The sequence below is a fragment of the Uloborus diversus genome, chromosome 9, assembly GCF_026930045.1.
Source record: "Uloborus diversus isolate 005 chromosome 9, Udiv.v.3.1, whole genome shotgun sequence".
Lineage (NCBI taxonomy): Eukaryota > Metazoa > Arthropoda > Arachnida > Araneae > Uloboridae > Uloborus > Uloborus diversus.
In genome coordinates, this window is record NC_072739.1 from 116047651 (window position 1) to 116191829 (window position 144179).

General features: G+C 32.4%; 1 protein-coding gene across 1 annotated transcript; it reads left to right on the top strand.

Moving 5' to 3' along the window:
* The first annotated feature begins 18304 nt into the window (after positions 1-18304).
* Positions 18305-117951, top strand: LOC129230454 (uncharacterized). The gene is made up of 23 exons (XM_054864852.1): positions 18305-19684; positions 37677-37751; positions 38472-38585; positions 61355-61442; positions 66548-66768; positions 68355-68751; positions 71438-71722; positions 73142-73579; positions 77476-77610; positions 89746-89957; positions 92342-92479; positions 96238-96329; positions 98286-98556; positions 99386-99587; positions 102053-102175; positions 102337-102431; positions 104635-104759; positions 108999-109270; positions 111975-112044; positions 113224-113437; positions 114499-114650; positions 115476-115871; positions 117324-117951. Exons 1-23 carry the CDS (start codon positions 18305-18307, stop codon positions 117949-117951), a joined length of 6123 nt encoding a protein of 2040 aa, XP_054720827.1.
* The last annotated feature ends 26228 nt before the right edge of the window (positions 117952-144179 follow it).

Sequence of the window (144179 nt, forward strand, 5' to 3'; positions counted from 1 at the left end):
TATTTTGTTCTTTATGTACTTTAAGTATGTTTTAATCTATAACTCGCATTATTCATATGATTTTCCACTCTCATACTCTTACTTTTTCTTAAAATAACTTAAAGAAATTCCTTGAAATGTAAACACCAGCGAATCACACACTTTTGTGTAAGCGAAAATAAATCTAAATTAAATCTTCAACTATAAAAAAAAAATAATTCATTAAATATATTCTTTTTGTAACCGCAAGCGAGCGTTACATACATTATTTACCTCACATAAATACATTTTATCAAAAGCACAGAAGCTGTATTAAAAGCAACATATTGCAGTTGTTTACTACCAAGCTCACAATAAAGGTGAAGAAATTGAAAGTATCCTTTTATTGTGTTATCGCACCAGTTTTCGAGCAGAACTTCGATTCATTGGGATCATAAAATCTAAGAGATAATGATACTAGTAGGGAATAATTTCTCATCCAGGATTATGAGCTTTTCGTGATGATACATGCAACATAAATGGGATACAATTTATTGTTTGCTGGCATTATCCCAAAGAACATTCCAAGAAAACTATGTTTCGTGAAATAAATTAAGGAGATACTATGTTTTGATTAGGTGGCAATGTTATTGCAAACCATTCTCATTTTTTTTTAAATATTTACAGATATTTCTATTTGTTTAAATTTAGTATCTATATTAATGTATTCTAAATGAATAGCTATTCTAGTTTTTAGAATAGGTTTTCTTACAACCGTGTAGCTTTTTTTTCATTCAATACAGGCTGCTTTTAAATACGAATGATAAGTTAAAGTTTTGAACCCCAATAGTGTGAGAATTACTATTTTTTTTTATGAGGAATTAAAAATAGTTCCTAAGTGCTCCGATAGATGGCGCAGTTAAGATTCGTCTCGCTATTATAAAGGTAAGCTATTGCTATGACGTGGCATGCGCATTGAAGACCTAGCTCTGTTAAAAAAGAGACAACGTGAAAAATATCTCCTAATCTTCAAAAATATTTTTCTTTTAATATTAATAATAATATTTATTATTATACAACAGTGTGTTTGCTTTTTGCTCATTTTATTCTAAAATCACCATCGATTGGCACACTTTGGTTTATTTTTCCTTCGTCAAACAAAATTTCTTCGCCTCACCTGGTGAATCTGACGAGTAGTTAAAAGTTAGTGTTTTGTAATCGTTTCTTAAATTGCAATTACTCTGTAAGATAACATTCATTGCCGTTTTACGTCTGTTTTGTGCAAAAAATAAATAGGTAAAGAAAACTGCAGAAATTAAGTTATAATTTTAGAAACTTCAGTGATAATGCGGAAAGAAATTGAGTTTTATACACTCATTTTCTTACGAGCTTTGTATACTTCAAGTTCAACATTTCAAACTCTTTATAATAAATTTTCCATTGTATATGCTGATTTACCGAGCAGCAGCAACAGCTGAGAATAGAGAAGTTGCAACCTATCAAATGTTCATATTTTGACTATTGGATATTGTTAATTGACCCTCAAAAGTAAAAAATTCACCATCGCCGAATTTTAAAACCCCGTGATTGATTTTTAATGAATTTTTAAAAATCCACGTGCAAAAGTGCGCTTTTCTGAAACGTCACGAGCTTACGTCACAGGACACTAATGGGCAGTCTTCCGCCGAAGATCCCTTGTTTTCGCTACGGACATTTTGACAACGCTGATATTTTTATTTTTTAGAAATTCATAATCCTTTTGAACACACCATGGAGGCCGAATTCGTTAAAGCACAATCTAATAATCTTCCTCAAGTAACATCAATGATGATATTCGAATATTTCCGAGAGGATGAGAGGTTTAATATTCCAGAAACACGAGGAGTTAAATGCGAGGAGGCAAGCTTAACGTTTCGTCTTCGAAGTCAACTGCACGTCCTTCGGCTTCTCCCGCGGCGGAAGAGCGCATTACGTCACTTCCTGTGCCATTTGACGTCACAATCGCTTGAACTTTAAAAATTAATTTGAAAAAAACTACTTATCGTATCGCAAAATTTTTTTCACCTATGATGTTCGTACATGTTACTCTATCATATAAAAATAAAATTGAAAAATCGAAAACTTCCCTATGTGGTTTTTGTTGTGTTATAATATTTTTTTCTTTCTTTGAAATTTTGATTTTAATATGTTTATAAATGAATGCCTTCAGAGATAGTTATTGTTCTCCCATTTACCGATGTACAGGGTCTGTTAAATAAGTATCGGGACTGATTCCAAAAATAAAAATTCATTGCAGGTAGCATTTCAATTACTTAATAATAATTAAAATACATTCCTTCTGCATCAATACACTTAGTACGGCGCGCCTGCCACTGGTCAAAAGCCCACTGGAAGTCGGTTTTCGGAATACTGTTAAGAATCCTTGTCGTCACCTGTTGAACCGGCTCGAACTGATGTCCTTTGAGCTCCATTTTCATTTACGGAAGCACGAAAAAGTCTGGTTGAGCCAGGTTTAGGCTGTAAGAGGTATGAGGTGAAATTTCCTCCTACCAGAGTTTTTGTACCACGTTTTTGTACCAAGACTTTCGGCACCAGCTTCGCGAAAACTTTTCTCATCGCAAGATTTTTTGTTACAATGGTATAGTCGGTTCCGTTAGAAAGGCCGGTCTCCTCACTAATAAGGACGATGGTTAAACCCCTGTCAGACTCCAAAACTGTTTTCAATTTGGCCACCTGAACATTGGTTAGAGCGGTCGTCGGGCGCTCGACGCGGGAATCTTCTTTGAGGAGTTCCCGGCTTTCCTAAGGCCCCTATAGTAGAGAAGCCGTCGCATCCGACATTTTGGAGCAAAAGTATCCAGTGCTTGACTGCGACAGCATTGCTGCTGATGTATACATTTCTTTAGCATATGTGAAATTGAGTCAAAAGGGTGGCTGTTTGGCTGTTAATTGTGCAAAAAGCTCCAAAAACGGATTTCAGCTCTTCAGATTTCCAGCAGATGCAGAAAGAAAAAAGTAATTGATAACTAATAGCCGACGAAGTGACTGGTACCCTGGAAATAAAGGAGCTCGCTAGTGTGAGGTTAATATCGATTTTTGTCATGATTTTACTATCATTACGTTATAAACGCTCAGTTATCTTTGCTAACACGTGGCAGCGTTGTACATAATGTCTTTTATTATGTACTAGTGGTACCTACACGGCTTTGCCCGTAGTTGAAAATTAAAAGGTCATTCGGTTCGCCTGTATATTGAATAAGAATATAATAATGGGTGACGAATATCTCGCAAATTGGCTATGTTCATTCGCTTTTCCATTCCACGTCATGATAATTTCGTAATTTACTCGTCCATCTTATGATAATTTTGCTCCGTAATATGTTCTTAAAATTGAAATAGAAAAAGAATAAAATCGAGTTTACGGAAACACCCCCGGTTTTTCGGTGCACACCCCCATGCTACAAACTAACTTTGTGCCAAATTTTATGAAAATCGGCCGAACGGTCTAGCTGCTATGCGCGTCACAGACATCCTACAGACATCCAGACATCCAGACAGAGATACTTTCCTCTTTATAATTAGTAAAGATTTCTCTATTTTGCGATAAGTGTGCTTGCTCCCGCTTACTCTAACATGGCGGATGCGTCAACCTCTCCAGTTATAGGGGTTGTAGGCTTTCCTTAAACATTTTGTGATACTCAAAAACTCTTGTGCGGCTTAAAGCATCCTCCCCATAAGCCTGTCTAATGAGATCAGGGGTCTCGGACGCGGATTTCCCAAGTTTGAAGCAAAACTTCACAGCGTTCCAATCTGGCGCGATGACACCATAAAAAATCACACGTCATAAAAATCCACCTCCTGTCTCAACACATGCCTACAGGCGACTGAATTAAAGTGCGCCTGTGTGGTTGAAGACTCCTCTACCGAGGCCGACCTGTGGGAGCCTCTCTTCCGTTTTGGATACAGCGAACCAGTCCAGATACTTATTGAATAGATACGTCTTGAAAAAAATGCTCTTTGGAAGATTTGAAGTCAAAAAAAAAAAAAAAAAGTATAGCCGTGCCTGCCTTTTGGAATAACGGTTAAAAGAATATATTGCTTACATACAAATTATTAAACCGTTGCAATTTGTCATTTTGATAACGGATCATTAAATATACTGCTTATTGCAATACTTTTTTCGGTGCAAATTAGGTATTTAACTCAGCAGGTTTGACTGTAATTTTAAACGTACGGTATTTCACAATTATATTTATTGGGAACCTGTATCAATATTTGTTTGTAAGCGAAGTTTTTGCAACAGCTCTTGTAATGTAAGATTAAGCAGATTCAAAATCAAATGATCCATATTATCATGGCATATGTTTTTAACTTAACTAGTGATTTGTTTAGAAAAAGTGTTTAAGGTGTCATGTAAAACAAATCTATGACATATTTTTTATAAAATTAAATGCTGTACTAAATTGTCCGCAGCGTAGTGGTTTTATTTTATATGTTCTATACATATTTCTTACACTTTAAATAAAATATTAATGTGCCGTTTCTTCTAAATTAATTCTTATAATCCTATTTTTTGGAAAGTTTTCAACTACATACCATTACTATTGATTGTTGGGTTAATGTAAAAGTAATTTTAGTTCACTATTTCTATTCTGATTACGTTAGTTTCAATTATTATGTTTTACGTATTGTTAAGGTAAATTAAATTTCATTGCCACTTTAAACATAAATTAGGAGACACACAATTAAACGGCACCAAACCATAAGAAAAATATTTTACACTGAAAACTTGGTTTACTGATATCTTCAATTTGTTCATTAAATACGAGATATGCTGAAACATTAATGAGATTAGTTTTATTTAAGGTTTGTCATAGAAATAATTCTGCTTGAAAAATTATAATAAATAAATGAATGAATAAAGATGCTTTTAATGTTTAAAGACTCAGAATTGAAAATAATTAACAACTGTAAAAAATAAATAAATGGATCCCTCCGAAAAACAAAATTATATTTGGAACTAGCCGCCTGCGGCGACCAGCTGGTTCGTCTTCTTACGCCATTCACCTTTCTATGCGAGCAGTCCCCTACGGCGGCTGTTTGGCTAACTTGTCATTTACCTTTTTACTTCAAGTTTGACGCCTTCGGCGACTGTTTAAATAAATTTGGCAGCAGTATTAACCAATCCATTTCTATCTTTTTTGTGCCATTCCCGTTTTGACGCCAAGATTGCCGCCTCGGCGGCTATCTACCTTTACGATCTATCTCTAAATTTTCTTATCCACCTCTATTTATTTTAACATCCCCGCTCATTTCCTAATAAAAACAAAGATCACTCAAAAAAAACCGCTTTTTTTATTTAAGTAGAGCAAAAAAAAGACATCTCCAAAATTCCCCATAGTGTGCAAAAAGTAACAAAGTAAAGCAAGTGACAAAGAAAAAAAAATCTCGCTGTTTTTATTGAATTAAATGCTCACAACTATGAAATGTAACGTAATATAGATACAGCAAAACGTCCAGCTTGGGGGGGGGGTGGAAAAAGAAATAAATGTAATCATTAAATAAAACAAAAAAAGAGAAGAAAAAAAGCAAACGCTGCCGGAAAAACACGTGGCCATCACGTTATAAAATGCAGAAGTAAGCTATATAGTAAAAAAAAAAAAAAGATTAACATTGTTTGCGATTAAGATTCCGTCGTAAATATCGAATTGAAATCCAAGTAGTGACGTCAGAGGTATAAAAGATTGAAGAACGCTTTTTTCGACCGATGCGTGGAAAGACATGATGTGTTCAGCATTAAAAAAATTGTAAAAAAAAAACTATTACTTATTTTTAAGAACTTTTTTCTTCTGAAGAGGGCGCAATGTTTTTACTATTACCAACTTAAATTTTAGAAATGAGGCTTTGATACTTCTCGCAGGATGATATTAGAAAATTATAAAACCCAGGAAAAAATGCAAATTGAAGGTTTTTTCAAAAATTCATAAAAAATACAAAAATTGCTCTATCTTTAAAATTTTTTCATCCATCACATTTAAAATTAAATTTCCAACACTACAGTATAAAAAATATTCGTGTGGTGCGATTGGTTCGGGGTCTGTGAGGTAAAATGTACTAAAAAGTGCAAAAAAAACACACAAAACATTAAATAACTTTTTTTCTAATTCAAAATTCAAAAATCGAAGCCCGAGGTGCATATCTTCGGCAGAAACTGTACCTGTATACCAAATTTCATTTTTCTAGGCCTTGCCGTTTTCCCGGGAAGCGCGCCACACACACACACACAAACATCTTATTTTATTATATGTATAGATTTCTAAATTTAAATGTTATGCTCGAGTACATTTTGAATAAAGTAAAATCTTAACATTAACTTCAATTACAACTGTACAATTTTTACATTTATGACGCATTGTATATATAATAGACATTAAATTTGATACTTGCCGATTACTTGCAGTTTTAAATTATAAGGCTTATTTAAGTGGAAATACTTGCCCTCTGAACTGTTACATCACTCGAATAGAGATGTATTTCCAAGATAGCTATGATCCATGCAACCTAAGTTTATATTGCACTTTTTATTCTTTGTTAACTAAGTACACAAAGCATTAATGTTTATGAAACGATATTGTATTTTATAGTGTAAACAATATTATTTGGACTAAGGACAAATGTGACTTAATCAAAAGAAGTATCGTTAAAAGGTGTTTATTACCGGAGAAAAAAACAACAGGAAAAATGAAACGAGGTTCATTTATTAGTTTCTAGGTTAAGATTTTTTCCCGTGGTGGTTCTGCCCAGTATGACCATAAAAATCAGAGAGATAATGATCTTACTACCGAATAATTTCTCTTAGAGGATTACGAACTCTTTTTATGGTATTTCAAATATGATGAGATAAAAAGTTTTTACCTTCCTCTTACTTTTTTTATTTGATATCATATTTTATTACAGGAAAAAAATAATTCCGTTTGACCAATGTCAAGTATAACTTCTTCCAAAGCAATTAAAAATTTAATAAAGACTTTTGTTTTCGCCAATAACAGTCTTTGAAAATAAGTAAAAGATTACGTTTTTGTGACTGTTTTTGCCAACATTATAACTTTCACAAATTTTTCCTTCGTAGCATAAAATCAAATACGTAAATTAAATACTTAAAACTGCGTGACTCTGCAGAATCTGAGCTGAAACGTGATTAAAAAAATAAAAAACAAATACTTCATTTATTATACAGTGTAATTCAAACAGAATAGTGGAAGTTCATAATACTACCGATTTGGGAATATTGGAGCTTGAGTGAAAGAATGAGTTGTAACGTTTGAAATGGCTACCACGAAATATCTCGCATTAGCGTATGTAATCTCACCTGGGTATTTATTACTTAGTTGGTCAAAATGGTGATCAAGCGAGAGGTGATTTAGAAATTGTTTGGTTGCCTCTCGATCTCAAGGTCACGTGATTTTTCTTGATCGGTAAACCACTCTATAGCGTAATAAAGAAAGAAATCTAAGTAATCGAAGAAGTGCTGTAAAGTATGTTTCTGTGCACGTAATACTTTTGCCCTCGTATCCCCGCGATCGAAATGTGAGGTCATACAGTTTGGCGAAATTTTGGGAAAATTCGCCAAGTTTAGCGAACGCCCGTAAAAAATGGAAGACATCCTTCATACGATTTGTAGATGTATGGAGACGGAAAAATTTCGTGATCAATTTCTCAGCCGGCCTTTAATTTTAGTGCTTTTCTTAAAATTTCGGCAGACTTTACAGATAATTTTGGCAAAAAAAAGAAATTTTTTTTGTTTGTTTGAAATTTACGGTTGCGTTATTGTTCGCTTTTAGTTTTTCCTATTTTTTTATGTGTTAGTAGCGGCGATATAGCAATGATTTTAGTAAAAATTTGAGTGTAAGTGTAAGTGTTATTAATATTATTTAGCTATTATACACTAAGAATCCTTTTTACCTATTATTCGGATTATCTGCGGTTTTTGTTTATCCGCGCTTACCGTGCCACTCTTCCACGGATAATCGGAAGTTTACGGTACATTATTCGTGTGGTGCCCTGGTAAAAACTGTGTTTTACCCCTTTATCTCCTAATTTTCACGAATTGAAAAGATGGATCACTGCAGCAAATGCTTCTATGACTGTGTACATGCTACAGCGTGTATGTCAGGATTTTGAGTACAGACGTGATATCGTTTAGGAGTCAGGAAGAGGAAACATTAGAAGTATTTAAAACGACTTAAGTTTGAAAAAAAAATCGGTTTTGGACCATTTTTACTCTCAGAAGTATATGCATTTGATACCCCATCATTATTTTTAAATCACCCTGTACTGTGCAGAAGAAATCGGAAATCGGTTCTCATCCATCATATCCTGATTGCTTGTCCCTTGTGTTCCATTACTTTTCGTTATCTTAAATTTAATATCTTTTCAAAGTTAAAACACTAGCCATAACAAATAAATATTCACCACAACAGATTAAGATTTCAATTGAAAAAAAAAATTTCAAAACATATTTTCATTGTATTGGATGTGATGTTATCCAGAGCAAAACAACGCTGAAGAGATGAGTTTTCTATCGAAGTAAGATGGAGGTGAAAATCAAACTGTCATTATAACACCCAAACTCCTAGACAAATTACCGTACTCCTTCTCGTGGTAATCCTAGTCTTGACAAGCGAAACTCTCATTCTCTCTCCTCGAAAGCCAAATAACAGGAAAAATCAATCACGTTAAAGCTAAATCTATTTTTGATATCGCTCAAATCCTTCTTTCTTCCCGAGTTTCTTTTCAAAGTTAACTGATTAAAAAGTGGAAAACTGACAAATGCGTGTTTTTGTTTATTTTTCCGATTGGAGATTGTGTTTGAGTGTAGTTATGGGGCAAAAAGATGATATTTTCTTTTAATTTGAACTTGTTTGGTGCTAGTGAATTTAGTGTGTTATTTTCTTGAAATCTGATAACCTACACGGAAAATATGACACTGTTTTTATATGTACGTTTTTCATGTAATTAATCGTTATCATTTTGCGCCTAACAGATAGAACGATTTTGAAAAAAAAAATGTTTGCAAGGAGAGTTGATTAAAAGTGTTTTTAGTTAGGTTGCGTCTTCGGTTAACCTTAATTAACGAAGATATTAATAAAAAACCTATAACAGATTTTCGCGATTTTTGCAGCAAAAGCATACTTAAAAATTTAGAAATTTCGCACCAAAATAAAGCGCAATTTCTTCAGCGTCTGATAGAATGCGTTTGGAAATTCCACGTTATTTAGAATTCGAAGTATAGCGTTTTTTTTAAGTAGCTTTAATTGACGGCTAAAAGTTAATGCGATGGTAACCGAATTCATTGTTAGCCGACAAGGACAGAAAACGGATTGATTTAAAAATTTTATCTTTTGCAAGTTCCTGTTTTCTAACAAATAAAATACTTGTAATTCATTTTTCATAGAATAAGGCTTTCAAAAGGATTTTCAATTTTCCTTATTGGTTCTACATTTTTTTCTTAACTTTTTTTCAGTCAGTTTTTTTTTTTTTTATTTGACTTTAGTTACTTGTTTATTGTACATTTCACAATGACTACTTTAAGAAAAGCCAAAATGTTTTTTGCAACTATCTGATAAGACAAAACTCATTATTTAACATTTTAATGGACTAATTGAATAGTTGGCGGGAAAAACGTTGTATGTAGGTTTTCAACAATTTTGTTTTCGTTGGAAAAACGATGAATATAGTCCAGAGAATGAATCTCCTGCGTTTTTAGTTCGTTTACATGGTCAGAAAATGCACTATTTGTATTAATCTTGTAAATAAAGTGTTCATAATTGATGGAATAACGTTGTATGTTGCAAACTTTCCTTGTAGCTTTAGGAAGTGCGTAGGTAATTGAATGGAAAAACGTTATATGTTGCTCTCAGTGTCCTCTTTAGTACATTGCACAAACTAAACAAATTCGTTTTTTGGCTGTAGTGAGAAGTTATTTTCAACATACAACGTCTTCCCGCCATCCATTCAATTGTTTATAAGACGCGACTTTCTGAAGCACATGAAAACTAATTTTTATTTCCTTTTACAAAAAAGGAAGTATTGTATTCGCGAAAAATTTTTTTTCTCTCAAAAATCAGCCTTGATTTCCATTTTTCTCACCCCGGTATGAATGTTGAGTTTTTTTTTTTCGACCCGACCACACGTGGATATATGCTGAGGAACCTACAGACACTCGAAATATCCATTTTTACGACCCCCGAGTTAATTACAACGATTTTTCTCGTGGCGTCCGTATGTACATATGTACGTGTTTATGTGTGTATGTGTGCATGTGTGTATGTATCTCGCATAACTCAAAAATGGTATGTCCCAGAAAGTTGAAATTTGGTACTTACTGGCGATAATCTTACTGGCGATAAATACTGGCGATATATCGCCAGTATTTTGGTCGCCAAGTTTTGTCGCCAACTTTGCGACAAATTTGGCGATTTTTTTATTTTTTTTAAAATTTGGTTTCAATTTGGCCACTGGTGGTGGTATTTAGAGAGTTAACTATTGAATCACATTAAAATTGCCAATAATGGGGAAATGACATTAAATTGGAGTAAAAGGAAGTCATGTGATGCACACATCAGCTCGTTAGTTTTTAGGAAAGCGACATTTTTTGCTAAATTAATTACTAAAAGTTTGATTCTTCTAAAATAAGAGTAAGTTAAGGAAAAAAAATTTAATGCTGTAGTTCAGTTGGTGACAAAGGCAAGCTCATTGAGTTTGGTAACTAAAATTGTGAGTGGAAAATACAGCAATAAAAGAAAATTGAAATTCGAAAAAGCCCAAAAAACCATTGAGCGCGTCTAGGGAAGAGATAACCATAAGATGTTTGGTAAATATGGCTGTCTATAAGTCTAGAAATAAAAAATTAGTTCCAGACATCTAACAAACAAAAATATAGGATTAACTGGGAATTCAATTTATACAAGATTCATACGAACACGAGCAAAGTACAAACTATCAAAAATTGAAGTAAAACGTGAATGCTGTGAATTTGTTTCACCATTTTGGAAAACAATATTTCTGACATAAATAAATCCTTTTAGTAGGCTTTTCCATTTAAATTACAGTGGCTGTCGCTTGTATGAATCACGTTTGTTTTAAACCGTTTTGATTCCATCAAGCAGCTGATTCAATAAAGCGGCTAGTTCAATAAAGCGATTTTTGGCGATTTGGTTCATTAAAGCGTTTGATTTAATTAACCAATAAGCCATTTAACCGGGGTCTACTGTACCTTGATATCTCTATCTATTGAAGCATTTTCGAAATTTTTTTCTTCATCAAGAAAATTCCCATGATCCGTTTAATTGCGTCTTATTTGGTGAAACAAAGTTATTCTGACCAGTAGTTTTTAAATCAAAGCGTTTTGAAATACGAACTTAAATTATTATCACACCTTATATTTCAAATCTAGCAAATTTATGATTTGTGAATTATACATTTTTTTTTCGTTCTACGTATTGTGTCTCGAAAAGTAGTGAAAATATATTTTTTTTTCCATCTTTGAAAAATTAAAATTAAAGCTAAACATTGTGATTTGTATTTTAGTTATTTACATGCTGCTTTCTGGAAAAATGTTCTCCTCTTGTATTTATTGTATGTATATATTGGTTTTTGGTTTGAGTCAGTAAGAAGTAAAGGGATAATGTTGTCTTTTTAAAGTTTCATAAGGTCGAAACTTTTTAGCATTGAAAAAGGTGCTCATTAAGTCCCCAAAATATAATCTTTTAACGATGTTCGTTCTGGTACTGTCTTGCAGTGCGTCGCTCGATTAGGATGTTTCTTTGAGCCTTTAGTGGAAAAGTCAGAATTTAAGAAACTAAATTTTGATTGAAAAATCTTTCCCACTTCACAATATACCATTTTTCTCATTTCCTTTGTCATTTCTTATGTGAGTAGTTCTTTTCTTTTTCCTGGACAATTAAACATAATACTAGCTTAATACTAGATCTTACAGAAAAATTGAAGGCCTGCAGAAATCTTAACTAAACGGCAGAATTTCTTTGAGAAAACAAAACTATTATGTTGTTTTACAGATTTTAATGAACTTACTCTTTGTTTGTTTGAGCATTATAGTGATATGAACGATTTTTTTTATGAAAATCCTTCCTTGCTCTATTACAATCGTACATATCCTTCTCTAATAGTTACTTAAGACTGAAATGTTTTGACACAAACGATCAATTTTACTCTACAGAACTTGTTTTTGAGCATTTTGTTAAACAACCAGGTCTGTTTGAAGGAATACTTAAAATGATACCATTACCCAGAGGATACAACTAAGCTTCTTATGATTTAATAATGGTACTGTACACAATATAAACTGTATTTATGTGGATTGTTCACATGTTTAGAAATCGACAGAATCTAAAGTCTTAGTATTTTAATTCATTTACAGCTGGACTTTTATTTATTTATTTATTTATTTGGAATATAACTAATAAAACCGTAGCTTTATGATTCAGTAAAAATATAATTACATAGTTTATTTTAATTTTTAACAGTTCAAATTTTAACGTGACTACTACAAAGAAATACTTCTAGCATAGGGTACTTAGTAGAAGAAAATTAAATTGCAGTTTCTTTTAGAAGAAGAAATGAGCAAGCTACTAAAAAAAGATATTGTTTAAAAAAAGGAGAAGGAAAAAAAATGCCTTTTTTTTCGAGTATAATGAACATTTAAAATTAAAACTTTAGTGGATGCATAAGTAATGTCTTAGGATCTTATGTTATTTAAACAGAATTATATTTTCAGCCTGCTACTAAGCTTAAGAATAGAATAAAATATTCCGTTTAAAAAAGGTCTTATTCAATTTTCAAATGAAATTTTATCCAATCACATCTAGAAAGATAAACGAAAAGAAAGTTTTTAGGAACTCTTATCTTGTATAATCCACGTTTTGCACTTTTTTACTAAAGTAGCTAAAAACCAATAAGCTTAATCCGTAAGCTTAAGATTTTTTAGTTCCAAAGTTAGCGAACGGTAAATTAAAACAAACGAAATTCTCTTAGACTTAGAAAAAATAAAGAAAATGCAATACTTTTGTTTAATTACCTTACGCTGCGAAAATGCATAAAACTATTTTAAGGAATTGGAAAAGAAATGCTATTACACACACACACACACAAATATATATATATATATATATATATATATATATATATATATATATATATATATATTCAAGTTCATAAAATGTCATTCTCTTCAGTTATGATGATATCTTTAATATTAATTCCTTAAATTTTCAGAAATAGTCGAATTAAATTATTTAAAATTTATTTGAAATATGTAACATCAGTCACCAGTAACATCAGGCACATTTCTCTTTTCGTTAAAAAACCTCAAACAAATTGCATAAAAGGCATTGACTGCTGCAGAAAGTCAAAAAAGGTGAGATAAATTAGGAAATAAAGGAAAACATGAAAATTGCAAAAAGTAAAACAAAGTAGAAGCTAAAAAGAGCGGAGCATAAAAAATAAATAAAGTAATTTTTAGAAACCTAGCATAATTAACAAAGTTAGTTCAGAATAAAACTAAAAAGGGATTTTAGGTGAAGAGGGAGGGGGAGTAGAATAAGAGTAGGACAAATTTAAAGTATTGAAGACCCAGGTTAAAAATAGCGGCTGGATTTCGTCTCTTAAAAATAATGAGACTTTGGTAAAATCTGTTCGTCATTCAAAGCGCTCTTTGTCATATCTTCATAAAGGAAAACTGCAGCTCTAAAGCCTTTTTCCAACATGAAATTTGACAAATAGATACTCCTAGTTCTCCATGTATTACATTTGAATAAAAGTGCTACATCATCGATATACAAATATTTTAAAATATCACAGCTTCATGCACATTTCAGAGCTATCACCATCTAACTTGCAATCATGTTATAATGAGTTATATTTGAGTATTTTTTTTATCAGAAGCTGCAGTATGTGTTTAGCAACAACACCTTTTTTACAGTAATGTAGAGAATCACCTCCTGCAGAACATGTTCTAAAACTGTTGGCTGAAACTGGAGAAGGGGTCTTTGAGGAATATGACAAACAATTGTGTCACGAGAAGTTATAATCATTGAATTTGAAAACTAGGAGTATTTATTGGGTGAGTGCAAAAGTTCGTGCGGAGTTTGTGAAAGAAAGTCATACAGTGATTAGGCAAGCAAAACTCTTTATTCAATCAATGATATATTCTCCATCGTTGTCTATAATCTTCTTCCAACGTTCTGGCAGCATACGGATGCCCCGATCATAAAAACTGCGTGGTTTAGATTCGAAGAACGAAGACACGACGTTTTGTAAGGCATTCAAAGAGTCAAGTTTTTTTCCATTTAAATGATTTTGCAATGACCGGAATAAAAGATAATCCGATGGTGCAATATCAGGAGAATACGGTGGATGAGTTGGGACATCCCATTTCAGGCTGTTCAGTTTGCGTAGCGTCTGTCTTGAAACGTGTGGTCTAGCGTTATCTTGATGAAAGACTACGCCTTTGCGATTTGACAAACTCGGACGTTTCTGTTTGATTTCTCGGTTCAGATTAGTTAATTGACGACAGTACTTGTCCGAATCAATCGTTTGGCCGGCGGGGAGAAACTCAAAATAAATTATACCCTTGCAATCCCACCAAACACAGAGCATCACCTTCATCGGGTGCAAACTGGCCTTTGCCATTGCGTCACCATGTTCACCTGCCTGTTTCCATGTGCGTTTGCACTGAACGTTGTTGTACAGGACCCATTTTTCATCGCCCGTCACTAATCGATCCAAAAACGGCTCGTTTTTGAGCCGCCCGAGTAAAGATACGGCAACAGAAATTCGCTGGATTTTGTTGCTCTCGGTCAACAAATGGGGCACCCATATATCGAGCTTTAAATCAAATCCATTTTTTTTAAACGCCGAAAAACGGTTGATCGGTCAACGTTAAGTGCTGTAGCAACTTCCTCTGTTGAAATTCGCGGAGTATTCTAAACTAAAGAACGCAAAACGTCGTCATCAATGTCGGAAGGTCGACCTGAGCGTGGCTCGTCTTCCAGCTTAAAATCTCCGCAACGAAATTTTGCGAACCATTTTTCCACAGTTCGTTTAGCTGGTGCTTGATCTTGATAAACGTCTTGAATGTTTTTTACGGCTGCTGCAACGTTTATTCCCTTCCGAAACTCGTAAAGCATAACATGCCGTAAATGCACTTTATCAACACTCATTTTAAAAGTAATATTTCTCGAAGCAGTTTGTATCTGCACAAATTATTTTGATTGGAATGAAAGCTGCACATGTCACCTTTCCAACGATCTGACTTACGTAGATAGTGGTATTAATGACAACACGTTACGCCCGTTCTAACGCCATCTATTGCAACTCCGCACGAACTTTTGCACTCACATAATAGTAATTGTCAATATTGAAGTTGAAAGACATTGGAAAAAGCCTGTCGATTTGGATGAAATGTATTATTCACAAAGTAATACAAATTAAAGATAAAGTAATAATGATGACTAGATGTAGTAAATGCAAGAAAACTTTGTATTCTATGAAATACATTAAACATATAACTTGCAAAACTTTATAAATATAATTTTCTTGTAATTTAAGTACAATTTTAAAATTTTAAACAAAATAGATGCTAATTTTATTTTCAAGGAGAAATAATTTATAATTGCAGCAGTTTATTGTAAATGTCACATCAGTCACAAAGTCTTTGAATCATCAGTCACGGGCGTCAAATATTTTTTATACTTTCAGTTTTTAAGTTTTTTCAATAAAACAAAGTGTTTTCATCAAGTCTAAAATCCGTATTTTAAGGGGAAGAAATTTGTTTAGATTTTACGTTATTAGCTTGAAGATAATTTCAAGTTATGTATAAGTCACTTTTCTCAATGTCTCTTCTGCGTAACATCAGTCACGTTTTATCATTCCCCTTAAATTCATACAAAAAAAAAAAAAAAAAAAAAAATAATAATAATCAAGTCTGAAAACAAGTGTGGTGGCAGTAATGTACCACATCATGATATTTTAGATCAATTTCGGAAGAAACAAAATAAAATTTCAAGACAGTGCTGAATTTATGAGTTTAAAAAAAAGTCAAATTTTTACGTCAGTCACCGTGGGCACACCCATAAAAGTAGTCCAAGTAAAAGTAGAAATGAGGGGTTGGGGGGGGGGGGGAAGAAAGCACAAGTTCAGCTTAAACAACTTTAGCTTGGACTAGATATCTTAATACCCGTTTTTTCAATATTTTAAATTATCCTCTTACGTTGTAAATTTTAGAGATCTTAGTTAGCATGAATGAACAATAGATAAACCCAGCAGATCTGAAATGGTTTAAAGCTGGTCATAATGCTTTTTTTTATTTTCAGTTATAAAAATTAAGCAAACATTTGGATTTAAATATGCGTTGTAGCTATAATTATTATTGCAATTGTGAGCGCTAAAAGTGTTTGGTTTTTATACAAAAGTAAAAATTTAGGAAGATTAGAACTTTTTATAAGGGCATGTCTTAAGATGTTATACACTTTTTTACTATTACTTAGCGTTGCCAGATTTGTATGGATATGTATGTTAGAATTAGGAAACCGGTTAACCGATTGGTTGATGACGTCAGCTATTGATTTCACGTCAGCAAAGACTATCTATAGAATGTTTTCATATACGATAGGCAAACCGGTGCTCTATTAGAACGTGCCAGGTTGACCACAGGTTAACCGCGGTTCACCGTTACTTTATTTGAACATTCTCACAGAATTCTAGAAACGTTTGAAAATCTCATCTCCGACTCAAAATCTCATCTTTGCATTTAAGCACTGAATTATGCACATAAACTTAAGCGAAATGAAGTGTATAATAATTGTAGTCAAAATAAATCATAAAGTCAAATTAGTAGTTCTATACATATTCTTTTTTTCTGTCTTGCATAAAGTAGTTACATTTTAAACGAAAACCTTATCGTAACATTTAAGCTTTTTTAATGTATAAAACACTAAGTGGATTCGTTCAGAGATTGGTGGCAAAAACCAGAGCATAAATCAGCTTGACAAGCAGATGTGAACATCTGTGTTACTTTAGAGAAAAAGTCCACTATCTCTCACAACTAAATTATGCATATGAAATCCACTTAAGTCTCAAAGAAAGCCTAGATTTTACTTTGTTCAATATTTTGCCCTTCCAAGAAAAATCTGATTGTCTTAAATGTTATCCAATCACATCTTCAGGAGAGATGAAAAAAGACATAGGCTTTACATTAGATTTTTCTTTGGGTAATCCACGTTTTATCATTTTTTGCAGAAAAATCTAAAATTCAATGTTCCTAATCCGGGAATATCTTTTCTGAATTTAAGATACTTGAGTTAGAAGAAGAAGAAGACGGCGTAAAACAGTAGAATCTTCAAAGCATACATTGGAAAACGTGTTTTCCGTAACATCATTAGATAAATCAATTTATAGTTACTTTTAGGAAAAGTAGGGTTTTGAGAATATTTAAAACACAATTAACTTTTGTGGTGTACTTTATTCCGCAATTAAATTTTAATAGACTGTTAGTATAAGTTGATGTTTCACTCTTTTAATTAAAAATTTGGCTGAAGTTTCTCATATGATTTTAATATACGTTTTAAAGTTGTAAACAAAAGTATGTCCAATCTTTCTTTAAATTATTGCAAGAAAAAAAAAAGATATCCTATTTTAAACCTAAAATATTCTGACTCATTGATGTAAAATAAAGTTTTTAACAAGTTCAAAAAGTGCTGCCTATTATTTTTATCCAATGATAGGATTGTTTTTCTTTGCATTTAACGTTTGCTGCCTGAAAAACCATTATTCATTTGTCTCAAAACAAATTCGATACAGCTATATTTTTTAAACTTTTATTACCACTTTGATTCATTGTTTTGTACTTTTTTTATTGTAGCAATCATGAAGTGCTTGAAACTACGATAAAAAACTAATTTCCTCAAATTGTCTTTCGTATTTTTTGAATTGCCCATAAAAAATGTTTACGAAAACATTTTTGAAACAAAGCACAACCAATAACTTTAAACAACCAAAGTGTATTTCTTTTGTACTTTGATTGAATAATTGCGAGCAATTTCTGCACTTAAATTTAGCATCACAGGCTGAGCCCGAAACGGCGTTCTCAGATACATTACTAACAGCAGAGGAATCTACTATTGAGTTTACAACATCACATTGTGTGGTCAGGTGGAAAGTTAGATCACCCCTCTCCCTCACGCAAGAATGTTTGATTTCGAATTCTCCGGGTAAACTACAAAATACAACACATTGCGTTTCAGTCCCCTTGCATTAGTTAATTAGGGATATGGTTAGTAAAATTGGTGTACCACAGGGCTCTGTCTTGAGCCCTCTGCTGTTTCTCCTTTACATGAACACAGTTGATTCCTATATTCATAAGAATACCAAAATCGCCTGCTATGCAGATGATATTGCCATTTGGTGTACAAGTCAAGATCTTAAAACCTTTCAGAAATTTCTGAATCTTAGTCTTAAGGGCATTGCAACATGGGCTACAGATCTCAAACTTACTATTAACCCCAATAAGTCTAACTACTGTGTTTTCTCAACTGACCGGAAAAATCGTGGAACCTTCCAACCGGACTTAAGAATTGAAGACTCCGTTATTAAGCGCGTCGAAAATCCCAAATACCTGGGAGAGTTTCTTGACCCAGAACTGAGATTTACAAAACATACGAAAATCACAGCAAACAAAAGTCTAAAGAAATTGAACATCCTCCGCAAACTCTGCGACACCAACTGGGGCTCAAGATCATCAACGTTAAAAAGTACCTACTGCACCGTCATCAGGCCAGTACTCGAGTACTGTTCCCCCATTTGGGCACATGCATCCGAATCTGCCAAAGAGACTTTAGACTCAGTCCAATATAGAGCTTCCAAAATCATAACTGGTGCAGAATCCTCTGCTAATAACACCAAGGCTGAACTCGAAAGTGGTCTTGTTTCCCTCGAGAACAGACGGAAACTTGCTACTGTAAAGTTCACAAATAAAATCAGAAGCCACAGTAAAGATCACATTGCCCACAGAGCCTTCAACGATTGGACAGGCACATCAAGGCTTCAGAGATCATCAACGCTGCAGTTAGACAGGGATATCAGAAGAGCCATTGGTCTTGCCCATTCCTCCCTGGACATAACTCAAGAACCACTCTCTACTTTTAGACCTCCTAAGAGTACTAAAATCAATACCTACCTACTTGAACCATGCTCTAAGAAGGAACCAAATCAAATGTTATTACAGAAAGGCGAAGACACTATTCGTTCACTTGCAAAAGAAAACAGTGTATTAATCTACACAGATGGTTCCTCTGACATTGACTGTAATAGAGGTGGCGCAGGAATCTCCGTCATTTATCCCTCAGGAAATAATGTCAAGCTTAAAAGACCCACTGGCCAAATCGCCTCAAACTTTACTAGCGAACTTGTTGCTATTAAAGAGGCTCTTGCTCATTGTCTTTCTTCCCCTACTCCTGAAGACCTAATAGAAGAAATCGTGATTTTTTCCGACTCAAAATCAGCACTTGAAGCCATACGTAATGGTATGACAAGACTGACACAAGAAATTAATTTTTTTCTCCACTCACTCAAGACAACCTGCATTCTCCAGTGGATCCCAGCTCATATCGGAATCGAGGGAAATGAGTGTGCAGATGCCCTTGCAAAGGAGGTACGTGACCAAGACCAACCACTAACAGCCACCTTCAAAGACGTTAATGCTGTAGCCAGGCGAAGGATCTATAATCAGCTTTTCAGCAAGGCAACAATCCCTGACCTCCACTGCCCAAGAAACCTCTCTTCTACAATAGCTAGGCTACGTACTGGACATTTCAAGGGCATGAAGATTCTACCAAATAATATTAAATCCTATCCCATCTGCAAGCACTGTCCCTATTCACAACTAACCCCGGAACATGTCTTTAATTGCCAGGCCATTATTCGCTCCCTCCTCCAACTTGGAGCACCACCACATGAAATCCTTTACAGTCATCGGGCTCCAGAATTAGCGGATCTTGTTTTTAAGACTCTGCACTTCTTTGGACACGACAACAACAACAACAACAACAACATCTGAATAGTGTGAATGAATGTGCTACAAAATGTGTATGACTACCTTTTTAGTATTTGCTGTATTTTAATTTATGCGAGGAAGATTATTTTTGAAATTGGGAAATATAATTTTCTCTAGAAGTTGTGACTTAAGGATTGCTTAAAACTTTACAGAGAGAAAAGGATACTAAAACACTGATAATTGATTGGTCAAAAACGATCAATACTATTCATTCTCTGCTATATTTGGATCATAAAACTAGCTGTACGAGCCTTGTGTTTCACAGTCTGAGCTGCTGAATGGCTCTATTTTCTTTTAAACCTGACGTTTCTATGTTAATAGAAATGGACAAGCAATTACGAAAAAAGGCAAACAGTTCTTGATTGTTGTTGTTGTTTCTAATCAATAGTTGGCATGAAAGAAACTCAAACCAACTGCATAGTCCAAATTCCAACAGAAAATTCAAATATCAAAGGGGTTTAAAAAATACTTCATTCAGTTTGAAATTGATGCAATTTAAAATACGCTTAGGGAATGCCTGAACAATCTTACAAGTCGTGTCTTAACTTAAGACACCAAGAAATGCTTAAGGAATCCTTGGCTATTCTTTGTTTCGTCGATTTTTACAATAAACACACAAAACTCAAAAACTCATAAAGTGGACTGTAACACTTAAAGAAAACTCTTTATTCTCTTGGAGATCCCACATCTCTTGGCGGCTCCCACACTCAAACACTACATAAGGCACACTCCCACGTATATTAATGTTGCATAAGCACATCGCTTTATGATTAGCATTTGTTGACGATCGCAGCGCCCTCTTTTTGACAGCATATAACACTATGGACCGAAACACCCTTGTTCAAAAAAAGAGATAATACAAATATCCTCTGGCAAAACGACTGTTTCCTTCATGTATATTTATCCCCAGAAAAATATATCACCACCAGGGCACTTTTTTAAACACCAATGACGCTCCAGAGGAAGTTTCCACAAAGCTCTATTCATTTCCTTTCTCTCTAAGAATACTTTTCTGAAGGTGGAATTCATTATCTTGTATCGTTTTCGTATGTATCTGCTGCTCAAACGAAAGCAGTTTTTTCCTCTGTTCTTTTTCTCAAATTATGTAAATAAATTTATTAAGAAAGACGATTAAAAGATTAATGTAAATTAAATCAATATAAATGTTTGCAAATTTTTACATGATTCGTCAAGGTGGCTTCAGTTGGCAAATTTAAGCAGTCGTGAATAGTACATTTTTAATCTTTTAGATTAGGCTTCTAAGGTTACATAAAGGTGGTGGTCACGAAAGCAAAGCACAAAGACAAATAAAAGAACAAGAGAATTTCAAAAGTTTGCAGGAAAAAAAAGTTAAGCGCAATAAATTTACTTGAACCATTTTCAGGGCTTTCTACTCTCATTTATTGCAGGAGCAGAGCTGAAAACGTTGTGTAAACATAAAATAAATGTATTTTTCTTTGCTCATGGAATAGATTTAATTTAAGAAATTACAAGGGAAGAAGTTGAACAATTTGAGAACGGTCTAAACGATGCTTTGTTATGGAACACTCTCGACAAACTGGAGTTCTAGGAGAAATTCTTATGTTTCTGTAGAAATATATATATTTCCTTTTTACAGAAGTTGTACGAGTTCCGTGCTTTATGTTTTTTTTTCATTAGTTTGACATAAGAAAATATGGCACACATTTTTAAAACATTGTTTTAAAAACAGGTTTGATGTTAACATTTCTATTTTTAGCTTCAAGTATCACTAAAATGAACACTAAAATTTATAATCTATATATATATATATATATTATTTTACGAATACCTAAAAAAAAACATTCCAAACTAGTCAATAGATTGCTATCACTAAAAAATACATCAAGAGCTTTCTTTAGTCATTGAAAAACCTTAGTACGTAGCTGTTTTTTTGCTTGCTATAATTCTTGTTAGATATTATTAGGTTTTAAACTTTTTCGGCCAATTTTTCTTAAAAGTGATGCAAAAACAATCTGAAAGAAATCATATAGCTGTTTAACACTGTTTTTTCACAACTAATGTTAAACAAAAAAATTTAAGTACTTCTAAAAATATTTGAAAGTAAAATACGGAAAACCGGTTACAATATGTACAGCTGTGCATCAGTTGGTCTGAACTCCTTGATTTGGAACATTAAATTATCACAGAATAAGCCACCAGTCAACTGTTAAAGGTCATTTAATCTGGATCATTCGATTTGAAAAAGATCAACATGTTAAGCTTATTTATCAAATTTTTGGCATATCTTATGCCAATTGAAATATTGTCCACTCTTCTAGGATTAAAATTTTCATGCGATAAGAAGTGTGTTACCATTTTGATGTTTTCCAAATGAAGTATCTTCTAAATTTCCTGCGTTTTTATAACTAATTGGATTTTATTCACTAGTAAAAACAGCAGTATTAACAGCAGTAACCGCACAGCGATGGCAGTGCTAAGAATTTAAAGGAAGTCCGTTGATTAAAAGAAATCCACGCCCCTCTCCCTCCTTCTGATAAGAAATGATCATTTTTCTTCAACTAAAATGCGTACACAATTTTTCAAAAAGCCTATTAAAGTCTCTTTGGAATTTAAAACTATTCGCCAAAACACATAAAAATGCTAACAGTAGCTTTAAAGCTTAAAAAAATCCTTCAACTACATAGTTCATCGCTGAATGTGCAAAGCAACCACGCTACCGTAACCTTGCCCTTTAGCGAGTGAAGTGTGTTTTTATGCAATTTAAAATGTTTCGCGAAATAAACAATGCTAAAAACGTTATTAAGAGCAATCACAATTGTATAATACGACAAATCAAGTTATTTACTTAGATAAGTAAATATCTTCAACTATAAAAACAAAAAAAAAAAAAAAAATGTAGAAATAAGGAAAACAAAGCCAAATAGAAAATCTTACAAAAATCAAATTATGTAGGTATCTGAATATCGAAAATAAACCGCGTTCAAAAATCAGTCCTCTGAACACAACAATCACACAGTAGCGGCTGAGCTGCGCTGCATGTTTCCTCGCAGCTATCGACATCGGCGGCCAGCCGCCCCCTTTCGATGAGTTAACTTACCCCGACATCTATTGGGAGTTCATAGAACTAAACAATTAATTGAACATTTTAATTTAGAATTACAACTATTTCGGTCAATCTGATTTTTTTAATAGCCTATAGTCTTCCTAAATAAATAGACTATTCAACAGAAAAATAATTTTTAAATTTGAACCAGTAGTTTCTAAGATTAGCGCGTTCAAACATACAAACTCTTCAGCTTTGTATAATAAGTATAGATTTAATTTTAAGAGGCAAAAATGTATCTTATCTTAAATTACATGACCTGACTTTGCTAAAACAGAACTCACATGTGCAACACAATTCACATGTTTGGTAAAGTTTTTTTTTTTTTTGGTGAGTGCAGTGATTATCAGCAAAAACGAGGAATGGCTTAAAAAAATCAAATGCTTCGATTGTTTCTTAATTTTTTCTTTTTCAATTTTTTTTCACCTTACACTTGGCCATACACGACGACATCAACAACAACAACAGCAGTATATTACTTAATATTACTGAAGAAAATTTTAGTTTTTTTGTGTGACGTTTTGGTAGATGTTTTCAGTGTTCTGACTGTTCAGTCTTTCACTGGTATGGGCTCCTAAAGTCTTGAAACAGCTATAACTAACTGTTTAACTTTTTGCAAAAGTTAATTTTATGCTTTTATTTCTGATACAAATTACAGAAAGTTCTATGAAATGCATCCACTTATTATATTTTTGCATTACATACGCTTACGGAGTTTTTTGACTAAAAAGTTTTTGAAAAAGAAAATGATAATGCAAAACAAAGAAAATGCGGAAAAAATGGTTAGAAGTATAGACCAAACATTTCCGAAAACCCTTTTTTTTTTAAATTTAAGGAACGCAAGTATTAACGATCTATAAAAACAAATGGTAATAAGGGAAAAAAGTAATTTGTATGTTTTTTCAAGTTCCATCCTTTTTTTTCCAATCTGTTCTTAAAACCTCTAAATCCAATTATCTGTTGCAAAAACGTCTATTAAAACTGGACTCGATTTTATTCTTTCGAAAAGAAAAGATGTACACTTCTTCTTCGTTTTTAGAAATGGGAAGCAAAATCGTTGACGTTATGTTGTGATATTTTTGTAACTTATTAATTTAAGTAATATATAACGTAGCTAAGCATTACTAAAAAGTGGAGACATACAAGCATTAAAAATAGAGTGAAGTATCCGGAAATAAAATCCAAACATGTTAGGAAAATGGGGTTAACATAAAACTTGGGAAATACTACAACACGACATGCTTCCTCACAGTAAGTTTGACAGTTTCATTACTCACATAGCTGATTGATTGAAAAACTTTTAATAAATAGTTCAATAGAAACAAATCATTTATTTTCCTCAGTACTATGGGTTTTCTCTTGACATAATTTTATCTCAAAAATCTTCCGATTGTTGCAATTTGACTCATAGGTCAATATGCAGCTATAAGTAAAAATTCTTAAAAAAAGTTTGGAAAATATTTAAAATTATTCTAAACACACACACACACACTCAAAAAAAAAAAGACATTATGGCGTTTATAAAGTATTAAAAATGGTACATGTATTTGAAAAACACTGAAAGATAAAGTACACTGAAAGGGTACATGTATTTGAAAAACAAATATATACATTTAATTACTTAATTTTTTTTTTTTCATTTTAAATTTTGATCTTTATTCGATCCAATTTGCCATATTAATAAAATATTAGGTAAAAACATGCATGTGGTACCTAAATCAAAAATTGAAAATAGCGTCTATTGAAAAACAAAAATAAACTCCCAGGGACGCTGCAAAGCTGGTTTTGAGGGGTCAACTCCACATATCTTTTAGTTTTAGCACATATTGTCAATCGAGAAAGGAGAGTTTATAGTTATATGGGGAATGTTTTGATCAAACCCGCACACCCAAAAAGGTAAATTCTGGTTGCGCTAGTGTGTGGCTTGAAGTTAAAAATCATCTAAAAGTTCTTAGAACTACAAGAAGTACAAACGTAGATGTGCAATAGCATTATAAAAAATCTTACTTATGTAAGAATCAAAATAAGAAAGAATGATGTTTAGACCAGAAGTTTTTTTTAATAAATTTTCTTTTCAAGCCTATTGTGCGTTTCAAGACGTTATAAACACCATGTACTTCCTCTAACGAAATTTTTTTAAAAGTGATTAAGGATTCTAGTTCTAGAAATATTTGCGAAATTTAGGCATCGCACCATGTTTATCATGTTGCAAACGCCGTAATCGCAAATGACCTCCACGATGTAAGGGCCGCTACAGGAATTCAAAACTGCACATGAAAATGTTTAAGTAAGACAAAGCATCCCTTAAAAAGTATTGCAAAGGGCTTCCAAAAAATTTAAAAAAAAACTTTTAATATCGAATGTTTTGAATATTAGTGTCAAATAAGGACACAGTATTCAGGACAAAATGGCAAAATCATATAGAGAGGAAGAAATAAAATATTAAAAAAACTTCAAGCTTTATTATTTAACAATAAATTAACCTTGGGATTCATTCAACTCTCACCCTTATAATTTAAAAATAGAGTATAGTCCCGAAAACAGGGCCAAATATAGACTGGAAGAGGGGCCAAGCTTATTGAACTTCAAGGCTATCGAGGTTGCCGGAGCAGCACTTTTTCTTCTTGGTAAAATTTAAAAACGATGCAGGGATTCTATTGTATTTTTTTAAAAACTTCTGCCACTCAAAACCAGCTATTTTTCATCTGTTATAATTTCCCATTAAATGTTTAAACATAAAACCCATTGTTACATATTTTGTTGCCTTGCAACAGTAATGTTAATAGTAATCATAATGAAAATTTTGGATCAGGGCTTCTCTTTAGCAAGCTCGAAATGTAAATCCTGCCGTCGCTCTCGTAGAATTTTTATCCTCATCTATGCCAATAACACTGTGTGACATGATTTTTCTAACATGAATTTTATCACTTGTTTTTAGTTATTTATTTAATTGTAACAAAAATTTCCAAATGATATGGGTGTCTAACACGTCCCGTTTCTTAGATATAGCCTCTATAACATTTTCATGCAACCTCGCTTGTAATGTGATAAAAAAAAAAATTCATTCCATATACATTTCAATAATTAGAATGGGGTCGTTTCCAAAATTTTAAAAGTATTTTTTCTGAAAGAGCATGCTTAAAAACATAGGGTCTGACCATTTTATAAATAATTTAAATTTACTATCTTTTTAAAAATATGCTTAAATCGGTGCGCTTTCATTGTTCACACTTCTGTCGTGTGACATCACAAGTGATGAAATGCCATTCAATGTTGCCATTCACAGAACAAGATATTTAATTCGCATCTTTACTCACGTGTACCGGCAACGATATGTTTGATAACAAGCGTAGAGCGCAATTTTAATTCGCAGCTTGATTATCATAACGTGGAAACGTAGTAGAAAGATGCGACACAAATTGCATCATTTGTGACGTCATAAAGACCACGCCTTGTGTGAAAAATCGGGCATTTTAAAAAATTAATTTAAAAAAACTGTTGGGAGAATGAAAGTATTTTCTGGGTCCATATCATTTTTTTGCTCATTCTATCCATTTCAATGACTAAAAGTAGTACTTTTGAAGGAAACCACCCCCGTATAAAACACCCTATTAATATACATTGTGAAAGTTATCATCTACAACAGTTATTGTTTAACAAAATACTTTATTTCGATTAAAATTGCTGTAAATTTCTGAAGCGGCGACAATTAATTTTTTTAATGAACCTCTTATTCCGCATGAAAATGATTCTTCCACCCTTACATATAAAAATCGTTTTGACGAAATATTTTGTCAAACCTATGGATAAAAATGGAAAAGGGTTTTTGTACTTGAAAAATATTTTTCCCGAATAGAGTGACGCTAAATTAAAAGAAGGCATTTTTGTCTGCCGACAAATAAGAACGCTTATGAAGAACGATGACCTTGATGAAAATTCATCTTTGACTTAGTTGTCTCTAAAGGAGGTAGTTTGAGGATTTTTAGTCAGTCAAAATAAAACTAAAAAAGCCAAATTTTTAGTGAAAAACATGTATCAAAAATTTAAAACGCTGGGTAGCAGAATGTCATTGAAGAAAGATGCATTTCTTGCATCAACACTTTGATTTTTTCCCTCTTAATCTTGTAATGGTGAGTGATGGGAAAGGTGAACACTTTCATCTAGATATTAAATGTATAGAAAAACGTTACCAAGGAAAATGTAATACAGAAATTGTGGGAGATTGTTGTTGGTTTCTAATTCAAGAGGAAAAGTCAAATTTTCATCATTTTCATTCATAAAATTACGCTTATTTTTCTACTCAATGACAAAACCTATGTTATTTCTCCTCGCAATGTATGTATAGATGTATATTATTACTATGTTTGCATTAAGATTCAAAATATAAGTATATAAACATGTTCAGATTATATTCAAAATTTCAGTTTTTAGCTATTTTCGGAAATTAAGTTTGTAATAACTTTAAAATAGTACATTTTACAAGAATTTAGTTTATATATTTATGTTTAGCGGGTCCACCTTGAAATAAATCAGCTATTTTTCTCAATGTTGTATTAAAAAAAAAGTAAAATTTTGTCACCCAATGTAATCGGTAACGGGGCTAAAAAGAGACATATTAGGATCTTTATCACGAATAACTAGTATGATGTGAAACATAAATTAGTTTGGGAAACCTTGAAATAAATATTTAAATGGTTCTAAATAAATTAGCACACAAATAAATCCTGGAGAGGAACAAAGATTAATTTTTAGCGCCTATTGCTTTAAGTTTTAGACACGTATCTAGTTTTTTTTTCTTTTAGTATGGAGCATTTATGAGAAGAATCGAGGTGGAGTTTCGTGGTGTAACATTATTCTATTTCTGAAATACATATACACTAAAAATAATCAAATAACATAGTTTTTTTAAAAAGTATATAAAGCACTTTTTAAAATGCACTCAAAAGGACAAAATAACTTTTCTGGGTCAGAAAGGACATATATTAAATTATTCCCGTAGTTTTCAATTATTCCAAGAAAATGACTCCACAAACGAGAAAAAGTGCGGCTCAAGTCATAACAAACCAAACTTTCCCCGAAAATATATGCATGTTTCAAAACTCAAATTTATGACAGAAAGTTAGATAACGGTAAAAAATTCTCTTTCTGACTTGAGCCGCGTTTTTCCTCGTTTGTGGAGTCATTTTCCTGGACTAATTGAAAACTACGTTGATACTGAAACTGTCCTTTCTGACCCAGAAAAGTTATTTTGTAATATAAGTGCATTATGAAATGTGCTTTATATTTAAAAAAAATCTCTTGTTTTAAAATGAGCTTTTTTCCTTAACGAACCGTAGCAGGGTCATTCCATATCAAGTGATCCAAAGTTTTTTCCCTCACCTTTTTGTATTTCTTTGAAATTTGGCTCATCAATTGTACCCTTTGAGGTAATCAAAAGTCCAAATTTTTAGATTTTTATCTCTATTATTTTTTATTTATGACACTTTGATTTTTCAAAAAACCCTCTTTTTTTCATGGATGTTTGAACATAAAATGGACGATAACTCAGCACCAAATATAGATAGAAAGATTTGGTAAAAAGCATTTTAAAGTACATTAGTTGCTGTTTAATTGGATATGCAACATGACAAATTTCAAAAAAATTTTAATTTTTAAAAAATGAAATTTAAATTTTAAATTTAAATTTCTCAGAAAAGGTATAATGAATTTTTTTTTTAATTCTTAAAAATTTGTGTGTATTTTATCTTCATTTGTGCAAAGTTTCAAGTTGGGATCTCAATGGGATCATATTTTTATGCATTTTTAAATAAAATTTGAATATGAAATAATGAAATTTCTTAATGAAATATGAAATAATGAATAAAAAATGAAATAATGACATTTTTCAAATTCTAACTAGTTAAATATAGGGTTCTCTTACTAAGAATGGTCTAGTAAGTAGTAATTGATCATGATTATGCTTGAAATGAGCTGACATGAATTTGTAGATTGGTACCCCCCCCCCCCCCCCCCCATGCCACACAACCACTTTTTATCTTCTTTTTTTTTCAAAACTGCATTTAAAAAGAAAAAAAAAGCTGGCACGTAAGAGTTATAATCATAATAAACTGGGATGCACGCTGCTAAACATCAGCAGTGACTAAGGCTTATAAATGGGGGGGGGGGGTCATAAAAACTAAAAGTCAGAAAAACTTTAACAGACAAATAGAACCACTCATTTGCAGCTTTTTTTTTTCTTTCGAAAAGTGGGACGATAGAGGGAGGGGGAAAGGGAGGGGGAAGAGTAATCAGGAATGAAGCTTAACAACATGGAAGGTTATGCTCAAACTAGCAAAATTTGTTTGATCTATAACTGCTTTTAATATATGCATAAATAGATCTCGCTGCATTGCTCTCCTTTACAACTAAAACTAAAAAGAAAACTAGCATTAAAGAAAAGAAGACCGCCGCACTCCAAATGTTGTAGAAAGACAGTTTTATGCGGATATACATATATGCTCTCTTTTACAACTGAAATTAAAAGAAAGCTAGCATTAAAGCAAAGAAAAAAATCAGCTGCACTCTAAATGTATGGAAAGACGTTTAGTTTTATGCGGACAGACATATGATCTGATATTTAGATTGATTTTTAGTTTAGTGTGAAAAGAATGAAATAAAATGGCTGGAAACACTCCTATTTTGCTATGATCTTGGGGCAAACTATTTCTTTCCTCCCTCTAAAATTGAAAGTTGGCGCAGGGGTAGGGGATGAAATGAATCATAACTTTCCTTATCAGATAGTGAATTAATCAAGTAAATTTTGCGAAGTTCGGATTGAAAAAGAAACACTTGGTCCGAAAAAAAAAAGCGTCAGGTGAGGCGTGATACTATTATAGTGTTAATCGTATGTGTGGGTGGGGGGGGGGGAATGTACTTCATATTGCTTTAAAGAAGAACATTTACCAGCTTTTTATATGCTTTCTATTCATTTTGTTTTATTTTATTAATTTATTTATTTTTTGCGTTTTGAAAATAGTTTTGAAAAAAAAAAAAGTGGTGGTGCTGGGGGGAGTGGCTTTTTCTTGCTTTAAAGAAGATTATTTACCAACTTTTAATAAGTTTACTATTTATTTTGTTTTATTTATTTATTTATTTAATTTTAATTTTCGAAATGTTTTGAAAAAAAAATTAAAAATGGTGGGGGGGGGGGGAGCTTACCAATCTACAAATTCATGTTAGCTCATTTCAAGCATAATCATGATCAATTAATACTTACTAGACCATCCCCAGTAAGAAAACCCCATATTTAACTAGTTAGAATCTGAAAAATGTCATTATTTCATAAGTCAAATTTTATTTAAAAATTCATAAAAATATGATCCCATTGAGATCCCAACTTGAAACTTTGCACAAATAAAGATAAAATACACACAAAATTTTGAGAATTTTTTTTTAAAAAAATCATTTTACCTTTTCTAAGAAATTTAAATTTAAACTTTAAATTTCATTTTTCAAAAATTAAAAATTTTCTTAAATTAGTCATGTTGCATATCCAATTAAACAGCAACTAATGTACTTTAAAACGCTTTTTACCAAATCTTTCTATCTATATTTGGCGCTGAGTTATCGTCCATTTTATGTTCAAACATCCATGAAAAAAAGCGGGTTTTTCGAAAAATCAAAGTGTCATAAATAAAAAATTATAGAGATAAAAATCTAAAAATTTGGACTTTTGATTACCTCGAAGGGTACAATCGATGAGCCAAATTTCAAAGAAATACAAAAGGGTGAGGGAAAAAATTTCCCAAATTTTGGATCACTTGACCATGGAATGACCCAGCAGTAATGTTCTTCTATGCAACTAGAAAATGATGATTTTGTCTTCTGAATGGAGGTTTTCATTTACGGGATTAGTGCTATTTTTTCGTTTTATTCCACTTCTCTCGTCCTCCCTTGCCCCCCCCCCCTCGAAAAAAAATCTGACGCAGAACCGTAAGTTTACATTTCACCCCCCATGCTATCGTGTGCCAAATGCTACAGTTTTTAACAATGTTATATATTTTTAAAATAAAGTTGCGTATGACTGGTAGGTCGTTCCTACTTGTTTGTGTGTAATATTATTGCCATTTTACAATATTTATTGCAGAAAAAGTACCCACAAACCTAGATCATAATTATTTTTCCCCAGGAAAATTAAGAATAAAAAATGAACTCGCCAGATGGGAACACACATCGAACACAAGTCGAACTTTCCAGTAAGTAAAAAATTAAAACTGTCTAAATGGGTGATGCTAAAATAAATTACAACTAGATTTCAAGCCATTATATTTTACGATGACACAGAAATTAATTTCTGTTGTAGAATGAGAAGAAAATCATTAATTTAATGAATAAGAGAAGTCATTACAGCTCTCATCCTCACTCAAAACGCTATTCCCCATAAACAAGAATTTCAAAAATCTAGGAAATTAAAGCTATTCTCGTAAAATACTAATGCACTTTCGAGAGTTTATTTTCCACCAAGAGAGCTTTTTTGGTAAAAAGTCATCTGCAGAAGCCATTATTCACGAATGTTTTGAATCAATGAGATTTGGGGAGAACTTTTATTGTTAATGTGTGTTTGTAATGTGGAAGATTTAAAATCGGGAACCATCCATGCATTAGCAAAAGTTTTCTTTAGATTATAGAGATGAGATAAGTATGCTTTAATGGAATAGTACCTAAAATATACATTGTGGAACGAATGAATATGGCTCTAACATCTTTAATGCCGTAATGTTCAAACATAAGCGAATAGAGCATAGTCGTGTTAAGATTCCTCTTGAACTCCAGCGTAATTCAAAAGGTCCAAACTACGACTGTAACGAAAGCTTAGTGAAGGATATGAAATATACGAATGGGGGGAAAATGTAAATTGCTATTCAATTTTATTAGATATGTAGTAATGTTTGTTTAAAAAGTAATGTGCTAGATACGCATAAGATTTTAATTTATTCCTTACGATAGCTGCTTGAATGAGCAACATTTTGGTACAATGGGCTTTACTGTGCTTCACAAAAAACTGAATTTCGTTGGATCATCTAAGAGAGGAAGAATGAAAGCTCAGTTCCTCCCAAGAAAAGAAGTTATAAAGTAATTAATGTTATAATAAAAAAAAGCATTGGTTAAAAAAATATCAATTCTAGAAATAATAACATAAATGAAATACATATTAATATTAACTACATTAAAAATTACATTAATAACATTCATACTAATATTAATTTTATTATTTAGTAACCTTCATCACTTTCGTAAAAATATAGATAAAAATTACAGTAACACTTATTGTATGATACTAATATCAAGTACATAAATAATAAATTTAATTAATTTGATAATAATAATAATAATAATAATGTTGACTATATTGATGATCAAATTAATTGTATTAATATTAATTTCAATTATATTAAGTACATTATTTATTACGTTAACAATAACATCAAATAAAATAAAAATTACAATGATTACATTATTATAAATTCAACTTATATGTCAATTCATAAAAATATTTGAAACTCTCCGTAGGCGATAATGTTTAAAGTTTTTGAATTGTTCAAAAAAGGCCCCGAAAATAGATAAATTGAAAATATATTTTTTGTACATGTTCTTCATTAAGAGCTTTTTTCAACAGAGTTTGTTTAAAACAAAAAAAAATATTTCAGTTTTATCAAAACATGAGTTAAATATTATATTAAAAATTACACCAACGTTCATTAAAAAAAGGGGGGATGTCTATTAGTAGTACACCATATGGGGAAAGGGGGAGGGTCATTTGAACGAGGGATGTGATCACGGGCTACATTTGAACGAGGTATGTTTCACTAGGTTAATGCCAAGCAATTCTTCAGTGATGGCAGTTCCAATCCGACTTCTTGGTCGAACTTTTAGGGCATTCAGCCAGTTTATGTTTCATAGGTGACAACTTCTTTGTTTCATCAGATGTTGCATGTAGTTTTATCACTGTCTTCTTCACGTGAAAACATATTTTAAACTAATTATTAAGCTAAAACTATTTATTGCAAAATAGTATATAAACATTTAAGTGAATTTTTGACAATGTTTGAGTTTTTTCTTTTGAAAATTGGATCTAAGATAGATTACGGAGCACTTGTGAACACAACATGTCAGGGGCACATGTGATAAGTTTCCCTATTCTCCCCGTGTTACAGATATTAGTAAGAGATTAAAAAATGGTGTAAGGTTTATAATTATTATTTTGCTGCAATCAGTTAGTAAATTTGTTGTTAATTATTATTATATAAAAATAAATAAATTATTTTTTTTTGTTATTTTTAAATTTTTAAACTTTTGTTACAAAACAGTTGAACATCAATTTAGTTTTATATAACATTTAATAGAAAAAAAAGGCAAAATATTTTCCTTTAACTAAAAACTGAAGTTTAAAATTATTTTAAAATTCATCATCCTAGTCAGAAGCTTATACAATTTACATAAAAAAATATTCTTTGTACTGGTTAGTCTCATAAGGGTTTTCTTGTTCGATCCAGTGATAAGAACATGATACGGAACTTTAAAATTTGACATTAAGCAGAGTTCTATAGTTCGGATTTTTTTTCCTATTGTCATTTATTGTACAATTAAAACTGACACAGTACAGGTCACAAACCCTTCAATGTAATTGGTATTCACGTATATGTTTTATATTAAAGATTTCTTCGTTGAAATATGACGCTTGTCTAGTATTTTTCAATACTGTTCACATGTTCCTTCATATTGGGGCACATGTGGATAATTGAAGACATTTAAAAAAAAAATACATTAAGTAACGAATTTTTTTTTTAATCTGAAAAAAATTCCAGGGCACAAAGGGACTATTCAATGCTACCTATTGGGATACTTTTGCTTTGAGAATTTGAAAATATGTTTTTATGTTTTGAGAAATTGAGAAATAAAAAAAATGTTCACATGTGCCCCCCTTTCCCCACTGACTTCAAGTAAGCTTACTAAAGTTGACTTCCAACAGGTTTTTTTTATTTTCTGTCAAAATAAAAAAACTTCTGTTTTACTTACCTTTCTCTACATAGCGTTTGCCCTTCTAAATAATTGGTAAAATTCCTTTTTTTTTTCAAATGAATTAACTTAATAAAACAAAAAGTTCTCTTACGTTGCACTAATTAATTTAATGCTGCAGTAGAAAATGTTCTGCGAATTTTCAAATGCTAAAAGCAAACCAAAATTTAACAAGAAAAAGCACTATTTCTTTGCTTATTAAGATGTCATTTCCCTATTTCCTTTTTCCTGAGAGCTCGTGAAATAATTACGATTTTCCCTTTAAAAGGTTTAAGTCTTGGATTTAATGTAAATTTTTAGAGAGGTTCCTGCCTTTTTTTTTTGTGCATTTTTTTAAATAGGCGATTTTTGCATGCGGAATGATTTATGCTTTTTCCAGGTCCTGTATAAAACAATTTCATCTATGTATATTACTTTTTTTCTACTCGTATCTGAAAACTTTAAAATTTTTGTACTCTCTCTAATGCGTTTGAAAATTTCGCGGAAAATATCTAATGAAAGAAGTAAATTTCTCAGACTTAAAAAAGTTCATGTGAAATTAAACTCAGGTACTAAACTTAAACCGAGAATATTGTTTTTTTTTTTTTTTTTTTTTGATATTATCATGCTCAAAGCCCTAAATATTTTGTGTGTGGTTATACAAGAATGTCTACTTTCTTTATTTTTGCATCTAAAAGTGTTTAAAAATATATTGGAGGCGTTTTGTTTTCTCACCAATAATAGTTAGTCAAAGTTTATACGAAATGTGCAAAGTACAAATGCAAATGAAACGTAAAAGCTTAATGACGAAGTGAAAAGGTAAAATATTTTTGTTACAGGCAGCACCATCTAAATAATACTATTGTAACTGTGTTTTTAAACATGTACTTGATTCCTGTCAAAAATTAATGTGCTCTCGAGATCAGGTTGTATGATTATAGGGGAATGTGGGCTAAAGTGAAATAGTAAAGCAAACTTACTTTTTTTCAAAATGAACAAATATCAAATGTGTTCTGAAAATTACGGTACATATAGAACGAACAATATATTTTCCGAAACCTTCCAATGTAACTATTTTTTTCTGTTTTTGGCAGTAAATTTGTAAAAATTTCACTTTTTTATTTTGCAAAGTGAAAAATAAAATATTTTTTTAATACTGACTTTTTTATGAAACACATTGTTCTTTCTTTATGTGCTGTAGTTTTTAAAAGAAATGTTCAGTTTGTTCATTTTGAAAAACTTCCCTTAGCCAAACATCCCCTACTTCTATTTCTTGGCAGCATTAACTGGTAAATATCTAACCTTTGTGCATTCAAACAATAAATAGCAAGTCATTTAAACCGGTTTTATTTTATCATCATGTATCTTAGTTAAAAATGTAAACAAATAGTACTAATCAAATCAAAAAATATTGAAGTAAAATTCATATAAATGTAACGTGTAGATTCATAGCGGCAAAAAAAAAATCCGTTTGGCCTGATTATTTTTCGAATTATTATCCGTAAATTTATATACTGTTGCACGCAAAGTAATATTAATTTTACTAAAAACCATTTTTTTAATAAAAACTGTTGCAAACAGAGCGCTTACAACGTTTTTTTACAATACATAAAAAAAGGCAGCATGTACATAAAACTTTATAGAAAATTACTCAAAGAATAAAGCATTTGCTACATATGCAAGCTCATAAAAAATAATACTTTCAAATCGACTTAGAAATAGTTTCAGCCAACGAAGGACAAATGACTTAACTGATAACTTGAAGAGAACAATAGAGAGTTAATTTAGACTTAAATTAGAATCGAGAGTTAAGTTAATAGAGATTTTTGATGAAAAGTTATCCACCGGATGACATTTCATCCAAAAGCACTTCTTTGCATTGAAAAAGGTGTTCCTTGTAAACACGTAGCACATGTTTGCAGTTATTTGCAATTTCTGCGCATCAACACGTCGGTTAACTGATTCATTAAATTTTCAAGCACAAAGGTATTTATTTGTTAAGTAGAGAGTACTATTTTGCGTTCAGATGTACAGTTTTATCACGTGACTTTAAGTTATGAATCTTATCACTTTAAGTTATGAATAATTGTAGTAATGAATAATAAGTTACATTTTGATCCTCGCCGAACTTTTCACATTGTGTAAAATTTTACTTAATAATTATTGTCTAAAAAGCAGTTCGTAAAAACCTCGAAGATATATTCATAAATTTTAATAGCATCATAAAAAAAATAATAACGAGGGCCAAAAACTTTAAGCATTATCATTTATCCATTAAAAATATTCTGCCGTGGGAATGTAAAGGGCAGTATCTGAAGGAATGAGTTTTTGGGATATTTGAAGAAACGCGTTTTGGGTTCCGTATTAACGATTGGGAAATGCTGGAATCCGACGGTTTTTTTTTTTGTTTGTAAATATAATACATGACAAAATGCAAAAAAAAAAAAAAAAAAAGATAAATTTGCAGGTCTACCATGGCAGTATTACTATTAAATAATCAACTTATTCACAAATAGAAATCTGTTAAAATGGAAGGAATAAAAGTTTAATGTCTGCATGTTTTTTCATTTATACATCAAATTTTGCTTTAAAAAGTTAACACATATATTTTATTGAAAGGGTATGTTTGCATCTCAGAGGTCCTAACGTTCAGAAACGTTCCTGGAAATTAATGGGCAGCTGATTTGCCCAATTTCTTCCAGTAACACATCTTGCAAAACAAGGAACGTTTTCCGCTATAAATCAGAAAATTTCATGAAATTAGCCTTAATTCTTTCTGAAGAATATGAAGATCTCACCGGTTAAAGCCAGTCTGGAGCCTTCAAGGGAATTTCAGTAGGTTTGATACAATTGATTAGAATCCTCCAGAGTAACTAACCCCGGAAACATCAATGCAATCAGGGCCAAACCAGAATTACAAGTAAGAACCAAGCAATCTCCCTTGCCTCCCATTCTTGTCTTGCAAAGCTGCACCTAGACAGATACTTATTTGCTCTCATGGAAGCTTAGTCAACATAGGCGAGCCGTAATCAAATTAAAGAAGATGCACAATTTAAATACACTCAGATTATCTTTAAATTGATGGCTAAAAATATTTTTCACACCAATGAGGAGTTTTGCATCGTGTAACTTGAAGCAATTCAAGAAACTCTATTGCCAAGATGTTAAATTTTACGTAGAAATGGGTGAAAACCCGTGAAATAATGCCAGGTTCCACGGAAATAATCACAGAATCGTTTCAGATTTTTTTTTTTTACAGTGTAAGATCGAAAATTGTAGTTTTCAGTTTATTAGTGCATTGTAAGTAAAATCATATTGTAGAATTCTACATTTAGAATGCTATTGTATGTTGAATGTGATCATAATTCTAAGAATTAAAAAAAAACATTTTGTAAATATTTAACATTGCTAATAGAGCGCACGTCCCATCCTTTGTATGCACCTGACAAAACTTTTCGCTCTTTTGTAAAGTTGCGATTATGTGATTTGCGTTGGTCTGGCTCTAAAGTACAGATTTATAAAAGTCGATTAAGAGAATTTATTAAGGTGAGTACGGGTAAGTGCGTACCTTAATTTTCAAAGATCAGTTTCTGAAAGATGGTGCTCTGTTAAAAAATCTTGTACACTTACCAAATTTTAAGGGTTCATTTCCAGGTCCTTGCTTAAGGTTTTCAAACATATATTATGGCAATTAAACCACAAGCAGAAGCTTTAAGATATCTTTTAAGGTACTTCTTCTAAGGATCGCACTTGCCCCCGTGACGGGGTAAGTGCTACCCTTGCCATTTTCATCCCGCATTTATATTTAAATTTGAATTGAGCATGAATGTTACATTGTATTAATGAATTTTTAAAAAATATTTTCCGTTGGAAACCTATGTGAACAGTTTTTGTATATAATTATGATTTTTAGGATTGACTTGATCTCTCTTATTCATATTTTTATTTTACATAAGAAACGGTCGACATCTCATTTCTTGATTTTCTGAATATTTAATTTCTTTATATTTTCTGATTTCTTCAGCCAGTAATGCATTATCGTTGATTGCTTTTAAACTCATATCTGTCTCATAATCAGTGTTTCCATCTAAGCTCTCTGTATTCTTTCTACCAATTGAAAAATCGCAGTAAATCTACCCAACGAAGATATCCAACCTCTCTCAGCTTTTAAATAGTCTACAAAATTTCATTTTGGAACGCCAAGTTACCTAACTGTTGCGTTGAACTGATCTAATTCACACCTCATTTTTCTTATTTAACTTATAGGCATTTAACTTATCACTGATTGTATTTTATGAGTGCCAGTGCCAATCTCTATTTATAGGTATTATCACTAGAGATTCTCCCAACATATCCAATGCATGGCAGAAGTCTCTTCAGGTCAGCATTCCCAAATTTCTCAGGGGACGCACTTACCCCGCCGACGTACTTCCCCGAACTCACCTCATATTTTTGTAGAAAAAAAACACTCTTAATAAATGCCTCGTGTAATAATTTATTTGTGCTTTAAAGTTGCCAAAACTACGGGGCACTGCTTTTCGTAAGCTGATAAAGTTTGTATCAAGTATTGAAATATTTGTCAAACAAACAAATCACTTTAGTAGCACTTAAATAAAATAAATAAATTTGGGGAGAAACCACCCAATATAATATCCTTACACTTCTTTATAATTAAAGATTTGAGACAATTCTTTACGTTGGGACCACAAGCTGCCCTTATTCTAAAAATGAACACTCGAAAAATATAAGAAAGTGTCTTCAAACTTATAAATTATAGTCGTTTACTCACTAAAGATTGAAGTTTGAAAATAAAAATGTAAAACAAATTTGTAACTTCTGTCACTTAAATGGACTACGCGTTTTTGGGTCAAATTGAGTGCAAATAACACGAAAATATTGATAACATGCCAAGCTGGCACATATTCAAGAACGTGTCCTCACAGTTCAGTGTTTTTATTCCTATATTAACGCTATTACAAAAATTTAAATTTAACATTGCAAAGTTAATGCATGGTTTTTTACTGCATAAAGTTCTTGACTGCTTATGTTTTGTTGATACTTTTACAGGTTTTATACAGGACATTACTAGATATTTTGTGTACGTCAAAAAATCTGTGTATTATCTGCGTATAATATGAAAAAAAAAAAGGTTTTGATATATGTAAAATGTTTCTCAAAATATCTGAAATCTCAAACGTTGGGACATAAACATTTTTTTAATGATGTTAAGAGAAGATGGTGAAGAAGCGATGTGGACACTTTTTTTTTAAATGTAGAACGATAGACATTCTGTGTTTAAGAAAAATAATTTAAAGGTTACATTTTCTAATTTTCTTTTGTTACTCTTCCTTTTCCACGTTACATTTTTTGATAGAAAGACTGAAATGCTTTAAACTAAATTTTTAAGTTGTATTTCTTATTTTCAATGAGTGAAATGCGCTAGAAGATGTATTAAAATACGCCTGGTTATAACAATGATTTCAACTTTTATCTATATTCAGTCCAGCCAGCTAAATAGAATAGACAGTTTGCCACGAAAAAATATTGTAATAACCTGGATGTTCCATTATCTAAGGTAAAAACTACAAATTACAACAATTTGAGGCACTGAAAAAATATTACATTAAGCGGAATATTCTTTTAACCGATACTTCAATAAGCGGACTCGACTGTGCAAAGAAATGGATGTGTGCTTGTCGATGTGTGTTTGTGTGTATGTATACTCTTTATAAAAATCCAATGCGCACGTTGCATATTTGCCAAATTTGGCAGAGACCTTCTAATGAAAAAAAAAAAAATACGATAGGAATTTTTTGCCTATCCCCCTCCGGGGTGACTCCTACGTGTGAGATTTTGCTTATCAAAAGTCACAGTTTACGTCAAATCTTGGCTAAATTTGACACAAAAATCTCTTGATGCTTAGCAATTCACATAAAGGGATTTTGCCTCCTAATGCGGGAAAAAACCCATAGGGGGGGGGTTGTTCCAGAAAGTTCGAGTAACGAAATGTTTACGCCTATTAATAACAATAGCTGAATTTTTGGAATTTAAATGAAATCCGTAGAGGTAAAAATCGAAAACTTGATTTTGAAACATAAAATTGCTCTTTTCATGTTGACAGAAACTGTTACACTATTTTTTTATTATTTACTTAAGCCTCGTTAAAGAAAATGCGTCACTTGGCTCAACTTTTTGTTTCGAGTTAGACCATTCAAGGCCGGAAAACGAAGTCAAAGTTTTGTTTTTACAATGCGTGAAACGTATTACCAAAATAGTTAATTCAAAACTAAGCAATATATTTTATGAATCGGTATTACTTCGATTCGATTATTTATGTTTCATCCGAAGAAAGTTCGTATTTTTCGTCTCGATCATTAAATTTGATTTTGAAAAAATAAAGCTTTAATAAATAACCAATTAAATCTATATTTCATCTTGGACCGTTTAGAGTTACCTACAAATTATAAAAGATCAAATCATGTCAACCTGATATAAGATATTTTGAAGAAGAATGACATCTATCTGATTTAACAAAGTACAAATTATTCAGAGAAAGGTAAAATAATGAAAGTCATAAATCAGGGAAACGTTCTAAGAAAGAGTTATCAATCAACTCGTGAAAATTATCCATCCCTCACTTTTACCTTTAGAAATAAAACGTGTCGCTAAAAATTATTTCATTTCTTAGCAGAATACGTTTCGTGATGTCAAGTAATTATCTGACCCATAATTTATTTGATTTATTTTTCTACACGGGAATTTTCTCTTGTAATGATCTTGAGCATTTAGGAAGAAGTATAGTCTCTCTCCTATTTTGCTTCTCTGTTTTTCACTTAAGTTTATTCTCGATGTGTTTCGCATCATAATAACTAACCACAGTCCCTTTTGCTAAAGTGAAAGAATTAGATATTTCTTTGTGTCACATATCATTTTTTAAGCAGCGGTTCTATACCTTTTATGATATGTGCCCCATTTCGAAAGTTGAACTCAAGCCCCCTCACAACTATATGAAGCGTTTAGTATTAGCTTTCAATACATTTACACAGCGTTTCTCTGCAAGAACTCTATTTTCTCAACCATTAATCCTAGATGCATACTTTTAACTGCAAAAATGGTCAAAATAAAATACAGTTAAGATAATGATAGTTTGAAACGAAAAAAATAGTTTACTTAAAAAGAACGAGATCTAACATTTTATACATACCTTTAGTCCAATAAATTATATTTAGGGAAATAATCTCCATTAAAAAATAATTCTATCATACAATTTTTGGAACAATTGCGACCAAAGTTCAAGGAGATATTGCAGTTTAAAATTTTAAGGGACTGTGCATAAGATGAGATTAGAACTTATCGCTTTTTTTGAAAACCGAGAGGTTGTCGATGTCAAGACACATAATGTTATATTTTTAATTTTTATTGAAAAATAAACGTAAATGTTATGCTCGGATACGTAAAAAACCCCAATACAAAACCGTAAAATTAAAAAAAAAATACACACACACACACAATTTTACAGCCTTGTTAACCGCTAAATTTAGCCCAAAATGTGTTATTGTACTTGTAAAGTGTAAGTCACAAAACGCTGCGCTTCATATCTCGGTGAATATTTGTCCTACAAATGTCAAATGCTTTGCGTCGGAGTTTTTTTTAATTGATATGATTTCACTAAATAGAAATTAGGGGGCGTAGTGTCCGTATAAAAAGTTTTATTTTGTATCTAGTACTATCGGTTGCAAAAATAGAGGTATTCCAGGTTTAAACAGGGACATGTTACAAAAAGTATAAGCTGAGTAAATGTAGAAGGCGATATGTATGCAGTACAAGCACACTTAGAATTTGCAACTGACTTTAGTTATAGCTGAAACTAATTAATAAATGATGAGTAAACATATTACAACATGTAACATATTTAAAAGCAGAGATTTAATTTCTGCTGCCCCCTGACAGCCCTGTTCGAAAACCTCTTATATCTAGAATTTTAGTTGTACCGAAGGAGTTCCGGTTCCATTCACTTGAGTAAACTGAAGTTCTACTGCATTCGCGCATTCAAAAGACATGCACTGTATACTAGAAAGGGATTTATGATATGTATTATTTTTTAAACTGGTTTTTAACCGAAAAACGCAACTTATCTTGCAAAGTAGTTTAATAGCTTTTACTTTTAACTACTTTGACGGAAAAGTGTCAAAACATGGTTTGTTCAAAGTAACAATAAATTAAACAATTAGCTGTGTTAAGTAAGTGATTTGCGACATGGTCTCGAAAATAAACAATTAATTGCGAGGTTTGCATTTATTCAAGTTTGTCATAACCAGGTTTGTCATGCTTTCTCTAAGGCCCCTATATATAAGAGTCGACGCATCAGCTTAAGATCAGCTATTTTTGATCGGAGCGCGTGTTTGAGTGGTTGTCCATTCTGGAAAGTTATTGCGTTTGGTGATTTTTCACTGCGAGCAATTATTAGCGTCCCAGGTATTTTATTAATTAAAATAATATTTTTGGCCACTTTGGCAAAACTCGAAACTTTTTACTGGTAACCCTAGCTCCACTACAATGAAAACTCTGATCCAAAATGGCTAAACTTAAGTGCGACGGTCTGTATTTACAACGGCTCTAGGTTTCTCTATATTTGTAAATTGCAGCCAGTTAGATGCGTAAAACAAGAAGCTGTTATAGTATTTAGTTTATAGAATAAAACAAAAATAAAGAAATCTTAAAAGGCTTTTGTTATGTCAGTACTATCATTTAATCTTGTTTTAAACGTGCACGATTAAAATACGCTTACCTATCAAGATTAAATATTTTCCACCAAAAATTCAAAATTAATAAAAGTAAAAAAGCGAAAGACAAAAGTGTGCATAAAAAAGGCAATTTCCTTTCACAATGTTTTAATCAAAGGAACCTTTGCGTGAGCTTAAATTTATTGAAGTATTTTCCATTTAAGGTAACACAAAAGCATTAAACATCAGCATTTATAATGGAGATGCATGATATTCCTTTGCTTGAACTATCTTCGGAAAATCTTTTAATGTTGCTTTCAAGAACTTAAAAAAATCATCAAGGTGATTCTGCCATCACGTATGAAATAATTTGGGCTAAATGATTACTTCAAATATTTACACATATGCAAATTAATAAAGTCTGAAGGGTCTACCTTGTAAAAGTACTTGACTCGTGTAATTTCAAAAGCAAGAAATGAGTTTCTTACGCCTTTTTAAATAGCTATTAACTAAATAAAGTTTACCTGTCACTTAAAGAAGACACTTTTGGACATCAGACTATAGAATTTTAAATTCTGGGAATAAATCCTCTGAATCTATTGTCTTTTTTTTTGTAAATTATAATTTGCTTTCCTACTAAATACTTTATTAGTGTTAGTTTCAAAAATAAAGAAATAGTTAGCCATTCTGAAGGCACTTTGTCTCTCACCGGAAAGTTCTGTGTTTCGTTTACAAAAAATTTAAAAAATGAAATGAAAAATCTTTTTTGCCAAAAAATAACACATACATGTGTGATAATTATGGTTTGATTATTGCACACGTTTTGAAACGAAATGCAAACCTAACAAGTGCAGGGAAACTGTGCGCTATTTCGTTAAGAACCATTAAAAACTAGCATGATGGATTTAGCGTTGACTCTTTAGGGGAAAAAACCGGTTCTCAAATTACTTACCGTAATTGAAAAAATCATTTAGTAGAACACATCTTGCTTTCTTAAGCACTTTATTAGGATTTTAGTGAAAACACGGAATATTTTGTACCCCAAAAGTGATTGTGCGGAAAACGTGACATTACAGTATAGTAATTTGTGAAAGACGTCTGTGAATAAATGTCTCATGCTGAAATAGACTATGAAATTTAGAAAAAAATATTGAAAAATACCTTAGAATTAATTATTTTAATTTTTAAAAAAAGAAAGAATTAAGGAGAATAAACGGAAATCACATATTCGACTTCTTACATAGTTACGGCGTAATCTTAAAGTCATGATTTTTTTTCTTCCTAGTTATAAAATAGGTGAAAAGGTTAAATTTAACTTATTTGGGGAATTAATCCACAGTTTCCAGAAATTTATATCTTTTTATTTTCAAATAATTTGTAATATGTGACCCGGCTGCCTTACCATGATGTTAATCATTAATTACTAGAAATTAAGAAGATACACCAGAATAAATTTAAAACATACATTACCATTTTTTTTTCTTTTTAACTTCTGCCCTCTTTCTGATTAATTAGTCCAATACGGATTTTCCAAAGAAGCAAACTCATTAAAACGGGAGTAGCAGAAAAAACAATAAGTTCTTTTGCAATGCTCTAATTAATTTAATGCTTCAGTGGGAAATTTTCTAAGAATTTTTAAGCATAAAAAGGAAACCAAACATATAATGAGAGCAAAAACCTCTATCCTTTTGCTTATTAAGACTTCATTTTCCTATTTCCCCTTTCTAGAAAACTCCCAAATAATTGGATTTTTCTTTTAAAATGTTTCAGTTTTCGATTTTAATAAGCAATGTTTAATGAACTGAACGTCTGTTTTTTTTTTCATTTGTTTATTTTACAAATTTGTATTTCAAAGAGCAACGCTTGTATATGTCGCATGTGTTTTGAAAAATCACGTCTCAACGTCTTGAATAGTCTTATACATGTGTATTTTTTGAAAATAAATTTTATTACTCTACTCTTCAAAAGTGTTCATAGGGTTCTATCAAAGTATGCAGTGAAAGAGAGACTAATTACAGCTTAAAATTATAAAAAAAAACTATAGAACGCTATGAATATGAGTTTCTATGATTTTGCAAGACTATCCACTTCAAAATTACAACGTTATTTGTCACAAATTTTAATAATAAAGGGTGTTTAATGGGGTAGATCCAACTAAACATTGCTTAATGTTACAAAAAGAAGTGCAATTAATCTAAAATATACATAAGTGGAATGTTCTAAAAGAAAGTTCTGTTTTGAAATGAAAAAGGAACCAGTACGGGGGGGGGGTATACAGCAAAGAAATTTATTGCTCAAAAATCTACCACCCTTACTCTATGTTCAATAAATTCATGATTTTTCAGGCATTTGCCAGAGCGTGTACAAGTCTTTGTGTACCATGACGGAACATTTTTTTAGTTCCTCATTGCTGTTGTGCCGCTGATCACCAAAAAAAAAAAAAAAAACTTGCGATACCGAAACAAATGAGAGTCGCTGAGAACAAAATCAGAGCTGTACGAAGGATGACCAAATACGTCCTAGCCAAATGACTATTACGAAGCCTTGTAAGAAACGCTTAGATGGGATGTTTTTCACCATCATCCGTTCAGTCCCGACCTTGTTCTTAGTGACTTTTATTTAATTCATTCATTCCTCTTCGGCATCTGGTGTCTTTCTTTGTCATTCAGCGGTACAACAGCAATGACGAGCTAAAAGAAAAAGTTACCTCATGGTGCACTACACAGACGGCATACCAGAGGGTACGCAAAGACTTGCACCACGTTATGGCAAATGCCTGTTTAAATCACAAGAGTTGTGCCGAAAAGTAGGGTGGTGGAATTTTGTGCAATAAATTTGTTTGTTGTGTCTGTATTTGCTCTTGTTTCTTTGTATTTTTTTTTTTTCAAAACGGAACTTACTTTCTGAGGATCCCGCAAAATTAAATAATGGAATATTGCTAAATATTTCATTTTTTGCGATATTTTAATAAATGACTTGGTTCTTCTGTTACATTTTTGAGTGTGATTGGCGTCAATTGATCTTTTTGTTATGTAGTACCTTTATTCAAGGTTTACAAACAACTATGTGACTTCCTTCTTTTCTATATGCATGTTGTTTTTAATATTAAAAAAAAAAAAAAAAAAAAAAAAAAAAAAAACTTGTTAAAGATTAAGATTTTTTCCTCTTAGCTCTAGTAACATAAAAAAATAAAAAATAAAAAATAATAATAATAACTGAACTGAAAAAATAGCATCTCACAAAACGATATTTATATCAAGTACACTTTTTTACGGTTATAGCACATTTACCGTGCATATACGTAATATTTATTTATTATGATAAGTAAAAAATCGACAAGTAATAAGAGCATAACTTTTCTTTTATTTGGGCATGAACTTAGGTTCATGGCAATATACGTCAAAACCTTTATCTAGAACAAAAACATCCAACGTTTGATTGAAAAAGAACTTGCTGAACTATAATATATGTAGTGTGCATTTGTTTCAAATTCTTGCACTTACCAAAGAGTTTTCTATCATGCATTAAAACTATTCAAAAATTAAACGAGAAACCATATGTCATAGTACTAAGAAATAGTGTTTTTTCCTATTTACTTTACGCTATTTATCCTTATTTTGACCTCCATTATTCACTTTTAAGAAAATGGGAGGGAGCCAAATATAATGTGCAGATAAAGTACTTGATGAATTGTAAGTACGATCCATTAGTACAAGAACCTACTGTCTCCTTATGTCTTTCAACTATAATGATGGCGCTTCATTAAATACGGTGGAAACATTTCAGAGCAACCCATGTGGTTCATGTTTGGTAGCGGAAAATTGTCTCAAAAAGGAAAAATTATTTATCTTTTGAAAGAGTAAATGTCCTAATAGTGTTTCTGAAGTCCAGTTTATGCTCAGTTCTTTGATCAATAATCCTAGCAATGGATATGTCAATGCGTCATTAATTCCACTTTTATAATAATTGTTTTGAAAAATGTATGAAAGAAAAACTACTTATTGTTTTTGTTTTGTTCTCGCACTAAAAGAACTTTACGTAGCAAGTTTTTATGAATGAAAGTATCTTATTCAGAAAACATTCATTTCCACACTTGTATATGTGGTGAATGCAATACCGGTATTCTGTATTTTTTTAACGTGATATCGGTGTACCGGTATTAATACCGGTATAAGAAATTTTCTAAAAAACATTCAAACACATAATGCTTCGCTGCCCTATTTTATTATTTTGTGCAGAAAGCGCATTATTTACATATTGTGAAAAAAAAAATAAAATGAAGAAACAAATATCATAATAAAAGTCAATAATAGCAAGAAGCACAATGCATCTATTTAATTGTCACAACGTCTTTAACTCATTTTTGTGAAAAAAAAAAAAAAACATGCAGTTAAAAATATTCTTTCTGAATTCACGCCGGCCGATGGTACTTTTAATGATGCGTGATACACCTCCTGTAGTTGCTTAGAAGTTCTTCATCCTCACATAATTTGCTCTTTAACTGGATGAGTTTTTAAAAAAAATCATTTTTGTGACTGTAGGTGTTTCTTTTGGATTGACGATACTTTTTGTTAAAATTATTATTTCTAATCGAACAGTTATTATTATATACATATTTATAGTAACTGTTCTGTGAGCGAAAATTCTTTTCCAGTATTTAAATCATCATCAACAATTTCCTTTTGGTCAGAATAGGTTTTTTCGTCTAATGGCGACTGTGCGTTTTTAGGCTATTTATCCTTTAGCAGATCTAGTGCGATTCCCCGATACGGCATTCAGTCTTTCATGTGACACCATTAAGGCGCGGATGAAAATGGCAGGGATAATTTGGACGTCCAGTTTCCACCAGATGGAGGCACCTGAACTGTCTTTTAATGCGAAATTGCACAAGGAATTTTTTAAGTCAGAATAAGTTTGTGTTTGCTTTTTATTAACCCTTCGGTTTGAAATTTTCGATTAATTTGATCTTGTTAGTTCCTCTTTTTTCTTTTCTTTTCTTTTTTTTCACTTTTATTTTCTTTTCGAAATTCCTTTCAACTATTTAAATTTCTTAAAATCATGTTCCAGCTGATTGTCCCTTAATTATTTGCAAATGTTCAAGGTATTACAACTAGTATCTCGCTCTCTATCGCTGAATATCAAGACAGAAGAGCACGCTAATACCTGGTGATAATAAATTACTGTTTGTTATACTAACAAGAAAAAGTTTTTCTCAAAATTCAGTAGAGTTGAGACAAATATTTTTAAAGAATATAATAAAGAATGGCTGCAATTGATGGTTGGAATATGTTGTTCATAACACAAACACATTCGTAATTACACCTAAAATTAGTTTTCACTAGAAGGCAAGTCAAAGAAATGGAGAAAATTAAAACGTGGTTTACAAAAACACACGAAAATTCGATTCATCACACCAAAGGGTGATGAAAATATCATTTTGTTTGTAAATCATTCAGCTACTTTTGTAACTTTCCACTACTTTTATTCCGTAATATTCTAAAATTCGTACCTTTTAAGCCATTTTTTTTCTTATATAGATTGATTTTGGAAATTTATTTTAGTAAATATCAAATTAATAAAATTGTAAACTCTTTAATCAAAAACATTTTATTATTTTAGCTAATACCGAAAATATCGGTATTCTAACCCATCAATTACCGGTATTATGAAATTGCAAAATAGCTCCAAATACCGGTATTCGGTATACCGGTTTTGTAATCACTATGTATATGTGATGAGTCTCAAGAACTGGGTTTGAAGTTTTCCCCCCCGAGATATGCTATTACCATGCATATGGTTTTAGTTGGGCACTATACTTAAACTTATGTTTGCGTTGAATACGCGCGAACCTTATTTTATCAATTTTCATTTATATATTTGTGTTCTTCTAATATTTAGTCAAACCTTCGAGAAAAGAAAATCATGCACAAAAAAGGGATATAAAAGCTCAAACCCTTTGATTTTTAAAATTATTTTTTACTTCAGTTGAGATAGCATATGTCTCAGCAGAGCTCAAGTTTCATCACATTCAAAACTTGAAACCTACAAATACTGTCCCCACAAACACTTCCTTATTCTAATAGAACAAACAAGTTTTTAATTCTTCCTTTATTCCAATGTTTTGAAAATCTTTCAAACTTTTGACACATTTTGTACAAGATATATTTCCAAAGATAAAGTAACTATTCGAAATAGTGATTAAGTGCATTATTAGTTGAAAAAAATAGTTACTTGTGTTTGCATTATTACATGCGCTTAATATTTGCGAATTTCCTTCGCATATTTTTTTCACATGTAATACTCGCCCTCCTCATTAAATACAATTATCTCATTACCCAGAAAAGTGAACTGTTTTCTTGAATTAAATAATCAATCTGCCTTCCAATCATCACTCTAACCTTTTTAAAATTAAACCCTCCCACTGACATTATTAGATTGGCCACATAATATCGCTCGTGATATCAAGAAATTAACCAACCCTTAATTTGTCCGACCTAGATCCCATCATGTAATTGTTCCATTGTGCCGTTCTAATGAATATATGGCCGATACCGTTTCCCCTTTTCCTCATTTCGGGAAGGTTTTCTCCTCCCTGTACCTCTTAAACGTAGCGTTGAATAATATAATAACCGAGTTTGGAAATCCTTGAAGATTAACGAGTGAGAAAAGTTGCTTTCGTCTCCAAGAATTTTGCGTTCGGAGGATTCATTAATCTTTCGGAAAGGTGTCGTTTCTTTTGAACCGTAAGGGTGTGGTAGACATTGGCACATATATATTATTCAAACTCTTCGTTTTGGCATGTGCTTGCTCATTCAGTGTCAGAGTGATGAACTAGATTAGGAAAGTCAGATGAGAAACGAATTCGGAGAGGTTTATGTGGATTTTCTTATCTTAGGTGGTGTTAAAAATGCGGTGTCTTTGTGAGAAGTTATGTGAAAACTACATCTTTGTGACAAAGTTTGGTGAAAGTTTTTGTTTAAAGCCATTCACTGTTATTTATTCATCACTGAAAACGAAAAGTTTAAACCTTACAACGTTATGCTTCTTTCAACTTTGTAAAGAAGTTTTTCTAACTGTTTTTGTTGGAAAACTTTTAGTACCATATTTTTTTATGAATTAATCATCAGTCTTACCGACCTACAACAGCAGTTAAATTTACTATAACGTTTTTATATCATCTGCGATGCTTAAACAACAAATTTCTGATGTAGAAAAAAAGTAAAGTCGTAATTTTGTTCTTTCGCAAAACAGTACTTTGAAAAAGTACATCATTTTTTGATCATCAGTACGCATTTTCTTAAATTCTTACTATACGTTTGATATCCCAATAAAACAAATGGAGTTACAATTTTGCCACTGCCCTTAAATCAACTTCACAAACTTTATGTATAGTAATGATCCAATGTTTCACATTTTTCATTTTTGGTTTTACATAGTCTTATGTTTGGATTTTTCAAACCATTTCTCGGCTACTAATTAAGTTTGGTTTGGAAGCTTTTTTCACTTCCTGCTCTGCTATCTTCCATTAAAAAAATAAAATATAAATAAAAAAACGCTGAGGTAAATGATCTAAAGCATTGAACAAAATAATCTCAAAATTCACGTAAAAAACAGTCGATAGGAAAGTTTTTTTTTTAATTTTCAGCTTTTATTTTTTAAGAGAAAATATTTTTAACATAAACGAGCAAACCTACTCTGAGGACCGTTCAAGGTTATAGACCACTGATTGATAATTGTTGCTATATTAGGGGATTATGGGGTCAAGTGAAATAGTGAAGTATTCACTCTGCTTTTAGCTCGACATATCTGGTACTATTTTAACTATATAGTAATCCGTGTTTAATCTAGTTTCTTGTTATTTATTTTAAACAAGAAAATTCTTTGTGATTTTCAGTTTTCTAATTTATTATTATATATATGATTATTCATGACTTATTTGAAATTTTTGTGCATTAAAACGTTGGTAGTTTATTTATTTAATTTTTAAGCACAAAGGTATTAATTCATTATGATTATTCCTGGTTTGGTTTTATATACATATTTAACACAGTTAAGTCCGTTTTCACTTGAAATTAATTATGATGATTTATCATAAAAATCTTGAATAATTATGAAATTCGTAAAGAAATTTCTTGAGAATCAGGAGTAAGATATAACTATTAACAAGTTTATACGCCCTAATTCTGTGTTTTTTCCCTTATTTTCTTCCATTTCTCTAGAAAAATCAGGTTAAAGATAAAAATGTGTTCTTTCAGAACAACATTTAAGCATTACATTTAGTTTATATGCTTCTGAATCATTTAATAGTAGTATTGGCCTCTCAATCATCCAATTCAGTAATACTGCTTCAGTTTGAAACAGTCTTCAGGTAAATGCCAACTCACGAAATCCTTCTCGTATAATAGGCTTTCTATAAGAGCAGATTATAAAGCATTGTGGTCCACTTGATCAACATTACATAGTTTTCAATGTGCTCTAAATCCAATGTGCACTATGCTGTTACTTGCATTAGTAGATATACTGATTTAAGTTGAAATGCGTCATATTGAAGGGGGTAAAGGATTTGAATCTTGTCTGCCCTACATAATGAATTTTCTTGCTAAACTAATTGCGTTTGGATCCTATTAAATATAGCATTCTTGGTTGTATTTTTTAGATTTTTTTAGCGTCTAAAATCTTGTCTTGATTGTAAATATTGGATTTTAATCATAAGAAAACGTTGAAAAATTATTTACTTTTTTAAAAAACTGTTTTAAGCTGCGCAGTTCTGCAAAATTGATTCATGAAAATAATATAACATCTAGTAGTAGAGGAATGTGGGGCAATGTGAAATAGCGGGGCAAAGTGAAATAGTGAAATATTTACTCTGCTTTTAGCGCCACCTATCTAGTAATATTTTAACTATGTAGCAACCAGTCAAGAAAAAAATGCCTCCAAAAATCAAAGAATATGATAATGCAAGCAATTTTCAGAAATTGATACTCATGTTGTAATAGTTTGTTCTAAGTCAAAATTTGTTTTTGCTGTTATCAAAAGATTAATTTTTGTTATTTACAATTTAATTATCAATTAAGATCTACTAATATTCAGTGCATTATGTTTTTGTTTAATTTTATGCTTATTTGTACTTTAAATGATTTATTGTACAGTTAGTTAAGTGCGTGCGAGGCAAAGTGGATGGGGCAAAATAAAAAAGTTCAACTTTTTCACTTATTCAAGTTTGTCGTAAATCATTTACGTATTCATTTAATATATTTTTCATTCATAATCCTTTATTTAATAAATCCCTTTATTATTCATTTACTTACTCATTTTCTTATTTATTCACTCTTTTATCATTTCTCATTTATTAACTATTTTATATTATCTTTCATTGTTTTATCTCATTTTCATGTATTCATTTATTCTATTATTTACTCATATGTTTGATTAAAAATGTCTTTAATAATCGAATAGAAAATATTTCAATAGAAAAATATTTTATTTTTTACTTTGCCCCCATGAAAAAAAGAAGTAAAAAATGTCAACCTTTTTTTGGAAGTACAGTAGACCCTCGTTTTACGCGGGGGTTCCGTCCCACGGAAATGTCACGTAAATCTAAACCGCGTAAATTAACACTTAATATTAGTGTTAAAATAAGATTAGGTTCCATAGATTAAAAAAAAAATACTTCATTCTAGTGATGATTAATTGTAGAATAAGTTTAATGTGTTTTATACCGATTTCTACGCACAATATGCATAAAGAAAACATAAAAAGATTTCGTGTTTTGTTTATAAAAATGAACTGGCTATGATAGTCTTTTGGCAGTCACTAAGAACTTTTCTCTTTAATTCTTTGCAGCGCATTATCGCATGCAGTATCACTTGTTTCATTTCTATGATAGAATCTTCCTTAACAAATCAAAAGTGTTCATTTCTATTGTATAGGAATGGATCAAATGTTTAATGTGAACGTTTTTTGTTGAGTGTCACCGGTGTCGGTATCCTCGCATGTTTTGTCCTCCTATGTCACTCCTAAAAGCTTTTCTTACAGTGAGTTCTGAACTGCGTGAGTTTAATAACTTTACTTCTGGGAAGAGCTCTGGAACCCATCGCATAAAATGTCCCCAGTAGCTCAAGCTGTTTGCATTGCCGCATCCAAGTGAAACTGAAACTCATCCGCGTAGAATAAAATAAAGGTGTCAAATCTTAAACCGCTTATAATAGAAACAGCGTAAAATAAATCCGCGTAAAACGAGGGTCTACTGCATATAAACTTACTGCAAAAAATAAAAAGTAGTGTTTCAATGTAAGTTTTATTGTAAAGATATTGTTCTTTCTGTATTTACCGCAATTTTCAGAACAACAATTTTGAAAATAGTAAGTTATCTAAACTATTTCACTTTGCTCCACATTCCTCTACAACTTTTAAAAATTAAAAGTTCTAGTTAGCCTAAAACATAGCATGCTTCCAGTAATGAGAAGTTTTAGAGCTGTTTTTTAAGAGATGGATGGGACAGTGTGTCTCGAAGCTGTACAATCAAAAATGGTTGGCAGGAGAAAAAAAAATCTTAATTTAAAGGGACTTTATTATTAAAATATAATGTTGCATATAATAGATTTTAAAAAAATACATGAATCTTATTACATAAGCTATAAATTGTCTTCATCATTTTACACATTATTTTTTAAACTTTGTTCATTTGAATTTTTAAAAGTCTCTTAAGAAATGGACGAATGATGCATCTTTATTATTGTTTCACTTGTTTCTAAAAAATAATATTGCAATATAAGCAGCAAGTTACGACCTACATTGCAATATAGGCCGTATATATAGTAGTTTTGTCTTAACCAGGACCCACAACCCGATTATGACATCCAGAGACTGAAATTTTATCCTCGTTAGTGACTCATTAGTCTGAAATAGTTAATAACCGAACTGGAAGCAAATGTTATCTCATTGTTTTGCAATTATTTTATCAAATCACAATATTCTCCTCACGCGAAACTACTCCTGTCTTATTTTTTTACAGCAGTTAAACTGAAATAAATGCAATAATCCTCAGACTTCTTAATGTAACATCACCTGAGGAGTTGATATCATTTTCAGAAATGCAATAATAATTCAATTCAAATCAATATTAAGTTGTAAAACCTTTTTTTTTTCCTAAATTTTAACAATTGAAATTTTGAAAATTGGGAATGATAATATGTCCTAAAATTAGCGCTATTGATGTCACCATTTTTCGAAATATTCAACGAATAGGGTTGAAATTTATATGCATAAAATGAAATTTATTTTATAGAAGATGTAGCAAATCGTTCACTTCCTAGATTTAGCTACAAGTTCATGATGTAGTATAATGGCATTAAATCAATTGCACTACATCAACTGAAATATACTGAGACGCTTCTAAAGTAACGTTCGCGTGGATGTTAGAATTTATGTTGATGATTCTGAGGTGGAAATTTGATTTAATACCGAATTTAAAATAAGCGACCAACTTTTAAAATATTATTATCCATTCCGGAATTTCTCATTAGTCGCATATTAAATCTAAGTTCCGTATATTTTAGTTACATGCGAGAAGTTATATTTCGTGATTTTATTAAAACTGCTTTGTTTAAAATTTATCGTTGGAACATTTATTATCGTAAATCATTAACTTATTTAATAAATATCTTCGAAACGGGAGTGTCTTCATTTTTCCTCATTTAGTAGATTTTTTTTTCTTATTTCGTTAACTTTAACTTGTTTAAAAAACTTTACTGCTTTATTATTAGTTTGATTTTTTTTTCAAATAATAGGGTGTGTCTGCTTGTGTGCATGTATGTGTGGGTTTTTCTTTCTTTCTTTTTTTTTTTTTGTGCATTTAATGCATATTTTAGCTTTAACTTTTATTTTACGCTAATGCCTAACTGTTCGCAAACTAGAAAAGTTATATAAATTTGGACAATTGAATTATTGTTATTGTTTTGAAAAAAAAACCTAGATTTTTTCGCGCTGAAAGAGAGTTTTTTTTTTCTTTCATGATTCGATTTCATTTGCATTTTTGTCTAGTTTTAAACTACAATTTATTTACCTCTTAACTCCCTCACTCCTTCTTTTATATAAACGTTGAATCGATTGGCATGAAACAAAAGAAAATCTCCTGAGCCATTGTATAGTTATTTAAAATTAAGAAATATTAATTAATAAAACCATTCATAATAAAGTATTAACTTGGCTCAAAAAAGCATAAAATTAAGGATAACTTTAAGCTACGGGAAGCAACTTAAAATCTAAAATGTATGATTAGTAAACATTTTCTATTTCCCATTTTTGTTCTGCAGCATTACAGGCTTTAATTAAAGCATTATATTAAAGACATATTACATGTAAGCAGAGTAGTAGAAGAACATCAATATTTGAAAAAAAACATTGTTTTTTATGTAGAATAAAAATACAAAACGGAAAGAAAATAAATCTCTTTGCTGAAAAATTCCCCATTTTCCAGAATTATATTGGTAAATGGGGAGAGAAACATAAACATGCGACACATTAAAAGCTAAAATTTTTAGTTGGTCCAAGTATTTCCCGACAGTACGTGCATTTATTAACCGAAGAACATTTATCGCTTGGCAAGCGAGCGTTATGATGGTGCGGTATAGTTTTTTTAAAAGTAAGCTTAAGTTATGTAATAAACGAGTATAATGTTTCTTTTACTGAAACTGTTTTAAGTAAGTTTAAACATAAAAAACTTTGAAAACAAACAGCGAGATATTTTTTAAGTGGGTTTAAGAGTTATGTTATAAATGAGTATAATATTGCTTAATTTAAAATATTAGTAGGATTTTAAAAACTTCAAATCGGCATTTCTAAGTTTCCAAACTAACTTAATTTTATTGTATTTCGTAATTTGCAATGCAGAGTTTTGCGAACTTTTTTTATGAAATAAAGAGTAAAAACTTATTTAATAACTTTGCCAACTGAGTGCGGCAATAGGTCTTCAATTTTTCTTTAAATCGAAATTATTAAAAAATTTAAAAAGGTGCAAAGTTAACCGGAGTTGATTAAAAATATTCATCAACGTTAACTAATTGCGTATAATTAAAATCATCTGATGTAAAAAAGAACATCTAGGAAATAAAGATTTATCTAATAAGGAAAATATTTCAGTCGGCTACAGGATGAAACCGACGAAGCGAAAAGTAAAGTAAAAAGTTAAAAAAAAAAAAGCTTTCAATTGACAAAACTGTCGCATATTTTCACAAACCTTATAGATAGCTAATTCACTGTGAGTGCGTTTGTGTGTGTGTGTGTATATATTTTAGATTATTTGTCACTGTGGCATTTACAACAAAAATCAGACAGGATAATTTTCATTAACTAAGAAAATCAACTTGATCTTAAAGTATTTTTAACGTAAAATCTAGCTTTTAGTGCAAATACGCAAAGCCAGCTAAAAAAATGGATATTGAGATAAATATTGTTTGAGTTTTAATTATTCAAATAAATAAATAAACAGTTTAAATAAATACGAAAACGCAGAAAACTGTCAAATAGGCAACTGCAAGGTGAAAAAATATTTATTAAATTGTATAACTGTTACAAAATAACACTTAAAAAATATAGGATTTCATAACACTTCACATCAATAATAAAATACTATAATAACTATGAAAAAAATGGAAGCATTTTGTAGCATCTTAAAAAAACTTTTAAATTTTAACAATGTGAGTTATAAAAAAACTCCAGTACTGCCAGAAAACTTATGAATATTACCAAAGGAAACAAAAAGTGCAAAGACAGTTTTAACTGCTAAGTAAACGAAATATATTTTCCTCAAGAATAATTCTATCCGCTTATGGTTCATTCTTGGAAAGGAATTAAATGAGAAAACCATTAAAGTAATTGTTATGAGCAAACTGAAGAAAAGTTGTAATAACTACATTGTATATGAGCAGCAATTTCCATTTCTTATTTCAGGAACTTTTTCTTACTCTGGAACACGAAACATAATTCTAAGACACTTTTTGGAAGCAGGCAAGCGTGTGAAGTAAATTGATCGTTTAGGATGAAAAGTTTATATTTAACACTTAAAACTAAAGAAGTTGCATTAAAGTGAATGACGATAAGTTCTTAAAATCATAAAGTGGGTTTTTTCTCCACTAAAATAAGCTTATGCAGTTTCTTTCAGCTCGAAAGAGTGAATTGCTTGTTTAACTGCGGTGATATATTTTAACTTTTATTTAATCAGCACAGAATTAAGTAAAAGAACATTTAGTGTAAAAGAATGCAACTGTACATGGGTTATTATGCTAATTACGTTTTAAATTTAGCGATTTGTTTGAAAGTAAATCGTGTGTTGTTTGATGCATGATAGTTGTAGTTTTTGAGGAAACATTTGAAAAAATTAACTTTATTTTGAAAATTGTACTTGAAATGTGTTTGTGGTAAATTAAACTTTTTCTTGTAACATGACGAATTCTATTTTAGTTTTTTTTTTTTTTTTTGATGTAGTGGAAATGTTTTGAATAAAAGAGAGTAAAAGTAAAAGTGTACTGTAGTTGCAAAAGGAGGGCGCAGGGGGTTGTCGTTACGTGTTTCGCTCATTCCAATGTGACTCTACTTCACTTAGAGGCAAACAAGTAACTGCAAAAGCTGGCATCTTTGAAAACTAATAGATGCGTCCGTTTTCACCAGTAAACCGGAAGTTAATATTTCCATAACATTGGTGGCCATACTGTACCCTAACATTACGTAAAATATAACTTTGATCTACGCTAATTTAACTTGCAATACCTCAAAGCTTTTAAGATATTTGACTGCAAAAAAGAAAAAAAAATCTAAAATCTCCCGGAAAGAGTAAAAAAAAAAACAATGTATATATATATATATATATATATATATATATATATATATATATATATATATATATATATATATATATATATATATATATATATATACATACATATATATATATTGCGCTTTTTTTCTGATTAATTGTACAGAATGTTACTTTGCTTTATGTTAAAAAAATTTTGATCTTGTTTAACAAGTTTAACAAGAACGTATTTGTTTGATTTAGAATAAATTATTTAAATAAATCTGCACGAAAATAGGTTTGAATATTCATATTCTCGTTTAGTAAGTATTTAAATAATTGTTACGTGTTTACAGACAATATTTCAAAAGAAACTTTACATATCCTTTAAGTAGGAGTGTAGATCCCCATAAGAGGATGGGCACCCCTACATAGCTGCACCCTCTCAAATGTTACAGGGCACTACCCGAACGTGGGCTCGTCAAAATGAGGTTAAAAACCTCTCAAATTACCCCCCGCCCCTTAAAATTTCAATGGCGTTATGAACCCATCTCGTGCGCACCCCTGTTTTAAGGTACCAAATAGACAAAACTAAAACACGCAGTTTTATTTTGTATGCTAGAACTTCTAGAATAGAAACTAAGTATGACAAAAAGCTAATGAATGTAGTTGTAAGCATAATATGTTTGTTGTTTTGAAAGTTATTAGCTAAAATGTTTTACAAAAAAAAAAAAAAAAATACTATACGGGCTCTTATTCAAAGAGTCGTAGAAAATATCTCACTTTGTAAAATATAATGCAACTAATACTATCAAAATGGCGACGCTGCAACTGTTGCATTTAGGGAAACTGTAGCTGTGCCTCATTATGTTATGACTAATTTGGCTAATGGTAAAATTTCGGGGATACAGACGAATGCTTGTATTTGTATACATAAATACCAAAGTACATATCTCTATTTATTTGCACAAGTTCACCCATGTTCTATCGTCGAACAACGTAATGTGGAATAATTTCGTGAATTATTCTTGTTTTCTAATAGCTAAAAGAAGAAGGTTTTTTTTTTTCATAAAACTTTCCAGACATTGTACGTTATTTGCCTCTGTCAATATGACAAAAGCTGGAAAAAAACACGATTTTACAGCCGTTTACTTGTGCTTGTTTTCAGTCTTTGCATAACAAATAATGCATTCATCAAATATTGTAAATAACTTAATGATCATTACGTCCTTTTCGCAGTTTCCAAATTGCATATTTTAGAATGGTCAGCTGATACGAAAGTACATACCTACTGTTCTTTAAGAACATAATTAGATCAATAATATTCCGAAGTTGTTAGTTGGCTGGAGATGTATTTATGGTTTTAGACACGAACATACTTAAAAGTCTTTAGTTTGAATAGAGCATAAAAGATCATCATTTAACGCTTTGTTTAGTCACGCAAATACGGAAATGACCTTTTTGGTTGAAAATCCAAAGCTAAAATAGTGCTGAGCTTTTGTAATGGCTGTTTTTTTTTTTTTGCGAGTTTTTGAAAACATGAGAATAAACGCCGTTGTAATTAGTCAAAGTTATACATTTTTAATAACGTTTGGCAAAAAAATCAATATATGCGTCGAAATGTAGTACATCTGAAATTTTTGAAAGAAATTTTTGAAATTAGAAGCTAAATATTTTTTGAGGAGTCACATTTTTTAAAGAATAAACGTTAGAGCTTCTTTTTTTTTTCTTTTTTTTTTTTTTTTTTGAGGTGACATTTTTCAGTAATAATTTTTCTCGTTAAAATATATGCTTTATTTTTTCTCTAAACTCCGCCTGAATAAACCCAACGTTTTCGATTTAGTATTACGGTTAAACTCGCTTTTAACGAACGCTAAGGGACCATGATATTTGCTCGTTATAACAGAGCGCTCGTAAAAGACGAGTTCGTGGAAAAAAAACATAAAAATTCATCATAGTTCTTTTTTTTTTTTTTTTCTCTTTAATGCAGTACCAAAGAAGTTGGTTAATTTGCTTTGAACTATCTGAATATATCTTTCGTGTGTCAATGTCTTCGAAGAATATATATACACACATGTATAATTTTTAAGTGCTTCTTTACTCCTCAATTAAAAAAGTACTGTCATTGCTTGTTCACAGGATTTATAATTTATCACTAACTTTCGGTTGACATTGAAATGACACAGAAATATTATTCGTTTTAAGCGGGATTTGCGCGTTAAAAGCGAGTTTTGTTCCCACAAACTTAACATTGTACCAACCAAGTATAACTTATTTATTCGCTAAATTCGGGTTCTCGTTAAATCAGGTATCTTTATAAGTGAGTTCGACTGTATAATAGTATAAAATATCGTATTTGCAGAACAAACTTTGTTACGGGACATATTTCAGAAAGCCATTCCAAGTAAAAACCCTAATCTGAGAAAACATGCATTGCTTCTTCTTTTCTTTCCTAATTATAATTATCCATTCTTTTAGTTAAAGTATTTTTTGCTTATTGTTATGCATCATAGCACACAATACATGATAACAATGAAATAATCTTTTCAATCCGAAAAAAAGTGTTTTCTTATAATTAAGAATAGTAATTAATTACATGAAAGTAGTAAACAGGGTAGCATTATTTTTTAACCTTTAACATTTTCCATTGGAGTCGTGTCAACAAAAGTTAGTTGAATTTGGAAAACTAGACGGTGGACTTTTTTTTAATTTTGTGTGTGTTGTTTACAGTATTAATTAAATTTGTTATGATAGATGAATTAATATAAATCAGGTTTTTCCCTAACTAATTAAAACATGAATTTTGCTCAAGACAGGATATGAAGGATTACGAACTCAAAGCATTCATGGGTGTTAATGAAATGCAATTTATCAACTTTTTCCTTTGTCTGCTGCAAAAAGAAAATTGATTATATGTTGGTTTTTTCATTGTATACCCCTCTGCAAATAGCAAGGTAAAAAATAATTAACGTATATTGTCGGTTGATTAAAAATAAGTACTAGTGCTAAGCTCATTATATTTTTCTTTTTTTATTTCTTTGTTATGTAGCTTCTAAAATATTCAGCGGAAATACTCATGCCTACAAACAAGGTAAAAAAATTCAAAATGATAAACTCCTATGCTATAGAAAATTGTCAGTATCTTGCAGAAGGTCAATCAAACTTCAAGTTCATTTAACAGATAACAACTCTTATGACTCAATTATTTGCCAGATTTTAAAAATGTTCTAAAGAAAGATTACTTTAGATGAATTGATTCTTTTTTTTCTGTGAAATGCCTAATTTTATATTCATTAAGCCTTATAAAAATGAAATTAGCAGAGATTTGCTCCGCTATATATGCTAAAAGAACATATATTCTCTAGATTTATGTGCAGCGTTTCTTCGATGGGGGTAAAATAATTCACGTTACAGGAATTAAAGAAATATCTTAGCAAATAAAAGGTCGAATATTTTTGGAAGTTTTCCTTTAACCTTTTAAACACTTTCCAGAAAATGTTTCAAACATTTTAAAATGTTTTACTTGTTCGGCAAAATTTGAAATGCTTTTTGAATAATGAAAGCCTTACTGATCAAAATTTAGTTCAGGGAAGTTTGTATTTTCTTAACACATCTTCTTTTATGACTTAATACAGCCGCCCGAGAGGGCCAAGGCTTACCTTGCCCAACTGAGTTTTCGTGACCAGAGGCTCTGGGGTGCAAGGCAAATGTTCCGGTTAGGTGGTAAGCCAAACGCGGAACCCTCAGTGTTTGGTTCCCAAGCACGCTTGGTACTCATTTTTCGACCCACTGAAGGCATGAACGGCTGAGTCAACCATGCCTGACCCGGGAATAGAACCCGGGCCGGTAGAGTCGTGGGAGCGCGAAGCGACTGGGCTTCTAAATAAAAACTTAGTACATAATTATTGTTAGTTTTTTCTATTTTCATGCACTGAAAGATAAAATTAGTTTCTCTTTCGAATGTGCAATAAGTACCGTTCGATTGGTTAGCAATCGGCACTGTTGAGAGCATTTGGAGTTCCAGCCGGCTGCATCCAGAGGAAGTTACAGATGAAACTCTAGTGAATAGGATTTTTCCATGCCACATCAATTCTATGAAAGGAATAATCTATCCATTTTTGTTACAAATGACTTAAAGACCATATTGACCCCTGCCGTCTTTTTAGGTATAATGATCGATATTTATACATTTATGAAGCGAATAACTAAATAGTTAAATAAACTTTCATATAGTGTCATATGATAAAAAGTCAGAAAGTTTAATTAGGGGAAGGTCGAATATCATCGGACACTTAAGCCTTTTTAATCATAACACTTTTTGTTTTATTAGTAAAGAATTAGTTTTTACACTAAATTTTGCTGTACTAAGTTACCTAACATAAATTGTAAACTTTGGTTAAAAAAATATGAAATCTTGTTTTTTAAACAAATTTTTGTCAAACACTATTTTTGGCCAATTTTAAATTTTGGAGGGTTGTATCGGACAAAACATTAAAATGTTGAAATAAAAACAAATAGTTCAGAAATAACATTTTAATGTGCAAAAAAATGAAACTAACAAAGTAGTTGGTTACTTAGAATAGTATAGAAGTCTAAAAATGAAAATACGTAATATTTTTTTTAATAAAAGTTGGAAAATATAGCCTATGGTTGGTTTAGGCCTAACTGAAACAAATTCATTTTAAACTTTGGAACACAAATCACATGTGTAGTAAAGACTGTCCGGTTGTAGCTCAGTACATTTTTCATGTGCCCAACCCTTACACGTTTGGCATTGGATCCAATCTTCTTCAAATGTTTCATTGCAAGTTATGCAGTGAGTCAGCTCTTCGTTTTCCTGCAGCTCATCAACATACTTTAACTTTCTTTTAGTGTTTTCTTTGTTTTTCATTTTAGGTTGAACTATTTTTTGTTTCTTTGGCATGGGTTTTTTCCCCTTTCTCTTTTTTTTTTTTTTTTTTTTTTTGGCGCTTCTCTTCTCTCAATCATTTTTTCTCTCTGCTAAATTTTTAAACTTTTTCTAACAAGTCCAACGTTTTCAATGGCTTCTTTCATATCTGTTTCTCATCCCTTTTATGTCGTGATTTTTCCATTTCAACCTGTTGGACAAAGAAAAACACCGTCAGTATTTTATTTTGGTGCCAGTAACTTTGTCCGATACAACCCGAAATTGTTTTGCCCAATACAACCCGACTGTAAAGCTACAGTTGTTTAACCACCACTAGGTTATTACTTAAGCTAGACACTTTTATAGTTCATAATACTTAGATTAATATGCTATATGTCCAAAAGGTATAACAATGAAACAATATAACTTACTCTATGTGTAAATATATGCCCCAGAAGTTAAGTTCGTGCACTGCAATTCTCTCAACAAACAAACAACTAGCTTTGCACACCAGAACGAACGGTTGATTTGAACCAATATGGCGTCTGTGACTTTCTTCTCCAATACGGCACACTATGTTGACCTAGTACGTGCTGCCCCTGGCGGCGGAATTAAGAAGCAGACTTTGTCCGATACTACCCGCTGTACGATACTAAACGACCTTCCCCTATGCTCCGTTACATATTATTCTAGTTGTTAAATAACAAAGTAACCGAGCGACCACACAGAGCCCTCTGTCTTTCTGCGAAAGTTCATTAATGTACCGAGTTTATTTTATTTCAATTAGTTGGCTCAGTTTTTTCAGTAAAATAGAAAATGTTTAAACAAATGTGCCTACCGAAATCATCACAGGAGAAGATAATGGTTAAATACGGTACCATTGTCTCACCTTTGTTAAAAGAACAGTATTAGATTTTTTTAAATAATTATTTTATGTTACCAAGTTTTTAAAAAAAATAATAAGACAGTGCGAATTACTGTAAAATATTTAAAAATCTTTTTAAAATAACGGAGAAATTTATTTGAACCCATCACTTAATCACTGTGTAAACAGAAATATAGCATTACAGTAATTTGAAATACCTGGCTTGATCTCGATTGCATAAAAAAATACATATATAATTTCTTGCAACATTAATTCCACAATGTATTCAATATTTTTTTCAGTTTATCTTGATTTCAAGATATTTATAAAAACATTCAACCTCTTACCCACACACTAATAGCATCTTAAAGACCATTAAAAAGTCAAACAAATGTGTACGGAACGTTTTTAGTTTTAATCCAAACGCATACTCTTTCACTGTGGCAGGTACATATATTTGAACATACTTTAAGTACTTTCAGTAAGTTAGTTACTTTTTTTTTTTTTTTTTTTTTTCAAAAGAAATAAATATCACATCCATTAAGAGAATTGACGTAAAAAAGTAAAATATCCAGGAAAGAGGAAAGTCGAAAACTCTTTCCTTATGACGGATACAGATAATGATTAAATTCAGGGGACGATTAATTGATACGTGATTGGAGAAAACGGAAATCTTCCGGAACGGGGAAGTAGGGATTAAAGGTATCAGTGGAATTTAGGATATTTTTCGGAAGCTTCCTGTAATTTGATTTCTTAAAAAGTGCTTCATCAGATATTTACGTTAATGGGAAAGTTGCTTTTGAAATTTGTTTGCGTCGTGTGGTTTAAAATCTTAGACATCATTAATCAACTATTCAGAATGCTTTTCGCAAAATAATAATGAATGATTTTACCATCGATTTTCCACATAATGTTTAAAACAGAAAGTAGTGTGTATACGTTTGCTTTAAACTTAAGAATTACTTTTTAAACAACTAATATTTTGATTGTTAAATTTAAAATTGGTGGTATGTTGCTTATCACATAAATGGCATTTTAAGTTTTAATTTACTCAAAGAATAAGAACTCTGAAGTTTAAATTACAGGTTCTTGAATGCTTTTTTTAAGTAGATGCATCAAAGAAATGTTTTTTAATTTATTTCCTTGGCATATATTCATTTAAAAAATGTTTGTGCAAAGCAGGTGTTATTAAAATAAAGGAAAGTTTCTGTACCGCATAATGATATGTCTTTTTCTAATGTCATAGTTCAAATTTAATGAAATCATTCATATAAAAGAAATCACAAATCACTTCGTCAAATAAAATAAATACCTCTGTAAAAAGTAAAATAAGAAGTATTTATGCTATTTGACGTTGTTTTTTCTTATTATATTTTGTCAAGATCAATACCATTAAGCGAATCAGAAATGTGTTTTCCTAATCCGTGAAAATAACGCCAGGGAAATGTTTAAGTATTAAAAAAAACCGCAAACTACAAATTTAAATGTAGTTTTCACTGGAATTTTAATCAAAGAAGTATGTTGCAGTGGTTGGTAAACGGCAGTTTCTGCAGAGAATGAATTTTCTAGATAATTAAAAGAAATACGTTTTGTATTCCTTACCATCAATAGGGTAATGTTGAAATTGGATGTTTTCTCCGCTTTTTTTCAGTGGAAAACCAAACAAACAAGTTTTTACAATAAAGCTAACGTAGAATCGATGACAAAAATGGAGAAACTGAAAAATTAAAAATGAACAGTAACTGCCCCTTACCTGACCACTGCAGTATAATTCAGACTATATTTTTGTGAAATGCGAAAATTTCACACACAGACATAGCATACCTATTAATCTATAAACATTGGACGACATTTTATGGCTATTTAAAGCATGAAAATATTCGCTAAAGATATATTCATTCCAGAAAAATTAAGCGATCATCACTGGAGAAAAAATACCACAAAATTTTTGAGCACGCGCAGAGTAAGAGTTCAATGGTATCCTGACAAAGGAAAATTACGCATAAGAGGAAGATTACATATGCGAAAATTTTGTTTTATATCTCGTTTAATATTCATTTGGACAATTTCAGAATAAAAAATGACTTTGTTTTGTCCTACGAATTTAGATCACGCTTAATGAACAAATGAAGAAAATATTTTGTAAAAGTATTATTTCAGCCCTTTAAGGAAAAAAAAACTAAACGAATGGAATCAGAAACTGTATTATCTTATAGAAACAGGTTTTAAGTTATTACTCGAAAATAGAGACAAATCTTCTCTGTAGGCTTATAGTAAACACTATGAAAATGATCTAGTTTAACATTAAAAAACAATCATATCTTTTATTGCCTTACATTGCAACGTATGCGTAGCTATATTTGAACTTCTTTGTTGATAAATTTACATTTATACAGGTAGATTATATGTCAGGGCTGTCCAACTGCAAATAGCCCACGGACCAGAATTCCCGGTCACGGATCACCTGGCGGGCCGTAGTTTGAAAAAGTTGAACAGTAACCTCTTACCTCTTATAAAATAACAATTAATAATGGTTAATTATTAATTATCAAATAATGAAACAGAAGGATCATAAAACAGTTTGCTTACATTTTAATGGGAAAACTAAGGCCGATCCACCTTCTTTACGAAGGCAGGACTGTCAACATCGATGTATGTCAACATCAATGCGGGCCGCACAATATGTGTTGGCGGGCCACATGCGGTCTGCGGGCCGTCAGTTGGACAGCCCTGTTATTTGTGAATTATTTTTTTTACCGTATAATGCTTGCTTTTATTTTTTTTATTATTTTTTTTAAATTTGAGTTTACCAAACCCAAGCTTAGGAAAAGAGGAATGAAAGGAGTAAGAGTTATTTACACATTTTTGCATTCCTTTTTACTGTACTTGTACAAGCATGTTTTCTATTTATTGTACTTTTTTAATGGTATGAATTTTGTTTATAGTAATAGTTTTAGAATTCAGTTTTCTTCATTTTAATTCTAAACAAAATGATTTCCTTATTGAAAAATCAATACACACTTATAAGAAAAAACGAAAGATTGAATTGAAACAAAAAATCCTTTTGTTTTACAGGTAAACTAATATTTAGAAACCCACTGCACGAGATTAGAGTGCATGAAGGAGCGCCACCAGGTCTGTACGTCACAACTGTCCGGGCGTATGACTCTGGAAGAAAACCTGTTTTATATAACCTACTAGATGTGAGGGACCATCAATATTTTAGCATGGAGGCATCTTCCGGTAACATATCCACAGCAAAAAAGATTGAGAAGAAAGTAGGGGAATCATTTGAGGTAATCATTTTTCAATTTTCAAGCCAAAAAGTAAGTTTTAATATTTTGATAGTTGCATTGTTATTTAAGTGCAGTCGAGCTCGTTTGTAACGAGCACAAAAGGATCAAATACTTCCTCGCTATAACGAAGTGCTCTTAAAAACCAGGTTCGTCAGGAAAAGCAAAGAGAAAAAAAAATGCATACGTACTTGCTTTGTCACTTTTTTATTTCTCTACATGGCCAAAGATATTAATTAAATGTCTTTAAACTATGTCATTGTACCTTTGTTGTGTTATTGCTCTATGAAGAATACTCATGGCTTGGAAAATATCATCATATGCATTCCTTGCTTCAATAAAAGATTGAAGTTTTTCTGCACACTGAAAGTCACTGAGCATGTTGAGATTGGTTCAGATTGAAATTTTTCTTATTTAGGGTTATCGTTGTCATTTCTATTACCTTTTCCCAGTTGTTTTAGCCTGAATTTGTGTTATAAAATTCTCCTATATTAAGAAAATTTCACAAAGATTATGATAAAATTGGTGTCAACAGAGATATAATTTTCAAATGCTAGTTTACTCTACAAATTGAAAAAAATAAATAAATAAATAAAAACGTGGTCGTCATGACTTGTTCTCAAGATTTATTACACTTACTTTCGATTGACTTTAGAATGATAAAGGAGTTTTCCAAGAAAGGATAAACAGAGCTAGAGGTCAATAGAAATTTTATAAATCACAAAATTATTGCTCGCTTTTACAGGCTTTTCTCGTTATGAAAGATTTATACTCTTATAGACTTAGCATCATGTAAGTCAAGTATTCGTGTATTATCGCAAAATCTGGTGCATTGTTTTATCAGAGCTCTTTATTAGCGAGTTGTATTGTATTGTAGAACCATATTGTAAAATTACTTATATAAAATTAATAAAGAGTATACCTCTGTCAGTGTTTATTATTTTTTTTTATTTCAAAAATGTTATTATAGTTCATTTTTTTACGTATCTTTAACATTTCGAAATAATAAATGTGAATATTATTTATTTTATTGTGAACTAAGGAAAAAAGATTACGGATCTTTTACAGCCTATTTAGCAATAAAACAGTATGCCTAAAAGTTCAAAGAATCTGCTTATTCTAAACAGGAAAAAAACAAACATAATAGGTCGTCAATAGACCGTCAACCCCAAGTATTAATTGATAAAAACTCTCGCTTCATTGTAAATAGATTAAAAATTCTCTGATTAGCATGCTAGTTTGCTCTCTCAATGATTTAAACTAAGAAATATTTTCAATAAAAGCAGTAGTATTCGGCAACTAAAACGACTACGATGACTTGGTCTTTGAGCAATGAGAAGTCGTCTATTATAACCATTCGATGCTATTATTTCTATAAATAATAATTTGAACAGTAGTATTTCCCAGATAAAAATGTTAACCCATGAAAAATTCCGTTAATGCTTGTCAGGATTTAAGACTTCGTTCAGTCGGTATAAATATTTATTGTTATTGGTGCTCAAAATAATTTTCTTTTAGAAATAAGAGTTATGAAGTAAATTGTTATGTGAATAAACACATAATACTAATTCGCACTTATTTATCTTTAGATAATTGCCGTAGCTATCAGCCAGGGAGAAACCAAATTGCGCCAACTGCAAATAGTCGTCACTGAATTTAACATACATCCACCTATTTTTGAGCATGACGTCTACCGGACAGAACTACATGTTCGTGCAAAAGTTGGAGCTGCAGTTTTGAGGGTAAAAGCCACCGACGAAGACACAGTGTCTTACAATTCTGAGATTTATTACTTACTTGTCAAGCCGGAGGACCCGCGTGGAAGATTCGTTGTAGATGCAAGAACAGGACTCTTGACTCTGGCCCGGTCTCTTGAATCTGGTACATCAGAACCCACAGTAGAGCTTGGCGTGATGGCAGTGGATGGCGGCTCACCAAAACGCAACGACTTCTCAAGAATTCAAGTTTTAATCAAGACGATCTCGGGTAAAGTTTTGAGATTTCCGTTTTAATAAAGTATTATTTCCCAATAAATGTTATTTCGATGTTTTACAAGGAAAATGGTTTTTTAGAAACTCTTTTCTTAATTTCAACTAGCAAATGTCATTAAATTACATAAAGACTGGAGTTTTAACAACGCGGTTATAAACTTGTATTTTTCTTGAAATTTGCTTTGAAATTTGCGTAGAGGTAAGGCATAATAAAATGGATCATAATTCCAGATATTTACACAATTATAATTGTACAGAATTTTGAAAGAAAAAAAAACGAAAACGAATAAAAGAAACTAACAAGATCAAATTTAGTTAAGTTCATCATAAAGTTCAAAGCAAAGAGCTAATAAAAGCAAATACAAACCTATCCTTATCAAAAAGAAATCGTTGAAGATGATATTGATGTTGGAAAAGTATCGTCTTTCGAAGAAAAATTACAGCAAGCTAGAAATTTGAAGAAATAAACCCTGATAACGAAAGATACACACACATACAAAAGGATTTATCCACTTATCCAAAAATAACACACAAGGGATCGAATTATATGAAGATGAAGGACTTTGAGGCAATTAGAGGATGTATTATGTTCATTATTAACAGTACCACCAAACCTGCATGAATTAAGGAAGAGTATTTTCAACTGCCGTTCCAGGTTTGGACACAATTCAATTTATGCATTATGTTACTTACTATTGCTGATTTTTTTTTTTTTTTTTTGACATGTGCTCTTTCATTTTATATTTGTTCACAAGTCGTTTTCATAACTACTGAAATTTTTGCACAAAACTATAAAATATGGCAAAGAAACAATATATTTTCGATCACTTTTTGAGAAATTTCTAATACTGGTATTTCGGTACCACGTTTTAAAAATACCGAATACCGGTATTGCAGTTTTGGTCCGATATTGCAATCCCTAGTAAGGACAGATTGCACAATACGCCCTTTTGACTTTTTTGCAGCTGTTGCATTTCATTGAAACGTAAATGCTAAATAGCGATAAAAATGCAAAACTATCAAAATATGTTACTTTTATTTATGTATAGTTAAAAAAAACATTGACAACAAGAGTGTTTTTGACTGCTCTATTTACCTGTGGGCAGACTCTCCTTTCTTTACTTTAATGTACATAAATGTGTTTTCCAACCAATAAATTATTAAATTTTTTTGAGGAGCTAAAAATACTCTCAAGATTAATCTGTCTATGCAAGTTTTCCTACCTCTTAATTGCAGCAAATACTTGTCAGGCGAAATTTAACCTTAGAAATTCACTTAGATTTTTAAATAAATTAAAAGGCATTGTTTAAAAGAAAACTTTCAAAATTACGAAAGTACCTTGTCAGAAAATACGCAGTTTATTTTAATGTGGAAGGAAACAAATGGGTCGTGAATGATGTCAAAAAATAAATAAATAAATAAATAAATAAAATAAAATAAAATAAAATAAATAAATGAAAAAAAAATGACTGCGTCGTTTTGAGTATTAAACCAATCCATCCCAAAAAATCCTTAAATCCCTTATCCTATCTGCGTAGAGCTTAGAATTTTTCTTCAAGGTTTTAGTAGTTAAAATCGAGTTTGTGGTTGAAAATTACAAACCGATAGTTTTTTAATGTTTCATAAACTTAGAATAGCACCGACAGTAAAGAAAAACTGGAATTCTAATTTATATGGCTTGAAATTATCCCCGCGTCATGTAAGATGCGCATATAATTTACAAGTACATTTGCGAACTAAGTTCCACAATACAACGCAAATATACTATGATTGCGTGTATTTAGGGATGGCAGCAAAGGAAGCAATAAATATACTCTAGATGAATAATGTAAACCTTTATAACATATACCAGTGACATTTGAGAATTATTCGACTAAAATGTGAGGAAATTTGCCTAATTTCCTGCTCTATTTGTGCCACACAAAGCCCAAAGGATTAAGAACCGTAGAATTAAAACAAAATTTGCAATTATGTTTAGAGGGTAAATTGCAAAACAAAAGATTTAAATGCAACAATCAGGACACTTGAAAATCATGTAACGTTGTAAGATCTTCTGAAAATAAACCAGAAATCAAGTTGCTACATGAACGTTAAGTTAAAAAATAAAATATTGCTGAAATATTTTTTTAAATAATTTATTCATTTATGATCCTGACTAAGCCCTGACGAATGTATTGCATTGAAAATTCAAATTTGTTTGAAGGAATACATGCAAAACGAGAAAGGTTTCAGTTTGGTGATGTTATATCAATGGCGTACTTAGCATGGGTGACACCCGGGGCGGTAATTTGTGGTCCCCCCCTCCCACACACAGAGACGCAAGAGAATGAAAAAAAATATGTAAAAATTAAAACATGAAATTCATGCAATTTTCAGAAAAAAACTATTTTTGTGTTATAACGCAATTTTAAGTTCTCTAATGTACAAAAAACAAGTAGCAGTGGATGTTCGGGGTTTAATAACTCGTCGGGAAAATTTCAAATTTGTAAAATTAAAAATGCATTTTAGCTTTATATTTTTCAAAAACTTGCAAATCCACGTAAGGGGTCACCCCCCAGACGGGTGACATCTGGAGCGAAACCGTTCCCCTCCCCTCAGCGCGACCCTTTTGACGCCACTGTTTACATACATATTAGGGATTGTAAGAGAATTTTGATTTAATGTTCTATAATTTCTTACAGAACCAAGAGACATTCGTTCAACTAATGCAACAGGTTCAACCGTCCAAGTATGTTGGATGCGTCCGGAGTTTGGACAAGTTCTGGGATACATCATCAAGTACCGTGAAGTTGAAAAACCTCATGGAGCGCCATCTTTTCTAAACATCACATCTAGTGCCATATTACAGTGTTCTACTCTCGTTGAGCTGAAACCATGGACGGATTATGAATTCCGTGTTTACGGATGGAATCGGTTCGAGACTGGACAAGGAAGCACTGTTGGGAGATTTGGAACAAGGCCTGACTGTTAGTTTTATGTTACTATTTTACACATCAATAAATGTTTCTGAACGGGAAAATTGTACGTGAATGGTCATGTTCTGCGGTGGGCAAATGAAGGGCAGTAACTGCAAATTGTGGTTTTTATTGAGCAATCACATTGTTTATTGTTCTCATTTGACTGTTTTGATGTTGTTTGATTTATCCCCCCCCCCCCGCATCCCTCTGCAGCACCACCGTCGACCGGCCTCACTATGCTGCTCATTTAGCGAAAACAACCTTTAGGTTGCGTCCATGTCATACACACACACACACTCATGCCTGCATACAGACACAATCACACGCGCATACATACACACACCTACACTCTCACACACACACTCATGCCTGCACACAGACACAAGCACACACGCATACATACACACACCGACACACACATACTCATACCTGCACACAGACACAAGCACACACGCATGCACACACACATACCCACACACTCACGCCTGCACACATACACAAACATACACGCCTACATACACACACGCACTCATGATTGCGAAAAACACAATTTGAATTCAAGATGTCAAAATCCAAATTAACTTATTTTTAAATTTATTTATTTATGTTTCGCATTTTTTCCATCTGTTGTACGACAGCTTGGTCGCAAAAGCTTGCTTATTTAGTTTAAAACAAAGGCATGAAAAGTAGTCCAGTTCCAACATTTCCCTATTTTTAGTATTGAATCCCAAACGCATTTCTTCAAATGCCTCGGAAACTCATCTCTGCAGATACTGCCGTTTACCTGCCCACGGCAGTGATTTGTGCTAAGTAAACTATGTTAAATTGTTTTATGAGTCACTCGCATTAGTTTTAAGATTGTGATTGGTTTCTTAGCAAACAGGGTAGAAAAACCGAATAAAGATCAAATATATTCTCAAACATTTCTTTGGCTACAGACCTAGATGTGTTGAAAAATATCCATGGCATTTTTAACACTTTTACTGGTGATTCCGATAATATTTGGGTTGATCTATGGTTTTTGAGATGGGGTTGGTTTTTTTATCCGTTAAAAGTCTTAAAATTAGCAATATATTTACAGAATAAAATCATTTTACTTCTTTATTGATATCTGTGTTGAAGAATTATTCAGTAGTAATTAAAATGAATCATCAAAACGGTGTTATTTTTTTCTTATTATTTGATGGATTATTTAAATACTTAATATATGATTTTAGATTTCTTTAAATTCTCCACAACGTCTTTCGTGATTTTTTTCCATCAAACATGCTGCTATCTAATAATGAATGTAAAAACGTATTTATATTTTGTGATAAACCATTTAAACTCCATTAAACCAGTAAACAACACTGTTTAGCTGATTTTAATGCGAGAAATACAGTAAAAGCATAAAATGAACTTATTGAAAATCATTTCGCTCTTTTATAGATTGTCAAATGAGTATTTGCCAACATGGTGAGTGTCACGTGTTAAACGAAGAGCCTGGCTATCATTGCGATTGTACCCCTAGCTGGTTCGGGGACGTCTGTGATAAGTATGATCCCTGCTCTGCTACCCCCTGCGAAAACTTTGGGATCTGCAGAAACATTACAAGCTACAAATATCGGTGTGACTGTCTTTCTGGTTTTTCCGGCCAAAACTGTAGCGACTTCAACCCTTGTGCTTTAAGACCTTCACCATGCCTTCATGGAGGACGATGTGAAAGTACTGCTAGTCATAAATACCAGTGCTACTGTAGCAAAGGATACTACGGGAAAACTTGTCAGTTTTTTGACCCATGTTCCATGGAGCCATGTAAAAATGGCGGAAAGTGCCTCAATGCATCCCAAGTGGATTACAAGTGCAACTGTTCTCCTGGATATACTGGTAATCATACTGTTTTTGTCTTCAGCCTAATGTATAATGTAAACTAAAATCCGGTTCGGGACAACAACAAAAAATCGTCAAATTTTGCAATATTTTTCTTATAATTTAAAAATTCTTTTCCGTTTTTTTCTGCTTAAAAGGACATTTTAATCTTGTTTGTATTATAACTAAAGTGAAAGATATAATTATTTTTGTTGCATGCATTTAATTTGCGCTAGCGCTTTTCCCCACAATGCAATTTTTCCCGAATTTTTGCACTCAAACTCTTATAAGTCAAGAACTGATAAAGATTAAGTAATGAAATTTAGGGCATATATTTTTCAATTAGTTTACTTTAATTTTTATTCGGCAAATTTGAAAAAAGAAAAACGTTTTCTGCAAAAAATATGATTAAAAAATAGATATATACACTGTAAAAAAATTCCGAAACGTTACAGAGTATTTCCGTGTAACGTTTCGGGACTTCAATGGTTTTTGTACACTTCCTGGAAAAATCACGTATCATAGTCAAAAAGTTTCCTGAATTACTACAACTTGCACAAATGCGAACTTCTCACTGTTGTGAAAAAAAGTTTTAGCTCCAAGTTTAAAGATTAACTGAACGTGTTCATAAAGTGTATTAGATTCTGATCGGTTACGGTATGTCCATGCTGTTTAAGCTCCCAAACGGAGCGAAAAAGTATGGACTACGTTGCTTTGCAAGAACTGCAGGCGAGTGAAATTCTCGAAACTTGCTTGCAATTCTGGCTTAGCTTTGGCTGTGTTTGCAATACTGCATATAGAACTTTCTTAATGAATCAAGAAGGTGCCAAGATATTTCACGACTGACTTAAAACAAGATGATTTCTGATCTTTTCAGGAAGCTTCCGGGATATTTTCAGGAAGTTTACTAAATTTTAGCGGAAAACATTCCTGGTTTTTGTAAGATATTTTACCGGCAGAAATTGGGCACATCAGCTGCCCATTATTTTCCAGGAACGTTTCTGAATCGTTTTTACACTGTAGATATATTCGAAATTTTTCTGCAAATATTTTTATTGAAGAAATGTTTTTTAAATCGCTGAATAAAAATTAAAGCTTAGATATTTGTGCATTATGTTGTGAAAAAATTTGAAAATTAACTAAGAATATTGTTAGTTTTAGTGATTCAAAGCAACCCCACTTAAAAAAAAATTATAAAAATATTTTTTTTAAAATTTTTTTGCCATGACTTCGCTTATTAATTAGATGGTCAATCAGTGCAAAAAATTTCAAAACTCTAAACTGTTTTTTTTTTTTTTTTTTTTCAAAATGTGTCCCGGCCCCTAAATTTTTCTTTGGCGCATGACAATCAAAACTGACTTGTTCTCATAATAAGCATATTACTGTCATGTTTTCTGGAACAGAATAGCGATTATTTCACTACATGTCTCTGCGTCTGATTATTCAAACATATTGTCATTTATATTAAAAATGTCTTTCCAAAAACGTATGAGACAGCATATTATTTAGATTTTTCTATGGTCGTTGATTTATTTAAGTGAAACCTTCCCATTAGTTATCACTTTTTGATTTAAAAAATACGCCAGAGCGCATTTACAGGAGAAAGATCGCGTCTTAAGATATATAACCAATGACAATGGGGTCGTTTCCAAAACTTTAAAAGTATTTTAAGAAAAAAAAGTTCTTTGTTAAAAGAACACGCTTAAAAACACAGGATCTAACTATTTTTTAAATAATTTGTTTAAGTTTACTATTTTTAAAAAATTACTTAAATCGGTGTGCTTTCATTGTTTACATTTCTTGCCGATGACATCATAAATGATGAAATGCCATTTTGTGTCGCCATTCACGGAGCAAAATGTTTAATTCGCATCTTTACCCACGTGTATTGGCTATGATATGGTTGATAGCAAGCGTAGAGCGCAATTTTAATTCGCTTCTTGATTATCATGACGTGGAAACGCGGTACAAAGATGCGCCAAAGAGCATCATTTTTGACGTCAGAAAGACCACGCCTTGTTTAAAAATCGGACAGTTTAAAAAATTAATTAAAAAAATAACTGCCGAGAAAATGAAACACTTTTTTGGGTCCATATTGTTTTTGAGCAATCACGATTGCTCATTGTTCTCATTTGACCGTTTTTGGTGTCCGTGCCTTTTTCAACTTGGACCAGAAGCCTTTGCAGCACCACGCCCGCCGTCCCCTGCTGGCGGCGCGGCGCGGCTGCTCCGGTTTTGAGCTATCCGCTTCTCATGGTCGGAGGCATCCATGTCCTACACACAGGCACGTTCACACACATACACACACACACACACGACTTCACACACATACACTCACACACGCTTACGTGCATACACACAGGTCTACGCACACACACAACTATACACACGTAACCGCCCAGGAGGAGAGGCAGGCTTGGGGGGGGGGGGGACAGGAGCCGTTTCAAGGAACAATAACTCCAATGAGTAGGGTCTCAGTTCGTGATTGCGAAAAATATAATTTGAATTAAAAATTTCAGAATTCAAATTAATTTTCTTTTTTTTTTTTTTTTTTGCTTATTCTATCATTTTCAGTGACTAAAAGTAGTACTTTTGACTGAAGGAAACAAACCCTTTTGAAGCCATAAAATAAGTAGCTTTTCTTGTTAAGCGGAAAAAGCATATTTTCTCAAACTATTTATTACCTTATTCAGCAAAACTAGAACGTACCTTTGAAAAATATAGTAAGATCAAAGTCATACTTGAAAAAAAAATGGTAAAACGAGTTTTTCCTCTTTACTCGTGTCAAATTGTGGAAAATACAAAATACAGATGAAGAAGGCAGAAGGTATTTAAAATAAGACCAATGATTTAGTGATACTGCTGTGGATACTTGTAGGCTCGAATTTAATAATGTGCAAAAGATTTTATTTTCAATTCTAAAGCTATGTTTTCAATTAAAAAAAAATGTAATAGCATTTTTACACCAATTTTCAAGGGAAATGATGTATTTTTGTGAATAGTTATTGAAAATTATTGTCTCACATTAGTAAAAAAATTTTATTCGAATATTTTAAAAGTTAGTAATGGGCTTGTTTCCTTCAGTCAAAAATACTGCTTTCAGTCACTAAAATTAAAAAAAAAAAAAAAAAAAAAAAACATGGAGCGAGAAAACATTTTCATTTTCCCAATGCTTAATTTTAAATTATTTTTTTTAAATGTTCGATTTTAAAAAATAAGGCGTGGTCTTTATGACGTCACAAATGATGTACTTTGGCGTATGCTACCGTTTGGCCCCTATTTATAAGAGCCAGCGCATCAGCTTAAGATCAGCGATTTTGGATTAGAGCGCGAGTTCGAGTGGTTTTCTTTTTAGCAAGTTATCGCGTTTGGTGATTTTTCACTGCGAACAATTATTAGCGGCAAGTGAATGGTTATTGAATAAAATGTTTTAGGCCAATTTGGCAAAACCCGTAGCTTTGCTGTGGTAACCCTAGCTGCGCAACAATGAAAGTTCCGGTCCAAAATGGCTAAACTTAAGCTGATGCGTCGGCCTATTTATATAGCGGCTCTAGTCTACCGCGTTTCCACGTTATGATAATCCAAAAGCGAATTAAATATTGCACTCTACGTTTGTTAATAACCATATCATTGCCAACACATGTGAATAAAGTAGCGAATTGTATATTGCGCTCTGTGAATGGTATCAGTGAACGGCATTTCCTAATTTGTTATGTCATCGACAGAAGCGTAAACAATAATAGCGCGCCGACTAAAGTATTATTTTTAAATATTTAACCTAGTCAAATTATTTTTTAAATGGTCAGATCCTATGTTTTTAAGCATGCTCTTTGATAAAAAAATACTTTTAAAACTTCGAGAACGACCCCATTATCCTTTGTAATGTGAATATTTATTTATCTTTTTAATTTCAGGAAAGCAGTGTGAAACTGATATAAACGAGTGCGATCCAAATCCTTGTAAACATGGTGCTACTTGTAGAGATCTCATTAATGCATTTCATTGCCATTGTCCTAAAGGGTACAAAGGAAAACGATGCCACCAAGTTGGTAATTTATCACATATTATATATTTTTCTTACAATGTGATTTTCGCGAATATAATCAAAAAGTATTTTAATTGTGTCCTACTTAAAAAGTAAAAACAAACATTAAATTTACACGATATATTTCTTTAGTTTTTTGAATGATAAGGCTTTAATTTTGAGGTTCATTAATTCTATAAACGTATATTTATCTTAGTTGTTAATACGTGTATTTTTATTAAGGTTTACTTGATTGCTTGAATGTAAATTCAACATATAGTTGCACAGTATAAGATTTTGATTCAATACAACAGAATAAAACTAATCACCATAAGTCACAAATACTAATTAGGCATTCAGTACAATATATCAAAATGTATGTAAATACTTAAAAGTCAAGATTAACTAATTTTGAGATTGAAAAATACTGGTACTTTGATATGCAATATTATTAGCAATAATCACATATATTTTCACTTCTTAAAAGTAGCAAAGAAGTTGGATTAGAACTCCTCCCCTCTCCTGTCGATGACTTAGATACATAATTTAATAAACAATGCCTTTTTTTAAGACTGAGCCATACGAAGATTTTACTTGTTGTGCTTGGGTGGGTGAGCTTGGTTTTTGCAAAGTTTATCAAAATACTGTTACAGAAACAGTCTAAAACTCTCCACAGATAGTTGAACACACCGCCAAAGGGACTATATGATAAGAAGTATCCCGCTGAGATTATGCTTTATTTTACACACAAGCAAAGAGGTTGCAGGACGGCAGACTACTTCACGAGCTCAGTCAATCATTACCTATGATTTTAACACACTGCACGGAATGACAAACACACGGTAAAGCTGTTCAAAGGTTGTACAGTGCTAGCCAAATTATTGCACTAAAGAAGTTTTTCTTTTGTCTTTTGTACACTATTTGTACTAAAATACTATTTATTTGCTGTTAAAGTACAGTACACACTGTACACTGATTATAAAGTTAATTACGTTATTTTAGCCTAATTTAATGTTTGCAGGTGACAGCACTGTCTACTTTGTTAATGTTCTTTGTTTATCTACCTACCAAGAACATAACCTCAATCAGCTTAAACAGTTCGCTAGTTCATTTTATTAGTGTGTTATGTCATATTTAAAGTTAGTTTTAGGTAATTAGTGAGTATGTGTATGTGAGTATATATAATAGTGAGTAGAAACAAATTTTTACCTCCTTTTTTAAAAAGTTAAGAAATGGTGTAAACCTTGTGAAAAGTATGTCAAAAAGACTTAAAATGCTCATCAAGAACAAGGGAATGCATACTAAGTATTAGATAATTATTTCACTGTTCACATGTGTCTATAGTTATGTAATCAATAAAGAATTTGCTTTCAAAAGTCTTAGTCTAATAATTTGGCTAGCACTGTACCTTTCAAATTTCCCGTTGAAGTGAATTCAGGCAAATGCCTTGTGCGCTTGAAACGCCTATTCAATGACATCTACTGCGTCAGGAAGGCGTTTCGTACTCTGTATTAATATGTGGTTTCGAGTCAGTCAGATCTGCTCTGTCTGTCCCCGAAGTTTAAAACATCCGAACCGGGATACCCTTCGCACATAGATAAAGAAGGTTTGTCCAACTGAACTGTATTAATATACAAGAGGACATCCAAGAAACTTTCAAGGAGTGGGCGATTAATTTCTATCAATTACCCTTTTATGCGTTCCCGAATTCCCCCCCCCCCTCCCCCCTCCCATCACGAACTGAAGATCGGATAAAATTACATTTTTTTTAAACTTTGAATTAAAGAAAAAAAAATCCATACAAGGGCTTTAAACCCCGTCTCTTTCCCTGACGTCGTGTCCTACAAAATGCTTTTCTTGGACTTCAACTTCAAAACTGTTCAACAGAAAAGTCTTCGAAATCACACTTATATCATTTAAGATAGTCTAAAAATGAGATTTCGGCACTTAAATTTCGAAAAAAAAAATCCGAAGATACATCCGATCGTTATCTCTAATGTAATAACATATGGGCTACAACTACGTTTTCGACTTCCATTCCGAAAAAAAAATCCTGTAAAGAGGTCCCTGTGGTAATTTTTGAATTGTTAGTACATACGTTATGTGTATGGAATAGTGCCAAAATAAATATCTTTAGATGTTAAAGGTACTAAGATAATTCATGCTTATCTGATGGGCATCATTTGGAGAGAGCCCGGTATCGTGATTCCGCAGGCGGGGAAGAAAATGGTGATAGCCCAACACCTTCTGCAATTCCAATACATTCTTCGGGAGCTGAAATATTTTGTTTAAGACATTATTTTGTACGCACATAAAATATTAGACTCGAATCATTTTTATATAGTTGCATCGAACAGTGGTTCTTCCGTCATAGGTGTGGTTGGACACCCAGGTTCAAAAATACTAGGTATGAACGGTGTAGAATACATTCCAAAATAATAATAAATCAGTTCAGATAAACTATTTATTTTTTATTTACTTTCCTCTTTTTCTTTAATCTCATCTTTATAACACAAGAAATAATATCACTCATGACCTTAATATACATGTTAGCTCAATCAGATTCATCAGCCACTATGTATATGGATGTGCAGCAATCGCCCCGAACATTATGTACATAATTAATACCAATTTAAAGAAAGGAGATTATACTTATCAATATCACATTTTACGAAGGAGATAGGGTCCCGATTTTCGAGTCGATGCCGACGGCACGCACCCATTCGCCACCAAAAGTAGCGGGTCAAACTCAAAGATAATACGAACTAAAAAGAATGCTTCACAATCCCCACGCCATGCCGATCTGACTCCCTTCCACGACGCGACCCCGTAGCATAAAAAAAACGTTGCCAAACGGGAGAAAAACTCCCCATTGCCCGTAAGAGACAACACAACTCGATGGAACTGGAGCGCCGCCACTTCGAGTGAAGTAGAGGCAAAGCCGATGCATTGTACGGATCGAAGTGGGGTGGAGTCGCGACGCAGAATGAGGTAACTGATCAAGATTGTAGGCGGGAGTGCTGCAAATGAGAGGAATTAACAATCGTGGTACTGGAAGTTACCACATCCTCCCCTTCGAAAGGATAAAAAAAAAGGAACTCCAAGTGGGAAGACACAGAAGTGTGGAACGGAGCATTGTCGAGGATGTACAATAGTGAGCCAAGGAGGTGGTAGCACCAGAACCCAGGGCAGAAGTTGTCGGCATACAAAAGAGACGAAAGTGACAGAGTCTCATGGTCAAAACGTGAATACAACCAGAATGCGGAAGAAATGAAAACAATATATACATGACAAAGAAAATCGTGTGGGAATACATTGCATGCGTCATGTGTACATAGGTATTTGGGGAATATAGCAAGCACTGAAAACCAAAATGACAAACAGAAACGACTTATATTATGATACATGTGACACCCTTCATTGGTACACATAACACAAAAATACTGTCATAAATTTTTCTCATGATTAAATAGCACATACTACACTTCATTCTGTCTTAAGCTGCAGGAATACCAATTGACAATTAAATACCATTTTAACAAATTGTTCCTGGAAAAAAATGTATATACATATAACAATTCAATTATGTACAATTTACACGTCCAACAATACATGTATGCAAAACAACAAGTAGAATTAAAAAAAAAAAAACATTTCGTACATGTGGTGGCCAGCCACAATTTGTAAAAACATATGAGAAGTACATACATAAGAAACATTACAATTGAGTACTCATAAAAATGTGTCAGGTAAAACCAGAATATGCAACAAACATATATGTACTAAAACCAGTTGCACAAAACAATATGGATCCTTAAAAAACAAATATTGAAAATATAAAAAATACCAAATGCATGCAGGAGGGAAAAGACATTAGCGCTGCAGAGACATTAGGTCGCACAGAGGACGGAATGCTAGGGATCCCAAGCAGGAATAGGAATGCTAAAAGATTTAAATGCACAATAAATAATACAAATCTTACGAATTGTTGCTAAGGCATTCACATAAAAAATATTGACTGTTGCTAAAAAGGAAAGATAACTTTGACCTGGGCACATAAATACATTTGGAGTGCAGACAGAAAAGATATATATTATGGCATATTAAGAGTACCAGGAAAAGTCCACAGGATTTTTGTATGGTTGAAATCCAACAAGTAGTGTGGCTGTTGAACACAGGAGCAGGTGTACCAGACGATCAAACAGAAGCCTAGGATAGCTTGAGCACACAAGTCCTCATGGCACGGAACGGGAAAAAAACATGCAGCTGACACACGGGCACATTGGAGCATATGGGGTCGCAGGGGTGTCTCACCATCACTGGGTAACCACAGCATAGGACAGGCCTCGTCCAGGTAGGAAGCCTAGATGATTGGATCCAGGGTGATCAATTCCGGAACAGAACATCAAGACTCAGATGAGGAGCAGGGCAGGTGGTTCGATGGGTCACTGTTGCAGACTTACGGTGAGCTCCAAATCATCCCGCAGGTCGAAGCCGGCACATGACACAGGGGCGTTGCGGCAGGAGGACTAGATGGGCTGCTTGGAGGCACGGGGACGCAAATTGTATCTAGCTGCTGAAGGAGCAGAAACTTGGATAGGGCTCGGGCTATTGTCATTTTCTGCAGAGGAGAGAGGGAGATTAGAGGCAGAATTCACTGGATTGTAAGGAGGAGGAGGAGTGGAGGCTGCAGGGGCAGTTATTGATGGGTTGCCGTTGGTTTCATTGATATTGGATAGATGGGGTGCCCGAGGAGGGACCAGCAAGATTCTATCAATGTGTACCTTAAATTTGTGGCTGTTTGGGATGTTGGATTTCTGGATTACAGCCACGACATTAGAAATCATTTTTAAGATGCAGTAGGGTCCGCCGTATGATGGTTTAAATTTGTCTTTTGATTTCAGATACACCAGGTCTCCTTTCTGGAATGTGCGAAGCTTTGCCTTAGGGGCTTGGCGTGCGTTCTGTCTTCTTCGCTTCACCAGTGTGTTCTGGTACGCCCTGTCGTAAATAACCTTGAGCTCGTCAAGTATTTTGTGCAGCTCGAATGCTGCATTGAGTGAAAAGTCTATGTTTACGTCGATGGTGTCTGTGAGTAAGGATAAGTTCCTCCCAAAGTGAAGGACATTAGGTGGAGTTTGAGTGGTCGAGTGCATGGTGGCATTGTAGATTGCTTTGTGGACTGCTATAGCATATTCAAAAGACTTGTTCTGAGCCATAAGGGCGTTGACTGAAGATTTGATCGAGGAATTGATCCTTTCGCTCAAACAGTTGGCTTTGGGATTGCCCGAACATGTGTGCCTCAACTGTATACGAAACAAGTCTTTAAAGGCGTTGAAGACTTCTGCAGTGAACTGTGGTCCGAGGTCTGCAAGCACCATCTCTGGTCTGCCAAATGTTGTCACATATTGGAAAAGCTTCTTGACAACGCATGTGGCAGAGGTGTTTTCAAGAATGTAGAGTTCGATGTGGCGAGAGAAGGCATCTATGACGGTTAAAATTGATTTCCCGTTTGAAAATGGGCCAAGCAAATCCATCGAAATTAATTTCCCTGGAGCGTTAGGCGTTTCAGGAGTTTGGAAAGGTGCCTGCGGAATCTTGTGATGTTTAGATTTGATACATATGTGACAGCTCGCTATGTAATTGATGACATCAACCGACATGTTCTCCCAATAGAACTTGTTTGACAAAATTTGATAAGTCTTCGAAACACCGAGGTGGGTGAGATGGGCGATTGCAAGTGCCTTGGCTTTTAACGTGTTGGGGACAACAATTTTGAAATCTGCATTAGTAGGATCCGTACAGGGTTTCTTGGAAAACAACAAAATTTTTCGTTCTGGGTGTATGCAGTAGTGTTTCCATTTCTCTAAGTTAGTCCGGTTTAGTATGTCATTGTAGATTCGAGAGAGCTTGGTGTCGTGGAGCAATTCTTTTAATAGCCCAGTTTCAGTAATTTCTAATTCAGCATCTCCTGTGGTGTCTTGAACCAAGGTAAGGACTGTTTCTATATCCTTAATTATGTTAGGAGGATGTGATTGGATAAGGTTGCATTCTGTGGGATCGGGAATAAATTGAGGGAGACTGGAGCTGGATATTCCTGCTTGCTCTGGTGAGATTTCAACAATTTCTGGTAGCATGACTTCATCTTCTGGCGTCAGGTCAACAACGGGAGTTATCTCGGGATCGGTCAGGATATTTTGGTTGTCAGCGACACTTGTCTGATTGCATGGTGTCCTTGAAATAAAGTCCGCTAAGCGATTTTCCCTCCCCGGCAGGTGGACGAATCTGTATTGGTATTCGCTCAAGCTGAGCAACCAGCGAGTTGTGAGGGATGCAGGTGATGTTGTTTTTGAGTAAACCTTGAGTGGGGCACTGTCGGACAAGATATAAAAGGCACGGTTGTACAGGATGAATTTAAATGCGTGTATTGATTTTACAATGGCCATAAGTTCGACCTTGATTGCAGGATACCTCTTCTCACTCTCAGAGAGAGTCTTGGAAAAGTATGAGACAGGTTTTAAAACGTCTTCCTCTTTTTGCATTAGTACCCCTGCAATTGCAACTAAGCTTGCATCCGTGTTAAGATAGAATTCTTTGCCCCAGTCAGGCTGAATTAGGAAAGGTTTCTTAAAAAAGGTATCTTGAAGTTTCATGAATGCATTATTACACTGTTTAGTCCATATGAAGGAAGACTTTGGGTGGGTGAGACAATTTAGGGGGTGCACCAGGTTTGAGTAATGGTGGATTAGGTTTCGGTAAAAGGCACACAGTCCTAGGAATCTTTTAAGTTGTCGCTTGGTAGTAGGGGGTGGAAAGGAGACAATTTTGGAGATATTTGCTTGAATGGGATGGATCTTTTTTGCAGAAATTTCGAATCCAAGATAGTTGATTGAGGATTTATATAGCTCGCACTTCTTCGCAGAGAGAGTCAGGTTAAACTTGGTTAAGACGGAGAATAATTTGGACAGTTTTCTTGTCATATCGGTGAAGGAGTCGGCACACAGGACAAAATCATCTTGATATGCGAAAATTCCAGGCTCATTTACTTCCTCTAGGACGCAATCTACCAGATTTTGGAAAATAGAGCTTGCGGTACGGACCCCGAAGCAAAGACGTTGATATTTAAAGGTTCCGAAAGGAGTGACGAAAGCAAAACGGTCTCTATACTCCTCAGGAAGGTGAACTTGGTGGTATGCACTTTGTAGATCAAGAGATGAAAAATAGCGGTATTGGGCAATTGCATTAATGATTGTTTGGATCTTCGGAAGTGGGTAGCTAGCATGGCAAATTAAAGCGTTGACCATACGTAAATCAAGCGCAAGCCTGTATTTGGGTGCGGTCACACCGTCACTGCGTTTCTTGACCAGGAGCATTGGGGAAGCCCACTCTGAATTTTCTCTGACTATTATTCCTGCTTCCTGGAGTTGATGGATTTGGTTACGCGCCTCTTCTATCATAGACTGTGGGAGTGGGAAAGGCAATGTGCGAATAGGGTAATTGTGGAGGAAGTTGAAGTTAACGGGGACTCTATCCGTGTGTCCCAAAGCCTTGAGTGATGTAGAAAAACATTTAAAATTATCACTCAACAGTGCTGACATTTCTTGAGCATGTTCAGGGGAGAGATGTGACAAATTAAAGTCCTGAATATTGAACTCTTCCTTTCTAAGATTGATAATTTCTTGGGATGCCTGAATAAAATTCATTGAGTGTTGTTCATTACCTTGTTTTATTTCCTCAATATCCTCAACAGGTTCTACAGTCCCCACTGTGGTGTTTTTGTTTAAATGAATTTTCTGTGAGGAAGAATTTTTAAGAAGAACATAAAATGTGTTCGTTTTCTTGGCAGGGGTAGTTGATTCAGCAGCATCACATATGGAGTTGGGGCGAACAATGCTTAGATCAGAATCCACGTTAGTATTTTTCAAAATAGGGGTAAAAAGCAGGTTGACTTCTTCATCAAATTTCTTGGGTTGTGTATGAACTTCTGCATATACAAACGAATTGGGTTCTAAGAATGTCTTTCTTGATAACATAACATTAACTGAATGACTGATAATTTCCCCACAACATTGATGATTCCCCTTTGGTATGTTTTTATGTGACCCTAAGGGGCATTCCACATTGGAAGCATCATGACACTTGTGAACATTGCCTCTTGGCTGACAGGAAGTAGTAGAGTGACTTTGATGAAGATCATTAAAGAAAAAGATGGGGATGCTTTGATTCTGTATTGTGATGGACTTTTGAGAGGGAAACATTTGAACATTATTTTTGGTCAGGAAATCCATTCCCAATATGCCATGAAAAGTAGAATCTGCACACAGGTCAATTATAAAGAAGGTGTTTTTGAAGAACTGCTGTTGCATTTTAAAAGAGAGTTCTACACATTGGCGAAAGTTTACGGTAGAATTTAGAGTTGAAATGGAAACGTTTCTGGCTATGTTCTTGTAGGGAATGTTATGCTTCATGTTTTCAAAAATGTCCGCAGCGACTAATGAAATAGTTGACCCAGTGTCCAAGAGAAAATTGAGCTGTGTGCCAGAGATATCAACACGAACGAGTGGTAAGGAAGAGGCTGAGCCAGACTGGCCAATGCCCGCATTTGCAATGAAATTCTTTTCTTTCCCCACAGGAGGAGAAATGACACCACTATCAAAACATTTATGAGTATGATCTGAACTTGTACATGGTGTGTCATGTGAAGTACCTTGAGTGATGCAGGAGGGTCTCTTAGCCTTAGCAGGAGACGTTTGAGTACCTGAATGAGTGGTGATTTTGATTGCAGCACTTGACTTCTTTTTGTTCAGAGACTCAGAAGCAAGTTGTGGCTCCCCTACATTGGGTTGTATAACCAAAGATCCCATGCCATCAGTTGGGCATGTCACAGGTGGATGAAAAAATGGATCCTTGACAGTGCGAATATCTTGCGGGATGAAAATAGTTGCCTCTGGATTATATCTGGTGGGAGGCGGTGCATGTATGTTAGGTGGAAAAATCCTAGGTGCGGTTAATGCACATGATTTCAAATTGTTAGACGAAGACTGGGTAGAATTATTAGCAAAGGACAAATGATGAATTGAGTGTTGCGAGTTGTTTTGATCTAGCATTTCCTGGCGAGAGAACTCTTGGTTTCTTGAGCTAAAAAATTGATTAGAATTTCTAGATTGATTATTGCCCCCTTGTCTGTTCCTTAGCTTGAAGCATTGATCTATGACATGTCCTGTCTTTTTACAGTAGGAGCAGACCCTGGGAAAATTTCCCTTTGAATTTTCCCTGATGTTGGTTCTCTTGGAATATGGTTGGAAATTTTTGTCGCCTCTGCGACGGTCATTGTGGAACCTAGAATTTGACCTGTTGTCTTTTGATGTAGAACTTTCCCTTGACCCACCTGTGATAACATTCGTGGACATGACATGAGAAGAAGAGCTACTCTGTTGTCGAGATTTAAGTTGCTCCTGGAGGAGGTTAACCTGTTCCGAGAGCTTTTGTATCTGTGCCGATTGGGCGGCATTTTGGGAGAGCAAGGATGCTTGAATAAAAAGTTCTTGCAGATCATTGGCACGAGCGACCGCTTCATCGAAACTTTCAATCTTAGCTTCTAAGAGCTTAATTCGTATGTCAGGGGGAACCAATTCGAGTAACTTCTGTAATTTAATTTTGTTGAGAGCCTCGCCTTGGGGTAAGCTGAATACCATTGACGTAACACGGCTAATTCTGTGAGCTAAATTTTTCATGGATTCGTTTGGCTTCATTGCCAATTGGTGGAAATCCGCCATGGTAACCCTTGCTTCATGTTTAAAAAAATCCTTTAGAGCAGCTAAAATCACAGTGTGATCCTTTGTTTTTCTGAGTGATGGAGATTCCAAAAAGAATTGGAGAGCAGCATTTTTTAGTTTACTTTTTAAAAATATAATTGCCCTGTCTCCTGACCAATTATTTACGTTGATGATGTCGTCAACTGTCTCGCAGAAGAATTCTAACTGGGAGGGATCACCCTCAAATGGGTCAATGTGGACCATGAAAGGAGCTGAGCTAGTGCTAGAAGCAGTCGAGGACTGGCCGGCATGCATAGCGAGTGCGTTGACAGCTCTTTGAATGCGTTTGGGGGGCATAATGATGAAAACAAATAAATTGTGTCACAATAATAAGTCGAAAAAAAAAATTTTAAAGATCAAGTCTGATGCTCATTGAACTGATGTGCAAGTCTTCTGTTGTCAGGGTAAGGAATGTGAAGCATCTCAAAATCATATTGTTTACCACCAAAGACTAATATGCATATATTTTCAAACTCACATATCTTGTAACACAATGGAGTGTTGGCATTCTTATATTAAAATCAACAATCTTCAAGACTAAATATTTCAAACTTCTGTACATGTAAATACAATAAAATGTGTGACATACTTGTATTATAATCAAAGATCTTCATGATCACAGCCATGTTGATTTGCAACAGGTGTGATAGCACATAGAATGCATTTAACTTCATTTAATCATTAGTTAATTCAATGTATTAAGTAATGCATATTTGAGATCATCAAATAAAATTTTGGATGTAAACACATCATGTCAATAACACATCAAAAGCACTTCATTTTAAAAATATAAATACATATTAATGCACAATTTAACCGTTCATTCAAGCATTCGGCTTTACCGCCGGGGCAGTATTGGCCGGCACCAACTGTGGTAATTTTTGAATTGTTAGTACATACGTTATGTGTATGGAATAGTGCCAAAATAAATATCTTTAGATGTTAAAGGTACTAAGATAATTCATGCTTATCTGATGGGCATCATTTGGAGAGAGCCCGGTATCGTGATTCCGCAGGCGGGGAAGAAAATGGTGATAGCCCAACACCTTCTGCAATTCCAATACATTCTTCGGGAGCTGAAATATTTTGTTTAAGACATTATTTTGTACGCACATAAAATATTAGACTCGAATCATTTTTATATAGTTGCATCGAACAGTGGTTCTTCCGTCATAGGTGTGGTTGGACACCCAGGTTCAAAAATACTAGGTATGAACGGTGTAGAATACATTCCAAAATAATAATAAATCAGTTCAGATAAACTATTTATTTTTTATTTACTTTCCTCTTTTTCTTTAATCTCATCTTTATAACACAAGAAATAATATCACTCATGACCTTAATATACATGTTAGCTCAATCAGATTCATCAGCCACTATGTATATGGATGTGCAGCAATCGCCCCGAACATTATGTACATAATTAATACCAATTTAAAGAAAGGAGATTATACTTATCAATATCACATTTTACGAAGGAGATAGGGTCCCGATTTTCGAGTCGATGCCGACGGCACGCACCCATTCGCCACCAAAAGTAGCGGGTCAAACTCAAAGATAATACGAACTAAAAAGAATGCTTCACAATCCCCACGCCATGCCGATCTGACTCCCTTCCACGACGCGACCCCGTAGCATAAAAAAAACGTTGCCAAACGGGAGAAAAACTCCCCATTGCCCGTAAGAGACAACACAACTCGATGGAACTGGAGCGCCGCCACTTCGAGTGAAGTAGAGGCAAAGCCGATGCATTGTACGGATCGAAGTGGGGTGGAGTCGCGACGCAGAATGAGGTAACTGATCAAGATTGTAGGCGGGAGTGCTGCAAATGAGAGGAATTAACAATCGTGGTACTGGAAGTTACCACATCCCCCATTCCCTAACTTTATTAAAGATGGTCTAAAGTTACGCTTTTAGGATTTCAATTTCGAAACTAGTAGTAGAACAGGAAGAGTTCCTGCATCTCGGCTCAAGGAGGGGATATTACTGCAGTGTGTAGGTAAAAAGCAGTAACTGAAAATATTTCATTTTTTTGCATATTTTTCACCGATGGTACGTTATCTTTACTGTACAAGCTCGCCTATTTGGTTTCCGCTGAAAAACAGGTGCGAAAAAAAACATCTAACTCCAACATTTTCCTATTGTTAGTATTGAATCCACAACACATTTCCTCAAATATCTCGAAAACTCATTTCTGCAGATACTGCCGTTTACCTGCACACGGTGGAATAGCCCTCATCCTTGTAACCATATTTTTAAACATAAAAACTCAGTAAATATCCGCACCTAATTATTATTTTTTCATAATATAAATGATAATACTTCCCTTAAATCCTTTTCCACAGAGCATTGTTCGATGGACACAACTTATTCCAAGAAAGGGGTGTTTCGTTGGAATGCAACGTCTCATGGGAGAACCGTGTCAATTGAATGCCCTTTCGGATCTTCTTATCCCGAAAGGGAATCTGCGACGGGTTCCGCTCGAAGAAGATGCTTCCTGCTATCCAATGGATCCGTCGCCTGGGGACCCGTCGACTTGGAAAATTGTAGAGAAGAGGTGATTATCTCATCTTGTGCGAGGCGCAAGACTTCTTTCCATTTTCAAATTTCTCCCTTTTGTGAATTTCTATTTCAAGTATAGTCACAAGCAAGTAATTGAAGCATTAAATATAGTTTATATATGAGGTGTTCACATAAAATCTTGCATTTACAAATAAAATAAATTCAAAAAAAAAAAAAAAAAAATGCTAGTACAAATTGAAACGTTTGAAAAAAAAGATCCTAATCTTATCAAGTATTTTTTATTGTGTTAATATGATTTATTGTGTGTATGGCAAGTTTTTTAGGTTAACTGGCGGGTTGTAAAGGGTAATTTTTTTAGAGGTATAGAACTTCAAGGTGTTAACAGTTTTATATGTGTGCCATTTTGATAGCTGTCATTTTGGTTTGCCATTTCATCATGAATAGACAACAAGGCGGTGCAATATGCTACACAGCGCGAGTCATAATTGTTTTATTGGAAGAAACGTTCAGTGAACGAATAATTTCGCGTAACGCCCCCGTGAATTGGCATGCAAGATTATGCGATTTAACATCGCTGAACTACTTTTTGTGGGGCTATGTGGAGTCTCTGGTCTGGCACCGATAAGCTGCAGACGATTGACGCCTTGGAAGAGAACATTCGCCACCTTATCACTGACATACGGACTCTATTGCTGCAAAAAGTGGGAACAAATTTTCAATGGGACTTTCTCCCAGCCAGCAGAAGTGGCCATATGCCAGAAATCCTATTTGAATAAAAATGGCAAAGAATCATCTTTCGAATAAAGCAACATTCATGGCAATTAACAACATTTAACTGTGTTTTATTTGAACCTAAGAATCTCTACCTCCAAAAAGAAAACATCCTTTAGTTACTTGCGATCGAAACCGCTGAAGTCGAATTGAGTGGCTTGGCTATGTAGAGATGCGCTTTGCATGGAGGTCGTGGTGAAGTAGGAAGTGAGGGTGACAAACGATGTTTTTCACAGTGTTCATTTTTCATAATTCTGAAGAAAAAGACAGTATTTTTACTTTGCGCCTGGTAGTAGCGCAGCCAAGAGTTACCCTGGGGTGAGGTGGGTTAGGTTATTAATCTTTATAAGGATATCAACCGTCACATTAGAACTAGCTATAAGTGTCAAAACCAAAGGTTTCCAGCATGTTGTCGGTCAATACTCCCCTCGTGGGGCCTTTTGAAGTTCCTTCTTCTTCTTTTTTTTTTTTTCATAGTCGCCACTTTCCGATTTCGATGTAGGACTTCAATTCATGAGGACCTTTAAATAAATCCCCAATTCTTTGTCTCTGTCTGCTGGAGTGACTTGTTTTAGTGTAATAACTGGGCTATTAGCAAAAACATCTGCATAGAATATCTGCATAGTGAATTATTCACGCTGTTGTCCTCTGTGTCATCAGGGTAAGATGAACTGTTATTAACCCAGGAACCCAATATTTTAATGTTTTTAAATGACAACTCTAAGGAAGCTATCTAATTGAGCTTAATGCCCTAAATTGTAGCTTAAGTAGCGATAGGTCCGCCATCTTGGAGCTAAATACCACTTTCTTCCTATGTCTGTTATGAAGAAGTAGCGTGTTTTGTTTCTTGGTTGTGGTGCTTCTTGATTGCGGTTTGACATGGAGTTAGAAAAAAACCACAATTATGAAGCAAAACACGCTACTTCACCATAGCAGACATAGGAAGAAAGAATCGTTGAGACCCAAGATGGTGGACGCATCGCTACTTTATTCTATGATTAATGGCAGAAATGCCGCAGACGGGCGTGGGATAAAAAAAAATCGAAGTTAACGCCATCCACACTCCTTTAACTAATATTGTACCATTGAGAGATAGACTGTTGTGTTGTTGATGTTGTGGCTGCATGATCTAGTCGATGCTAGATCATGTCTAAGAGTTTGTGAATCGATAAGAAGTCGTACACTAATAGCAGATTGGTCGTTAGATCTTCATACGTCAGTTCCAAACACGCAAGAAGGTTGGAAGGAGAGGCCTCAGCTGAAGCACATTAAGTGCAAGTCTGAAAGCTTTTCTCTCCGCTGGTAAAAATAAAGTTCTTAGTATGCCCACTCTTAAGTCTACTGATCTTGACCTGGATGGTTTTATCGCACCAAGAGCAAGGGGATTTTTCAGAATACCAGAAGTAAAATGGAGGCGTCTTAAACAGATTCCTATTTGATGAGATAAGGATATTAAAAAAGGAAAAGAAAAAAAAACATTGTGCATTAATGTTAATCTGTTTTTTTTTTCTTAATCGATGCAAGACTTAATGAATAACCTGAATATCATTTGAGGAATTTATTTAACACTATCAAACTTTGATAACTTAAATCGCTTATGGTTTTCTTCAAATACAGAAAGAACAGTTTTTCGTTATATTGTTATAGAGCTTCAAGCATGCTGAAGATTTAACAAGTGAGCTTTGGATGCTAACGAAAGATCCGAAACATTTAAATATTGAGCGGTTGGAAGCAGCAACAAGGCAAATCGAAGGCGTCATTGATTATGCTATCCATGATAAAAAGGTACAGACAAAAAAACTGCATTTTGTTTTGTTCACGTCCATAAATTTTCAGCAACTTTATTAATTAAAAAAAATATTATTTTTATTAAAATAAATGCAGCATGACTTTATCTTTTCTTTTCGCCTCGGAGTGTAAATTCGCAGTGCTATTGTTTATTTTAATTTGTAATACATAATGCAATAAAAATATACATTTTTGTGTTTTTTTTTAATTTGTTTTGAAATAATTACTGAATAAACCGAAAAATGCGTTTTAAATAGCAACTATTGAGTTTCTGAAAGTTTTACTGATGTGAAACAGTCTATTGTATCCTTGATATATGTATATTAAATTTGATTTTAATCTACAGTTTTTCGTATCTCCGTTGCTGAGAAATAATATACTTTCAATTTAAATTCATACTATAAATAAGTGAATGTTTAAATAATCATAGATGAATCAGTTTTCATTTACTATGTGCTCAGGCTGACATTTGTGGGCAGGCTTATTGCTGTCAACTGAAAACTAGTTTAAACTGAAAATGTATTTCATGTTCACATAAACACTAGCATAAGACTTTGGTAATTTGGTTAGTTTGATTTTCGAAAAATGAACTTTTTTAAATATGTATTTTAAAATCGATTTAGTGCCACGACGCACAGATAAGTTTGCTACAACATAATATATGTTAACACTTCAGAATAATAATTTCACACACTCTTTTTTTTCTTTTTATTGAACCGGGCTTGAAATTTATAAGAGAATATTGTGCCTATTGATCGGTGCTTAAATAACGAATATAATACGTTTTTTTTAAATAAATTTTAAGTACTTATTGAAACTGAAATTTTTTATGCCAATTTTTATACCAAATTAAATACATTTGAGGATTTCTTTTCTAAATTACGAATTATTTATTATTGTTGATATTATTAATATTATTTTGTTATTTTTCGAATTTTAAATTCGCACGTTTTCTTGTAAATGTAGGGGAAGACCTCCTATATTGGACCCCCCTAAGAGCAAGAGGCCTATGTCGATAATGCGCTTTCTTAATTGGACAGTAACAGAAAATGATATAATAACTTACATTTGACTGTACAGTTGTTCACTGTAAAAACGATTCAGAAACGTTTTTGAAAAGTAATGGGCCGCTGATGTGCCCAATTTCTGCCAGTAACATATCTTGCAAAAACCAAGAGCGTTTTCCACTAACACCTTCAGTAACCTTCCTGAAATTATCCCGGAAGCCTCCTGAAAATTTAGAAATCTTCTTGTTTATAGCCAGGCGTGTTTCCGGAACTTTAGAGCAAACATAGATAGGTGTAATATAATAGCTTGGCACTCTCCCGATTTTCTAAGAAAGTTCTATAACAAGTATTGCACACATGGCCAAAGCTAAGTCATAATTGCAAGTAAGTAATGAGATGTTTACTCGCCTGCAATTCTTGCAAAGCAATGTAGTCCATACTTATTCACTCCCTTTGGGAGCTTAATCAGCATAGACAGACCGTAATTGAGCTGATGCTGATACGCTTTATAAATCCACTCAGTTAAGTTTTAAACTGGGAGCTAAAATATTTTTCACACCAGTTATAAGTCAGCATTCTTGCAACTTGTAGCAATTCAGAAAACTTTTTGATAGTGATACTTGATTTTTCCAGGAAGTATATAAAAACCATTGAAATCCTGAAACGTTACACGGAAATACTCAGTAACGTTTCGAAATTTTTTTAGTGTTATGCAGGATTCGCAATAGAATTTCCTCTAAATTGGGCTAACTTCACGCAGTGTTAATGAACTCACTGATGTCATACTCACTTTAGTGTACTTTCATACACTAAATAATGCTTTGCACTTCCTCTCTAGGACAAATATTGCAATGCCAATTGTTTTGGGCGGTTTTTTGCTCCTTCTTTTGCTGCCTGTTCTGTTATGTGTGGGTTTTCGGTGTCGATGACGTTAGAACGTTTGCCGAAGTAGGTTTCCTTCTTCTGCCTTCCATTTTTATGCAAAGGTAATATGTGTGCCACCTTAACAAAATCATCAATAGAACCGACAATCATAACTTGATGAGAATTAAACACAGATTATTCGGGACTTGTATAAATTTTATCCGTACATTGTTCATGTGCATCTCGAACGGCTGACATCAAACACGTAGCAAGTTCACTTGGTAGTCTCATCTGGACTACAGACTTCTGACTTGTTGGCTGCAACGTTGCTGTCATTAAACAAAATTATACTAGCAGGTCAAACTTCTGTAATAAAGAATCCATACACAAAATATTGGTCACGCTTGCAGTTTGACCGTAAGAGTCTCCTTACAGTTCTCTTATTTAATATTGGGTAACGGACCTCAATAGATGTTTTATCATACACGTATCACAGGTTCGATTGAAATATGTGGCTAAGGGCTGCTAACGATGCTTAGTGTGTGCTTGGAAGAGGAAGCAGTACTATACCCTTATCGTTAGCCAAGATTATAGCATATTCCCATATCATCATTCCTACAAACAGCCAGGGCCCTTTCCATTATTTTTCCCGCCTAAGAACAACATTTCCCCTTTTAGACATCTTCTAAAACCAAGAATGATAGAAACAAACGTAGTTTGTAATTAAAAAAGAAATCAGCTTTCAAAAAAAAGTTAACGAGCACGAATTTCAGTCAAATTAAAAAAAGGAGGGGGGGATTTTATGTAACAAAACTGAAATTGAAGCTTCTGGCTAAAAAGAAAAGAAGAAAAAAATTGTTTTTATGAGGTTAAAACCTTTAAGCAACTTACTTAATAATCACCAGTGTGAATGTTTTAATAAACCTTAATTCATATTTTAAATAATCCTAAATTCGCATTTAAATGTCACCAATAAATTGTTTTCTATAGAAAAAAATAAAGAGTGTGTGTTAATTTCATGTTCTTAAATTAGACTTCCTGTCCCTGTAATTAATAAAATAACCAGTCAGCAAGTAACGTGAACAAGCACAAATTTCAATCAAATTGAAAAACTATATTTAACAAAACTGAAATTGAAGTTTATTGGATAAATACCTAGTTTTACGATTGGCAGCTTCTAGAAAGTGTGCTTGAAAAAAAAAAAAAAAAAAAGTCAAAATGAACTTCCTAAATTAGTACCAAAATATGCTCAAAATAATCCAAACTACGTTATTGAGTTACAACTATCACTTCTTTTATAACGTGATAAGTAAAAAGACTTGCTTAATTACATATTCTTATACTGGACCACCGGTCCAATATAGGGAAATTTGTTCGGTCCAATAAAAGAAAACACGCCATTTCTTTATTTATACCTTGTCAATAAGTTTCCTAATCCTGCTTGTAAATATATTGCTGTAATCCCCATTAAATACTGTTTAATATATAACTGTTAAAAAAATATTGTTTAATATATAAAATAATATTATAAAAGCAAGTTTCTCAGATCACATTTTTTAGCATTATTCTACTAGATATAAGTTCTCAAAATAAGATCAAACACGTTTTCAACACAAATCACATCGCAGCTCAAGCTATACAGATCGAAATGTGACGACACTTCATCCTCAAAGGTTTCAGACACAAATATTTGTATTTCCACCGGTAGACTGTAGCCCAGAATTTTACGCTAGATTTTAAGCCCCCGGTCCAGTTCAAGCAGTGGTCCAATATAAGCGGTCTTCCACTACGTAACGGCTTTTTTCAGCCCACTTTTAATTGAACCAGTATAAATGTCAGCTATTTTAAATGTGAATTAGTTCTATAAAATATTTAATTTTTTAGATTGCTCAAAATATGCTGTCGATTGTCAGTAACATGCTTGATATTAATGATGCTTATTTAAAAATGGATTTTAATGGCACGACAGTAAAAAGGTAGGAAAAGTTTTTATACTTTTTTTAGGCTATTAAATTTGTTTATTCTTTATCTGTCTATCCCTCTTTATAATTTTAAAATAACTAATGTTTTAATAAGGTATAGGAAAAAAACGGATTTTTGTTCTCTGTAAGTATTAATAATTGTCAAATAAATTTTGTACTCAAGTAAATATTAGATTTTACATATTCTTTATATTTGTAAAAAAAGGCATCAATTGTTTAAAATATCTTTCAGTTTCCTACACATTTTTTATCGAATGCGTTGTAAGTTATTCATTGAAGTATTCTTGAAACTGTTACTTAAACTTTTGATAATGCGCTGCTTCACTCTTCAAACTGTACCGTAATTTGGTGTAAAGCCAGACTTTCATAGTACACACATGCCATATGGACCCGTTTATAGGCAACCATTCGCAGCAGAGCATCACATTCCCACAAAGAAAGGATAAGTACAGGAGAGAGATAGTTAATCCATGCTTGAGCGGGAATTCAAACCCCTAAGTCTACATATCCCTAGTCAGACTTTTCTGACCACTAGACAAGGCGGTCAGCGCACAAATTGGTGGTTAGGGTCTTTTAACTGGTGCCTTTCTTAATACCATAGATGGTAAACACTAATGTTTAAGCTGTTTTCAACAACTGGTTATCAGCTATCGGTTGAAAGATGAATCCATTTCCCGCGGGACCCATATTTTTCGGAACGCATCAATTAAGTTTGATGAATAGTGAATGAACACTTGCACGTAATTTCATTTTCAAAAACTCACAGCAATGTTGAAAATTTCAGCATTTGCCTATATCAGTGAGCGTATTTGAACTGATAGACGGTAACTGATATGTAATATTTTCACAAATGAAAGATCTTATATGTCTGCATCATTTAAAAAAGGGCACCAACATAGTGAACGATCACCCCGAATCAGTGAACAAACGTAGAACTATTAAGTTAATCTCTTTCTGGAAATGTGTAGAAAGAAGTTAACTAGTAATTCATCGAAGAAAACGTTTTGATCTACAATTTTTTTTCCTTAAGTTACGAGATGCTCATTCGGTCTTCCTTACTAAATGATTGTAAAAGAATAAACAATGCTACAAACTGATGTAAATGACTTGCATATTACAGTACACGCCCCCTAACGAGTCATGTGACTGGGGTGAATCTAATTATGTCCATTCCCTAGCATGAACACACTCTCTCTCTTTGGAAAAGTATACAAGTTTTACAACTGTGAACATTCAACTACATTAGTTTTAAGCAAGAGTTCCAACCGCAAATGAAAACATGAAAAACAAACGTTATTTTGGTCAGAAAGTAAACCGGAACTCAGAAGAAAACTAGTCGATTTATTTCAGTTGGATATATATTCAGTCATTTTGTTTTTTTAACCAACTTTTTAAATTTAACTTTAACCAAATAATTTGTTATCATTATTACATGTTCATTGCCACATGTGTGCCAAATATAATTTTAGTACAAATAAGAATATACATTAAATACAACTTCCTTTGAAACTGAACAGGAACTGAACATAAAAGAAATCGATTTATTTCGTGTTGACATATTTATTCAATAACTTTATTACTGCAACCAACTTATTAATATTTTAGAATTTAACTTAGCCTGCACAATTATCATCGTTTCCTGCACATTGCAGCATTTGTGATAGAATTATATTTTTTATATAAATAAAAAGACACAAAAAATTAAAACTATATATTTTATACCGAGTTGAAAACAAAAAACGGTATTTTTGAAGGAATGAAAATCGGAACTGCACAGTATTTTTTATTTAACCCGAACGAAAACCGTAACGAAATTAGTATTTCTGGTTATATTGCGAGTTTTAAAATATTTTTTTCATAGCTCTAGTCTACACAATTTCACTTCATGAAAGTTTAAACTTTTTCTTTCTATTTATAGCACCTTTTTCTATTTATTTTAATTTCATGCAGGGTGACAAATCTCGTGGATCGTTTCGTATCTGAAGTAAAACTGCAGCGAGGGGAGAGTTTGACCCTCCACACCGAGAATTTAGTAGTAAAGGCTGTATCCTGGGATCCGGAGATCAGCGATGTCTCCGAGGAGGACCTGACGTTCACTGTGCATTATCAAGCAAGGAAGAGGCGGGATTTTGCAGCAGGGAAAGGAAAATATCGACCTTTGCCACCCTCGAAAACGTTCTGGGATGAGCTGCAAGAGGAAACCACCACGTCATTTGATAATGTGAGTAAACGTGTTAATCAATAGCTTTTTTGGTCTCATATTATCCTTTTTCATTGTTGCTGGTGTCTCTAAGCAACAGCGCCGACACTCATACAATTATTTACTCTTCATTTCATGTTTCAGAAAAAAATACGCGCAAATTCATCATAGCTTTGGTGATGAAAAATTAAACTTTTAGCAGCACAATTGATGCATCAACAATGTTTATGGAACACATTATCCTGTTTTATTGCTTGATTTTTTTGTGAGGTTTGAAACGTCATCAACCGGCAATACTAACAAAGAAAAAAAAAACAATAATGATGAAAATAAAATTTAAAAAAAAAGGAAATTTGCGTCTCAGTGCATTATATTTTTGTTCGCCCTTTTTTTTAGCGATGACCACGCTAAGGCTATGGGGTAGAGCAGATAGGTTTACGGCTCTACATACAACTCAGAATCTTTGGTTTTTATTGACAATTCAAAAGTGGTTATTAATCTACATAACAAATCTATTATGACTCTTCCCCCTCCGCACCCCCTCCCCCCCCAAAAAAATGGCCCGTATCTATGCTAGAAGAGACTGGTTTCCACGCATTTAAGTTCGAAGTCGCAAAGATTAAAAAACTTTGATATTTCTCTTGACTATATAGTTTCAAATCTTAAACTCCATCACCAGAGAATCATCAATTATCTTACACGAATTGTAGGACCTGTATGTATGACTAGCCTTACACGGGTATATTTTTTTCCTTTTTGGCTCTATCATAACTGTTCCTTAAATAGTTTAAACAAGATATTGGATGACACATAAGCAATGTAAATGTTTACATGATTTTATACTTCTTAGGATGCTGAACTTTCAATTCCATTAGAAGCTCTCATGATGGCACAGAACCAAACCTTACAAGAACTACGAATGAAATTTGTTGCTTATAAGAACGACAAATTCTTTCGAGAACGTTCAAGAAGCAAATTCATGCATTGTGAAAACAATCTACATTATCAGAGTCGATACAAATGCCTGTCTGATGATGCAACCACGTTTTCAGGTAAATGTAACTTCGTGAAGAAACAAATATTGGCATTTTGTAGAAGATATTTGCTTTGATTTGATGCACAATATCTCTGTTTACAAATGCATTTTAAAATAAAGTTAATGTATTGAACACAGCCAGTTATTTAAACTTGAAACTATTGATTGCATTTTCACTTAAAACTGCAATGTACATGTATTTTTTTGATATGTATTGATAGATCTGTACTCCTAGTAATAAAGCATTTCAAGTAGAAATTAAGGAAATATGTCTAATCAGGATTTAATATTCCAGGAAAAAAAGTTTTTTTTTTTTTTTTCTACTAAAAAGTTAAACTTTTATAACAGACTAGCTGCGTTGCCTGGCTTTGTCCGGTCCACCTTGAAAATACAAATTTTGTCAAGTGACGTATTCGCAACTCCAGCGCTCGAATACGCTACCTTGCAATGTTTTATAAAATTAAGGAAAAATTTAAAACATTGCGTTCTACGTGTGTCTGTTGGTAAACATAGGCAGTTTGTTATGAGTATTTATTAACGCATTCGGTGTATCTTAGATTGCTTTTCGCAACAGAAATTGTTTCGTCCCTTAATGGTATTCTCGAGCTTCTCAAAATAATGTTAGTTTTCATTATTTCCCTCTGAAAAGTGAGTTGATTGTCGTAAATGGCGAAAACGTTAACGCAAGAAAACTCTAGATTAACAAACTTCGCGTTTGCATGAGTATGCTCGTCTGCTCGATGCATTTTTTTTTTTTTTTTTTGGAACAGGATAACCTTATACTCGGTAAATTTTTTTTTTTATTGTTTTGTGTGAATTTGTAAGAATACTTTTTTTTTAAATCTTAAGCTAGAAAGAAAGATTTGACAACATTAGCAGAAGAGTTAGGGCTTTCATGTCCGCCTAGTTTAAAAATAATTAATATAACTAAACTTATTTTACTGCAGCATTTAGTTGGAATGGACAATATGCAAAATATTTTCTTGAATATATTATCGTTGAACGAAATGAAAAATGTTTAACGCTGAGAATTTTCATCGCCAAAATAGTGCGATTTTAGTTTAGGGTTATAGTTTTAGTATTGTGCGAGCAAAGAACCCTTGGCGAGATTTCGCATGTCAGTTGCAAACCATTTTTTTATCATCTGTTGATTAAAATGGTAGAATGATAACAGAATTCGATAAGTTTAAAGAAATACTGGATGATCAAATAAAAAGAAAACTACCATCATTTATCCATGAGAATTTATTGATGATACATGACAGAATTAAATCATAATTTAGAAATTAGAAACGTACGAAAAAGAAAAAAATAAAATTAACCGATTCGGCAATTTGAGAAATAACTCAGCTGCAAATGTAAAACAATAAGCGCTAGCCAAACAAGACAAATAAATATCATCTTCCTCTTTTGATAATACTGGTTAACAAAGGTTTTGTTTCATGAAATATTTATAGTGTTCTTATGGCCACAATGAAAATGTAGTTTTTCAAGAATTGATAAATATTTAATTCAACATCGTTGCTTACAACTATAAACTACGAAATTTGCATTAATTTCTAAGGTTTAGTGATGCATTTTGAATTCTCATTTCTCTCTACGTTGGCCAAAATATCCACAAGATTTTAAAACTTAATTTAAATAGAAAAGAAAAAAGTCATTCATGCAAACAAAAATTATTAGTCATATTAACATTTTCTACGCTACGGCTTGCGTTTGTTTTACCTTTTTCATCCGCCATTAGACGGTGGGTTCGGTGCCCCCTATAGATTGTTGGAGTTGCGAATATTCAACAATCAGGCTTAAATGAATTTAAAAAAAAAACATGATGCAAAAGTTCCCTTCCAAACAATGACGACCGGTATTAAAATACTTTTAAGAAATTTTATCGAAAAAAATGGATTTTAAAAGTGTAACCATGGAAACACAAAATAAAATAAGTTTAATTAATCAGAATGCGAAAGAAAATGGTTAACAATTTGAATAGAAATGCAATTTTTTGAACTCGATTCAAAAAGGGAGCAACTTGTTTTCCTTTCGAGATAGAAGCTTAGTTTTTTGACCATTGGTCGAGATAGATCTGGAGTAAAAAATTTCGCTCTATCCAATGGTCTCAAAATAAAATCTGTGGGACAACCTTTATTTTTTATTAATTGATTAAATGAAGAAAGTACAGAGAGATTTTATCGGGAAGAGCATGATTTGAGCATTTTTTGATTCGGATAACTTTTTCTCCAGTATTTTAAGGGGATATACAGCTAAATAAATAATTGAACAGAATAAAAAGCGTGCCGAAGGTGTACATTTGATGTTTTATTAGTTATATTTTTATCAGTTTATAGATATTTATTTATTTTTGACATTTTTTCACTTTTCACAAATGTAATTTATTCTTCTTATTATTTATAGTTGACTCTTTATTTTTGGTTTTGCAGAACACATTGGTAAAAAAATATATATATTTTTTCCAATTTCTTCCAGGACGTCGAGTATTACAGGCCAGTATTATAAACGTAACTGTGGCTAATCTGTCCGATCCTGTGATTTACATGCTGCCTTCTCCCCTAAATGTCCGTGTATTCTGCTCATATTGGAAAGAATTAGGTGAGAAAAAGACTAAAAACCTGTAAAGTAAATATCAATTAAAGTATTCAATTACGAACGTTTAAGGGAGGTAGAACCAGACTGAAGATTTAATGATTGTGTAAAAAATGAAAACATATTATGACATTGTGGAAGCACTTAACAATTTTCATGTTTTTCAGAACGCGTTTGGTCAACTGACGGTTTAACAACAAACCAAAGTGGCAATTCCACAGTTTGCTTCTCTTCCCATATGACATCATTTTCTTTGCTATTGGTAAGCACATAATGTAAGAGCGCATATGTCTGAGATCTTAGCTATAGTTAAACAGTAAAAACCTTAGCAGAAATGTTGCACAATAATTAAGCGCTTTTGAGCGAATGTTTTTATTTTATAAAAAATGCTAAGAGAACTACAGACTGAATGAAATGAATAGATAAAGATTCATTAGTTTAATATTAAGTAGAACTTGACTGCCCTTTAAGGGAACAACATTTTTGTCCGATCAAATAGCAAATAGGAAATCCATCCAAAGCTTTGTAATATGCTAGTATTATGCTTTAAGCCCATATTTCTTCTACAGGTGCCTTAGCCTAGTAAATGCTAATGAAACGTTGTAAGTGCATGAAACGTATCTGCGCAATTTTTTGGGATTCCTTTTAAAACTTTTGCCGAAAAATGTTTAGATGATTTGAAGATAAAAGTTTTTTAAAGTTTTTGAACAATATCGTTGTTTAAAGATTGTCTAATTTACATTAAGACCTAAGGATTTTTTTTTTCATTGCAAAAATTTATAAAACGGATGCAACATTTTTGCCCATTAAATATTACCAAAAATATATATTAAGTCCAATGCATTTTATCTTTTTTTTACATTTATTAAATATATTTTAGACCTAATTTTGTTTTTTCTTCCAATTCATTTTTAGCAAATTTTAATGTATGATGATTTCTATTACCAATAAATATGTTAATGAACTTAAATGCATATCCAAAAGTCCTCTTTAAAAACGGTGGAGAGTTAAGCTCCGTGATTTTGGTAGCCTTCCATGGTTTAGCTTTGTCCGACATACAATAAAGTTCTTCCTTGAGGTATTTTTTTAATTTGCTGTTATATAGGGTAGGCTGGCCCAAAGCGGGTATGTTGACGAAGATCAATCGGAAGTTGTAGTTTTCTGCTTTTTATCGTAACAATTTTGGTTTTATTTACTGGAAGATACTTTGAACTTAATAAAAAGAATTTGAACAAAATAAAAAGTGATTCTTGCATCATTTAAAACCCAATATTTATTAATTATCAAAAAGTACAAGCAAAACCAGCTTTACCCTACAAGGGGACTAAAGCAGGTAAGCCGTTCGGGTAAAGCGGGCAAAGTTAACTATTTGTGGTTTGGTACATTTATTAGTTAAATATGAGTTATTAATTGATTAAACCTATTGACTAGTTAACTGCCATTATGTATATAAAAAAAACTAAGAAAAAAGTTTGACTTATCGAGTTTAAATTGAAAATCTAAGTCAGCACATTTGTTCATAAAACATAAATAATTGAATAAATCAACCGCCTTGCTAATTTTCATCATAGAAAAAAAAAACCTTTTAAAGTTATACCTATCCTGCTTGAGTAAAAAATATAAGTCAGTACATTTGTCAAAAAAAACTTATATGAACCGGGTATACTCGTTTTGCCCTACACACTTTGCCTATAAACACTTCCTTTATTTCAATAATTATAACCAAATATTGAACAGGAAAAACATCGGAATGACCATTGCAGTTTATAGGCGGATGGTGTCAAAATGAAGTAGCATTATTAACATTAAAAAAAAGGCTGATCTTCTACTAATAACAAGCTACATAGCTTTAGTTTTTTAGACATGTATTATTTTTTGTATTTTAAGTCTGGTTACGTCATGCCGCTTCGCTCGGACTTATTGAAACTCGGGGGGTATTCAGATAAACACAACGTTCCTGACGTGGAGCGAACGAGCATCGTCGCTTGCACACCATGCGGCTGCATACGAATGCCTAACCCGCTTCGGGCCACCATCCCATTTGGTTTGGTTAATTTTTTTTACATAAAAGGTTTTTTTTTTCATTAATTGAACACAAAGACAATAAGGAAGAAATAAAAATGAAAAGAAAGTTTTCTAGCACCTTAGTTAGTCTTGATTAATTTATTTATGCTTTTTTATTATTGTAGGCCAAATAATATCGATTTAATTTTTACTTCAGTGTAAAATAGTTTATGGAAAAGTAATACTTTCCTCTATACACAAACACCTAACAATGTGACTCATTAGTGCGACTTAACTTGCGACTTAGATTGCGACTGAAAAATGTTTTCATAGATTTAGTTATAACCTTTAAAGTATAAATAAGGAGATGGAATGAAATGAAGTTGATAGAACGATAATTTGATTTCAGTACTTAGTGAAAACTATCTGCATTTTTAATCATATAATTTCTTATGTTCTAGGATCCAGTACCTAGTGATGGATTTTCGCCTGATCACATGCTTACTCTCACTATAATAGCCTACATCGGCTGTGGCCTTTCAATGTTAGGATTAGCTCTTACCATAATAACGTACTCCATTTTCAGGTAAACGTACCCCTCAAGTACATGCTAGATCTAAAATGAAGTATTCACGAGTAACTCGAAAGTATTGTAATAAATTACTTTTTTATTTCTATAATAATACATGGTATTCGAAAAGACTTCGACTTACTTTTTAAAACAAATTACGCGTAGAAACATATTGAACAGTAGCGGTCATGTCTTTCCCAAATTCATGCTAACTATTGAGAAATATACTGCTGTGGGCAGGTAGAGGGTAGAAACTGCAAATTTTTCATTTTTCATTTTTTTTAAAAATATTTTAGAAGTGATAACTTCTTATGAAAGGGTAAACCGATTTCTGACATAACGCGCGTCACGGCGCTACTCTTTTCTGGCATTTTTCCTTCGCGTCTTTTCTCTTCACGACAGAAGCGCGCATGGTCGGAGAAATTTTGTTTCTTTACTCTTTGGGTCAACTTTAAGCGTTAAGTGACAGTAGAAAAAGTAATGAAACTAACAAAAAATTGATGATCGTCGCAACATAACGCAATCTCCTAACGAAAAGTGGTTAATAATACAATATAATACCAATAACATTGTAAATAATATATATTCAAAACATTATTTTTATCTTTAAATTTATTTTCAAAACAAAAACATTTTTGCGATTAGTTATATTAAAAATATCTCGCTTCATTTAGGGTTTTGAACTGTGATAAGGTGTATATTATTTTAAACGAACTTCATCCCCGCAGACTCCTCAACGCGGTGGTTGGGGACGGCCGAAAAAAACAAAAATAATAAATAAACATTTAATTTTTTCATCACAGAGTAAAATCTAAAATGTTTCATAAGTTTGAGTGTTTTTTCTGATAAAAGAAATATTTAGAAACGACACGTCATTTCATCTATTGTTTTGCACCGACATTAAAACTTATGTTTATAAGTAGTCTGAATGGTGATCAAAGAATAAAATTATTGTTCATTTAGAACAATTCTGAAGTCGGTTTTATTTATGTATTTATTTTTTTTTCAAATTTTTTAAAAATAAAATCTAACCAGCAAGCACCTTTCTGTCTCTCGTACGTATTGAAGCGTTCAATATTTATTTACAAATCATTATTTTAGGGCTATTCAAGTGAAACTCGTTGCAGATGTGCATTAACATCAGCAACAACACTTATTCCATCTTTTAAACGTATTGTACAATTAAAGCGTCGAAATACAAGAGCAGGAGGCGTAGCAGTTTATCAGAATGATCTTGATTGCATAAATATTGTCACTCTAAATATAGGATTACATGTTTATATTGCTACAAGTTTTAATACGGCTATAGAAAACAATATTGGTTAAATGTGTATAGTGGAATGTCTCAATGAAGCAAAACAACAAAAATTATTATTGCGAACATATATATATATATATCTCCAAACAAAGGTATTTCAAGTATTATTCAATTAATTCATAAACAGCTTTTAAATTATACACAAGATGGTTCTGCTTTAGTTAATGAAGGTTATTATACAATTCCTTTAATTTTAACCGGAGATTTCATTCTTAATTTTGCTTCTGATCGACCTAAAAATTTAGTATCGTTTCTATAATCCAAATTACAATTACAAATGATTAATTAGCCAAAAGAAGCCACTTCAAGACACGGAACTGTACTTGAAGCAGCCTTAGCAAAATTTTTAGGTAACACATAATGCGAAAATTTCCTTGCTTATTACAGCTACCATAAGCCAATTATTATTTTCATAGGATTAACTAATAATAATAGTTTAATCCTATGAAAGTTAGCAGTTCTGCCGAGCGTCCCGTGACGCACATTCTGTTTTGCATCTTTATTATCTATTATAAGTTCGTTTTATTGTACAAACTTGCCTTTTGGGTTGTCTCTAAAAAACGAGCTGACGTGTGCATCACATGACTTCCTTTTACTCCAATTTAATGTAATTTCCCCATTATTGGCAATCTTAATGTGATTCAATAGTTTATTTTCGAAATATCACCAACAGTGGCCAAATTGAAACCAAAAAAAAAAAAAAAAAATAATAATAATAATAATAATAATAATAATAAAAATAATAACCGCCAAGTTGACGACAAAATTTGGCGAGCAAAATATATCGCCAAGTGTCCGCCAAATTATGATACCACTTGAGTTTCCATCGAAATTAACAATGATTTCCCTCCAAAAAAGGGGCAAAAGACCCCTTTAGAGGCATCCGAATGCAATCAAAAGGAGAGGTGCACAACTAGACTCCATTAGAAGTCTACGTACCAAATTTCAACTTTCTAGGACATACCGTTCTTGAGTTATGCGAGATACATACGCACATACGCATGTACGCACATACGCATATCCGCACATACATACGTACGTACATAGAGACGTCAGTAGAAAACCCGTTGTAATTAACTCGAGAATCGTCAAAATGGACATTTCGCGTGTCGATACGTTCTTAGGCACTTATCCACGCGTGGTCGAGTCGAAAAAAAAAAAAAAAAAAAAACTCAACATTCATTTAAGAATGAGCAAAATGGAAATTAAGGTCGATTTTTGAGTGAAAATTTTTTCGCGAATACAATACTTCCTTTTTTGTAAAAGGAAGTAAAAATTAAAAGCGTCGAATTCCAGTGTTTCCCTCTTGTTAGAATGGAATCTTTAACGCGCTTTTTTAAACTTATCTCCAAGACTAATTTCAGCAGATAATTGTCCACAGCAGTATAAGTGAGATATCTCAAAGTAATTTTCCTTCCCGCTCATAGAACAAATGTTTTTAAAATGTTTATTGGTGACTTCATATTTTTTTGTACCGAAATTACTCTATAAAGTGGAAAAAGACAGTGTTAGAAAAAAGACAGAAATGTGTTTTAAATTATTCACATAATTGCCTATTAATTGAGAAAAATACTTCACCATTTTCTATTACGGTGTCTCCCCAGTTTCGCTGACAAGAAGCCCCCCCCCCTCCTCCCATCCTGTTTTTTCAGTTTCTTTCATACCTTTTAATATATTAAAATGAGGGGAGGAAATTTGAATTGTTGGCGAAACTGGGTACAAACCTCTCTCACTATACTTGGAGTTCTTTTTCCTTCAGTGTATTACGCTTTATCTCTTTAACTAATGTGTTTATCAGCAGAATGTGCATCAAACTTTAAAAATCGTAAAGCTCAGAAAATTATTTTTAGAAAAAATATTTATGATGTTTTAAAAAAGAGCGCTAAAAATCAATTTAGCGGTAGCGAGTTGGGGGGTTTTAAGCAGCACTAGATGTCACAAATGCTTCCATAAAATAGCTCGAAATGTACAGTTTTTTAAAAGACATATTTTCACACTAGAACTTTTGCTCGCAATTTTTCCACGACTTCGTGTGCCGCGAAGCAAGTTTGGTTCATGACTTGAAAAATATACCCTATTCCGTTCTTAACAAATTTTCAACAGGGTCACAAACAACACTTCTATTTCACTGCATGTGCAAAGAAAAATTAATAAATCTTTGCAACAATTCCAAGAAATTGCGGCACTTCATCGTTTAAATTCAATGTCTGTGCTTAAATCCATTGGAATTCGAAAGATTAATTTGCATTTTATTTACATTTCATCTGTTGTCAAAGTAAAAGTAGACATTTTTAAAATATCTTTACTAATAATAAAGCTGAAAGTTTGGATCTCCGTCAAGATGCCTTGATGTTTGTATCGTGCATAGCGCCTAAAACTTTTGGCCAATTTTCATGAAATTTGGCACAAAATTAGTTTGTAACATGGGGGTATGCACCTCAAAGCGATTTTTCAAAAATTCGGTTTTGTCCTTTTTTTTATTCCAATTTTAAAAACATTTTAGCAAATTATCATAACGTGGACAAGCGAATTATCATAACGTGGTCGGGCAAATTACTATAAAGTGGACGAGCAAATGAACATAGCAAATTTGCGAGAAATTCATCATCCATTATTTGTATTTATACAGGCGAACCAAATGACCTTTTATTTTTCTACTACGGGCAAGCCGTGCGGGTACGGCTAGTTACAAATAAATTAACCTTAAACTTTTTGAAACATCGAATGAACAACAAAATGGGAAAATAGTAGTTCCACACTTGACAAAGAAAAATGTTAAATATTTCATATGGAAGGAATTGCTGTAAAATGCACCATATGTAAAAACGTGCAATTAAAAAATTCAGAAAGTGTGTATTATTATTATTATTATTATTATTTTTTGATTTGACACTTTTCAAAAAACTCTCATTGAAGTGAAACCATTCCTCAAACAGGTGTCTAAATCGTGACTATCCAGGACAAATTTTACTGCACTTGTGCGTCTCTCTGCTACTGCTCAATGGCTTCTTCGTGACTGGCTCTCAGCGGGGAAGAGATTTGGGCGGCTTTGACATCTGTTTGACAGTTGCGATCCTCGTTCATTACTTCGTCCTCTCCACCCTCTCATGGATGTGTGTTGAAGCCGTCAACACGTATCAATTACTCGTCCATGTATTCGTGTCGTCTGATTCCTATTTTATGCTTAAGAGATCTATTCTGGCATGGGGTAAGTTATTTGCTTGTGTAATGTTAAGTGCTTGTTATGTCAATGCAATTTCGCAGTAATTAGCTTCACATTATCCAGCCGTACCGAATATTTTCAAACAATATCTAATATTTGTTATTGATAACGAAGTACTAGAACTAAAAGAAGAGAAAATCTTTTATTTCCTAATTTTGTAAATGTGTACATTTTTAGAGAGAGAGTTCTTTTTTTACTTCCTTTTACAAAAAAAAAAAAAAAAAAAAAGTATTGTATTCGCGAAAAAAAGTTCACTCAAAATTCGGCGTTAATTTCCATTTTACTCACCCCCGAATTAACGTTGAGTTTTTTTTTTTTTTTCAACCCGACCGCACGTGGATAAGAACCTAAAAACATATAGACACCCGAAATATCCATTTTGACATTCCCCGAGGTAATTACAACGTCTTTTCTCGTGACGTCCGTATGTAAGTATGTATGTATGTGCGTATGTGCGTATGTATGTCGCATAACTCAAGAGCAGTATGTCCTAGGAAGTTGAAATTTGATACGTAGACTCCTAATGGGTCTAGTTGTGCACCTTCCCTAGTGGTTGCATTCGGTTGTTTCTAAAGGTGTCTTTTGCCCCTTTTTGAGGGGAAATCATTGTTAATTTCGGTGTAAACTGAAGTGATGTTATAATTCATGCAACACTTGGCGAAATATGTCGCCAAGATTTTGGTTGCCAAGTTTTGTCGCCAACTTGGCGACAAAGTACTTTTACATACTTCTTTTCTCCTTTCAAAGCAAGTTAATGCAAATTTCATGAAAACAGATTTTTTTAATAGCAATAAATCAACTATACGAATATATTTAACAAAAGTAAACAGCTCTAATAACTGTTGAGATTCATTTGATAAAGGTCGTTATTTACAGAGCATTTTTAACGCACTTAATTCTAAAATATTTTCTAGTATTTAAAAGTAACAATAGCGATAGCGTAAAAATCTAATTAATTTCAATTTTCTTTCTCCAAAAACAATGTTCAATCATCAAGAAATCGTTTTCATTTTCCATTAGTTTATTGTTTCTGTTTTCTTGCTATCTTTTGTATGAGTGCTTGATAGATTGCTTTTGCTTTAATACATTTTTTTAAGTAGTGTAATTAAAATACAATTAACTCTCAATAACTCGACGTCCCAAGGATCCAGCCAAATCGTTCGAGTTATTGCTAGTTCGAATTATAGGGAGTTTCCACTACAGTCTCATGAGTTAGGGACCCATTGAAAACATCGACAGAAAGGAATATTCGAGTTATAAGCATATTTTTCGAGTTCCAACTGTATGTCCAAGTTTGAAATATATATTTATCTTGAAATATTATTTAATTACATTATTTTTTATCAACATTATTAGGCATTTTAAAAATTTATTTTTACAAAAATGTGCACATAAAAAACATGCAAATAAACTACAAAATGTACGAGCAAAATAAACAAGGTAAGTGCTACAAATAAGGCCACTCTAATGTTTATGGCTTAGTACCTAGTTCATTTATGAATCCAAGAAATCCAAATTCATCACCTGACTTGTAAAAAAGGGAGGGGGGGGGATCTGTGTGAAATTTAAAGTTTCCATTTTTTTTCAATAGTTTTACTGGATAAAGACATATTTGCTTTATTATAAACATGAGACCTCAGTTAAACTAATTTTGAAAAAAAAAAAGAATACACTCTAGAGTAAACTAAAAAAGAAGGAAACATTATTTATTGTCGATATACAAACGTATTAAACACATTTGAGGCAGTGAGAAGCAAAGGGATGTCAGTAGACATTTTCAAGTTTTGAGTGAAATGCGTTTAAAGGAAAGATCTTAGGAAGGCTTTCATTAATTTTGTTTCTAAATCATACAGTATAGCAGCACCTACTAGAGCTACTAGAACTATAGCTTGCCCCAAGAAAGAGAAAAGGATTACTTACCATTTGTACTGGTTATCTCCAAATTTTTAATTTAGTCACTTACATCCCTTTTCTTCTCACTGCCTCAGTTGATAAACTCTAAACCATTATCAAAAATTTAATATTTACTTAAAAGGAAAAGAGAAAGCTTAATCGTCAAATTCGGGGCACTGAAAAAACGTTATTTTCTGGGGGGGGGGGGTTTGTCACTCTTGCGCACAGTTCGTGCACATATGTACAGCATATGCAGCAAAGGATCACATTGTCCAGTGTCCACACAATTATCTTAGTGTCTTAACAAGGACATCATAGTCCTGATAAGACAAATCATAGCCTTATTGGCTTCATTCTATTTTTTTCGAGTTTTCGAGCCATAGGGGAAAATGACGATACATTTTCCGAGTTGAATTCGTAAAGTACATTAATTAGACTTTCTAGAACAATTAACAGTTTTTAAACTAGTAAACTACTGAACCATAAAGAAACAAACTTTATTGTAAAATAAAAGTAAGAAACTCCGACAGGACTGTTTTGCAATATGTGTTGCTAAATTTTTGTCTTTTCATAGCAAACTGCTTTTCACTAACACTTTATCACCAGTTAGACTAGTTGATGAAGATGGAATCACGATATCATGAATTTTGTTATTCTACTCTAAAGAATGATGAGTTAGTCTTTTTTGTCTGTATTGCCTTATTTTGCGCACTCCTTTTGTTAACATAATGTTTTAACTGCAATTTCTTTGATTGTGCTTTTTCATTTGATCAAATTATCTTTATTTTTATTACAGGAACACCATTTGTAATCGTAGGTCTTACTGTGTTAATGGATTGGGAAGTTTATTACAATCAAAATGAATAGTAAGTTTTTTTGTTGACGGCATAATTTTCGAAAAATATCTACCATTATTTAGCATAACTCATTGATAAGCGTTTGCTTTCTTAAGCAAGAGTAAGATGAAGTTTATGGAGTTAGACATATTGTTTTAATGTAATCTCAGGTAATGTCACTAAGAATATTTTAATCAAAAAAAAAAAAAGAAAAAAATCTTGTGACTGTTTTTTTTCTGATTGTTTTTCTTTTTTTCAATTAACGTATACTTGATACACAAATCAAGACCTTATTCAGAAGGCATCCCAGATACAAGGGAGGGCCTCTTTGTAATTCTGAGATATATGTGTTACTCAAAGGATATGTTTCAAGGAGGATGGCTTGTTATTCTGTGTACTCATCAACTACCATAACTAAAACAATACTTAGATTATATTTTTTAAGTGATTTGATATAAAGAACTTTACTCTTTCAGTTTATCCTGAGCATGGCCAATAAGAAAATAAAATTGTGTTCTTATTTATTATTTTCAATCGAGATGATTTTATAGAATACATTTATGTGCGAAGTTACATTTTTAATCACATTTAATAAACGTTGAAAAAGAAATATCATTGAGTGAGATAGTTATTTCAGCCTTATTATATAGAATTTGACCAAAAATTAACATTTTCTCATTTTTTAAAGCACTGTGTCTAAAGCATCACGGACTTTTAGCCCTATTTCATATTTGCTAATATCAGCTACATACAAAGATCACTTAAAATGATGAGTGTCAATAGGATAGTTCAAAACTCAAAATTTTTTTTAAACTTTCCATGAATACGAAAATAATGCTATATCAAGTCAATGTGTCAGTTAATTCCGTGTAATAAAAATTGATTTTATATTCAGGTCAATTAAAGATATATATATATATATATATATATATATATATATATATATATATATATATATATATATATATATATATATATATATATATATATATATATATATTCGAGTAACCAGAATTGAATTTTTTTGCTATTTGACGGTTACAAATACAAACTTGTAACTGTCATACATTCATTACATATTTCTTCTTAATCAGCAATATTTGAAGTAGTATTTGAAACTCCTTGTTGATTGTTTTGAACTCACACTGTTGCAATACCTTACGCCTCCTGTAAGTTTAACTGAAAAAAGCATTTTTTAAAATCTTTTAGCTGCATGCTGTCTCAAGAAAATCCTTACGTATATTACATCAGTTTCCTGGGACCATCATGCTTCATTCTCTTTGTCAATCTAGTAGTATTCCTTATGGTGACAAGAGTTTTGTTTACACCAAGGAATGTATCAGCAAAAAAACCTCCACAGTGTAGTAAAAAGGAAAAATTCGTCGTCACCACTTCTGAAGTAAAAGGATCTTTTACAGTAATGGTAAGAAACTTGATGACATTAGATTTTACTCGTTTTATCTGCGTTTCAGTATTTGATACAAGAAAAAAAATTCGTGTACTAGTCCCCCCCCCCCCGCGGAAGTTTAAAAAAATAAATAAATGAAAAAAGAAATATCAAATAAATTTTAAAAAGAACTGAAATATTGATTAACACACTTTGGTAACGAAAAGCATAAAAACAACGATTGATACATGGATAAAAAGCGATACGAGGGCTTTAACAATTCCGAGCAACAGGACACCGGGACGGTTAAAAGAAATTAAATTATCGATGAAAAATGTCCACGAAAACCGGTCACATAACAATGATGAAAATGAAAAGTCTATGTGGATATTTTCTAGTGGAAAGGACAGGTAAAGTCTCAAAAGGGAATTGAAAGGAGAACTTTCTCTAAGTTTCAGAGAATACAGTTCTTAAAATTGCGGTTTAATTTTCCACTAAGCAGAAAAGTTTAGAAAATTAACCCATACTTCTTTCTATTCCTAAAAGTCAATTAGGATCATAACGAAAAGAAGATTAAAGTTCATTTTAAATTTATTTACGACTTACCAAGCCAGCTTAATAATAACCATGTGTGTCACTTTTCTATTTTTCCTTATTTCAAGGGAGGAAGGAGTAATTTTAAACATTCAAACTTGAATCCAGAATTTCTGAGGGGCGAAATTTGTTTACTTGCATTACATGGGAGAAAAAGATGGCCAGCGCTTTTGCTTTGGTTGACCAACCGTGAGTCCCAAGCCCGTTATAAGGTCCCTAGCTGAGTACAAGTTGATTGTATGCCCCCCGGTAGAAGATAATGATAATAGTCTATAAGTCTTCTGTTCTTTTTCCTTTCAAAATACAATATACAAATAATATGTTCCAGAAAATAATATAACTAACATGTATGCTACAAATAGCAATAATTTATTTTGGTACTAAGACAAATTTTTTACAGGAAACCACTAATGGTTTTTAAACATTTATTCTGAAATGTTGAACCAGTACAATAAACTGTTACTCATAATTTATCACTACTGTTTTTTTTTCTCTTTACTTAGGTTCTTTTCGGAGTCGCGTGGGTATTTGGTGCCTTTACCTGTGGCGAGGCAAGGCTAATATTCCAATACATATTTTGTGTAGCAAATTCGTTGCAAGGATTTTTAATGTTTGTCATACGATGTCTTCACTACGAAGAATCGAGGAGCGCTTGGTGAGTAAGGTTTATTAAAAACAACTTGTAACTACACTAAAGTGGAAAGGTAAAGAACTGCATCTGCATAAATGAGGCTTTGAAATACTTGAAAAACAGCGTTTTGGATTCCTTACCAATATCAGGAAAATGTGAAACTCGACGTTTTCTTGCTTTATTTTCAGCGAAAACCAAATAAGGAATCTTGTATAACAAAACTGAAGCACAATAAATGAAAAAAAGGGCAAAATAAAAATAAAAGGAAAAATTTGCAGTTACAGCGCTTTAACCTTCCTCGCTTGTACAGTTCTACTTAGTTTCCAAACCTTTTAGATGCAATATTAAAAATTTTACGATACTTTAAGTAAAGTGATAGTAACTACGTTATTTGTTACATTGCCTAAAATAACGTTAACGTGTAGAACCATTTTATTGCTTATTTTAAAATTTTTACTCATTTCGAATGCATGTAGGACACCCGAACGGTGTATAATAATAAAAAAACAACAGATATAATGAAGCAATGCTTCTTGTATTTTCTTGTACAGCAAAGCAAAATCTCGCGATGCCGTTCAATACTAGCAATGATTATTCCAAAAATAATATTTTTCCCTTAACCGATTAACAAATTTGCCCGTGTCTGATAAAGACGAGAGTTACTGCACATTTACACATACCCGTGTCAGGCACAGACGAGAGTTATCGACAAATTTGCACATGCCCATGTATATTCGTGCATTCTTATGTTCTTGTAATGTTGATAGTTAAATACTCTCAGCATTAGAAAACAGTTTTTCCCTTTGTTCCTTTTTAAACTACATCTAATATCGTTAAAACTGTTCTTAGGCACCAGTTGTTGAAGACAGGGACATTTAAAACACACCGAGGACCTGTACCTTCAGGAAGTTGGTCTGGAAATTCAAATACAAGCAAACAGAATGGCCATCCAGGGGCAACTAATATAGGCAACCAAGATGTCCAAAATACACCTTTCAATACCGACACGTACTGGGGACACGATAAGGTGCCGGTTGATGTTGCGACACCAACAATTAAAGGTGGTTGCCAGGAAGTAAACTACTGTGAAGATGCAGTCACCAGCTCGTCTGAAGTAGCAAGGGAATATGCTGCTGTAACAAGAGCGTCAGCTCAACTTCTGACTTTCGGCGGTAGTAGAAATACATTAACGAGTACTGAAAGCAAAGAAGACAGGACTCAATCAACAATAAAAAGCAAAAGCAGGTTAGTAATTGGTGTACGATATGTGTAATTTTTGCAATTAGATAGCAAATATATTTGGTTTGTTGAAGTTATCAATTATCTTAATAAAAGTTCATGATGTAGTTAAAAATAAAGTATTCGCATTAGTATTTACTAAATAAAGAAATCGTCTGCAGAAAAAAATGATTTATTGTAAAACGGATTCGCAATTTCAATAAACTATAGGGGGCACTGCAGTCCATATCTAATTTCGGACGAAAACGGTAAAACATACAAATGCCGTAACTTTTAACTTACTTTGAAGCTTATTGACTGACAGTAATTTTTTGTCGTGCTTGTGGGAAGCTTTATTTTCTATTCCTTTGAAATTACATCACATCACAAACTGACTGAAGCCCGTAATTTACCCCAAAGAAAACACGTGGAGTGGAATGTTTTACCTTTTTCAGTTGTATTGTTAATCACCGCAAAGTAGCGTATTCGAGCTCTGGAGTTGCGAATATGCTAAATTTTACTAAAAAAAGAATAAAACTGTTTACAAAATGTTCATTCACATTAACGGATATTTTGATGGGGAGAGAGGTAGAAAGAGTTGTGAGAAAGAAAGCGAGTCCAATATGAGACTTGATGACGCAGTTTTACCCTTTGAACAAAACAAAAATGTATTGAATTTCTTAGCAAATGCAAATCAACCTTTTTATATTGAGCCTAAGAAAGGGCATATGTTAAGTTTTAAAAAATATGCGCCAAAACATTAAATGATGCTGCTAGTTTTAAGTTAATACTTGCAGTTATGTAATGACGTAATCGCGCAATGACGATAATTTGATTCTGGGTTTTGTGTAGTATCCATCCGTAGGTGTGTGATTTTGTATTGGGCAATTAGTGTTTAATTTGTTATTAGTGTTTACTGTCAATAGTTACATTATTGATAACTAATGTTTATAGTAATGTATTGCTGTTATGTTTGCTGTATTTTATTAATAATGCTGTAACTTTCTTTCCTAGCGATGATTATAATTATTAATATGGTGACAATTTTGATCCCACATATGAACCTAAAATAACCATTTAGAAATAATTTTCTCTTGTATTACTTTTTATCATTACAAAGAGAGTTATATTTTAAAATATAATTTTTTATTGAAGTTTAAGAGATAATAAAGATATATTTTATCTCACATAAGGTTCTTAGTTTCTTTTCTAGTTCACAAATTATTTCTCTTATGGTGGTCATTCGGCCCAGCCGTCCCTAGTTTATTTAATCTACAATTACTAATTTTAACCATTTAGTCTATATATCTTTTTGTCACTAAGCGCAACTGATGGTTTCTACTTCGATGTACGTTTTGTAAACGACTGAATCTGTTTATTATTTGGACAACGTATCGGTTTAAGAATTATGTACAAAAAGCTAGCTCAATCCATGTATTGAGTTATAACTTTAAATGTTCCATTTTTTTTTCTCACTAGATCAAATTCAGTTTCGTCACAAGATCGGACAAGAACTTCTGGTACGGACTTGACAAAGAGCCATTATACATTTGGAGTAAAATCACCCGCAGCAATGGCAGCAGAAAATATCCGAAACCAGTACGCTACTGATAGTGAACATCATCTTAGTTGCATCAGTTCCCAACCCAAAAGTCGCGAAACTTTCATATCTGATTCAAGTTTGCCAGAAGAAGAAGCTGAGCACCGTGATGTGATTGCCGCTAACACATTAGACAGGACCATTTTTGCATCAAAATCATCGAGTGTATTTGGTCGTGCTAAGCCAAACTCTCCTCCTGATATGGAGAAATTAAACTCTTGGCCTAGAACCTTAAGCTCCTTTTTGGGTGGAAAAGAACTGTTAAAAGACACAGCTCCTGACACTAGTGACTGTCCAATATTAAGTCAGAAAACTGTTATTGACTGTAAAGAAAGTCATCCATGCCAAGTGATACCACTCCAAGTGAGGCCAACTATTCCATCCGTAGTATCTCCGTTTTCACCATCTCGGCGAGAAAGTGATTTGATGCACCTTAGTCAACACTCATCTTTTAGCGATACTGCTTCTTTGCCAGAACGTCACTGCAACCAAAGCCATCACTACTAAGGTTGTTTATAACTCTGAGCTTTTCTGACAAGTAAAAACAGTGCATGGATTCTTAAAATGCAAAACGTACTAATGCATGTCCATTCCTTTCAATCAATCTTCAAGAACATTGATGTCTGAGATGTTCTTTATGTGATAATTTTTGTGTTAAAGTCGATAACAAGCTTGCCAATATAATCCAAACAAAATACAAGTTACTTAAAATATGTATCTGAAATACTTGCTAAGATATAAGTAACTCAATTTAAAACTAAAATGTCAATGAACGTTGTCAGTTGACTGTCAGTTGTTTCATAGTTTTCTCGATTGCGGTGACCAATTCTATGTGTAAGATTCATAGGTTGGTCACAGAAATCAATAAATCTGAAAAAAATATAGTATTTAATAATTTATTCCACATACCATGTATTACACCGGAAGTCCCCATCCATTGTCTGGAAGACACTTCGGTCAAAATCTACTTCATAATGACTCAAATAAAATGTTGATCCAATCACTTTATTTATGTCTTCCCTTGTGGTACCATTTAAGGTACCAGCTTAAAACTACCAATTGAAGTTGGTAACTTTAGTTGGTTAACTTTAATTACATCATAAAATTATATTTATTTTACAGTATAAAATTATACGCGTTCGTTGTACGTATTAAAAGAAGTATTTGTTTTTATTAATAAATTCTTGAATAAGAAAATGTTATTAAATAGTACGCAAACACAACAATTGGTTGCACAAGTCTGCTATATAATATTAAAAGTTAACATAAAGAAGAAAAAAAAAACTGAAAAAAAAACATTTTTACTCTTATATCGTTTCTTTTCCTTTGAAAGTCTAGAACTGCAATTATATCGTCCAATTAGTTAAAAACATGTGCGTGAAAATAATAAATATTGAAATCCAAACTTCTCTCTTGACAGCTAATTTGTCTTTAAGTTTTGTGTGATTTTTTATTCACGAATATTTCTTTTTCAACTGTGTTTTTAGCACCATATATACATTTAATGATCATTTCAGGAGTGCTTGTGATCTATTTCCTTTTTTGAGCAAACGCGGTGACTACTTGGACACATCCAGAGTATAAGTAAACATGTCATCAAGATTCAAAATCCATCATAATCGAAAATATATCTTTAGCTATGAGAAAAAAAGAGTACTTGTAAAAAAAAACCCGTATCAGATTTTTTTTTCGTCTAGGGTACATTTCTACAATGAATTTTTCCTTTGAGTACTCAGTTTTATGTAAGAGCTTCTGATTTAAAACAAAATGTTTGTACTTTACAGAAAACATGAAGATTTTTTTAGATAGAGCTCTGATATAGATAAAAGCTTTTAATTTGTTTTAAAACTCACGAAAAAATCAAGACATATTTGCGTATAATTTTTCAAATTTCCAATTTAGTACAACTTTTTGCTCCTTGACTTTCAATGTATCATTTTCGATTACATTTAAATTACCGTAAGCTACTCATGACTGATTTTTATAAATTTTTAGAAGTTTCTATGTTTAACACAATTTTGTAATAGAATATTGTGGTTTGAAAGTATGGTAGATCCTCTTTACTCCAAGCCCTGGGATTGCGAATATCCACTAATCCGTACGCTGCCGAGATGAAGTACATAAACTGTACGTAAAATTAAAGTAGCGTACTTCTGAGCGAAAGGGTTTGAAGTAAACGTCGCTCTTCATTGAACGACATCAACTTCATTTTACACGGATGACTTAAATATTGTAATATATTGCATGCGCTATACAAAATGAACTCCACTATTGGTTCAGAAGAAAATGAGTGACTTTTTAACGATTTGAAGTTTTGACCAGTTAGTATATGTTAATTACTCTGTATTACATTTACTCTACTGTACTGTATTGCCCTTTTATTGGTATATTTTTCTACTGTTTTATATTTTGTTTTTACTATAAATTAATTAAATGTTTTATACTGAAAAGGTTTTCTCTCTTTTCGGTAATTGATTCATGATCCATTGTATCCACTTTCTAGTTGTTTTATGTGCAAGACATGCGAAAAATTTATGTTAGGTAATCCGGATTAAAGTAGTTCTATTGCACAGTACAACCTAGTTTATCCAGACTAACTTGACAAGAAGCAATCTGGATAAACAGCAATCCGGATAATCCAGGTGGTATGGGTAATGAGCATTTTTTTAAAATAAGCAGACGTATCTTTTGTAACAGCAAAAAACAATGTTTGTAAAAAAAAAAAGAAAATACAGAGGATTTTTTCTTGCAAAGTTAATCATTTTAATTTAGCTGCTGTGGTGTTGGCTGACACTCCAAATACGCCATGTTGTTTACTACATGTTTTTTTTTTGTTGTTTACTACTATATGTAATATATATTTAAATACATTACTACATATTTTGTTGTTTATTACTATATATTTATTGCACGACATATGCAGGAGTTGTACAATGAATCTAAATAGAGAGATGATTTGGACCATTTATAGTTCCGTTCTTGCTCTCATAATTTAGAATTATTATTCAAGTGAATATGTTTTGATAAAACTGCAAATATGATCCGGATAAACAGGAGATGCGGATAAACGGAGGCCGTATAAACGAGGTTCTACTGTACTATAATTTTTGTGTGTGATATTAATCTTCTGAAAACAAATGTACCATACTGCATTAAAGAGCTTGAGCGTGATTTAGAAATTCTTGGAAACGTATTGTTGAACGTTTTAAGGGTTATTTGTTATTGTTGGTTGTATGATTTTTTATGTTTGTGTATTCGTCAAAGATGTTTCATGAAAAACAAAAAATTTGTTTCGTGATCCTTTAACTGTATGCATGTAATGTAAAAAGTCATTTTTATTCTTTTAATAAAATAGTCATATCTTTTTGTATTCTCGTTCGCTACTTATGAAAACATGCACAAATATTCCACAAATCTAAAATACAAATTATAGTTTCACTAGATGAAAGGAAATTGGCCCTTATCCATATTTTTTTTTTTTTTTAGTTAGAGAGCCATTTCACGAAAAAGGAGACCTTTTGTCTAGCATGTGACATATGTATATTTAATTTCAAAACGTGTAAAAAGGCAAAATATTTTGCCACACGTGTATATGTGATTTCTTAGGAGAAAAATGTGTGTTTATATTGCTTAACAGGTCAAGTACTTTCACTTGGTCAACAAAATTTTATATTCTAGCCATTACTAATTGGTATAGATATGAGATTGTAAGAAAAACATTGTCTAAACTGCCCCACACGTGACCTTGGAATCACCCAGAGAGGAATATCCAAAGCGAAATAATTATCAAAAATCTGGAACAAAATGTATCAATTTTTAAGCAATAACTCTGTTGAACCTTATTCAAATAAAACTATTCTGAAATTACAGGTAGCTATCGAAGTTATCAAAATAGTGGAAACACCTGTGAATGAAAGTGACATTTTTGAATGTGCTATTGAATACAATAAGTAATAAAGAATAAAGAAAAAAAAACTAGAAATCTGTTTTTTTATATAAATAGCAATGTACATATTCTGGTAGTATATGGTGGCTTAATTGAAGTTCTAGAAGGCCTGGATTTTTTTCAAGCGCGTAAAATGTCGGACCTCTCAAATTTTAAAAGAGGCCAAATTGTTGGAGCGCGTCTAGCTGGAGCAAGTGTAACTAAAACATCTCAATTTTTTCGCATTTCACCAGTGTGAGTGATTACAGTCAGAAGGCACTTTTATTAACAGAATATTTACGGTAGAGTAGCGATTCCCAACACGGTTGTCACAGAGTCTTTTCATTATTTTGATAACTACCTGTACGATATTCCTTAGAAAACAATTTCAAGATTATAAGAAATCAGCAATGGGTACAAAAATGCAATGCCATTTTTTCTAGTAAGTTGTGGCTTTTAACTTTTTTTGAGATGATATCCTACAATGATGTATGAAATTTTTCGTGTATAAGTAAACTGTAGCTCAAAATGCATTTCTGGTGTTGACGACAACTCTGGAATAAATCCGCACACATCACTAAGCATAGAAAAGTAAAATACATTTCAATTTTTTTAGAAATTTTTCCTTAAACAATGACTATAATTTAAAATTTTTTATACGTTATGGAATTTTCTGTTCGCAAGACAGTCTGTACAAACTTGCTACATTTTTGCTGAAAATAAAGAAAGAAAACACGTCAAGAGTTCCAAAGTTTCACTAAAGTTACTGGGGTATCTATCCAAAATGCGTTTCTTCAAATATTCCGAGATATTTTGAACAAGAAAATGTTTTAGTGAAGTAAGAAATAACATCGTCAAAAAGCACAAATTGCCGATTACTGCAGACACGTGTTTCGGCGCTACAAGGTATGCATTTTTCTATGCAAAATAAATGAGTTTCATGAATAAAAAGATAGAGAAGTCGGGGGTCAAACAGATCGCATATGTTATTTATATCAAAACCCTACTTTTTAATGCTTAATTTTTAACTTTTTTTTCGACCCTTTTTATTTTTATTTTAAAGATTTATTAAACTTTCGTTTATTTCTTCGTTTTTTCTTTTTTACTTTCTTTTATTTTAACGGGAAAAAAGCTAATTAATAATTTTTAAATGTAACTGAATGCTCGTAAATTTATCAATTGCTGATTACTCGTAAGCGAATAGTTTTTGAGACATGAAACGAAAACGAATTAAAAAAAAAACGCATCTAAATTCAAGACGGCGGCACAAGTTTCCCCTACATGTGGTCATTCGATAGTAAACCCGAGAATTAAAAAAAAAAAACAACTATCGAATCATAATTATGGATACAGATTGTGTTTTGTTTAAGAACTAGATGAGTAAAAATTGCAGTGTAAAATCTTAGACTTTTTGGGAATGACGGAAACAAAGTCAAGAATGCAATAAACTGTAGAACGAAAAAGTAAGTAAAGGAATAAGTTTTGTTAATCTCCATTTATAACTAATAATTAACAAAACTACAGATTCTAACCCGTTAAAGTTTGTGGGAAAAAATACATTTATTAAAAAATAAAAAAAAGAATATTTAATACCCTAATTAAATTTTTACCCCCCGCGGTTTAGTCATTAAGTTGTGCAAAAAAAAGGACAATTCAAAATTTATGGGTCGAAATCGTTTTGTTCCCATAAACTTGTAAGTAATTGTCAGTTAGCCTAATATAAAATCCTATGTCTGACGCATAAAATGAAATTTGGAGAAATTCACGCATACGTTTAGAGTTAGTGATGATTGACTAGCGCAAATAGCTGGATGTAACATGAAAATATGTGTTATGTTAAAATTTGGATGACTGAGAAATGTCGACAGTCTCCGGTGAATACCAACAATCATATGCCTAAGACATCGGTGAAAGACTGGATATTTCCAGAGAAAGTAGGCCTTTTTCAATTTCTGTCTGGTTTGTTAAAATATATATATTTCGTACAAAGATCATTAATCTATGTTTTGGTAATGAATATTTCAGATATAATTATCGTCATAATTAAATGCTATGTAAAAAAAAATGTTTGAAATGTCATTTTATGATGTGTGTTTCTCTCTCAAATCTAACAGTTGATCTTATAATATGATCAGAAAATAAATTCAAGTAATTTTTACCTTAAAAAAACACGAAATTTATATCAAGCATAGTTTAGTAGCGGAAAATTTTTAAAAATCAAAACAAAGTGATAGGTTTGCAAAGAAAATTTTAATATAAAAAAATAATTCTTTTATAGTAGGGGAGAACCAAGAGGGATACTTGAATATTGGAGGAAGAAAAACAATTGTTAAAAAAACTATTTTAAACATTTATTTCCTTCTTTATTACTTACACTTGTCAGTACGAAAATATTTTACAGCTTTTCCTTAATTTTTAAAATAAATCTCGAAATAATAATGTTTTTGGAGGAAATTTTTGCATTTAAACCTTTGTGCGGCTGACTTTAATATTTTTAAACTTTATTATTTTATTTATTTATTTTTTGTGATGCATGTGAGTCTGCCGGGACAACTTTTTATCAACTTAAAAATTTTGAATTTCCAAATAACGAAAGTTTTTTTTTTTTTTTGATATATCCTTTTCGCAATATTTTTCGAAATTTAAGAACTTCAGCAGACGTTGTTAAACTTTCAAACTCAAAGCAAAATCTTTCTGCATCCAAATCTGCAGGAAAATCTTCAGCAATAGGTCATGAACAAATCCCCCGAAGATAATAAACACCGCACGTGGATTTGCAGTTTTAATGCATGAGCAACAACTCAGATTGATAGCGGTAGCACGAGCACAGACATAAATCTTGAAACTAGAGTCATGTAATTTGGAGGTGAGGTAGCCATGCGATGAATATGAAAATATCTGACTGAGTTTCGGGATAATCTTTGGCTGGGAGTTAATTATGCAAGCTGCAAATTAACCTCTAGGTAAGATTTCCGGATCAGTGCATATTTGTGCCCTCTAAAATTTTACGGATACATGGACACCTCATCATTGGTTTCCGAAACTCAAGAAATAATAAAATAACCGACTGGAATCTTACGGAAGTATTCACAAATTTTGCTTATATATTTGGATAATCATCTCATATGCAATATTTTTATGCACTCATATATTATGCATAATTTTGTGGGTTTTTTAAAGAAATAAATACACTAATTTTAAGAATAATTTAAAGAAATAAAAGCACATAAGACGATACATAGATTATTTCGGATCAGGTGGGGTGATGGGGAAGAATTTCAATGTCTTATCCTTCCCATTTCATTTGGATGAATTAAGACATACAATGTGTGCATTGGATCTCAGATTACACTTTCTGAGTGTAACGTAATCTTAATGTTTTATATGTAGACCCTTCCCTTTTTATTTGGATGAATTGAGACATGAAATTGTGCGCATTGGGTTCAATTATACACTTTTTGAGAGTAACTTAATCTGATAAATTCGATTTTATGCCTCTTGATTACAGAAAAAAGCATGTTTCTATTGGTTCCAGAGATTATTCAGTAAACTAAAACATTCCACGTATTTCTGCAATCAGTTTTGAAGTTCAAGAACTTTTACACCAACGATACTCATTCGGGGACCCGCAGATCGCATGCGATCAGCGGAATTCTCCAATCGCAATCTGAAATCATTAGAAAAAAATGATCATCCAAAAAAAAAAAAATAATAAAAATAATAAACAATGCGGTAAATTTAAGTAAAATGTGTACAAAAGTTTAATTTATACCAAAATTAAATCTTCCAAAAAAGGAAGAGTGAAAAATATCCAAAGAGCACAACTTTGATGGGGTAGTATAGAACATTTGAAGTGGACTCGACTGTTTGTAAAAAAGAAAAACCATCTGGGTATCTTCTAAATGTTCCTAGTCTTCATTCATCAACAGTTTAGTTTCAAAAACTACCTTAGGTGTGGTAAAAGAGTTTGTTTTCATTTTCCTCAGGTTTACTTTTACCCTAATTGACACTAGTTATTGCCATATTTATATTTCACAAATTAAATAATAAACTAAAATGTTTTCCTTACTTCGGAGTTACATCAATGAAAAAAAAATCTAAGTAAATGAAGTGTAACAATAAAAAATAATGCACGTGTTTCGGGATTACAATAAACCCCTTTTTCAATGCAAGCAAAAAAGAGAGCTAAATGATGTAAACACATCCAATCAAAGCTGCACGGATGCACGTGCATGCAGTAATCTTCAAATTTTGTGCTATTAAACGTTGTTATTTCTTGATTTTACTTTTCGTGCGCAAAAGTATGTATTTTACTTTCAGTAAGTGAATATATTTTTATAGCAGTTTAAGAGAATCAAACAATTTATTTATTTATTTATTTATTATTTATTTATTAATTTTATTATAATATGCATCAACAAAACTCAGTAATGTATATGGTGAAGTAGTCTGTGCTCTCACTCTGGACCACAAGATATTGAAAATAACATACCTTATGCGTGCTTCCTGGAATTCAAAGTAATCACATTCAACGAACATAAATAACATTTGAACAAAAATTATAAGTGCTTTTATTTAAAAAAAAAAACTCTTATTCAAGTTTTTCAAAAATGTTTTGTGATTTGATTTCTTCCATTGTGCGTGATGAAAAGCATAAAAACTACACTTAAAAATTCCTTATCATGTGAAAATCATTTTGGTAAGACATGTTTGTAATATGACAAGGCAACTCAAGCAGAAGCATTTGCTTACAAACTTAAAGTTTATGTTGGAACAACACAATATTGAAATAGCCTTCAGATTTGTTGCCACAAGTCACAGGAAAGGATTGCTGAGAGCATTGGTTTAAATGTTAAACGTACTACGAAGAGATCAGTAGATCAACTTTCACAAAGATGGAGTAATCCCTTCTGAGCCTGACGCACAAAATATTCAGTATTTGAACCTTGTAACAAGTTCTGTTATTGAATATAGTAAGTACTTCAACAATTCTACTTCAACAATTTGAAGGAGATTTCCGTTCAAAGTCAACAGATTGAGGACAGTTACAAATAATGTTAAAAATGAAGATACAGCTGAATCAAAAACACCAAATCATAAAGTGTATGCCAAATGATTCATTAAAGTTTGGACAAGTTTTGTTAGTTGGATGGAAGGGAAATAAATAAATAAATAATATTTAACAGGTATTTCATATAGAAGATAAAATAATAGAAATAGCTGGTTTGCGAATGCATGTGGAAATGATCTTTGCATTTCCTGAAAAAGAAGGTAAATGTTCTGTATAATTTGACAAAATTATTGAGTATTTAAAGAATTCAGAATTGTAACAGATGGATCAGGTATTAGATATCATTGTATCATTGTTTCAGACTGCTGTAGTAGCTTAATAAACGTTTTGTAGTTGAAATTAGCAAAGTTTACTTGCTTTGGACTTCCTGTCCTTCCGTTACTGTCCTTCCGTTACCCTTAACAAATGCATAATTTATGTGCTTAAAATAACTATTTTTTAAAACCAGAGGTGAAATTTAAATGAGTAAACTCTCCCGTGTGTTCTCTAATTTTTTATACAATTTTGCCTTTTATAGTTTAGCTGAACTTTTGGGAAGAACATTATAGCGTGAAAATCATGTCGCAAAAATATCCTTCCGTTACCGTTTTTAAAATTTGATTTTTAAAAAAAAGTTACTAACGAAAAATTTTCGGCTTCGGCTTTTTTAGCAACATACTATGATGTGTATAAAAGTCTAAGCATGAGCTTGTGAAAAAAATATGTATTTTGATATGCTCACAGACAGAAATACATCAATTTTTTTGTAAAAACCGTCCTTCCGTTACCGCTGGGATTCCCCTAAAGGTTTCTGGCTCATGACACGCAAAATTTTTCTTCAAAGCGTAACAAACTTTCAGGAAACTTGACAGCGTACAAGAATAGCGTAATGCCAAAATTTGAAGTTAAAATGTAAAAAGTGTATTTAATTTACACCAAGTCATTTATTCAAATTGTTGAAACACTGAGTTCTGATACATATTCCGATTTCTTTCGGTTAAACCACATTACATTCAATCCTCGTAAATTTAACAGATCAATAGCTTTACGTCCAACAAATGCGAATATATGCATCTCCCAATGATGTCAACTTAAAAAAAGCAAATGTATGCAGCAGCAATGCTCTCGTTACTCCAACGTATTGTATTCTTATTTTTAGCATTACACATTCATCTGATGATATTTTAAAACTTTTTCCTCGATAAAATGAAGAAATGGCAGTCTATAATTGTGATCCATTGCTAATGATTCATCCCTCATTGTTTTCTTTAAACTTGTTGGTAATTAAATACTAACTATAAAAGTTGATTAATATAATAATGTATTAATCAAACATTGTTTCACACTTCTAAAAATAAAACAGTTTGATGAGAGTCCTCCCCCCCTCTTGAAAGCAATGTTAATGTACGATGTTTCACCTTTGGATTATTCTTCTTTAAAGTGCTGTCGACAAGTTACAACTTTGAAATTTATTTGTAAAAAAATTAATATTTCTGTACAAGGAAATTTATAATTGATAGGAGTTAAAAATGAATGTAAAAGTTCATTTTGAAAAAGTCAGCTAAACACACTTAAAAAGAAATTTTAAAAAAATCGTCAAATCTCAAGTATGATCCATATCAGAGGGAAAAAAATCATCAAAGCACAATAAACAAGAACATCATACAAGGTCCTTAAAACTCAAATATGCCCACTTTTTCTCATCTTGTACAATTTTCACAAATCGGGTACTTTAAATTCGTTGACAACAATCAAAACAGCAAAAAAAAAAAAAAAAAAATAAATAAAACAGGAAGAAAAAGTGGGAAGTAAAACTACACCAACAACAAAACTTAAGACCATCCAGTTACTTTTCGAAATTTTCATCTTTATAGTTCAAGTTATTCGTTTAAAATTTTAAAGTTTATTTAAAAGAACAGCAAATTATAAGAACATTTTAACAATATTTTAACGTATATTAAAATTGCTTTCTGGAGTAAGTAGGTCTCAAACACGTTTTTGTGGAAAGTGAATAAATTTTTTTCTCATACACTTGTGTGCGCAGTATAATAAACAACAAGTACAACATATTAAATAATTGAATTACCAACGTTTTAATGGAAAAATTGCAAATTACTGCAGACGCATGCTTCGGGGTTAGAAGGAACCCCGTTTTCAATGCAAAGAAGTGTAAGCATTTAGATGAAAAGTCATCCGAGGAAATCAACACGGTGGAACAGAAGGGAGCATAAATAGCAAAAAATGGAAATTAACAAAATAAGCAAGACAAAATGACAGCTAGAGCGAAATTCATTATTGCTATTTACACTATATCACCAAAAGTATTGGGACACTTTCAAAAATTAACATTTTTAAGGATTACTCGAGAAATTAAAGACCAATTGCTTTGTAACTTTTGTCACGTAAAAGGTATGCTCAAACTGTCCTTTTCCATGAAGTTTACATCAACTGCGCGTTTCAGGGATCAGTAACAAATTGAGGGGAGGAAAATGATTTTTGATCATCAATCATCGTAAACTGTACATTTAATAAGCTGTACATTTCAGAAATTAGTTAGCTGCTTATGTACAATTATTTTACACGTTTTTGAGCAAGTACCGCTGATATTCACGAAGATATGAGCATTTCTTTCAAAACTACGAATTTTATTTTAAGGTTTTTGACTCATAACATGCAAAATTTTTGCATCAAAGCTTACCAAACTTTCGGGAAACTTGACAGCATACAAGAAAAGCGTAATACTAAAATTTGTAGCTAAAATGTTGAAAGTTCGATAAAATACGGACATTTAAAGCATTTAATTTTTCACTGCGCATGCGCGAAAGATTGCAATTTATAACTTTCACAATCTAAAACCTGATTAGATTCTTCAACTTATAACGAAATTCTAGTTCAAAACTTTAAAAATTCAGAAAGTTATCAGCGATGAAATAAGCCGAATTTCAACAATTGTTGGATGGGCACCGAGTTGTGAGGGGTGGTTCGCAAGTTAGCAACATTTGCTCGCAATCGTTCAGTGCAATTCATGATAAAAATAGATTATATTTGCGATTTACCTCACTTTCTGAATTTTTAAGGTATTGAACTGGAACTTTATTATGAGTTACAGAATCTATTTGATTTTTATAGTGTGAAAGTTATAAATTGGTATAAATGATACTTGCTCAAAAATGTATAAAAAAAATGTACGTAGTCAGCTAACTAACTTCTGAAATTTACAGCTTATTCTCAGCTCTTTACGATGAATGATGATCAAAAACCATTTTTGTTTTCCTCAATTTGTTGCCTGAAACGCAATTAGTCTTTTATATTTCTTGAGAAATCCTTAAAAATAAGAAATTTTGAAAGTGTCCCAATAGTTTTGGTAATATAGTGTATACTGTCTTCTGTTTCACCGTGATATTTTCCTAGGATGACTTTTCATCTAAAAACTCACACTTCTCTGCTTTGAAAAAGTGGTTCCTTGTAACCCCAAAATACGTGTCTGCAATAACTTGTATTTTTTGTGCATTAAAACTAGGGTTTCCAATCCCGCGCCGAATTCAGTCCCGCGGAATTTCCAGATTGAAAACTTCCAATCCCGCGGGATCCCAAAGGATTGACTTTATTCTTCAAAAAAATAAATTTTATGACAAAGAGAAAAAGTTGTGCTTCTTAGAATGGACTGCTTTTAATACCTGAATTAGTAGCATTCTTGAATTCCGTACAGCAATTGTAAAGTACTACAAATCCAGATCATCTAATTAGCAATCATCGTTTGGTAAGCAAAAGTGTGTCGTTCGTATGGGATGGTAAAATATTTTTACTCTTAAAGTATTGCTCTTGATGAAAACACGTGCTGTGGCTTCACAGCAATCGGTTTTGATAAAATTAAATCATTGTGAAATGTTAAAAAGATTCGCATTAACTTCATCACCTTCTGAAATAGATTTCTCATTTCTTATGCTGCTCACAAATTGTAAATTTCAGACAAAAACAATGTCTGTTATACATGTGTTTTGCTGTATCCAATTTAGCTTGCATTGATAATACCTTTGTTGCTTCAATTACGTTGTTCACTGTATCAGTAAATTTGATTCATTACAGCATGGGGTGAATACTGCTTGATTTCACCATTTCACCAAGCCGAAATCTCAGTAAAAGTGTTTGGATAACCTCATTAATTTTACCTATCATTTTAATGAGGAATTCAAAAACATGAGCAGCTTGACTTACTGCACTAACATGAGAGTCATCTGGTGTTTCATACAACTTTCTGTCACTTCTTTTAAAGTCGAGCCAAATACATAAATAATGTCATACTTTTCATTGCTTTCTTCTTCGGTGTGCACTTTTTGTAACTTTTAGGTTTTGAGTGCATTACTAAAGCTTACAGATTTGCTTCAACATTGCATTCCGACTACTCAACGGTAATACACTTTCTCTATTTTTTTAAGTTTAATTTACTGGATTTAAAATTTTGGTGATGGATTCGAAAATGCTTAAAAGTTTTACGCATTTTCTCAAATGCTGAACGTATGAAAATTGAAACCTCGAATGAGAATACCAATTCATTCTCAGAAAAATATACTCCGTTTTTATTGTTCTGAAATGGTAAACTCATTGTTGGTCATATGAGACAAACAATTTTACTTGCTATTCTTTTAGATATACGAGGAAGAAGATTCAAACTGAAAGAAGATGATGCTTGTGAAAATAATCGCTTTATGAGCGGCAAAAACTAGAAAACACTTGAATGGGAAAAAAATGCGGGATTGGAAATCCCGCGGGATCAATCCCGCAAAATATCCTGCAGGGATCACGCGGGATTCGGGATCGGGATTTCGGGATTGGAAACCCTAATTAAAACGTTGGTAATTCATTCAAATAATTTTCAACCACAAACGTATTTACTTGTTATGTTGTTAAGCACAACACATGTTTCATTTAGGCATGTATTTTTTTTTACTACAACAGTTTTTAAAGGAGTTTTTTTCGTCATTTAGTAATATTTTTCTAAAATATTAATATATTTTTAGAAGTAGCTATTAACTAATATTTCTAAATATTAATACCAATTGGTATCAATTAAAAAATACATGTTAAATTTCAAATGCCGCAATTACATGCATGTTATGCGTGTAAGCAATTTAAAAACCTACTCGACATCACATAGCTTGTCAAACTCAATTGATTTTATATGACCTTTAATAACCATAATAACGAAATATTAAACAACGGTTTACAAAATTAGTCACTGTTAATTATGCTATGTAATGAATGTTTTTAATTATGAACCGTTAATGAGGGTACAGTCTTTAGTTATTGATATGAGAGTGACAAGAAAAGGCCGCTCGTAATTAAGAATTTAAGAATTATTACACTTTTTTTCGCCAACTAATTAATTTATTTCAGGCAACAATTCGTTGTTATTTTTGCTCTTAATTACTTCCTGCATTCATTAAGTTTCCTAAATAAAATGCTATCTTTCCTTTATCAAAGTACAGATTTGTGTCATATGTCATAGTTTAAAATCTATGGTTTCTGTTTGATTGATTATGCAATGTGTGTCATAAGAATCGACATATTTTTAGAAGAAGAAAATCGCGTCCAAAGAAAAATATTAATAAGTGGAGTCGTCTAAAGGGAGAGGTAGAAATTGCTGGACAAAATGAGGGCACAAATGAGTACTCAAGAACAGTGTTTAAAGAAAAATATTTATGAGGCATAATCACAACTATTCTAGTGTGCAAGAAAAAAAGTTCATTATTCTAAATTACACTTAATCGCTTCCCGTGAATACCACTTCTCGAAGTGCGTACTGCAGGTAGAGGCGAAGGGTGCCACAAAATGTTCATGGTATTAATGTATATAATGTAACAGAGATGGGCTAAGATGCGGTGAGAAAATGCGAATTATTTATAGGGTGCCACGGATCGAAAACGTTTCGTAACCCCTTGTTTAAGTGGTTGGAAGGGGCCCTAAAAGCAGATTTGCTTTTTGATCGCGCCAAATTTCACCAGAACCGCCCGAGGAATAAATTCGGTATATAAACTCGAGGAACGTGGTGACCAAGACATAATTAATATGCGCCTGTCACCATTAACTAATACGGAGGTTCTTTGATCAGTTAGCATCGAGTTCGACACTCTAGTTACGAATTAAACGCCTTTTTAACTAGGCACTCACGGCAAATCATTTTGTAGCAACAAATACTTAATTAAAAAAAAAAAAAGAAAAAGAGGAAAAAAGGTTATTTGAACTGAAATTTTATACAGATTTGGATTTACTCGTTATGCATTTGCAATGTAAATGAGCGGCAAATCAATCGTGTCCCGTAAACAAGTGAAAGGTCAAAACTGTATTCAATCTTGGTTTATTGGATTATATCTTTGACCCGTTATTTCTTTGATTATTCTTTTAAAACAAAGAATTACACTTTTAAAGAAAAAAAATAGCTAAAACTTCTAGAGTATTCTCAGTAAAAGGTTTTTTGAGTAAAATTTCTAAATACTTATTACAAGTAGTTTTTAAGATGCAAAGATTGACAACTAGTCTCTTTGGACAACTTTTACGTTTGTTTGAAAACTTTTCCCGCGTCATTTATTCAATATTTTGATAAGCAAGTAGAAGTTTAAAAAAATGAACAATCCTAGATAAAACTTTTATTATTTATTTTTTAAAAATGATAATATATCGAAAAGTAAATTAAAATATCCTTCACACTCCATTCCTTCCTGCTGTAAAAATTCAAAACCATGTGTATCAAATAAATAAATAAATAAATAAATAAATAAATAATAATAATAATAAAAGAAGGAAAAAATACAGACACACACACACACACAAATTAGATAACGTTAGTTCATAAATTGAACTAAATGTAATTGAACTGTTCCCTGCATTATTTTCTTCATTGCAATTGAAACCTAAAAATGGGAGTATAAAAATTACTATATCTGATAGAGCCGAGACCCACGTGATAATGAGTCAGCGATTTCCACTTCCGAACAACCTGCATGTGAAGAAAAAAAGTTGGGCGCCTCATGGAATAAATTTTAAAGTTCGGAGGTACGTACTTTTCTCATAAACAAATTACATTTCATGCATTTAAGTTCATGCAGTTAAGGTTACTTAACTTTTCCTTCATCACACAAACAATTGTCAGTTTCCTTTCTGATGTCTTTGTCTGTAATTTGTAATTTCAGAATACTGCTTTTAATATTTGAAATGGTTAACTTGCAACTTTTTACTTCTTTATTTTTTCAACGTTGTACACGCATTTATTCGAAATGGATTTTAAAAGCTGACAATATACATATGTCAAATTTTTCTGCAAATATAGTTGTTGCTATCAGAAGCAACGTAACTTAGTGTTGATATTCAGTTAATATGTAAACAAGTTTATTGAAACAGGCTTTTGACTGAACTAATCTTATATTTTCGGTTTCGATTAAATTGTTCCATACGCTAGCATGTGTTATTTTGATCAAAAAACATTCCTTGATGGGCTTCCGTAGTTCTGAGGTAGAAAATTAGATTTGAACGCCGGAGGTCGTGGGTTCGATACTCAAACATTTCCCCCCAACTACGCCCCTGCAATGTTATTCAAATAAGCTGGTTCTGTGCGTAAATTAAAAAAAAATTTGTTTTTTTTCCCCACTGTTGTCTTTAAGTTTTATGATATTTATGCACAAATTGTGGTTGAGTTAACGGTATTCATAATTTCTGGACTTGCGAAAGATTACTTTTGAGCAGTGGATACGCAACGTGTTTCTGCCAAATGCTCTATGCTTGTTTGTTTATGCTTAAAAAAGGGAAAATGTCTTGAATTACATATTTTTTGAACTCCTTGGGTTTTCTGTTGATAAGCTTTCAGGAACTCTGAAACTGTAATATTAATTGAATTAAGGGGCTGTCCATAAAGTATGTTGCAAAATTTTCAACAAATCCGCCCCCCTCTTTGTTACATATAACGCTGTTCAACATCAGCATATTGTTATAAACAACGCGTGATGTCACACTTCTTGTTATCCCATCCCGTCCCCCTGTCACACTGAATTCCCAAAAGAGCGTACTCAGCAAAATGTTGATCTAAATTTAACATATATAAGGTTTTAAGTATTGAAGAAAGTTGCTAAAATAATCATTCTATGAAAAGTTTTTTGAAAAAGGTTACATTGTCATCAATTAATGCTTTTTAAAATAATTTTTCAAAAGCCTAAAATGATGAACTATGAAAGCCATCCCCCCCACAAGAATCATTAGCAGCAGAAAAAGCTGAAAATGGAAAAGTAGCCAAATTCCAAAAAAAAAAAAAGGCTGCTTAGATATTGAATACATTTTTTTGATGTACAACATACAGTATTCATGATATTGTATAATTCATTCTTTAATTAACGTTTTTCATGTTAAAATCCTGTGTAATTTTTCGAAAATGCCCACCAAAGGGGGGGGGGTGTCGGAATCATAGTCTCATAGTAATGATAGCTTTTCAACGGCTATAGTTATAAATAACTGTGCCCTTGAAATTTTAAGGGAGATGGAGGAGATGTTTTTGGTGTATTTTTCTTGGAGTTTTCATAATTGAAGGGGGTAGGGCACCGTTTACTTTGGGGGATGGCACCCAAGCATTCATGTCTTTTTAAAAGCATAAATTTTCTCAGCTAAGTTAACATTAATAATCTAGTATTATGTGCTTTAATTTGATGTTATGTCTTTGAAACATCTTGCAGTCATGTTTCCCGTTTACTTAAGTAAAAATGTTTATTTATTTTTTAAAATTTCATTTAATTCTTATTCAAATACAATGGTAAAATTATTTTTTGTTTTAATCTAATTGTAAAATGAAAGTTCATTTATTTATTTGAATACCTCTGAAGACTTAATGTTTCAATACAATGTACGAGTAGTTAAAATGCGGTTAGTTTAAAAAAGAAATTCAAATGAAAAATAAAACTGTGTTTATTTATCACTTCGTTTTAACATGATTGTGAAATAAAATGTGTTTAGCTATTTGAATACTTTGTAAGATTTATAAATGTTTTTATGTAAAGTACTATGAATTAAGCTCGGTGTATTTTTTAATGTATGATTATCGGATCCTTTTTATGTTTTCAAATGAAAAAGTAGAACATTTAATGCTACTAAAATAATAGAAGACAATAATAAATAAACCAAATAGTTTAATTAAACCAAAATACTAATCCAAGTGCTCACTTCCCAATATCATTGTGGATCCACCAACGATGACGTCATTTGCTAGTTGGATGGCCTTCCTATCTCGAAGGCCTCGATAGAGCTCTACAAATATTTAAAATTGCTCAAACATTGTAACTTGATTATCAAAATTTTAGGCACTGTTGACAACCATGTGGATTCAACTTCATCTGCCTCGAGCAGAATTTTAAAAATAAATTTCTTCATAAGGACTCGTGCTACTTTTGTAGCTCTGTGATAAGCTGACTTCCAATCCGCTGAGGCTTAAACAATCCCATTTGTTAAAACCGGGCTCAGAAAAGTCGACTTGAGTTGCAAAAACGATTATTGCCAATGTGCTCATTAAAAAAAAAAATCGTTCAAGGTGAAGTAACCAGTTACCAGAGCCATACTGTACCACGATTCTAGTTAATTTGTAAGCTCTTGAAACGATTGCATCTTCTATTCCTGATTAAAGTTTCCATGTTAAAAGAAACAGTTCCATGTCTTTTCCTGATACAGTGATACCCTCCCGGCATAGGAAGAAATAATTTCATCACTTATCCTACAACGTCTCGAAAAACTTCTGTCTGAGTAAAGTTAAAATTACTTCAGCTCGAAGTATATTTTTAAAACCTTGAGCAGTATTTTTACTGCTTTTTTTTCTTCTAAGACTCCGAGGGTTTAGTGTACTCGGATGGAACATGCCCTAAGCTCATCGTGTTAACAATATCTGCTAAAGGCTTGGGCTCTGAGCATATGATCATAACAATTCCTATCAAATTGCTAAAGCTGAATATGGAATGACTTTGTGAAACGGAAAACATAAATTTCATATATTTAGTAATTAGTGTTGCTTTTTATTCAGCAATTCGTCCGGTTGACGTACACTTTAATCTAATTATGGAAAAAATGTGTTAACATTTCTTATGGTAGTCAAATTTTGGGACATAGATCAAAATGAGAGGGTGCCCCACAAAAATTTCAAAAATTCACTTTGAAGGACTATCCAAATGTATATGGATATTTAAAAATATCTTTGGGCTAGCAGACGTTCATTTTATCAAGCTCATCAAATAATTTTAAATTTGTATATCTTATAATTTGATAAGATAAATAACTCAGCATTTTGCCTCAGTAAACCTCTTTAACTTGTAAAAATGCACCAACACTTTTAGCTCAATTTTTTAAACTAACGCACACATTGATCAAAAGTGTGTGTCATATTAATCTCTTCATTTCGCACGAGGTCTGATTGAGCAATTTAGTAAAAATATTTTTTTTCTAGCGTTTTACTTATTTGCAGAGGAAGTTTAATTAAGTTTTATAGGCGCATCATTAATCACCAGAATCCTGATTGAAAACCTTGTAGTCGTAAAGTGATATGGAAGTACAATTAAGGCGAAGACATCCATCAAACTGTCTTAAGTAATGGTTGATGGAGTTTTCTTATTTTTGAATGGAAAAGACGCAGTTACGCCTTTAGGAAAATTACCAGATGCAAATAATATTGCTCAGTAATAAATGGTACTCTGCACATCAAATAGTGATAATAATAATAATGAAGAACATATAATACCTCTGAGTGAAATAAACATTTGCACGAATATAAAGTTTCGATTTAGCAGAAGTGCAAATAACTAAGTTTATATAAATGCTTAGAAAAAAACCCTGTGTTATATTTTGCAGTGAAAAATAATTTATTATCGCTCACCTTGATTAAAAAAATATTGATATGACTTAAAACTCGCCTTAAACTAGAATGAGGGGAATCAACCAATTTTAGAAGTTAGCTTTTTTTTTCCTTTTAGAATTTAGGTTCTGAGTTTGAATACTTCGTGTTTTCGATCGTTATATTTTCGAACTTTTACTCTATCTTTTTACTTTAATTTATGTATTTTAACTAAATACTATACGAAACAAACACCAAAAAAAAAACTTATCTTTTTAAGAGGCATACTGTAATATGTAAAGCAATTGCCAATGTGATAATACATAAAGCAATAAACTAAGTTAATCAGAACTATTTGAAATACATAGATTTCTCAATAAAACTCTGAATCAAATCAAACATTTAAAAAAAGATAAATGAAACAGGTATTTTTCTCATTAATAATTTTCTTTAAATGTCACTTGATCATAATCAAATGAGATACCCCTATTTTCAACATGTTATTATGCAAAGCAAAACAATGATCAACATACTTATTTTATCCTCAAAACGTAACATTTTTCGAAAACCAATCAATTCTAAAAAAATACCCTTAATGCTAATGCATCACCATTTTCAGCTGCTACTACTCAGCACATATTTCATTTCATATATCTTACAGTTTTCTGTAAGGATTTGTCTAAGCGATGTTATCGATATTTTTTTTTTAATTTACAAATATGTATTTGTAAGAGGTAACAAATTGAGAAGCCGTCGCATAAAATTATGGATCAAACGTGGCATCTAAAAATTGAAGAACATTTAACGTTTGAATAACTAGTGCTTGAATGTAATGTCAAAAAACTAGATTTCGTATAAAGGAGACAACAACTCACTAAAAATTAATTTTTTGCATAATGAAAACAATTTAACTAAACTACATTCTTCAATTCTTCAGTAATTTCAAGAGCTTCCTGTGATGAAAATTTGTATTTAGTACAAGATGTTTCAAAACAAAAATTATGATAACAATGTGTGCTTTTGTCCAAAGATTGTTATTATATTCATTAAAGCAGGCATTGGAAAATGATTCTCTCTAACTAAAAAAAATATATTTACAAAATTACCTCTATGGAAGATTTTACTACATTATTTTTTCAATTTTTATTCCCTTTTAATTAATTTTTAAGAATGTGTGCGAAAAAAAATGTATTCAAGAAAAAAAAATTCTGAGATAAAAAATTAATTTTTATTGTGAGATATTATGTGCGATTACGAAAAAAGATAAAGATTTCAACTCTTACTGCTAACGTAAAAAAAAAAAAAATAATAATAATAAATTAGAAATTTAGCACAAAGACTTAGTTTGTTTTTATTTGATACATAAATATTTTTATAATGCTTAAGTTCTTTATAGTACAAACGGTTATGTGTTTAGAACACATTATCAGATTTTGATTGAACAATATTTTGATTTCTTCATTTCTTTTTTTAATTTGTTTAACCAGAAAATGCGGATAGGTGACTCTTAAAGTACCTCCTAACTGCATTTTATTGCACCCTTAAATGGTGCACCCAAATACAAATTTGTTTAGTTTTTGTGGTATTGATGAGTGAACAATCAGTGGTGTCCCCCCAGTTTCGCCGACACGAAAAGTCTTCTTCACCCTTGTTTTTCAGTTTCACTCTTGTGTTTTGCTGTTTTTAAGTGGGAAGAAATTTTAAATATTGGCAAAACTGGTGATAACAGAATATGCACGTGCTGATGTTTTTTAATGCCTATAAGAGGTAAAGTATATTTTGTACTTAAAAGTAATGAGGAGCTATTACATGCATCAAGTAATATGTATAAGCTTAGATATTTAGAAATTTAATATATTTTTCAGGAATAGATTCAAATCGAAGCAGTTATTATTAAGACTGGCGTTTCTTTTTTCATTTTCAATTGCAGTAAACAATGCTTCATCCCCTATCAATGTGCGTTTTAGTGCGAAAATCCTTTTTTCCTTCTTTTTGTTTCTGATTGCTAAACGTAACGTAGAGGAGACCGGCGCTAGTATGCGAAGGGTAAGTGTGCGAATGTTAAATAATTTTCTTGGTTTTGGTTTGACAGCTCTGAGTGAGTTGTCACGTTACCACGTAGATGCCTAGCTGCTTTCAGTGTATTTTCAGTGAAATATGCCAAACCAAACGTGTTGCACGAGAGCAAGTTGTTTTTTCGCAGTGTTAAGTATTTTTTTTTTTCATTCTTAGTTATTTTCTTATAAAACATATAATAGTAGAATAATTTACCAAAATTTATTAATATTGAATAGCCATGCTTCTACGCAAGAAATGACGTCTTATTCGGATTTTTCAATGAAACCATTTTAAAATCGGTGTAACTTGATTTCAATACGGCGACTTGGGGATAGTAGGTGAACTTTTTTTGGGGTAAATTTGCGAATGCGTATGCATATCCAAAGAAAAGTTTTTACAGTCAAAACATTAAACAACTGAAATTTAAATTCTGTAAAATTTCAATTTAATGAAATAATTGCATACGTTATACAAGCTTATCATTTCTTATATACATGCCTATACAATAGCCAACATACGTGCTCTTCTTTTAGGAAATGAAATATTACAATAGAAAAACCAACAACGGGAAAACCACAACAGATGTAATTCTGCATGTATGGTTTATTCTCTAGTAGGTAGGTGACATCTGAAATGTTTCCAGATTTCTTGAAGTATTTTGCTAAAAACACTATATGTTAAAAGAAAAATCCCTAAATCTCTTACTAGACATTAACGACTCCCACGTCAATAGAAGGGCTTGACTTTTGTAAGGAAACTACTACACTTATAAAAATAATAATAACACTAATATGTTTCCCGCCGCATTATAGCCATAAGTTGCTGCCTCTTGATAAGAATCTACATGGCTCATTGAAAATTGTGTTAATTCCACCTGTGATTCTTGGATGGTAAATAATCCAGGAAAGCCAATGACGATTTAAGACGTACCAACGGTGACGGTGATAACAGCTAAGTTTCCACAAGAAGCAAGCCCCATAAATATTTTGAATGGTTTCAAAAGAACTGGTGTGCTTCCCAGCAATTCAAACATTTTTCATGACTGACTTCATGCCAAGTTATATCACTGATCGGACAAACTCCCAATCTCCTGGATCTATGAGTGAATCTGTTTGTCCAAGCATCAACCATGTTGAAAGAAAGAAATAAAACTGGATGTATACCTGTCCTTGAGCAGATTCAGTTGCTACTTCATTGAAAAATTTATATTTAGAATTTCTTACTGAAGATTGCGCTATATCTCAGCCAAACCTACATACATCTCTGAGCATTACTTCAGATCATATACGACCTTATTCTAATGCTGGTGAGGGTCAGATCAAAAAAGGATGAGAACGGAAGAGGTCTACAGCAATACTCTTTAATACTCCAGTCAAAATGGCTCTTCAGAAAGAAAGAATCTCAGCAGAAAAACGCAAATTATCCAAAAAGTCCCCAAAACATACAACAAATCTATGAATCCAGGAAAAAAGGAATGTAAACCCAAAAGACATAAAAAAGGAGAACGGAGGCAAAAAAAATAATTCATTTTAAACAATCTTTGCATTTTTCAGCATTTACTTCTAAAATCAGTTAAACCTTTTATATGATGTAGTGTACCTAATTTTAAAGCAATTACAATATTAATTTCGCTTTTTTTCATTCATTGGTAACTTTTGCTTGATTATTTAAAGCATCATTGCTGCTTTACGTGAAAATTTCTGTGTCAATTTTGAGTTTTTCTCAATTCGCTAACTTACCCCATACAGCTCGCCAATTTACCCCGTGAAGGAGCAAGTGTGCAAAGTCTGCGAAAATCACAAAAAAAATATGCAAAAAATTGACAACGAATAGAACTGTCAAAACAAAAATACGTCTTTTTTGTTGATACCATACAGATTATCCAAGTAATTTAAAAAAATTCTACTTTATTTACAACATTTAAAAAAGATAAAGTTTAAAAAGTTTGCCAACCATCCTTAGTCTCCGCTAATTAAAAAATAAATGAATGAATGAATAGAAAATTAATAAATAGATACATTAATTAATGAATAATTAAATAAGTAAATGAATAGATGGACAAGTATATAAATTAACCCCATTGCAAATATACTCCTCTACAATACATAACGATGCTTACCACTCCAATCTATTGATTTTAATGTCAAATGGCACTTATGTACCGATAGCACATCCACCACCGTATCTCCGCCGCAACAAACAGTTTTCTAAATAAGAGCATTAGGCATGCGAGATCCAGTATTTTATATATAAAATAGCAATAAATGTTACTAACTATAAGGTATTACATTATATTGAATTCTCGTAATTAATTTTATAAAACATTTTATTCAAAGCCAATAAATAAATTTTCAGAAAAGTCAGTTACTTAATTATTGTAAATAAATAGTTTCTCTGTAAAACGAGGAAATGAAACGTCTTTTTGAATTCCTTTAAAATTGTATTACATAGTTTTCTTCAAACGAACAAAGAAGAAAATATTTCATTTCTATCCTCAGTTACGAAAAAGAAAAAAAAAAGAAAAGAGAAGTATCAAATATCTTTTTTAAACCCGTAACAGGGGAAAAAAAAACCATCTCGCTTCAATTTAGAGATATGGTTTTACGATACAAAGTATAAAATATTATACAGTTTAATATGATAGTCAGTTTGCTTCATAAAGTTTCAACTTGGTTTGCATTGAATATTTATTTATGCATAATATTTTTTTAATGTATTACGAAGGTAATATGCTTAGATGTTTTACTTTTTGTTTACCAATTAATAAACCCCGTTTATTGAATTATAGTTTGCCCAGTGTACTTTAGAAGCATGCTTGTATGTATTCTCCGTTTCAGAGATTTTTTTTTTCTTTTTTTTTTCAATTTGTTTATGAACCGAAGTTTTATATGCTTTTTATTTTCTTCTACATCTAATACATAGAAGACAGTTTTGTGCAAATTTTTGAATTTTGAATTTGAGGGAGTCAAACCTTTTGAGATGTACTGAGTCATATCGATAATTTTTGGAAAATGTCTGTTTGTGTATGTGTCCAGTAGTGTGTGTGTGTGTGTGTGTTTATATGTGTGTGACAGGTTTTTTGTGGCCGCTCTACAGCAAAACAGCAAAAATTACCGCATGAAATCGAGCAAGATTTGGTATAGGGTAGACCGGGGCACGTTTACGCGGATTTTTATCAATGAATTTTCTAATTTTCATGTTTTAAACTAGGAAATTTTGAAAACTGGCTTTATGAAGCAGTCAAGTAAGTCAAAATTTATGTACTCAGTTGTTGCTCAGCCTGTGTTTTTAACCGTAAAAAAATGTTTTAGATTCCAAGTCGGTTGCGCAAACTTACCCAGAGCACGGGGCAAGTTTACGCATCGAGTGGGGCGCGATTACGAATGTTAAAATTGATACCTAAGGGTAAGTGAAAATATATTTAACCAAATTTACATGTTTTACTTATCTTAAAACAATTTAAAAAAAAAATCCCAAATAATTCATTAAAGAACATTTTATGGGCTAAACTAAAATCACAGGGCTTACTGCTAATCAAAAACAGAAACAATTTATTCATCTTTTTCATCACTGTTAGTATTTACTAACAAAAATAAAGTATTTCTTTTCGCATGCTTGTCATGGGACCGCGATTTAATATCTAAGATATTGAACCCTGTCTTGTCCTTTTTTTTAGTTTTGGTTATGTGCTTTCAAACAATAGATGCAAGCACAGTTTTCTACTTCGTAAACAGAATCGTTCACTAATTTCCGTTTTACAGAGTGTACTAACATTTTCCCTGTCGCAGGTTTCGGTTTCATACTTTTTTTAATGTCTTCTATTTCTGCTTCAATAAAAACTTGTAAATTTTACAGAAATTTCTCCTTTTTGTTTTGTTTTGCCCATTATGTTTTTTTCTTTGCAGTTTCTAACTGCTCTTGTCTGAGGGCACTTTTATTTGGAGTATCAGTAACGATTGTGAGCATCCTCTTCTTTGTCGTTCCCTAGTTCCTATACTTCGGCAGTACATTTTAAAATGGTCTCATAGGGGGCAATACATATGTGACGACGTGGAAGGCCTACTGGGAAAAATACTTAGGTTATCAATAGGCCTTTTCATTATTTTGACATCTAACGTGGTTCTGTTATTGTTTTGAACGTAATGTCTTACCATATTTTAAATAAAAAAAATGTATTACAGGCTGAATAGTGTATAAAGTTAGAGCTGAACAGGCATGAATATAATACTATATGATTATAAGCTAAAAAATACGAATCTGTTACTTGGTTAAAAATAAATGATGATTTTCAATACTAAATAACCTGAAAATACTAAAGGTTTGAGGCAGTAAAGAGCGAAAAAAGCGTCGGGGCACGTTTAGAAGTAAGACAGAGTAGTAAGACACAGTAAGAACGTGCGTATAAATGTGCCCCGATGAAAATGCGTAAACGTACCCCACCGGCAAGTTTGGATTTTTTTAACGTGCAACAAAATGTAATAACTTTTCTTTCCATACAATAACATTTCTAAAAATGATAAAATTCTGTAAATTTTTATATTTTTATTTGTTTTTCACAAAGTATAATTTATTCACAATATGCTTCAAAACGTTCAACACAAAATTCACTGAACTTGGTAGGCATTAGATTTTCTATACGCATGCCAAACCGAAACTCTACTGATGCTCAAAAATTTGTGAGAGTCCTCCAGTCATAACTCCTTTTGGAAAAAGGGCACTGCGTAAACGTTCGCCATGCGTAAACGTAACCCGGTCTACCCTACATATGTGTCCGTTCATTAACTTGTGTCCATTATTTTTTGGCGCGAATTTTAAATCTGGGGTGGTGCAATTGAACGTTCTTTCTTTATCAT

What these genes read in the sequence shown, in the direction of transcription:
- LOC129230454 (XM_054864852.1), top strand. Translation starts at nt 18,305, where the DNA reads ATGGTTAGTAAAATTGGTGTACCACAGGGCTCTGTCTTGAGCCCTCTG. An exon ending in CTGTTCTCCTGGATATACTG is followed by an intron (nt 73,580 to 77,475) that starts GTAATCATACTG and finishes TTTTAATTTCAG; the next exon opens with GAAAGCAGTGTGAAACTGAT. An exon ending in CATCATTTTCTTTGCTATTG is followed by an intron (nt 102,432 to 104,634) that starts GTAAGCACATAA and finishes CTTATGTTCTAG; the next exon opens with GATCCAGTACCTAGTGATGG.